The sequence below is a fragment of the Dermacentor andersoni genome, chromosome 2 (genome assembly GCF_023375885.2).
Source record: "Dermacentor andersoni chromosome 2, qqDerAnde1_hic_scaffold, whole genome shotgun sequence".
Taxonomy (NCBI): Eukaryota; Metazoa; Arthropoda; class Arachnida; order Ixodida; family Ixodidae; genus Dermacentor; species Dermacentor andersoni.
In genome coordinates this window covers 52,895,630-53,039,808 of record NC_092815.1, presented here as the reverse complement: position 1 = coordinate 53,039,808, position 144,179 = coordinate 52,895,630, and positions in this window count along the sequence as shown.

The window sequence follows — 144,179 nt, the reverse complement described above, 5'->3', positions numbered from 1 at the left end:
CAGACGTACGCTCAACTTGACAAAAGGTTATCTGAATCTTCTCCGACGGAAGGGGATCAGGTTCAAACTTCTCTCTAGTCTATAGAAAATGTTATTGGCTTCCAGTCGAAGAAACTAACTGATCTCGAAGACAGAAATAGGCGGTCAAACGTAATTATTCATGGCGTTTCTGATTGTGACGACGAAACGGAAGCAACCCTCAAAGAAAAAGTTCTCACCGAGGTAATGAGGGATAAGCTGCAAGTACAGTGCAAATCAATCGGCCGCATTCACAGGCTAGGCCGACAAGGCAGCAAACGACCGGTCATCATCTATCTGCAGGATTTTAACGAAAAGAAACTTATATTTGAAAACTGCAGCAAGCTCAAGAATTCAGGCATGTCTGTACAAAATGATTACTCACAAGCAACGCTAAAAAAGCGGAAGCTTCTGTGGGAAAGCGCGAAAGATGAAAAACTGCAGGGTAAAAAAGTACGCCTACTTCATGATAAACTTAGGGTCAATAAAGATTTGTTCTTTTGGGATGAGGCAAAAAACATGCGCGTCAAGATAAACAATCAACGCTCTCAGCAGCCCGAGCATTGACGCCTTTCCAAAGAATGTGACAAGCACTTGCGCATAATCACCCTAAATGCTCGTAGTGTAGTAAACAAAACAGAACCCCTTGAGGTTTCTTTACTAGAACATGACCCACATATTGCCGTCATAACCGAGACGTGGCTGCGGACTGAAATAGCCGACGAGGATGTCTTCCCTAATTGTTACCAAGTTTTTCGTAGGGATCGGCCTTTCAGGGGAGGTGGCGTTGCAGTTCTAATTAAAGACCACATACAGTCTATTCTCTTGGAGGAAATTCCCGACCTTGAATGTTTGTGCATAAAGATCTCATGCTGGGGCCATACCTTGATTCTGTTTGCCATTTACAGACCTCCTGATGCATCAGCTGATTATCTGTTAAAACTTGAAGAGCACATGTCTCGGTTCCAGAGAAACAAATTGGTACTTATTGGTGACCTAAACCTGGCAGGCGTTAATTGGGATCGTTTTGAATCCCTTCCTCAAAACAGCAAAAATTTAAACAGTGTGCTTAACATAATGTTAACACATGACCTCATTCAAATAGTTCAAGAACCGACACGTGTACAAGGAACTAGCAAATCTGTACTGGATTTGGTATTTTTGCCAAGAGGATTACCTGATTACACTGTTGAAATTGTGGAAGGCATCTCTGACCACCTGCTTGTCAGTGTTCACTTACTCATTGTCGCTTGTACTCTACCTAATAACACTGTGAAACGTTGTTCCTTCAAAGATTACTCACGTGCAGATGATGCATCCACTATAGAACATTTGGAAACATGCCTTATCGATTTTAATGATACTGATTTGAACACACTTTGGCGCCGTTTTAAAGATATGTGCCACTTCTGTATCGATAAATTTGTGCCGAGCAAACGTAAATTTGTTCGTAGACAAACGCCGTGGATGACGCGTGAAATAATCCACTTAAAGCGAAAAATAAAAAGGTTAAAGAAACAGCGCTCGCATTTAGGTCATTTAAAGGATTTAAAAGAAGGTCTTGCACGTGCAGTACACTCTTCGAAGGAACATTATTTTAATACAGTGCTGCCAACTTTCATTGTAGAGGAACCAAAAAAGTTTTGGAATTATATAAGTGAAAAAAAGAAACCAGTGTCGCAAATTTTGGTTGATGGTTCTGTGGTTACCGATCACGGGGATATTGCTCACCAATTCAATGATTACTTTCACAGTGTGTTTTCTAAATCCGGTGCTTGTCCATCCAATGACGCAGTGTTTCACCCCTGTGATGTAAATTTTATTTCATACCCTGGCGTAGTTTCTATGTTACTAAATTTAAAAACTAAATCATCATGTGGTCCCGACAACCTTCCTAACGTGTTTCTGAAGAGATATGCATCTGTCTCGCGTGTGTTTCTAGTTATTTTATTTCGTATTTCATTACTTCATGGGAAATTACCGAGCGACTGGAAGATAGCCAGGGTTGTGCCAATACACAAGAAAGGTGACCGCACATTATTACAAAATTATCGTCTAATGTCACTTACATCATCATGTTGTAAACTAATCGAACATATTATTGCCAACCAGATTAATGAATTTTTAGATGCACACGCAGTCCTCTCTAATTTCCAGCACGGGTTTAGAAAAGGATACTCAACAATTACACAATTAGTTACAGTAATACATTCACTCGCTTCATGTCTCGATAGGAACGGGCAGATTGATGCAATATTTCTTGACTTCAGTAAAGCTTTCGATAGAGTTCCCCATGACAAACTAATTTTAAAACTCAGACGCATTGGACTCCCAGAAATTTTAATCATATGGATATCAAACTATTTAACCAATCGCTACCAATTTGTAACAGTTAATGAGCAGCAATCAGGTTGCCTTCCGGTCGGCTCTGGCGTACCCCAAGGAAGTGTGCTGGGGCCATTATTGTTCTTATTATATATTAATGACATTGCTGCTGAACTTGATCCGAATGTCCAAATCAGGTTGTTTGCGGATGATTGTGTGCTTTTTCAAGAAATAACTTCAATTAACGACCAAATCCATCTTAACTCCTCTCTTGCTAAGATTTTTGAATGGTGTGAAACGTGGGACAGGAAACTTAACACAGATAAGACCGTCTTTCTTCGCTTCTCTCGCAAAAAAGCTCCGCTTTCTTTTAACTACAGGCTTGGTTCGTCACCTTTGCTAGAAGAGACTAAATATAAGTATTTGGGTGTCACACTAACTAATACTTTATCATGGAATTTACATATAGATAACATCTGTTCTTCCGCATTCCGTAAACTGTACTTTTTAAGACATAAGCTAAGAAGTTCTCCCCCTAGCGTAAAATTACTTGCTTACAATTCACTAATTAGACCTAAACTTGAATATGCATGCGTTGTCTGGGACCCATTTAATAAACACAATATCACCCGCCTAGAAAAGGTACAGAGAAAAGCTGTAAGGTTTATTTACTCTAAATTTTCCCCGTATGACTCACCCTCTGAATTAATGCACATTAACGGTATACAATGTCTTGAACAACGAAGAAAAAATTTACGTTTGCAATTTCTTTTCTTGCTTTGGAATCAAGATCTAGCTATTAACCCTTCTCCATACCTGTCGCTTTCAACGTCAAGGCATACACGCCACCATCATCCTAATTCCCTGACACCATATTTTGCGCGAACAGATTTATTCAAGTTTTCATTTTTCCGTCGCACGATAACCGACTGGAATGATTCCTTATTGCCTTTCGCCACACTTTGATGTTTTTTTTTTAGCTTTGTTATTATTGTTTATTGTTTTGTTGTCATTTGACCCACCCTGCTTGGATCTGTACAAGGTTTGCAGTATTGAATAAAGAAAGAAAAGAAGAAGAGTCCTTTCACGCCAAATATCACCCGGTATACGCACGAGGAGAAATAATGTCACCACATCTCCCTCGGAGTGCTGTTCAATAAAAGAATGAAATTAAGTGCCTCGCAGCAAAGGCACCATAACCAGAACGTAATCATTCATTTATTACATTATGCTTTTTTTTCCTTTGAGCGTTTCACACTGATGTCTCCTTCCATAGCCGCTCATTCAAGAGAATAAGAAATAAAGGAGCTCCCAGCAGCATACAAAGCACGCGGAATAAAGCATTAGAAAAAGTAGAAAGACGCTGGAAGGGGGAGTCCGACTGCTGCAGGTGGGCGCTGAAACCAAAAGGTGTTCGGCGCCAAGCTTTTAGCGGAGACAGAGAACGCCCGAAGAAAACCGAGCTGAGAGTACTGCCGGCGTAGCAGGACACTTAGCATGGCTTCTTGGACTGCCGCATCCTGTCGCTGCGAATCTAAGAGGACATCATTCCACTATCATCTTCCCTTCAGCGTTTCTCGCCCACCACTTACATCTAGCCTGAAGCGCGCTCTGCGCCCAGTTTCCTTCGCGCGCATCTGGCGCGTATACCCGGGTGCTGAACTATGCCTCGGGTGTAAGTTTCAAGCAGTATAACCCCCTTCCTTGCCTTTCTAAAGTCAAGGGTGCAGTTGAGATGCCTGCACGCTTCTTGGCAGGTATTGGGCGGTTGCAAATGTATGTAATGATGCGCTCGGCAAGTGCTAGGCATACGAAAACGTACGAGGAAAGTAATATTGCTAACTTCCAGGAGAGTGCGCTGTTAAAATAAAGCGGTCACTTGCACATGAAATCTGTTCACGAACCAGTTGAACCACTACACCTAGTTAATTTACCCATTTGTGTTTGACTGCTGGATGAAATCGATTACAGAAATCAGTTACCTTACCTCTTTCTTGCCACATATTTCTGTAGGTTAGAATGTGTGCAAGTATTAATTTCCACCTCGTATTTTAACACTTCAGCTTTTCTTCTGTCTGCCAGCTGGCGTGGTAGTAGTCATCACAGGCTAAGTTATTCGGTACGCAAGAACTAACGATGTAAACCGTGAGGATGTTCAAAGCCCTTGCTTCCTCTTACTCTATTTCACTTGTGTGTGTTCAAAAGTGAAACAAGGTACGATAATTAATAAAAAAGATATATATCTAGTGAAAGATAAGAACGTATCTTGAAAAAGAAAAAGAAAAGACAAATAGTGGAGCAGGGAACGTCAAACCAAGGCGCAGAGTCAGAACAAAAAATAAATCAAAGAAAGAGAAAAGCTAAGGTCACATGCATGCATTCTGTAAGTACTTAGAAGCAAGTTGTACGTGACAAAAAGGGAAAAAATCCGGGAACATGCTTTTCCCGATGTCTGAAATCAAGAAAGGGGCTGACAGATGGTATAGCACACTGTGGTATAAAGCTTATAAACAGGGATAAGGTACCAGCCTTTCTGAGGCACCTTATCCCTTTTATAAACTTTATTTCGCAATTTCTTGGAAGTATGAAATAGTCGTTCTATCAGAGTTTCCCTTTATGGTTGGTTTCTTCTCTTTTGGAATCAGGCTGAAGAATTATGTTGCAAGTGAGTGCCTTAACCGACACATTTGCAGTCTTCACCAGGAAAAAAACCCCATAGACATCTAAAACTTAAGACTTAGACTTGAATCTGACGATATGTTCCCTGACCGCATGCAGAAAACACCGCTCACACTACGTCCTTTTTTACGGTGTATATGGCTTAAGTTACGTTTATAAGATATTGGATAGGACATAAGCCCAGCGACTATTACTTTTCAAAATTAGGAGTAATGCCACGCTGCTAAGGAACACTAAGCAGAGTAATCGGCGTGGCTGCGTGACAACGCGTAACCCAAACCACCACAGACGATGGTCATCTACGCTTCTTATGCTTCTGCGCCGTTGAGGTAGACTGAAAAATGCGAGCGCTGACGCATATGATTTTATTATATATCTTATTGCGGGTGTTTTTTGACAAATCACTCATTTATTCGTAGGAATCTTCCCCAAAATAGACACGCATTACTCTGGTCTTTCAGTCATCGTCATAGCCTTAGAAAGGACACCTACATATAACAGGAAACGCATCGCTTTTACTGACAGTAAGCGAGAGTGCAGAAACCTCCAGGGAGGAAAGATACCAACGGAACTCTGCATCTTCATGGACGAGCACATGAAAACTTGCGCGGAAGTGGCCCAGATTCTAGGGCACGTAGAACCGGTGATGAACCAGTTAACGAGCTCGTCCGAAAGACATTATGCTCGGCCCCGTTCTTCGGAGACTCTGACGTGCCACTACTGAATACAGAATCAGTTTCCTCAAATAATATCAAGATAACAGAAGACTATTCCCATTTATCATCACATATCTATGCAGTCGGCAAGGCACACGTGTCAGGCACCTGCAAACGCATGCTCTCTTAATGGCACTCACAAACCGCTTCAAATGGGAACAGCTAACGAATGCTCGATCAAAGTGCGAGCACTGCAATGGGCACGTTAAGATAGCACATATTTCATGGTAATGCAGTAGCCAGCCGCCGTCACTCCACTCCAGCACCAAGTTCACCTTACTCCCATCTAACAATGAGACTGCTTCGGGCGAAACCCACTCAGAATCCCCTGTGCCTAGCCGCTTACATCACTTACTAACTTATATTCCGTAAACTATTCTATCTGCACTATATTGCCCTGCTTGTTTGTTTATTGCACTGTGAAGTGGTTCAGACATCAAAGTGTAAGCAGATGACCCACTTTTTTTTATCTGTAAAGGCGTCATGTTCTATTTGGAAGTCTCGGGGGCGTGAAAGACACCGTGCAACTGGCAGCGTACACGGTAAACAAATATGCAAAGGAGAGAAGATTGGCGACGTCACGTCATGATCGATCTCTTACCGAAAAATATGCACCCTGCCGAACAGCAAGGGCGGCGCGAAGCAAGAGCCAAGGTGCTGGGCAAAGCTGTCCCTCCAGGAGGTGGTCTACACAGATGCAGCCGCATACCGTGGCAGAAGAACCAACGCCGTAGTGGTGACGACAAAGACGGATCTCCTCTTCAGCGTTACCATACCAGTTGCAACAACATAGGAAGCAGAAGAACTAGCCGTGGCATTAACCCTCACACAGACTATACGGCGAAAGTTATTACAACTGATTCCCAAGAAGCGTGCCGGAGCTTTACGTCGGGCTTGGTGGCACCAACGACTCAATGCATAATAACAGCCAAGCTGCCAGAAAGAAATGTTAAAATGATGTGGACACCCGCTCACGCCTCCCCGGAGGGCAACGAATTCGCCCACTCCAAGGCCTGAGAACTTATCGGCCAGGCCCCGGAGGACACAAAAGAGCTCACTAGATTGACAACGTACCCAGAAATCACTCAACACTACCGAGTCAACCGCAGAACATTCGCACCCCCGCATCCACAGCTCACGAAGACTCAATAGACAACTCTCAGATTGTTAGAAAACAACACGTTCCCGCCCACAAGGACACCCCATCTCATGTACCCTACTCAATATGATGAACAATATAAATACTGCGAACTGGTAGGACCCGTCCGGCACATTGTCACAGATTGCAAACAAAATCCAGAGTTGCCTCCTCTATCCCCCCCCCCCCCCCCACGCCCCCGAAGAGCAGCGGGAAACGCTGCTGTCCAGCTCCGGCCTCTCGGACCAGATCACGTTAGTTGAGAGGGTGGCTGCAGCCAAGACGGCGCATGGATTTCCATGAATAGGGAACCACTCCTGCAAATCAAGCCATCCTTACGCTCATTAAACACGTTTTCTCTCTCTCTCATTGAAGGTGCACCCTTAGCAAGTCACCGTAAACTGAAACTAGCCGGACGTGCCGATAGATTGAGTTCACCAGTCATGACCTGTAGGCCAGTCATAACCGCTCATTGAGCAACCATGAAGCGAGTTTTCTTCGCGTCCGGTAGCAAATTTCACTATTATAGAAGAAGAGCTGACTACGGCAGCGGGTTACATCGAGTGCCTGGTATTTGTTTCCAATTGAAAGAAACTTCGCCTTATATTAAATTTATGTAGCAATGACACTGTCTCCAGTCGATTATCGCACGATTTTATACAGAATGAGATCACGACTAATTTAAACACATTCGTTAGTTACACCACACCGGAGATGATAGTCAATGCCTTTGTCAATGTTCCACCCAGTGCATATGCCTGACAGCGGCTAGCAACTACGTTTATGTGAAGGAATGCTTGTGAATTAAGTTGTAATATTTTGCGCACCACAATATGGTTAAGCACGTAGACGTGCGGTGAGAATAAAATGTATTGTCGGCACATTTATGCTTTGGAGATTATTGGCAATGTTGATGCGATTAGCAATTGATCTTTCCTCTGATGAGTAATGTAATTGGTAATGATATATTTTGCATGCTGTCATGATTAGTATGGTGATCAGAGTGATTATTGCGATGATAGAAGAAGTAACGAGAAAGAGACAGTACTGCGATATGTACAAGCGCTGAGTGTTTATTAAAGGGCTCGACTTGCTATCTTTATGGCTCTATGTACGTACGCTCTTGCTCTGCTTCAACCTTGTCGTGTTTCTTGCATTTTCTAATGTACTGTATTTTGTTAATTTTGACACGCCTAATTTCAAGCCTGATTGATTTTGCCCCTTGAGTGAAAGAACTACGCCCCTGTGTACCTTGGACCATTTCGGCTGCCTGCTGGCCGTTACTATTCATGCCCTATAAGGCTTTACAGGCTTTAACTATGTGCATGTACAAAAGGTGCTTAATAAAACTACTTTCTGATGTCACGATCATACAAGCTGTAAAAGCATAGGATCCTTAGCAGACTAACTACATACAGTGAAAAAATCCCGTATTGCATGAATTCCACCCACACTTATCGACTCAAGACATCTTGCTAAACGCGAAGGAGTACGTCATCAATCGTCTGCCAAACACAGCAAAAGCGATATCCTCGCCATGGACGTTGAAGGAGCCTTTGACAAGGTCTCCTACGAGGCAGTGTTGAAGAACCTCCAGGACACGCAACTGTGGCGAACGAACACACTGCTACATACAAAGCTTCCTGACCAGCAGAACAGCCACAGTGGGACTGGGCAGCCTGAAGTCGGACAAGATTGAGATGGCGAACAAAGGAACTCCACAGGGCTCTGTCATCTCGCCTCTCCTTTTTATTATAGCCACTCTGGAACTACCAAATATATTGCAAGGAATAAGGAGGATAAGCCACGCGCTCTATGCAGATGACATCACGATCTTGACAACAGCAGGATCCACAGCAACTCAACATAATTCATTGCAAGAAGCGGTGGACGTTACAGTGAACTACCTCAAAGTTTCTGAGTTCGTGCGCGTGCAAGAAGCGTTGAAGCTTCTTATATTAAAAGTGAGAACCAGGGTAAGACTGCCAAAAGCTGAAATCCCAGAGCAAGAACTCTGCATGAATGGGATGCGAATCTCTAAAGAAAAGTGGCTCAGAATGCTCGGCCTAAGTGTGCACAAGGACGGATCCGGCGCCGCAGCTTACTCAAACTGCAAGAAATCGTCACGCAAGTTGTACATATTGTACGAAGGGTAGCAAACAGAACACGTAGCTTGAACGAACAAGATGCAGCCAGAATCATCCAAACCCACATCATCAGCAGAAACGCCTACGACACCCCTTACCTAGACTTCAAGAATGGAGAAATATAAAAACAATGTCCGACGATTACGATACTCCCTAATGCGAAATTTGAGCGCAGCTGTAGACGTGTTTTTCTTTCGCGATATATTGGGGCAGAGAATTAGTGAACGAAATCACCGCACCGACTACCGGCTGGCAGCGGGCCAGTTCCGCCAGCGCATTCACAGAGCGAGGCACAGTATGGGAACTCTGGTGTGATTAGCGGTATCGGAGCCAGCTGAGGAAGACGACGAAGGCGCGAGCGATGTATTGATACAAAACATTTGAGGCCGAAATCACCTCACCGACTGGTAGTGGTGCAGTGCCGTCAGCGCCTTCGCAGACGGAGGGTAAGTATGGGAACGCTGGCGTGATGAGTGGCATCGGAGCCCGTTGTGGAAAAAGACGACGACGAAGGCACGAGCAGTGGCACGAACGCAAGGGCAGTAGGGGAATGCTGGCACGATGAGCGGCATAGGAGCAAGCTGTGGAAGAAGACGACGACGAATGCACAAATAGTGGCACGAGCGCGTTCGCGTGGTTATGCCGAGGGACGGCGACGCTCACCCCAGGAACGGGCGCCTAAGAGCTGCGCTCTAGAACTGGACAACTACTTCCAGAAGGACATCAAGATTGCCACAGGGATCTTCGAACTGACCTCCACACAGCGACTACTTAGTTCTCCACAACACCTGGGAAGAGTTGGTACACGCAAACCAAGTTAGTGAACTCGAACGTCTCAAGCTTAGTGAAACATCAAGATAAACACTAAGATTAGGATATACTGAAGCTATGCAACTGCGCGATGAGAAAAGGATAATCCCAGAGACAATTCGAGAGTACATTTCTGCAGCCCCCATTCAAATAAATATGCATCCAACCCATCATGAAAGAAGAACAAAGCCAGGCTAGAGACTCTCTGAAACACCTACGACTGAAATCCAGACACACAATACACAGATGCAGCGAAATATTTGGGAATTCCAGTCCATGTGATTAGCGTTGTCCACGGCAAGGGCAAAGAGTGAACGGCAGCTAGCACCTTAACAAGAGAGATAGGTACGACAGAAGAAAGAGCAATAGCGTTGGCCATCTCAACCTGTGAGGAGGCAGCAATAATACTAACTGATTGACAAAGAGGTTGCCGGAATTTTCAGAAAGCGAGAATCTGCAGGCAAGCCCTACAGATCCTCACAGAAACGGCAAAGAAGCATGTACTAGATATATGCATCGTTTGGACTCCGGGGCACGAGTCCCTACTGGGGAATGAGGCAGCCGACACTTCCGCCCTAGCTCACGTTCGCCGGGCTTTCTCACAGAACACGCCAATGAGGGCGGATGAAGTCCCCAAAAAGTACATGGATATTCTACAGCACTACATGTTAGGCAAAATAACAACTACGTCCACGGTATATTATTGCACCGAATCCAACACACTCAGCATTCATACTTCTGCACCCGCTGTGATGTCCCAGACGCCCTATGGCATATGGTATGGGGATGTGGAGGAAAACATGGCAGCGCAGACACCAAAACATTAGCCGAACTAACCGAGGCCGAGCTATCAGACTCAGACCCGAAGAGAATGCGCAACCTCATCGAACGGGCAGGGGAGATTGCCATGGCCCGCGGCTACCTGGAATAAGAAGGCCGCCCACCAAGGGCGCAGACTACGGTTGCTTAGAGTAAATGTTTATTCTCTGACTTCTTCTTCTTATTATTATTAATATTATTATTATTTATCCAGTGGTCCAAGCTATTAACTTCGGTCACTAGTTATGTGCGAGACAGAGAAACGTTTATTAAATCAAAATTAAATAAACAAATAGAAATCGACAAACAAACAAACATATAGAAAACTAAGTGATGTTTTCAAAGAATGCTAATTGCGTAAACAAAACCGGTGCACTCGTTTTACTACGATAATATGCGCTACGAATGTGGTTATCTTTGTGACATCACGCTTGAAGCCCTCGGCAACGTAAATAAATGAGGAAAAACAAATTTTTCCTAATTAATGGTGTCCGAACCAAGAGAAGGGAAAGAGAAGGGAAGGGAACTCCAAAAGAAGGGAAACGGCAACCGAGGACCACAGAAGACTAGGTGGAGCGATGATATCAGGAAATTCGCGGGCGCTATAGTTGGAATCGGTTGGAGCAGGACAGAGGTAATTGGAGATCGCAGGGAGAGGCCTGCGTCCTGCAGCGGGCATAAAACAGGCTACCGCTGGTCCTGCTGCTGCTGCTGCTGCTGCTGCTGCTGCTGCTGCTGATGATGATGATGATGATGATGAACCAAGAACCAAACGGCAGTAATACGGACACTACCATGTGCTCATAACCGGAAGGCGTTTCCCTAAAGAAAAATCTTGCTACAACTTTAATTTTCTAGTTCACAAATTTTCTGGACTTCATTGCTTGTTTGATGTGACTAACAAAAAATAGAGCAGTTCGGTTACCCTTCTTCTGCTTGACGATATGGTTTTAAAGCGAAAGCTTTACTAACCGCGTCGAGCCGAGTTTCGCCGTCGCCAGCAATCTGGCCTTCATTTGACAGCAGCTGCGCAGTACCCTTGGTAATGCATCACGTGACTCGCCGCGCCGAGCTCCGGCGCCGCCGCGTGCGCTAGCCGCCGCCGGCTTAGCGCATGCGCTCTCCGCAGCTGGGTCGTCGCCTGACCCCGTGACTCACCGCGCGCCTGGCTAAGAGGAGAAGGAGGAGGAGGAGGAGGAACTTTATTATTGCAGGAACCGTTGCGCGGTTTATTCCTGGGTGGTTCCCTCTGACAGGGCTCCACTGGCGATCGCGGCTCGCCGGGCCTGGTCGAGGGTCGCCAGTTGGCTTCCCAGGTCCAGTTTGGAAAGTCTCGCGTCCCAAGACCACGTAGTGAGTGTGTGTGTTGTGACTCGTGGCGAAATTGCATCGCCCGGACGGTCGGTGCATTCGTGTGTTATGTGCGCGAGTGTCGCTGTGTGGTTACTACACCAGGGGCATGTCCGCGACATATATCTGTCTGGGTTCGGGGTATCGTGGCTAAGAGGAGCGCCGCGCTCGCCTACTCAGTGCGATCTTGGCCATGGATGAGAGCGAGGCCGCGACAAGGTGTATGTAAACTGGTAGCGAAGCTTCGATAGAAAGCCCACATGTAAGGAAAAGGGAACTCGTTGTAACCGTCGCCACCTACATATCGTGGGGGCAGCTAACTGCAAGCAAAAAAAAAGAAAGTGACGTCACCACCGGAAATGACTGTGACGTCAAGATATTACGCTGCTCGGTGCGAATGTTTGAATTTCTTCAGGATCCAGCATTACGGCCGCTATTACAGCAGTTATGTTTTTTTTTTTAGGTTGAGGAAAGCTTGTCACTCGCCTCAGCTGAAACGCCAGCGTGTCCTTTAACTATTAGGAGTGGCGTATGTCTTAATGTGAACGTAATTAGGCTGTTATTGACGTCAATAGCTCCAGTAGTTTCCTTAGGAAGGCGAGCGAATAGGATGGAAATAAATGACACTGCCAAAAAGCTTTCGAAATCAGCTTCACTTTTATTCGTCTTGAATAATGCGACCAATATAACTGACTAAATAAAACATGTTTTAATGATGAAAAGTACTATGACCAGCAAACAGTCGTAATGCATAGCAACCTATGCGAATCCTTTTCGATGAATCATTCGTAATTCCTTGCGACACCATGTATTCATATCCAACAATTATCAGGAAACATTGCCCCACATCATCATTTACAAAACATTCCACTTACTAATTTTGCTGCCAGCAGGACACTGAGTTCCGTGTTACGGAAAGTAAACGAACGTAGCGCGACGTTTCTTCACGGGGCGTTCCACGCAAGGTCGATTCAAATAGGTCGCGAAGCTTCGGGCGAAAAGCGGTTCAGTACAGATTGTCACCGACATCAGCATGGGGGGTTATGGGAGCCGCGATTGAAGCGCGACTATGTTTGGAGGGAAGAAACATTGAATAAGAAAAACGCGTTTTTTAATTCGAACGAGACACAGTTAGATTCATTCAACGAAAATAAATTTTCTAGTCAATTTTATATATTCGTGACGAGTTAAGAAAGTACAAGTTTAATTTTATTATTATTAATAAATGCATTTCTTTTCAGCGCCCATTGCTACAGGGGCCGTTGACGCCACTATCACTCGCAATGCAATGCACGGCTTAAAATGGGCAGAAAGGCGCACTCGTAAAGTTCACCTGTTAAAATGCGCCCCCCTCACACGTTGTGCTTTCTTGCGTGTCGAAGTTTGTCTGAATTTGGTGACGCGGGTAGCTTCATAGCTTCTTAATCTGTTCAGTCAAAAGTAGTGAGTTACGACCGCCAGATAATTGTGTAGTTGTTTTCGTGCGACTGCGCTGGCCGACGGGATTGGCATCCAACAATAGGATCAGCCCTCTACACCTAAAGCTTTCGTCGGCCTCCAAAGAAAGTATGTTCTGTGCAGAGATACGATTTCGACAACCGTATGGCTGGCTTTTCCTGCATCGTATCCGCGCTGAAAGCTCGAAACGACCATCAAGTCGAATGGCCGGGCATTTGAATATATAGCTCCAAAAGCAGGCCAACAAAACAAATTTCGCGCCTTCGAAAACAAAATGACGTCACTTCTGCTTTTAACGGACATGGCGTCACATTGTTTTTTCTTCCGCCGGAACTGTTCCCACCACATACAGATGGCGCTAAGCCCCATGGACCGCCGATGGACCGCCATGTTTTGAACGCACGGGCTCCTATGGAAGCGTCGATACCAGGTATATTTACCTTGTTCCACGTTTGTCGGCACGACGAGACAAGCGCGTTGGATGCCGCAGCGTGAACTTTGCACGATAACAAAAATCCTGCACTCACACTTTTCGCCAACGAATGCAGTGCACTAGGTCACGCAGAATTTGAAGTGAAGCGCACACCATACTTTGAACAAACACGCAATGAAATAATAAGAATAACAATAATGAAACCCTCGCACGAAACCGCCGCGTTCATGTAAGCAACGCCATCCCTCACGACATAATAGGTGGCTTGCACAGCCTTGCAAAATCTTGCGCCAGAATCACTGGTTGATAGGGGTCGCCAAGAAAGAACCAATAAATTGTGAAATAGAAAGAAGAATTGACATTTGTTCTTTTATTGCAAGAAAGATATCTGAAACAGAAAAATTACTCGTATGCCAGTATACTGATTAAAAATTTTTGACCATTTCTTTTACACATAGGTTTTATGGTTATGGGATGCGTTCAGAGGATATGGGATGTGTTCACGGTGACCTGCTTCACTGGAGAGGGTCCGGAATGCAACAGGCATCGCACCGTCGAGATAAAAGCAGTGACCGCGTTTGTGCTTCCACGCTGTGCATGTTCGCGGCGTCTCTTTGCATGTCTAGCACTTGCCCTTTCCCTGTGGCGCAACAGGCGCCACAATATCGAACGATGCGATCTGCCCAAGTGTAATCCCAGTCATGCCTAGTCACCGGCCGCCGTCACAACTGGCTTAACGATGATTGTATACCTAAGTATAATAATTACAGCTAAATCAAATGTTAACGAAGTGAAACCCAAGACTTAACCAGGCTAAACCAAGCTTTCGCTTTGCACATCCAGGGTTAGGTGCAGCCAACTTTTTACAGATCACATTGAACGTAGCTTCAGAAAATATTCAGTTACTTCTTCCGTTTTCAAGTTCAGAGCTTAAAAAGTTGTCTCCTAAATACTGGGCAAGAAGCACAATGTCTCGTTGACTTCTTGCTTTTTTTTTTCAGTCCAATTACGGCTCGTCCGAGATGGTGAGGAAGCCAACGGGGCAGACGAAGAAATGAGCCAAACGCATGCAAATAAATATGGCAATAGCTAGACAAGAATGATGTTTACTCAATCCCAGCATTGATAGCAACTATAGCAATCATAGCAGTTCAGCGGGCGTGAAAGCAGTACAACGGTGGAAATGGCTCCCGAGCATCGATTCCATCTTATTCAGGTTTTCTTGGTCTGGCTGCTTTTCGTGGTCTGTCCCTGCCAGCCGGTGGACCCCATCGCCACGCAGCTTCAGCCCTCACAAGACGGCGGCTTTTCTGAGGACCCGAGTGTCTTCTTCGACACATCGGTACCCTTCAGGCCATTCGCAACATCGCCATCGTGTGGGGCATCAATCTTATCAAGCTATTTAAGCGGCGACAGCAAACACCACTGATTTCATTGGGCGTGGAAGCAGTACAACGGTGGCAATTGCTTACGAGCATCGATTTCATGTTATTCAGGTTGGTCAAACAATCTCCTTATATGCTAAGAAGACAAGTAACCGCTTTTTACTACTGCTTCCATACCCACAAGTATTGCATGTTTTGTCTCGTGAGTGCGCTGACGCCCTTTTTCCATTACCTTTATGTTGCTGTGATATTGAAGCGAATACGGAGCCTCCTAAGAAAGTTGTTCCTAGGCCAGCAGATGAAGCTGAGAACATTACTGTTTCAGGTTACTTGTGCCATAAAAGAATTGTGCCAATGTTTCCTAAAGTTAGTGCACGCTGCGATTCGTCTGCCGCAGTGCAGTCCAACTTAGTAAAGGCGATTGATGAGGTCAAAGCGAACAAAAAACTTGTGACCAACGAACTATCCGGAATTGAAAAGCGACTTGCCTCGGTTGAAATTATGACTGAGGCGGTTGAGCACATAGAAAGGGAATTGCACATTACGAATGAGATAATCGGCAGTATCACCCAAACAAACAACGCGTTGGTGTCACGCTCGAATGAACTTGAGGACAGAGCACGAGGAAATAAGTTGCTGATTTTTGGTATGCCAGAGAAAAATGAGACCTGCCAAGCGACCCAAGAGGCAGTCATTAATTTACTCTCGAGTAGTACTGACCCAGAGTTTGACACAAACGCGATAGAAAGAGCCCCTCGATTAGGTGGTCCATATGTAAGTCAAAGATGTCGTCTTGTCATAGTAAAATTCTCAAAGTTAAAATAAAAGAACTTGTACTCGAGCAGCGATCGAGGTTGAGAAGCCATAAGACTTCGGTATCGGAGGACAACTGTTCGGCGGCAAGAACCGGATGCAAGATGCTGCACAATTATGCCAAATCGTTGCCCGCTAGATATTCTATTCAGCTTCGTTACGACAAAGTTATTGTTAACCAAAAAAAAATATGCATATGACGCTAGCATGGGTGAAGTTCGTGAAACTGCTGCTCATATTCGCACCGATGGCAGCAGAGCCCCCAACGAAGATAAGACGCACTCTTTTCCCGGCCACAGCCGTGACCCTCATGCTTGTGCATTTTTTAATGCTGCACCCGTGCCAGGTGCACTGACATCTAATGCTACTTCTTAACAATCAGCGAAGGGAAGTGGCCGCGGAAAAGCATTGCATACTATCTCTGTGCTGTATCCTAACATCCGTAGTATCATGAAGAAACGTGACGCTCTCGAGGATCTTATAGATTCAAGTGAACCCGAAGTGATCGCTATATAAACGAGACATGGTTGAATTCTAATATTCACCACAGTCAAATCTTGACTATTTCCAAGTCATTGCAAATTTATCGTCGTGATCGAGGGGGAAGACAGGGCGGTGGCACTTGGCTTGCTATTTCAAAAGGTTTCAAGTTTTTCCTCATTAGCCAACGTCTACGTTGGAAGTGATATGGTGTGGGCTGATCGCTAACAATAAGACGCCTGTCTTTGGTGCCTGCTATCGGCCCCCAGATACCAACACTAGGTTTTTTCACGAGTTTCACAGTAACATTACAGCACTTATAATGCGGCACCCATCGGCGTCAATTACAATTGTAGGCGACTTTAATTACCCTTCCATACCGTGGCCTTCATCCTTAACACAAGTCGTGCCATTTTCTTCTAACAGCCAATGCTTCCTTGATACCTGCAACCTTTTCAATTTAACGCAGCTCGTGACTATTCCGACTCGTGCTACCAGTACTTTATCACACATTCTCGACTTGATCCTCTCAGCAATGCCCGAAACTATTCATTAACTATCCTCCTTTCCTAGTCTTAGCGATCACTGCCTGTTACACTTCTACATAACCATCAGCACGCCTGCTTCTACTAATGAACGCAAGGTAATCTACAACTACAATGCCGCAAACTTCGAAGCAATTGACCGCGAACTGTCTGTATTTTTTAACACTCACTTACATGATTTTCACGATAAAACCACACAGGAAAACTGGGATCTCTGTGTTAACAAAGCTTATGAACTTACTAGAATGTTTATTCCTCAAAAGAACACATACTTACACCATACTACACATATTATACACATACACATACTATAACACATACTTGAAGCGACTTGCCCCCCCTCCCCCCCCCCCCCCCCCAAACAAAAGGAGGAAAAAAAACACGGTTGTTTCGCGGTACGAAATTCCAGGGTACTGATGAACGCTGGCATGCTTACGAATCCGCTACACAAGCTTATTCATTAGCAGTTTCAGACGCTAAGTCTAACCCGAGAAAGTTTTGGAAAACTGTAATAAATACTAACGAAAGTAAAAGTGTGCTTGTTGACACTGATAGCCTTCGCGTACCTGCCGGGATGTGTACAACACTTCTGAATGGAAACTTTGTGCGCAGTTGTTTACTTTTGTCGACTAGCATGTCTGTTTTTCTGCCTGTGCGAAATTATTTGCCCATGTCTCCAATAAAGATCGGAACGGCTGCCATTGTAAAACGGATTGAATCACTCAATGCCCTTTGCTTGTAACGTTGACAATGTCAAGATTTCTCAACGTAACAAAACTATGCTCTTTTCTTATGCAAAATATTTCAACAGTCTTTGGATCAAGGTGAGGTGCCTCGTGCTTGGAAAGAAGCGAAGGTGGTTCAGCTTAAATAAATCAAGACGCGAACACACCGTCATTATTTTCCGACCTATTTCCTGACTTGTCTACCACGTAAGATTCTGGAGCACACAATCTTCTCTATTTTGGTCACCTTCCTAGAATCTAACTCGTTCTTTAACAAGTCACAGCATAGAATTACGACATCGTTCTCATGCGAAACACAGTTGCTGTGCTTTACCCATTCCTTACACACCATTCTAAATGGTGGTTCCTGGGTAGATTGTATATTTTTGGACTTTTCCAAGGCTTTTGACAAGATTCACCACCTCCTATTACTCTGCAAGCTTAGGAGCCTAAACATCGCTAGCATAATTTCAACTTGGATTGAGTTCTTTTTAATTAATTCCTCACGGTATGTTGCTGATAATAATTCTACCACGCTGTCGTCACCTGTTACCTCCGGCGTGCCCCAAGGCTCTTTGTTGGGCCCATTACTTTTGTCATCTATATTAATGATTTCCCCAACTGTGTAAGCTCTTCAATTCACCTCTTCGCAGATGGCTGTGTCGTTTGCCGTGAAATTTCAAGTGATCTAGGCGTTAGTACTCTGCAAAACGATATCTGTAATGTTGCTCACTGGTGCAGAACTTGGTACATGTAACTAAACACTAACAAATGCAAAGTTTTACGCGTTTCACGCACTAGCAGACCTTCTGTTATCTATACCCTAAATAGAGCTACTCTGGAATCTGTTCCTTTTTATAAATTCTTGGGGATTCATATGACATCTGATCTAAGCTGGAACTATTACATGAACTACGTTATTAACAACGGTAACCGCATGCTAGGATACCTAAGACGTAACTTTAGTCGTGTTCCTGTAAGTGTATACTAACAATGTATAAAATTACGTTTTATACTAACAATGTATGAAACACTGATAGACCCAAAACTTGAATATACATGCTCCATTTGGTACCCCTTTCAATCGCGCTTAATATATTCTTTTGAGCTGACCCGCCGTGGTTGCTCAGTGGCTATGGTGTTAGGCTGCTGAGCACAAGGTTGCGGGATCGAATCCCGGCCACGGCGGCCGCATTTCGATGGGTGCAAAATGCGAAACTCCAGTGTACTTAGATTTAGGTGCACATTAAAGAACTCCTGGTGGTCGAAATTTCCGGAGTCCTCCACTACGGCGTGCCTCATAATCAGAAAGTGGTTTTGGCACGTAAAACCCCACAATTTAATTTTAAATTTTTTTCTTTTGAGATGATACAGAATAACGCAGCCCGTTTTATATTATCTAACTATTACCGCACTAGTATCCCGTCGATAAAAGGCACCCTTTCCTTGTAGTCACTTGTTTCACGTCGCAAAGCATGTCGTGTTACGCTTTCCCATAAGATATACCATCAACCAATTTGTTACGACACCATCTGATCGTTCAGTCCGCTTAGATAATCACCACAAGGTACACGTAACTATTTGCCACTATTATTGTCCAATTTCTGGAACCACACTCTCTCCGATATCGTTTCCATTTCGGACCATGACTTATTTTGTGCAACCATACACAATTACTTATTTGGTGACGCGTGGTGACGTGTCTCTGTGTGTGTGTGTGTGTGTGTGTGTGTGTTTGTGTTTGTGTGTGTGTGTGTTTGTGTGTGTGTGTGCGTGTGCGTGTGTGTGCGTGTGCGTGTGTGTGCGTGTGTGTGTGCGCGCGCGTGCGTGCGTGCGCGCGCGCGTGTGTGTGTTGCATAAAATTCGCAGGCTTTTCGAATATTAACTCAGCGCCGAAACGGATGACACCGCCAGAAAAATAAGTGTTTTTCTTTGAATCTATGAATTCACTATTACTCTATTCGTCGTTGGAAATGGTTTGAGGTTCGTGATCTCTGTCTGATGGTCAGTGGTAGGACTTGCGATGCAAAAGTGCCCATGAAAACGGCCCGTGCCCCCACGCAACCTTTTTGCGGAAAGAGGCGGAGGAGTGAAGGAGGACTGTCGCGCGTTAGCTCTCCCGAACCGAGTTGCGGGGAAAGACGGGAGGGAAGAAGGGGGAGCAGATCCGCACGTTAGCTATATGTATCCGAATTGCAGGGCTAAGGACACCCTTGGTCCTGAATTATCAATGTGCTCCAGGACTTCAGGGCAAAGGGCATAATTGGTTAGGAATTACCAACATGTCTTCGAACTGCAGGGTGAAGGAAATTGGTTGCGAATTACCAATATTATTACGTGAAGAAGAAGCGTGCATCTATTCATAGATGGCTTTTAATGGCGCAGCCAACCTGCGAAGAGCAGCGAAACCTTCGTCGTCTTCAAGGCCACCATTGATGTCCTCTTCTTCCCACATTACAGATTTTGGCATCACCCCCGGCAGAAAAAGTACCTTTTTGGTGCGGCTCATTCGTCGAAGTAAGATACGGTATGAGGTGGCTCACGGGGATGATGTGAGAGAGAGGTTAAGGCACGGTGGCATCCAGTGGAGACACTTCATATGTGACAGGGGTCACATGACGGAGGATGCGGTAAGGGCCGTAGTATCGCGAGAGGAGGTTCTCTGAAAGACCAACACGCCGAGTTGGAGAATGAACTAGCACAAGAGCACCTGGTTCGTATTTCATGTCGTGATTGCGCTGGTCGTAACGGCACTTTTGGCGTGCCTGTGAATCAGAAAGACAAATGCGGGCAATCCGCGAGCTTGGGTCACTGTCGCTATGACATCACGAGTGTACTCTGTCGGCGAGTCAAGTGTGGTCGAAAAGAGAATCTCGAAAGACAAAATCGGCTCACGGCCGGATAGGAGGTAGAAGGATGAGTAGCCGGCTGTGTCGTCGCGCGAGGAATTATAAGCGAACGTGACAAATGGTAGAGCAGTGTCCCCAGTTCGCGATGATCGGAGGAAACATACATTGCTAGCATGTCAGTTAATAAGCGATTCACGCTTTCGATAAGACCGTTAGCTTGAGAATGGTTAGCTGTAGTAAGCTTGTGTTTAGTAGTACCAGCCGTGGTTGCTCAGTGACTATGGCGTTAGGCTGCTGAGCACAAGGTCGCGGGATCGAATCCTGGCCACGGCGGCCGCATTTCGATGGGAGCGAAATGCGAAAACACCCGTGTACTTAGATTTAGGTTAACGTTAAGGAACCCCAGGTGGTCGAAATTTCCGGAGTCCTCCACTACTGCATGCCTCACAATCAGAAAGTGGTTTTGGCACGTAAAACCCCATAATTTAATTTTAATTTTGTGTTTAGTAGCACATCGTCGAAGTAAGTAGTCGATGACTTTGGCAAAAAAGTACCTTCCACAGTCGATGAGAAGTTGAGGAGGTGCACCGTGGTGTAAGATAACGTCGTGAAGCAAGAAGTCAGCGACGACGTCTGTAGCGCCACTGGTCGGTGGGGTTCTAGCAATGACATAGCGGGTTATATAGTCCGTAGCGACGGTAATGCACCTATTTCCGTCATTTGATATAGGGAATGGTCAGAGAAGATCAATGCCAACGTGAAAAAAGAGTCGGTCGGCATATCCAAAGGCTGCAGCAGACCTGCAGGATGCACAGCTGAGGGCACTGTTCGAAATTTAGAATGGGAAGACATGTCTGATTGTCCGCTGCAGAAACGATGGTGTGTGGCAAGGAGACATTGTGGGAAAGCAGGACTGAAGTCGCAGGAGTGAGGACATAGTCTCCGTCAGGTACAGGTGGGCAGGCTAAAACAGCGACGTAGGTTGCTGCTAGAGATAGGAGGCGAACAAAATCCTCAGAACAAAGCTGAGTTGGAGCTTGAGCAGGAAGGTCAACATGAAGGGGCAGGTCAAGTTGCGCAACACCGGCTGAACAATCAATCAGAGCAGAATGGGCGGCCAAAAAGTCGAGTCCGACAATCACATCATGACGGCAACGTTCGCGCACACTAAACAAAATGGACGTCTGGCGACTGGTGACATCGACACGTGTAGTACACATTTCAAACACCGCCGGAGTTCCACTGTCGCTGACCTGGAGCAGTCGAGTTAGAGCAGGAGTAAGTACTTTCTTGAAGCGCGTTCGAAGCTCCGCATTCATGATGGAAATTTGCGCTCCACTGTCGATAAGTGCTGTAATAGGCAAACCATCCGCGTCCACTTCCAGAAGGTTCCGATCGGTAGGCAGGGTCAGCAGAGGAATTTCAGGCCAGGGTGCTAGGGCAGCGTCACCTCCGAGAGCTGCCCCAGTTAGTTTCCCGTCGGAGAGCGGCGACGGTAAGCTGGGGACGGGGAGCGACGCAGCTAAGGAGGACGGATGCGGCGATTGTGTGGTGATGGCGAGCGGCTAGTCACAGTGGCTCAAGCGTTGCAGGTGCGTCTTCAACCTCGGTGGAGAGTGCAGGCAAGTGAGAATTCAGTGTGGAGTGGCGGTAGGCGGGAGAGCTTGGTCGAGAATGAGCTGGCCAGGAATTGCGGCAGTGGCGAGAGATGTGGCCACACGTCCCCTATAAAAGCTGATAGGTCTATCATCCCGTGTGCGCCATTCGGCCGGGTTGCAATAGTTCGGATAGGGACCGCATTGGCTCCGGTGTACAGGGGCAAAGGCAGCAGACGAAGGAAAGTCGGGATGGTTGGCGGAGCAGGTAGACGGAAGAGCCACATTGGCAGGTTCTTGGCGAATGGGCGACTGAATGAAAGACACGAGCGGCCGGAGATCGTCAAAGCACTGCGTCACTGGCGTGAGGGGAGACGCTGCTTCAATTTCTCGCCAGACGATACGTACGACGTTCCCGGAGAAGGTGGACTGACGCGGTAGACAAGTGTCTTCGCACGTCGATGAAGCTGCGGTATTGGGTAGACGCGTAAACTCTTTAACTAAAACTTGACTTAGCTCTTCGCGTCTTCAACGCGGCGACATTCGTTAATGATCTCATTGACCATTGTTACATTCTTGTAAACAAGAAGGTTAAACGCGTAGTCCATGATGCCTTTTATAACGTGGTTGACTTTGCCTGCCTCTGCCATATTGCTATCCACCTTGCGGCAAAAAGAGAGGATGTCCTGGATGTACGTGCCGTAAAGTTCCGTGGACGTCTGCGCACGGGTCCCAAGGTCCTTCTTAGCAGCACATTGGCGGCCGACGGGCTTGGCGAACAAATCTCTAAGCTTCTGTTTGCACTGTTCCCAACCTGTTATCGCTTCTTCGTGTGTTTCGAACCAGACCCGGGCTGTTTTCTTTAGGTAGAATATTATATTAGCCAGCATAAGAGTGTCATCCCACCTGCTATGTGCGCTGGCCCGTTCGTAATTCTGCAACCAATCATCGACGTCAGCGTTATCAATTCCAGAAAACATGCCAGGGTCGCGAGGCTGGGCCAGGATGAGCATCGGCGGGGACAATGGGGCCATGGTTGAAGACTCTCCTTCGGATGACATGATGGTTAGGTTACGTCCGCTGCGGAGCTCCGTCTTGCACAAGTGATTACGCCTCACCACGACCAATGATGTTACGGGATGGAAGAAGCGTACGTCTATTCACTGATAGCTTTTAATGGCCGAACTAACATGCGTAGAGCAGCGATAAACCCAAAATCTACTCCGTCGTCTCGAAGGACACCATCAATGTCGTTTTCTTCCCATATTAGAAACTTTGACAATATATTCGCACACTGCAGGGCCAAGGGCATCAGTGTGTGCGAATTACCCATATGTTTCCGAATTGCAGGACGAAGGACATGGCTGGTTGCGAATTACTATTATGTTCTCGAACTGCATGGTGAAGGACATCTTGGTTGCGAATTGCCAATATGTTCCCGAACTGCAGGGCCATGGGCATCATTGCTTGCGAATTACCAATAACTGCAGGGCGAAGGACATCATTGGTTGCGATGAACCAAAATATTCCAGAACTGCAGGGCCAAGGCCATCGCTGGTTGCGAATGACCAATATAGTCCCGAACCGCAGGGCGAAGGATATCATTGGTTGCGAATTACCATTATGTTCCAGAACAAGAGTGACAAGGGCTTCTTTAGTTACAAATTAGCATTGTGGTCCCGAACTGTAGGGCCAAGAATAACAATGGTTTAAAATTACCAACATATTCCCGAACAGTCATGGAATAGAATTTTATGGCGCGGCTGTGCATTATATTTGGGATCGGCCCACGCAAGAAGCAGCGTATCTACCAGAAACCTTGCCTTGGCGCATAGCGTTCGCCACCAGCGTCTCCCGGTAAGCATAACGGTCATGTAAGCTGCAGTTGCCGGGAAGCGTAAAAAGCAGTCAGGGATCATTGAATGCTATCACGTTCGGCTCTTAAAGGCGAAGCTTGAGCATTCCCCAAATTTCCTACGACACGGGGCCCTTAAAGCTATCGTGTTAAATATGTAGCAGGCCCAGCATGCTCTGTTGGAATCTATATGCAGGGAATTTTACGAGGCAGTGTTCACGTAGACCTTGTCGTCTTGCTCAAGGGTGCCCCGAACGAACAGCGCTGCACTACAATGCACTTTTGAACGCAATCAGCGTCATAGTGGTTGAAAGAGGCAAGCTGGCTTTCTGCGCCATTTGTTTGGTGTACCCGACCTCCCCTTGGAGGCTCGCATGCGACCGTCCACGCGGTTGCCAGGCGGCGCTGCGCAAGCAGAACTTCAGGACATCTCTTTCGGTGCTCTCTGCCGTCTCATCGTTGCCCCCTAGCCCTCTTCAGCAGTGGCCAACCCGTATGCGCAGGCCGGCTTCCACCCTGTACCTTCCACTGTTGCATGAGAAGTAGTGTGAGCCATCGCTCCTAGACGGCGCCGTCGCCGTCCCGCAGCCGAGTGTGACCTTTCAAAAATTCGACGAAAACGCACGAGCAGCAGCAAGCTTCAGCCACGGTTAGCAAGAAAGGCGCAAAGGGGTTCGTAATGAAAACTTCGTTTTAAAAGAAAGAAAACGATTCCGGTCCTACTAAATGGGTTTCCAGTTTGCTATACCACGATGAAAGGAGGCGTATAAAGCTACAAGAATGTCTCATAATTACAATACTTTCTAATGTGAAATTGTTAGCGCAGCTCTATACATGTTTTCGTTTCGCGTTGAGGCACAGAATTCGAGACCCAAATGGCTCCACCCACTGGCAGTGGGCCAGTGCCGTCAGCGCCTTCGTAGAAGGAGGGGCAGTATGGGAACACTAGCATGATGAGCTCGCGGCATCGGAGCCAGCTGTGGAAGATGACGACGACAATCATGCGGAACTCGCCCTGGTTGCTTAGTGGCTATAGTGTTGGGCAGATGAGCACTAGGTCGAGGGAACAAATCCCGGCCACGGCGACTGCATTTGGATTGGGGCGAAATGCGAAAACACCCGTGTATCTAAATTTAGGTGCATGTCAAAGAATCCCAGGTGGTCCAGATTTCCGGAGTCCCCCACTACGGCGTGCCTCATAATGAGATCGTGGTGCTGGAACGTAAAACCCCGTAATCTTATTTAAATTTAACGATCGTGTCCGCGTGGTTACGCCGAAGGACGGCGACGCTCAATCCAGAAACGCGCGCCTAAGAGCTGCGCTCTAAAAGAAAGGATTCGGAGAGGGATGTACTAGCAAGGTGGCGCACAAGGGGGCTGCCCACCAGGCTTAGAATTGGTATCTGAGGCCAGTTGCTTTCAGAAATTATAGCAATTGTCTACGATGCTGGACCAGCGCAGCATGAGGCTTAGTCCCTAGGTTTTCTCCGCTCAAAGTGATGAAGAATCCTATCATTTTAACACAGTCCGAAGAAGGTCTTATTCGAATGTTAAGAAAGACAAGAACAAGAGTCTAAGGGTGCGAAAACCCGTACAGCTTCCATATCCTCGTCGAGAAACAACGTTGCGAGGCCTTCGTTTTCCAGCCACAAGTGTTATACCCTCTTTGAAAGAGTGACGCAAGCTCATACTAAAGGCTAAGAAGCAGATCTTGGCGTAGTTGGAATTTTCTTCAGAGAGATCGTGCCACTAGGCCACGAACTTCGAGTAATGGAGCAAGGAAATCTAAACTACAGGGTAGACGACACACTCACTACACCGTCGGCGCATTGCTCAAGCAGAAGTATCTGTAGCGAGAAATTGTGCTCGAAGCAGCTGCTCCACTTAGGAGAATTGTTGTAGCCGTATCAGTCGAATAAGGTCATGAAAATAGTGACGAAGCAGAATAGGAGCGCTTTAATTCAGATTATCTTTCGCTGCGAAAATTATGATGAACCTCCTTTTCAATTTTTTCAAGGCAGATCTTTCCCCCGTCTTCACTTGAGTACCAGGATTCATGTCTTCATGTTTTCTAGCTAGAGACGAAAACGGGCTTAAAGAAAAACTCTTTGACACATTTACGTAGAAAACAAGGGGTATACTTCTCTAGTGTGGTCGACATGCAAGCAACTCTCGTAGGAGACGCTAAAGATCGCCAGGACTCCGGGGCGCGTTGTCGGCTTTAACAAAATAGGTACGCTGCTGCACCGCAGCACCGTCACTCGTCAGAATGTCGCCGTTTCAAAAATTTTATGTCCTGGAGGGCGAATTCGGACACTGTGCAATTCCAGTTTACTGTCATAATTTGGCAATGGCGGCATTTTAAGCTAGTCAGAAAGGCCTTAGCTGCCCCGTGGCCCAATGACAACTGACAAGATGTCGGATTCGACAATATGGCGGAATTCGTCAACGCTCAGAATATAAGTACGAAGCAGAAACCGGCACCATTGGTAGCGAAGCGTTAGTGTCAAGCGGAGTGAGCAAGAAAGAGACAAGTACTTGAAGCAGCAGTAAAAAAAAAAAAAAAAAACTCGGTGCCCTTTCATTCTGTGAAGAAGGATGACCAGCGAAGTAGTGTAAGTGGGTCCATTCTAATGGTGAACTGCACCTCCACCGCGGGTCGGCCCGCCATTGCACAATCTTCGGGATCGGCGCACGTATGGGGAGTGCTCAACGCCTGCTTCGCCTCCGCCGCGGGTCGGCCCGGGATTGCACTATCTACGGAATCGGCCCACGTGTGGGGAGTTCTTAACGCCTGCTTCACCTTCGACGCGGGTGTGCCCGGCATTGCAATATTTTCGGGGTCGGCCCACGTATGGGAAGTTTTGTGTCTACACACGGATGCGATGCTGGGGTAACTAGCCCTTAACAGCTTCGCTTAATTCGCTGTAAAATTGGTTACGTCGTTGTGTTCATTATTAATTATTTCATTACGACTGCGAACGCAGAAGCAGTGGCACGAGTACGTTCGCGCGGTAGCGCCGAGGGGCACCAACGAGCCAGCTTTGGAAGACAACGCCACTGGAGGCAATTCTGATGATAGTTTTGTTTCTACACATGGACACGATCCCGGGGTCACTAGCCTTTAACAGCTTCGCTGTAAAAGAATCAAGAGTAGGACAGCACCAGCACCGCGCTTACAGAGAGAGACAGAAGATTAGAATCGAACTAAAGTGGTATTTAGCCGCGTGTTCTGCCCGTTAAGGTTAAAAAAGAGAAGGCAGAAGAGGCGAAATAAACAAAAAGGGAAGTGGATGGAACAAAAAATTGATAGGAGTAGAGATCACCCGTCAGAAAGTACACAAGACCAGAAAGTCAGAAGTAGTACACGCTGGTCGTGGACAGTGGAGATTTGTACGGACGTCGGGGGATAATCGATAGAGATTGTTATCGTAATACACTCGCTCAAGTACATATGGAATATGGAACTGTGAGTCTATCTTTTTTTTATGTACGTTTCTTCATTTAGAAACGCTACAGTGTATTGTGCCGAAGTTAGAGTCGAGGCACTGAGGCTTGAAAGCTACCCAGCATATGATGGCATCAGCTTCGAAAATGCTGAAATAACGCCTACGATATATCGCAGGAAGTAATGCAATAAGCAAATAGTAATATGTGTCGCTCACCTTATTGTTATGCCAGCGCCTCATCTAAATAGAGGAGACGATGGTTGTGCGCATTAAAATATCTATAAGTCTTGAACACGTGTCCCGATGGTGACGCGTGAACACAAACACTACACAGCGCTGCTGCTTCAGTACGATAAAAGAAGTTCTAAGCTAGGAAATTGCGTATATGGAAATCTTCCGAAGAGCTAAATGTCATGACCAAGAGAGCCAGTCACAGCACTTACCTTAGCTCAGAACCACGGGGTCAAACTATTCCTTTGCCTAATAAGCCATGCAGTCAAAATAATTCGCTATATTACATATTTCCTTCAGCTGAACACATTAGCTTTCCTAATCATTCAGACTGACAATAATAACACCTGCCACTCTTCGCTAGAAATATAGACAAACAAAGAAGAGAACATGGACAACCTGCTACATTTTGTTTGGGGTGTGCCTCCGCTTGACCCTTAACAAAAATGTAGGTAGCTCATTTGGTGATTGGCTTTCCCTCCACATGCAGGCTCGGGAAGCTATTTTCGAGAAACGCCAATTGCCAAGTTAACCCAAGCATGAGGGTGCTCGGGCCTGCAGAATAATTACAAAGAAGGACCGACAAATATCAAAGCGCAGCTTCGACGTTGAAGACGCGGTAAACACTGGCAGTCTTCATTTGGACAAAAGAAATAAGTGCTACTTTGAAGTAAATAGGAGAAGCAGGCTCTCAATCTGCGTATGGGGATATTATTGGGGAGCGATGCCGGCAAAAGGAGGATAGAAATATCTCTTAAGTGCTTGGTTTCTTTCAATAGAATTCATGCAACTTGTATGAAGCGGAACTTTGTGCCTCCTCTTAAGAAATAAAAGGCGGGATGGAAGTAGGGAGACGACAATGTACCATATAATTTTACTGTGCCACTTCCTTTTCCGCCATAGGAAACCGGAAGAGAGTAGGCACATTGTGCCGACGTTAATGTTGCTCTCCTCGTTGAGGCGTTTTTCGGCACAGCTGGCCTCTACTGCCGTGAATATTTGAAGGGCCTTGAGCTGGTAGGTGGCCATCCGCTAAACGGGACCTGCTTCCAAATGTTAATGACACAACTATCGAGGAAGCACGCTCGGTGTCTGCAAAAACCAAGTGAATTAAAGCTCTTTTCATGCGTAAAACTAGGAAGCATGACTGCCGTGCCTTCATAGCGTTTGAAAACGGCAATGCGTCTGAAGCAAGATTACCAGTCCGACCACTGGTTGTAATTGACGAGCAAACACGGAAGAGCATATAATTTTTGTGTATATTTGCGTGTTTGTGCGGTGCTTACGTGAAAGTGTGATTGTGTGCGTGCATACAGCTTCTCGACATGCATGCACATACATACGTCGAAACACTTAAACCCTCGTTTTTAGAACGACGAACTTCCAAAAGTTGTCAATGTGTCTTGCTGAGCAAGTTCCATCAATTCTCGTCAACTACAGTACTCGACTCTTCTCTGTGTATTGTAATCAAATTTTTTTCTCTGGAGTAAGCCATTCGCGTGTGCCTTCCTCTCTCTTTCCTTTTTTCTTTTCCTTGTTTTTCTCCCCTTTTCAAGCTGATGGGCGTGATTTTTTTTGGAAGACAAATGCTAATCTGTTTCTATTCTCTCTCTCTCAGGGTGTGCGTGTGCGTGTCTAATGCAGGCGCAGATAAAATGGCGAGTTGGTCTCCCTGCATCAACTAGAACAATACAGTTAGCATGACGTCATTTATCGTACAGCCGTGCACAGGGACTATTGCCTACCGCACAAACAGGAACTGCAGGATACACGACACACAAAAGGGATTGCGTTCGGATTTCGGGCGACAGAACCTGAGAGGAAGCTAATGATAGCTGCAAAACCCGTGACCAGATATGTAACGTATCCATCTCTTCGGTTATACAAATTGGGGAAAAGGGCAAATATATTTAACTGCCCCCCCCCCCCAAAAAAAAAGAAAGAAAGGTATTGAGATGTGACAACAGCTGGCAGTTGCATTAGAGGTAGGCGTCTTTGGCAAGTTCGCGCTGTTGCAAAACAGGGGCCATAGTGCTGCTGTTCCTACACACCATGGTGTTTTCTAGGCAAACAAACAAAAAAGTGCACGGTTCGAAACGTTGGCCTCAGTAAAGGCGTGTATACAAGAGAGAGGAAGTATAACGCCTGCTTTGTCAGCGTTCGTTCTGAATAAAGTAAACCACATGTTTTATTCATCCCTAGGAATAAAGCTCTCGTATGGTAGAATGGTCGCAAAAGGAAAGTGAACTTTTTATATTCGTGGGTTTCGTCATCGAGCATAGCAACGAAATTTTGTTGTTTCGTCAGCGAATTTTCTTCTTCTATGTGTGAAAATAAACTTAAAAAATGCAAGAATAACGTATCGTCTAAATAAAACGTATCGTCGGCTGAACGCCATAAAAACATATACATCCATAGGGTCCTTTCAAGTTTTGTGTCGCAAAGTACAAAGCAAGTCGTTTTGATAACCTCTGTTAGCTGAAAAAAAAGACAATAAACACTTCCACTCTTCGGCGCGATTGCGAAACAAAAGTTTTCGGCGATAAGCTCCTGTCATCAAAAGAACAAAAAGAAAAGAGCTCCCTCACGCCGCATGCACAACGTGGAAACACAAGATTCCCGCATACTAAAATGCACTTTCGGTTTCCTGACTTTCAGTCAGTACGACAGACTACGCGTTCGTACATAAATCTCGAGGACACTGTGGAAAATCGGAGCACGTCAGCATTCAAGTAAGGAAATGTGTAAAGGCATGTTTACTGCATATGTAGTGCGAGTAACTTTCAGTGCAGTATTACACAAGACAGGTAAACTAAAAACGAAAGAAACGTAGAAAGAGTGCTATAGCGTCTACGTTATTTGCAACACCAACAAGAGCAGCATAGTTTCGAAATTCCAACTTGCCTAGGTCAGCATCCAATTATGTAGCTATAGTGTAAAAGACCGTTGACACAAAGAAAACAATATTCGAGAGCGCTGGTTGAATATAATTACAAGAAAAAAAGAGCATGCGAGAAAAGAAAGAAGAACCAAACTCTTCATACGTAAAAAACAGTTCGGCAACATGTTGCACTCCTGTAACACGTCTGCCTGCAGCACACTTGGTAACGCATTAACATTTACAATCTGAGAAGTGAGACTGTTTGCAAACATGTAAAGTTCACGTATGGCCCGTTAGGTCTACCTCCTCGGCGACACTTGCGAGCACTCAATGCACTACGTATAGGTGCAGCTTGCTTGTCGCACGCAAGTGCTACGAATTTGTAACCAACCCGAACTCAATTTAAGGCACATTTGATTGCTGCACCTCATGGCTCCTTATTTGTCAAAGTCCATTTCGGCGCCGTCCGCTAGCGGTAGTAAAAGACCTTCTAATCACACACCGTCACTGGTGGTCCGCGGTGGCTTCTCGACGTTCAGAGCCATAATCATGGCCTTATGGTCTGTAAATTTTTTTTGCTGCAACTCTTAACGACATCGTGGTTGTAGAACACAAAGTCTATGCACGTTCCCCTGTTTCCAGTGACATTCCTTGGGAGTGACCAAGTCCCGTCCTGGCTCTCGCTCCATTTCGGTTAGAAACGCCGCGTTACTGTGAGCGTGCGTCGCTGTCTGTATGCTTCACTTTGCTGAGGGCTTGTAGCCTCTGCATTACGAGAGGGATAAGTCTAGGAATTTTCGCTTGCTTATGAGGATATGAACAATTGCCGATGATGATAGTTTTTTGTACCATTGGAGGGGACGACGCATTTTTTTTTTTGGGTATAAGTCATAATTTTTGTACCACTAGACCGGACAACGCGTTTCTTGGGTGGGAGCCCAAGAAACGAGCACCTTAAGGCTTTCGCCTTAATAATTTAGCAGCGCCTCGTTCGTGCGAGAAGCAAGCAAATTTGAATGGTGCTCCAAACTATGAGGGCCATTTTCGCGTTGGTCAAAGACAAAGAGACAGCCTACCTCCACCGCTTTAGCCAACCGAACAAAGTTATCATGTTTTCAACAGTAAATTGTGTCACTTCTGGACGGGAAAATATCTTGGAGGGATTTGCCTTTGTAATTATCTATCCTTCATTTTTGTATGCTACCTACGACCCTTCTGCTTGGGCCCTTACTGGGGACTGCAGTGTGTTATAAATATAAAGAAAGAAAAATAAATAAAGATAAAATAAGTAAATTAATGTAATTATTAAAATAAACATTCAAGAGGCTCCATAACGTAAAGCTATTCGAAACTTTTCTATTCCAATTCTGCAATCAGTCCTTCACGATTGGTAAAAAAAATTTTGTGGCCACCCCCATTTCGCCTGTCTGTCAGGTGGCGTCACGAAAACTGCGATAGCTCCCCATTTGGTATGACGTGTACACACTGATTATGCATGATTTGACCGAACAAAAGAAAAGTAATTGTTTCTGGTTTGACGCTATTTTGCCATTAGCCCTCTCCTATTGGTCAAAAGGTCAAACGACGTCACAAAACCGCGAAAACTCACTGCGTCAAAGAGTTACGTGGATGCGTTAAAGTTATTAAATGTGCCAAACATAACTAAATTTTTTTCTCAATAGCCTAAGACTGCCCCGTTCCGAAAAAAAAATAGAAGATGACTGCCCGTCGAGTGCTCAGGCACTGGCTATTCGCACCTGCAGGAGAGCATGAACTTATTTGCGTATAATAAAACTTTTTACGGGGCAGTATAACGTTATCGAGCCCTGTCGGCACGTATACGACGTCGCTTTGCCAACTCTTCTTTGCTGAGGATCTGTTTTAGGGGTATTCTTAGTGTGCCCTTGCACGCCGCCGCGATTTTCGACCAGCTACCAGAAGTTAAGTGAGGGGAAGCGGACCAATCGCAGACGCCGCTATCACCCTCCTCGCCCGGTTATCTATTTTGGCTGCGCTGTCTCGGCCCCATTGACACCCTTTCCACTTAAGCGTGCCCCTCGCTTTTTGCCAGCCAATTAGATAAAGCCAGGAGCTCAATGTAGGCAATGTTATTAGTTTTTAAAGCACACAAAAGTGATCTCAAATAAACGAGGACAGCGTTTTATTGGTCTGTTCACACAACCCTGCGGGTCAGCGCCCGATGCTTGCGTCGGGGGTTACGTAGTTTTGACGTCAGGAGATTGGAATAAAAACAGATTGGTATAGTGTTACGTTACAGAGCCCAAGGCCTGCACCAGATGCACTATTGACGTCTTATCATTGCTTTTATTGGCAGCTGTATACAAGTGCTGTTTAACTCCGCTGTTTTTCTAACTTTAACATCCCAAGTTTTGTTGCAGCCCGGAGAAGTATCTCGACAAAAATGCAGAAAATGTTTAATTTGTGTTTCTACGCGTAGGACATACAAGAAAGTTGTATCCATCCATCCATCCATCCATCTACGCGTATCACCTGCTCATTCACCTGTCTTTTCGATCGCTTTGTAAACTATACAGAACAGAAAGTTCCGAGCGAGTGGATGCGAAAGACGTATGCAGCTATGCAGCTTTTGTTCTTAATGTCCATGGCCCGGCATGACAGACTTTGAGAATGCTATGACCTGTAGTCGGATTTGGAAAACCCTTCGCCCAATCCAGCTTAGCCAGTCGGAACTACCTGTGTCTACTTCTCATCCTCTTTATTCATCTTCTATGCGTATTCTATAAAACCGTGGTAATTTAACCGTAGGTCCTTTTTAGATTTCCTTTCATTTATTCGTTCCTTAAGGACGCGGATGCATTACTTTGATTTTAATGAAAGTGCTAATCTCGGCAACTATGGTGTAGCAGGCTTCATCGCAAGCAATAAATTCTCAGTGATCAAAGGATGATAGCATGCGGTGATAGGAAAAAACATTTCGGCAAGAATGGCACTCTTCGTAAACCTGCTTAAACAGTCAATACAGAAAACGGAAACATACACGTTCAGCAGTTTCCATAAGTAACAGTCAATCAAGTCAATTAGATAATGCACAATAAAAAAATAAGCTACTCAGAATAGCGTACTGTTTTTACATGCAGATACGATAACACTTTACGTAGAGAAGGTTACATTTAGATCAGATTGTTGTTATGATGCGTTACATTATAGCACGAGCAACTTTTCTACAATAAATGTACGATCATCCACTGCCGACCTCCAAGCCATATTTGCTGCTAAATTTTAGGACTGCTTTTGAGAACGTGCTCTGTGTTTTCCCAGGAATGGCCACATTTGCAACAATGCATAACTGAACGATTTGAATGATGCTAAAACTACCTGCATACACCACCTTCAACCTCAGACGATGAATCAGATGGTCTGTCACCGCCAGCACCGGCAGAGATTGGAAAGAGTAGAAGGGGTCAGTGTTGTAACCAAAGACTGTTCCTAAAATCGGCATCAAATTGATAAACGTGGCTTATAGACTTGCAAAATTATTTTGTTCTGAAGTATGGATCAGCCTTCGTGAACTGAGTTACTGTAATAGGAGCAGAACTATCTGCATCTCGGGCCAATTGGTGGGCTTCAGCGTTTCCTGCTTTACCGAGATGTCTGTTTCGAATATCAAAATGTTATATTCATCCAACTAGCTGTGCTTTTGTTGTTCTAACCAGGCGAGCCTTCGCCTATTAAATGTATGATCTCACGCTGTGTAACTGCGGTGCTTTATAATTTTATTTGAGTTAGGTTTGACTGGAGGTTCCCTGTTCAGTCATCAACTAGAAGACCTCGTTCTGTACATTCTTGTTAGTGATTTATACTTCAAGAGAAAATGAAACTTCTTCTTCCAGGACTCTAGTGCAGCTTCGTTCGATGTCCTGACAATGCAGCTGTAGTTTTTTTTTTTTTAAATCTGATAAATCATCATTTAGTTTAGATCACGTGGGCAAAAGCGTCTGTAGCATTGAAGAACCGACTTTGAGTCTGTTACAATAGATAACAAAGTAGCTCTCTCTTTGACAGAACTCAGCGGCCAATAGTATTGATTGACGCGCTGCTGCCATTTATGATGGCCTAGGTGAAAGGCGGCAGCTTTGAGGTATTCCGAGTGATGTAATTACAAATGCGGATATTGATCCTGGCGAACTTGTTCAGCCATCAATATACAAATGTATATGCTTCTATTGTGATAACCATGTAGGTGACACCGAGTTAACACTTTAGCAAGAAGAGTAGAACTCACACTCTGTTGTCCGGTCCGACAATGTCGACATTTCTCTACAGTGGAGAAAAAGCTAGCGTAGACGACTTGATTCGTATCTCCACTGAACATCGCCTTGAATTGAGAATGAAATACCACCAAGTAATATGCCGTAGAAGTTGTCGCAAATTGTAGATATGTCAAGCAGTGCATCTGCAGAAAACTTTCGAAGGCTAACTCAAGAAATATGACTGCATGCTTCCCTTTCTAGAACTGCACTATATGCTACTACTGCCTGTTTAACTGCCTTTTCAACAGTTTGCATACTGCTGAGTCATCATGTACATGAGGTAACCAAGAACGTTGAGTCGACATCAACCACTTTTGGTATGATCATCATTGGTTTGGTTTAGCGATACTTCATGGCCGCTCGCGGCGCATTTGGATTCAATTTAACGATTTTCTTTTAAACAGCCAGTGGCGTATTTCACTAGTTCCTCGTCACTAGTTACATCATAATGTGGCGAAAATCAAACGTAATCTTCCAAAGCGGAGAGCAACATACATATGATTGCGAGAGACGAGCGACTCGGATAGTCTAAACACATCCGCCAAATTTCCGACGTGCACATATTGGCTTGTTCTCGGTCGCGAAGGAAACGAGACACTAACAGGACAGCAGATACTCTGGTTCTGGGCACACGTCCTTGATTACACCTTCTCGGAAAAGGGAATATGCTCTCAAATGACAGGCCAAACTGGTACAAAGTAGGTCACTTCTATTACGAAGACCAATGCGAGACGACAGCCGGAAGACGCACAGTGTGTAGCGACGCACCCCGGACCGTTGCTGTGACAACCTCCGCTGAACGTGTTCTGGCAAGTTTGGGCGCCAGATCCTGAGAAAAAGAGAAAGAAACCTTATTTGGGAAATGGCACAGCGGACAACCAGAGATTAACCACCCTATAGCCTGCTGCTCCTCTCTGGAATAAAGTAAAGGGGAGAGAAAGATGGTTCTGAGTAGTGACGACACGGACAGAGACGAACGTCCCGCATATTGCCAGATCAATGCGGGCTGGTTAGCTTGCTGGCCTTACCATATTGCTTGAAGCCGGCGGAAAGAATGGGACAAATGTGTTCGCTCCTGGGTTGAGCCCTCTCTGAATATATTCAGATGCATCTGGTTCGCAGAGTGTTCAAGGAAAGCGAGCTTTAGGCGCCATTTACCAATGTTTTTACGCCAGTAGCCAGTGATCGAAGAACATATGTAGCGAGTTAAAGGTCAATGAACCTTAACACAGGCAAATATGAGATGATAAGCCCAAGCAAAAAGAGATGTCTTACGTAGTAGAGCTTTTCTATGCTGAATATTCTGACAGCCCAAAGAACAGGAAGAATCTCGTCCACCCACTTTTCTCATTTCCCCCTTCCCTTTTGCCCCTCCCCAAGTGTAGAGCAGCCGAATGGGCACGTCCTTGGTTAACTTCCCTGTCTTCCCACTTAGTTTCTGTTCATGTTTCGTTAACCCACATCTCGTTTTCGTAAAAAAGCTGGTTAATAAAATAACTACAGACTAACGACATACAAATAATACAGGAGGTAATGCCTGCTGAACTGACCGTACATTTCCGTTTGCATCTCCCCCGTCCTTCTGGCCATAAATCTTATTAGGTTATGGCTCGTTCCATTGAGCGCACAGAAAAGTAAATGTCGCGCCTCTGGGAATAAGACAGCGCAAGCACAGCAAGAGCATCACAATTTGTTATGCAAATGAAAACGTTTGGTGGGCAACGCACCCTGTGGCTAAATCATCTCAGCATTTCTCGCACGAGAGCATAGAGAACACACGTTTCACCATCCGCTGTTGTCACTGAATTCAGATTCGTTCTTCACGCCATGCTGAAGAGTTTCGCGTTGTTCTCGACCATGATAATTCTCTGTCATAGAATTTGTACCCACACTGCGGAAATATTCACTACAGGAAAGCGTCAACTGGAACAGCATTGTAGTTCACGACTCATTTTGAACCCACATTTCTTCAAACTGAGGGATAAACACAAAATTTTTAGCAAGAGGTTAAGCTTTCAGTGACGGCTGACTTCAATTGTGAAATTACAACTTATCTCCTGACGACATTAATTACCAGTTCAGGAAAGCTTTTAAATAATAACTGAATTTGCGGTAACCGCCCGCAATCTGACGCCCACCACAGCTATGTATCTTTTTCAGCAACCATTATCATGTCGTCTGGAATCCCTTATTTTATATTACTTCGGACAGTCGCCACAGAAGCTCGCGACATAATCATATACGCAGCAGATAAGCACAAACCTGCTTCTCACTAAAGCTCATCAGTTACAAAGAGGGAAAACGTCGAGAACGTCACTTGCGGCTAACGCGTGATCACTCACCAGGCTGATTCGTCTCACGTGATTTGGCAGAGATAAAACACTAAAGGTGGGCGTACGCCCTTTTGTAGTTTCTGCATTCTTCGCGGTTTTATTTAACAATCATCTTACAGGACGAAGTGGGAAGAAGAAGCTGCTTTTATAGCGCTTTCTTGTCGTTAGAGAGCAACGGGGTGATGGGGGGGGGGGGGGGGGGGTCACCAACTCTCCGGCTTCAATGTAACCAATCCTTCTTTTCAATCCTCCTTTTTCCTATTTTTATACTCACACCTAGGCAAAATGTTTACTACTTTGGTTTCCTTTTTACTTGCGGCGGTAAACACCACGCCTTAAGTCGTCACACGTTCTTCCCAAGAAGAAAGATTTCCAGCTTTGCTAACATCTTTTGTGTTATTGAAACTGAAGGCACATGAAAGTAAACAAAGGGGGAACATTATTTTTTTCATAGGTTTACGAGTATTTGTTACATACAAATAATTATTTGCATTTCTTTAAACAGAAGGAAGTTCAAGTTTCCTTGTATTCTCTCAAACCAAAGAACAGTGAGCGAGTGGATCGAGCGAGTGAGTTTGTATAAATAGGTTTATGTGTTTATATAGATAGGTTTACTTATTCTTGCGGAAGGCGGTCATTCATCTGCCGCTGTGCTTCGTTCGGAGTATACGTGCAACTGAAACATGTAGATAACTTCCCGACGGCATCAATTTTATCGGTATCCGGTCTAACACCGTCAGCACTGACCATATGACCCAAGAATTGAAGTTATTGAAAGCCAGAGTGGCATTTCTCTGCTTTCAAAGCGAGTCTAGCGGACCGTGTGACTTGAATAGCGGAGAGGAGCCGTTTTAAGATGCTCAACGAATGTGCCCGAAAAAAAAAACAGTTACATCCTCCAAGTATCCATTAGTCGCCGAAACGTAGCCGCGGCTGAGCACAAACCGAAGGGGAGAACCTTAAATTCGTACAGCCCATCTGGTGTCACGAAATCAGCGTTTTCTAGAGCAGGCTCATCGACTTCGATTTTCCGGTACCCACTTTTTAGATCCATCGATGAGAAGAAACGCGCATGCCGTAGTCTGTCGAGAGAATCATCCATGCGTGGTAGTGGATATACGTTTTTCTTTGTATCATGGTTTAGCTTGCGGTCATCAATGTAAAGTCGCAAGCTACCATCCTTCTTTTTTACGAGCACCACTGGCGCTGCCCAAAAGCTTTTTGACGGCTGGATGACATCATCCTCTAGCATTTTCTGGACATTTTCTGGAAGCAGTTCGAGAAGCTTTTGTTTATCTTTCGGCGTTGAACTTGAACCAACGTCTGCGACGGTTACATGTCGTGCCATATCGGCCGTTGCTTGCCCTAGAGCAGCAAAACTCTGTTGAGCATTGTCGATTTTGTCAAGGTATGTAACTGCGGTGCTTTTACTGATGGGCCGGCGTTCATCGGTAAAATTTGTCAGTAGCACGTCAGCACATCCGTCTGTTAAGCTGCCAATGCCACGAGCGATGACAATACCTTGCCGAAGCATAAGGGCCGTTATTTGTTCGGCTACTCTGTCTTCGTGGTATTGTGCGTCCCAAATAACCGGAACAAGACTGCATGATAGGGGCGTTATAAAGACATCGTCGTCGGCGACACGTAAAGATATGCGTTCAGGTTATGTATCATGGGTCGTCGTGTCTTTACTAGTGGAGAAAGTGACCACGTGGCCACGTATGTTGACCACAGCGCCATATTCCCGCAAGAAGTCCACGCCTAATATGAGCTGTTTGCAGCACTGTGGTAAAATGACGAAGGTAGCGACAAAAGTTACGCTCCCGATCACGAGTCTTGCCGTAACTTTGCTTGTAGGCCTCCTCAGCTGACCTCCGGCATTTCGAATTGAAGGGCCCTTCCATTGCGCTTGAACCTTTTTGAATTTGTCTGGCAAGGGCTCGCTCAATATAGAAAAGTCGGCACCACTGTCAACTAAGGTCATTACTTCGTGCCCATCAACGATGTCAGGGAGGTCGGCACTCGCAATTTTGTCGGCGTTTTGCTGTGATAGGTCGTCGACGTGCTACGTTCTTGGCAATACTGGGGGCTTTTCGGCAATTGGATTGCGTGCAATCATCCGCCCCCTCCCCTCCCGCCCCCCGAGGTCGCCGCTTTCAGTTTCCCCGCCGTCGGCTGGGAGACCTTCTCACCACGTCAGCAAAACTGCCGTGGTTCGGAGACGGCGACTGTGACCGGGTATCAGTGGACCTCACTTGCCGTCCTTTAAAGATGTCTTCAAAGAGGCCATGGCTTTCATCAAGCTGGCAGCACGTAGCGGTAGGTGAATTTCCCTGGTAGCCAGTCTGACGATGACGGTAGAAGCGAAAAACGCGCCCTGGCTTTCCACAAGTTAGCACAATGGTCGGCGATCGGCGGTGCGCCATATATCGGTCCTGATGGGGTCACCGAAAAGGCTCTCGTGGAGCCCATGCTGTGACAATTGGGCGCTGGCGGTACTGTTGCATCGGTATTGCATACAGTGGACGACGGGCAGCGTCCGCATATGTGTAGGCGCTTGGTTCGAAGCATGGTTGGGAGCCTGGTTCAGGAGGTGCAAAGGCTTGTCGCAATTCTTGGCGCACAACTTCATCAACGGAGGCGACTGTTAACTCCTTCGACGGTGCTGTTTGCTTTGCATTTGTAATCTCCTAGCGTACAATTTCCCTTATCAATTGGCGCAGAGAATTTTCGTCGATGGCCACAAGTACTGTGGCTCCTGCAGACGATCCGACAGAGTGCTAGTCACATTGATGGTGACGTTGCAGCAGCGCCCGTTCAATTGCTGTGGCCTCCCTTATAAATTCGTCGGCTGTTATCTCTTGGTTGCGCTCAAGGCCAGCAAACAGCTGTTAGTTGACGCCACGCATGAGATGACTTTTCGTCTTTGGCTCCGTCATGCTGGGATCTGCGCGGCGAAACAAACTTGACATGTCTTCGCCGACCATCACGACACCCTCATTTGGCATTTCGATACGCAACTCAAGAAGGTGTTGAGCGTTATCCTACCGATTCGTATTTACGAAGGTCTCAAGTAACCGACGGCAAACTCGTTCCAGTTCAGCAAGCTTCCCCCGCAGTTCACGAACCATGTCCTTGCTCTATTTTGGAGGGCGAAGTGCACGTTCGAGAGTTTCTGGTCGGGACGCCCGTGATTGGAGTTGGCCAAGCGTTCATACTCCGTGGTCCAGTCTGTCTTCAGCATTTCCATGCAGGCCGCCGCGAAAAATCACGGGAAGTCGAAGGTTTTGAACCCTCACTTGTGTCAGGCTTGCCAACGCCATTTCTTGAGCAGACGTGGTCGTTGAAAGGGCTGGTTGTTGCAGGATACGGAATTTTGGGCTCAGACCTTGCAGGCGGCGGCTTGATCGGTGTACAGGCGTCTAGATGCGGGGATGTGTCACTGGGCTGGACGTAGGGCGGCTCAAAGGAGTCCTGATCATCAGGCGATGAGTGCAGTACCCAGCACCTCCACCTGTGTCGTGTTTCCCTTGAGAATGGGAAATTTATTTGCGGGAGGACGTTTAGTCGCACTCTGTCGGCACACCCAAGAATAGGGAAAGCAGTCTTCTCCTACTGCCACATCGCGCACTCTCGTGCAGATCGTCTTTGTCGTCACTATCGTGGCTCGATGCAGACAGGGTAGCGGCATTATTTTTTCAATGACATGATTCTAAAGAACAGTTCGAAGCCTTTAGGTGGCACCGGCTACTCTTCGAGGCATGGCAAACAAAACAAAATCGGGAAAAGTGTAAAAGAACAACGCCAAAAACAGTCAGGTAGCATGAACACAAAGTTCTGCATATGAGTCGAAAAAGTCACAAGAGATAATCCTATAGGAAGTCAGAGAAGATAAACGTGCATCATTTCACAGATAAGTATGCGTACTTGGAATTTTCCAGAACGTACACAGAAGTTCGCAGTTTTGCAGACGAGCGGATGATACGCACGTATAAGTACGCAACATATACTACGTAACTGGTTAACATAAAGCACGCTTAGGCATACATGGTGAACATTTTTAAGCTTTACGAATTTTTAAAAGTAGCCTGCTGCAGAAAACATAATTCTGGTCCTTGAGCTGGATTATTCAGAGAGGCGGACATTACTTGCATGTGAAATCAAAACACCTATATAACTAATTAACAAAAGCAATGTAATTATCATTTGACTTAATTAAGTTACGGCACATATTGCAATTTACGAATTGTAGCGGTCGAGTTTGCAAGGCACATCCATTTGGAATGAATTTCCAGAAAGACGCCACTTTGGATATATGCGCCATCAAACTTGCCCCAAAATGCACTGTTGTTCTACTTACTTTTTTTAACAGAACGCTATTTTATGCATAGAAGCACAACAGTAACTGGAACGCCTATGTATTTCGTTCCACAGTTGTGGAAATATTAGCTCGAAACTGGTGTCATCCTCGAAATTCATTTCAAGTGGATACGTCATGCAAGCTCACCGGCTAAATTCCTAGATTGCAATGCATGCCGTAAAGTAATTTATTATGAAGTTAAATACTGAATTTTTGTTAATTAATTCAATGCGTGTCGATTACTCGTGCTAGTCCGCCTCTTCGAATATTCTAGCTCAACGACAAGAATTAGGACAAGGAAAAGAACGATCGCCCCAGGCGATCTTTAAACATTACATAAAACTTAAAAATGATCACCCTGTATATTCTCTTCTATAACGTTGTGATTTTTCTATTAGAAGACACAAAGTTAATATTTTTTCTTCTTTTTCTAGAGAAAGCTTTTAATGTCACAAGCGCTTCCCTTTGCAAGCCAGCTGTTGGCCATAGGCCCGGTATGTTTTTCGGAGAGTTCACGCAGTTCACAGGTTTCGCAGCTCCAGTTAGTTCTTTTAAATCCATGCCTCGCAAAATATCCAAAAGGACAAATCATAAGGAAGGTGGGCGAAAATACTCTAACTTACCCATTAGGCTATAGAATGGTCAGTATAGCGACACTAATTATTTCATGCCAGCGCACTATCTTCCTTTATTAGTGCCACCTAGCATGAGCAAAAATCGAATGCCAACTTAACTATACGAACGCCCACGACCATTCATCGTGACGCCTGACTACACATCTAGCCGAGCAACGATCGCAGAATAGTTTTCAGAAACTATCAATAATTAGTTTCCACGATCTTTAATTATAAGAATCAGGCGTTCTCGAGGCAGCAATCGTTACTAATATCATTGCGAAAACACCACACTCTGGTGCAACAGCCGAGATATCGTTTTAGAATAGCGGTGCTTTCAGAGCTCCAGGGATTTCTCATTACGCACGGCTGAACACCTGTCAACCCTGTGCACCGCGGTCGATCCACTCTCGGAAATCTAGCCATCGAGGCTTAAATTATAAGCGCCACTTTTGCGGCGACAACAAAGGGCTAATTTATCTGCAGTACGGAAACAAAGCCGTTCACGCGCGCAGGGACGGAGTAGGCAGTGCTGTCATAGCAAGCGTAATATATTCTAGTGAAAACAATATTGCCTGAAGGGGTCCTTGAACGAATGATATCATCGCGAGCTCGGGGCATAATTGCATTTCTTAGGGACCGAAACCAATCTTCACCGAAGACAACCGCTTCGTTGGCGTGAACAGACGTAGCGGAGAAATAGATTGTTTTCTACTTTAGTGTATTTTCATTGCGTATACAGAGGAAGACAACGTAAAGTGTATATATATATATATATATATATATATGTATATGTATATATGCAGGGCGTTTCAGCTAACTTGGGTGGCCAAGTATTAAATAAAGGCATATATAGGTGCTGAGCATGTGGAGTGCCGCAGTATTGTTCTGAGCCATATGGAGCACGTCATGATTACATTTTTTTTCTAATCCGCCAAGCTGGGTAACTAACAAAGATTGCTTAAGTAACTTTTTAAATATTAACTCTAGCGAAAGATCTTCAATACGAAACTTTTGACGCTTGTTCATAACCATCAGATTATTTCATCTATGGTATGTTAACTGCCCTGTTAATTTTTTTCCTGCCTTTATTTAAAGTGCGCGAAATTTTAGAAAGAGGCCACGTGACTGCCGGCAAACGCGCTGCACTTTTAGTGCCCGCAAATGTAAGTTGAACGAATTAGCACAGGCTGCTACGCGCGCCGAGATTGGTTGAACACACCTTTTGTGACTGCGATGGACCGCAGGCAGGATGGTTTTTTAACACCGTCTCTCATCACAATATCAGCCTTTCATTGGCCTGAAAAGAAAAGAAAAGAAAATGTCTGCGTTGCGTCAAATGCTGCCCCCGGACCCATATCGCATTCGCACGTGGCGGCCGCTTTTTCGTTGAGGGAGTGAGTGAGTGAAAAGTTTATTGAGCTCTAGTAATTGTGTTCTGCGGCTGGGACGGATTCTGCAAGGGCAGCCTACCTCCTTGTGTCGTCCCCGGAGGTCTTCACCCACTGCTTCGTCCGTCCTCTATCGCACTGGTCGGCTGCCCACAATCCAGGACTCCGCTGGCCTCTGCAATCCGTCGTGCACACCGCACTAGACCTAGCTGGCCTTCGCAGCAGTCGCAGCACAGCAGTTCCTCCCATTGCTCCGCGCTTGGGTGTGATATGATTGGGACTTATATCAGCTTGTTGACATGGCGACGTTATGTGGTATAATGTGGGTTTCTCCTTGCACTATGGACATTTGTCCTTATACAGTGTGGGGTGCATTTTACTTACCACGTTAGGATTAGGGTACAACCCTGTTGGTAGTTGTCTCCATGTGACAGCTTCTTCCCTGCTAAGGAACTTGCGCGGTGAGGAATACCGCTTCCTGCTGCCTCTGTAACTGTCTAAAATGGCCGAGTACTCCCGTCTTTTTTGTCACTTAACGTGCATCGCAGTCACCGAGAGCCAGTTCAATCGATCTCAGTGTGCGGTGAAGCCTTTGCTACTTCATTCAGCTTACATTTAGCGCAGCCCGTTAAAGCGCAGCCCGTTAGCCGGCAGTCACGTGGTATTTTTTTTTTAAAACTTCGAGCACTTTAATGAAATGCTGGAAAAAAATTATTTTATCTTAGCATAGATGAAATAATCCGATGTCTCTGAACAAGCGCTACAACTTTTGTATTGAATATGTTTCACTTTAGTTAACATTTAAAATGTTAATGAAGCAATATTTATTAATTACCGAGCTTGGCGGAATGAAAAAAAAATATCATGACTTGCTCCATATGGCCTAATACAATACTGCCGTAATTCGACACGCGTAGCACCTATCTTTCTTTTTGTTTAAGACTTGTCCCAAGTTAGCTGAGACACCACATATATATATATATATATATACAGGGTGTCCCACCTAAGTTGGACCAAGATTTTGAAAAAACCTATGCGTTCTGCGGAATAGAAATCACGTGGATGTTAGCGTTTATCTAAACATACAGTACCATTTTATTGCTCGTCTTTCTTTGAGTAATTAGCCGAGATAAATTAATTAACTTTTTAAATATAGCTTGAAACGTTCAAGCGTCAATAGGAAAGTTGGCGAGCTTCACAAATATTGCCCAATGCAGGTACTTTCAACGAAATAGACTTAGCGTGGCCGTTTCTATTAGGGAAAAACGAAAATCCGCGGTGTTTAAAAAATACCACGTGACACCGTGCTCTGTCCCCCGAATGCGCCGCGATTACAGCGCTCATGAGTGATTTGTAAAAACACCGCCAGCGCCGCGCCTTCCCTTCACTACGAGAACGGGCTTCAACCTTTGCTCGACTATGACATTACTGGCAGCGGCTGGTGACGGCGATCCGAAAAAGCGCTTCGTCATCAGCCGCTCGCGCCTGTCGCCGAAGAACGAGCCGTCATCAGGCGTTTATTCCTATATGACGAGAAAGGCAACTATTTTCCAGCTTTCAAGTCGATAAGGAATAGAAAAAATAAACACAAAGTATGCATCATACATCTGGAACCTGTGCGAGAGAGAGCATCATTTGTTACAACGCCGCTTTTCTTCCAAGATGTGCCAGCGGCTAGATGCATGTGAGCTCGACTGTCTATTACTGTCGTGCCGCGCACCCGTTTCGAAGAATTTGTTTGCAGTGCCTAAAGCATGCCGTACTCAAGCGAGCAAAAGGCGAACATGGCCTTAGCCTTGGGAGCGGCACGGGGCGACAAGAGGAAAGCTGCCAAGGTATACCAAAATTGGCAATGTGGGGAAGGCCTAGCGCGAACACAATTATGAGGAGTTACTTGACGCTGAAAGAAACAGGTAGCTTCCAAACGACGCGGCAGAGAAAGGGGACCATCAGTGAAAAGGCTGAAGGAGACATTTTAGCTTTCATTACTGCAAACCCTCATTACAGCGTGCGAGATGCGAGTGGTGAGGTCGGCATTTCAAAGTCTTCAGTGTGAAGAGTTCTTAGGAAGGCTGAAATGCATCCGTATCACCTCCAACTGCATTAAAATCTGCAAGAAAGAGACTTTCAATGGCGGCTTGATTTCTCAAATTGGATTCTTGTGAACAGTGACGAAATACGGGATTTTGTTGACAAAGTGATCTGGACAGATAAGGCAACCTTCTCCAGAAATTCTCAAGTCAGCATCCATAATGCGCATTACTGGAGTGATACCAACCCACATTGGGTGGCGCAGACCAGACACCAGTACCAATGGTTATTCAATGTTTGGTGTGGTATCGTTGACGGAAGAATAATTGGCCCCATATGTTTTGACCACATGCTCACTGCTCAGCCGTATACGTGAACGACATCTCGGAAGGCCGAGTCGAAGATTTTCGCTGTGATCTTCCTCTTGCGTTTTTAAAGCGAATTTCATATCAGCCCGACGGTGCACCAGCTCACAGCAGCAGCCTTGCCTGAGCCTGGCTTGACGAAGCCTTCAAACGCCAGTGGGTCGGGCGGCATGGACAAATGGCATGGCCTGCGAGGTCACCGGACTTTACACCTTTTGACTTCTTGCAAGGACATGTGAAAGACCGAGTGTACCGCAAACCTACAACTGCACCAGAAGCGCAAAAGGCGGAGATAGCTGAGGCCTGCAGCGAGATACCGTCTTGCGTCCTCAAAAAAGATACATCAGACGTGCTGAAAAGGTGCCAATACTGCATTATGGGAGAGGGCAACTTTTTTGAACAAATTCTAGAGTCAGACATCACAGCGAATAAACCTCTACAACCTTTATCCATGAAAAGAGCCATCTGTTTGAAACTTTTGTGCGACGTGGAAAAGGCACGTAAGTAATATGAAATTACAAATTCTCTGCCGACAAGGAATGGTCAGGAAGCTAAAAAGCAACCTTCCGTGTCAGTCTACAATTCTTCCTTTAGTGACAACCAGCGTATTTCACACGACGCTATCAAGCTTGTTATAATGCGTGTTTGCTTGTTGGGGTCTTGCTCCCATATTCGAACTCATGAGCTTGTAATTTTCCTCGGCATGCATTCTGCTAGCGTCAGAGTGCAATTATCGCCGCAGAAACGGGAGCCGCGCTGTATATCAACTGCCGCCCTAACCCACTGACGTTTATCTTGGAACCAAGCATAACGTGAAGCTCTGTCGTGGGCAGCACGAAAGGCGCGACGCTAGCGGTTTCTTACAAAGCACGGTTGAGAGCGCTGTAATCGTGGCGCATTCGTGGGCACAGAGCGCGCTGTCACGTGGTATTTTTCTAAACTGCGCGGGCTTTCGTTTTTCCCGAATAAAAACGGCCACTCTGAGTCTATCTTGTTGGAAGTGCCTGGGTTGGGCAATATTTGTGGAACTCCACAACTTTCCCATTGACCCCTGAACGTTTCAAGCTATATTTAAAAAGTTAATTAATTTATCTCGGCCAATTACTCAAGAAAAGATGAGCAAGAAAATGGTACCGCAAGTTTAATTAAACGCCAACAAAATCCACGGGATTTCTGTTCTGAAGAACGCATACGTTTTTTCAAAATCTTGGTCCAAGTTAGCTGGGACACCCTGTATATATATTTCTTTAAGGCTAAATTAGCGCGACTTGGGAAAAAGCTTGTGGGCAGCAACTAGATGATGTTACATCAACTGACGCAGAATGAAGTCTGTTTTTGTCACTGTCTCGTTGCCAACCTTCTGCAATGCCGACGCAAGTGTAAGAGCTCGAAAAAAAAATACCGCAGCCTTGTGGTTAACTGTATCCCCCTATCTCTTATTCGCCGGGTTTATTCCGACAAAAAAATGTCTCGTTTCAAATACCTATCACTTTCGCGCTATTCTCTGCTCCTACAAGTAATCCGAAAGTAATTTTCATATGCGCTCGTTTTCGTCGGCACATGATTCATGTTGCAACCGCTCATTAGAGAAACCAGCCCCAACTGTTCTGTATATTGTCACGAAAAGACAATTGAAGATGTACCCGGAGTCGACGAGACAGACAGTTGTCCAAGATGGCGTACACAAAACTCAAGCTGGCGTCATCAGCCTCTGCTTCTTCTTCTTCAGCGCCCACCTCTTGCCGAGCGCGCGTTCAAGGCACTTCTTTTTCAGCGCTGGCGCGTGACACCTAGCGGCAATATGTATGTCCAGTCCAGTAATTAGCCAGTAATGCATGTCCAGTAATATATATATATATATACCGGATTGCATTGACATAAGCAAGTGGCACAATGCTCATGCATACTTAGACAACTCCAGTGGAGTCTCTGCACACACACACACACACACTCACACACACACTTCCTTGCGCGAGGTTCACGGTCTTCAACCGAGGTCAGACAGACTTTGTAGAACTCGGGGCTTGTGTCAGGAAAGGTGCCTTTTATTCCCCGAGCTGACCCCCGTAGCGCGGCCGGGTGCCCATTGTCTTGCGTCTTGGACGGCGCGTGGGAAGGGGTCTCGAACTACGTTCCCTCGGAGACTTCCTCGTTCACAGCCGACCAGGTTGGCGATGGCGGGTTCAAGCACAAAGCCTGCTTCGTCGCACTCATCTTGGCTCCAGCGACGGAGAGATGAGGACGCGCATATTGTTCTTCACACACAGTCGACTTAGTGACGCCGTGGCTAGAGGTTTGCGGTGGCGTTCCAGGAAAGTTGACGCCGCTGTCGCAACTGGCTGGCAAAACATGCACCTCAGCTGGGCCGTTCTTAACAGCGCCTCCACGCAGTGGCGTAGCAACCGGGGGGGCCGGGGGGCCGTGGGCCCCGGGAGCAAGGGGCCAGCGGGGGGAGGGGGGGTGTCATATACGTCATACGTCTGAAGACACCCCTCTTTCCGCCGGCTACACCCGGGGCGGGGGGGTGACAGAAGACCTATGGGCCCCGGGTGCCAGACGACCTATAGCTACGCCACTGCCTCCACGGCCCGGAAAATCTCGACTGTACAACGGTGACAACCGCTGTGCAGGAAGAGAACGGCTGGTGGCCAGGGGGTGATGCCTTCGCTCGCAGCAACCACTTGTGTAATGATGTCACCGCCCCAAAACATCCAACAAGGACAGGCAACTGCAAAACGAACCCCACAACACGGCTCTGCGCCGAGATGACGTACCTTGGCTCTCACTTTAGACCCGATAGGTTTCAAAGAAAACAATAGTGCAGAAACAAAAAATGCTCCATTTCGCTATGCCAATTTTTGAAGCAGTTTCGTGCTGACAATATCAGCAATCATGGAGAGAATCCTACTAAATGAGAGGGGATCTTCCTGGCCTAACAAAATTAATAATAATCACCCTAAAATTTAGGCGGGACCCTTAAACGCAGAATTCAAATTAGCCTGCTCAAACCATCCGCATTGCTATGCAACTTTCCCTTCTTATATCTAACGGAGAAGTTGTACTCTTGGAGAGTGAGACTCCGTCGGAGCAAGCGGCCATTCTTGTGTGACATTTGATTGAGCCATGTCAGAGGACAGTGGTCGGTCTCGAAGATGAACTTCGCTCCGTACAAGTAACACGACGACTTCTGGGCGGCCCAAACTAAACAAGCGCATTCCTTCTTTGAAGCGCTGTTAGCTTCCTCTCTTACATTTAGTTTACGGCTGGCATAGAGGATAGGATGCTCCTCGTTATCGTCGCCGACCTGACTAAGTACCACGCCCATACCTCTGTCGCTTGCGTCGCATTGAACTATGAATCCCTTTGTGTAGTCTGGCGCGCGAAGCACAGGACGAGAAACCAATAGAGTTTTCAAACTTTGGAAAGCGTTCTCTTTGTCCTTATCCCAGTGTACGCTACTCGGTGCTCCCTTTCGGAGGGCGTCCGTTAATGGACTTGCCATTTGCGAGTAATTCGGAATGTACCGTTGATAGTACCCTACAAGTCCCAAAAATGAACAAAGGTCTGTTTTCGTGCGCGGCTGAGAAAATTGTCCAATCGCAGCTATTTTCAGCTGGGCCGGCCGCCTCGTGCCCTGGCCGACAACATGGCCCAGATAAGTAACCTGTGAACAAGCAAATCTACACTTTTCCGCTTTCATCGTTAAGCCGGCTTCCCTCAAGCATGAGAACACCTGTTTGAGGTGCGATACGTGTTGTTCCCAGCTGTCCGAAAAAATTGCTACATCATCAAGATATGGCAAGGCGAACTCCTGCAAGTCTTTTACGACAATATCCATTAACTTAGAGAAGCTAAACGGCGCGTTTTTCAGCCCGAAGCTGAGTGCGAAAGGGCGAAAAGTGCCTACAGGTGAGATGAATGCGGCATAGTGGCTGGCACTTTCTGAAAGGGGAACTTGCCAGTACCCCCGCACCAGATCTATAGTTGAAATGTATTTAGCAGCGCTAACTCTTTCAATTCGTTCCTCAATGTTGGGTATTGGGTGCAGCTGATCCCTAGTGATGCCATTTAACTTCATGTAGTCAACACACGTGCGAGGGTCCTTGTTAGGGGTTTCTACCAGTATTAGCGGTGACGTGTAGTCACTCTCAGCGGGCTCAATAACTCCCAACTCTAGCATGCGCTGTATCTCTGCCTCCATAATCTCTCTCTGTCTTGGAGACATCCTGTAAGGCTTTGATCTTACTGTTTCGGTTGATGTCAGCTCAATTTCATGCGTTATTAGTTCGGTTCTACCCGGCCGATCGCTGAATCTGTCGAGATATTCCCCTAACACCTCTTTTAGCTCATCTAGCTGCTCGGGTCTTAGAGCGTGCGAACTTACCGAGTGTTCTACTACTTCTTCTAGGCCGATTTCAGAGTTGGAGGTCGCCCTATGCTCCTTAAACTTGGTACTGGTGCCGTCCTGCTCTTTGATGGTATAGTTAATGACTCCGCTCCTCTCTACATACGGCTTCATCAAATTTCAGTGATATATCGTCACCTCCTTCCTGTGACCGGGTATTTTCAGAGCATAGTTAGTATCTGAAAGGTTCTGCAACACTTTAACAGGCCCGTGCCAGTGAACTTCAAGCTTGTTCTTTCTTGAAGGTTTGAGGATCATTTCCTGCTCTCCTGCGTTAAACGTACGAAGCCTCGCATTCTTGTCGTAATAGAATTTGGCGTTTCTTTGCGCTACTCTTATGTTCTTTTCGACTAGTTCTTGGGTTGCGCTTAGCCATTCCAGCAAATTTAGCACGTATTCAACCACTCTTGGACTCTGTCCTCTTTCCTCCCACATCTCTCTTAACATTCTCAGTGGAGTGTCCTCCCATACACTTGTTCTGCTGGCGAGAACCCTATAGCCTCATGTGGAACCGTTCGCAAAGCAAACAAAGTTGCCGGCAGACAGTTCTACCAGTCCACCTTGTGCTCGTAACAGAGCGCACGCAAAACTCGCTTAAGCACTGAATGCCACCTCTCTACACTGTTTGACTGAGGGTTATAGACGGAACTGTGTATCAACTTTACCCCGCACTTTTGCAAGAATGTGTAAGTCAGTGCGCTGGTGAATACTGACCCTTGATCCGCCTGAATTTAGGCTGGAAACCCAACTCGTGCAAATGCTGTCAAAAGCGCGTCTACTACTTCGGTGGAGCTGAGCTCTTTCAGAGGGATTGCTTCTGGAAACTTTGTAGCCGAACACAGCATGGTAAACAAGTACCTGTAACCTGATTTTGTTTTTGGTAGAGGCCCTATCGTGTCTATCAGAAGTCGTCTGAAAGGTTCTGTTATTAAGGGCACTACCTTTAGTGGAGCTTTCCATGTCTCTCCTGGTTTACCCGAGCGCTGGCACGCGTCGGATGATCTTACAAAGTTTTCTACGTGTTTGAAACAGCCAGGCCAGTAGTATTCCATAAGCAATCTTTCCTTTGATTTGTTTATGCCTAGGTGGCCGGACCACCCATTTCCATAACAGAGACTCAAAAGGTCCTCCCTATACTTAGTAGGTACGACTAACTGATTTAAAATCCTACCCTTTCGATCTCTGTACTGCGTATACAACAATCCTCCTCTCTCATGTATCGTCACGTTGCGCCTAGCAATGCCTTCTTTAGCTGTGTGATGTAATTTAGCTAAGCTGTCATCATTCTTTTGCTCGGCTGCCAGTGACTCTCTGTCCACACGTAAGAGCTGATCAAAGTTCTTTGAGGCCGGTGATAGTAATGACCCCGTCTCGCTTGTGAGTGCATCAGCGGGCTCTTCCTGCAGGGGTGAACTTTGACACCCTGGCGATACGCTCTGATTGAGCTGCTCAGCTGGCAGGCTTTCCTCAACTGTTTTTTCTTCCTTCGAGCCTAGCTCGGATTCGGTTATTGAAGTTGTCTCTTTTTCTGCTTCCGCTGGAGCAGCTTGTGCATTTTCAGCCGAAAGCGACGCGATTTTACGAGCTTGGCCTCGCGTCAATGCCTGTACTACGCCCTCTCCCAGTTTAAAGGGAAGCTGAAGAGTCTGTCGAATTCAATAAGACGCTCATATACGGATGCGCGAACCTTATAAACCATGTAGGTAAAATTTGGGTTTTTTTTTTCAATTAGGAGCGACGTAATCGTCGGTTGAAATTGCGCTGTAGCTCCGCCCCCCGTCGAATGCCGCGCGCTGCTGCTGACGCTGACGATGCGAGCGGAGACCGGAAACCGCGGTGTTGTGAAGTCAACTCTAGTGTTTCGTTCCTTCGCAGCGTCCGCGACCGTGCCTGACCGCGCTTGTTTCTGCGTGCGTGCCATCGTAATCTGCTTCGATCGACCCTGCATTCCTTTGTTGGTGCGTCTGCGTGTATGTAGAGTGGTAGTCAACGTGCGTGGTAGTCAACGTGAGTGGTAATCAACGTGAGTGGTAGTCAACGTGGTAGTCAACAGATGAAGGTCGCTACACGTACTGCATGAACCGGGAAGCTTTTCACGCGTTTAAACCGTCTTTGTAGATTGCCGACAGCTTTGGACAGCGCACAAATGCCGACGATCGCATCCCCGCTTACGTTCCACGAGGAGGCATGCAGGAACACAACACTACAGTTGTTTCACCGGAAACGAGCTCACTAGATCGGCGAAAGATCGGCGAGATCACTAGATCGCTTTGCAAAAAACATACTCACCAAAGAGCATTTCCAACATGAGGAGATCCCAAGACTTTGCTCTCGTTCGCGTCGAAAGCACTGCTCGCACCAGCATTGTTTGCTTCTTCGAGAGGCCGGCTCTTCGCAATCGGCTCGTACATGTAGGGAGTAACGCCGAACTCCTCAGAAAAACGCAGTCTCTCTAAATTTTCCATTACCGTCTCAGAAAAACAGCACCAAACTACCTGGCACCGCGCTTCATGTGTAGCGGCAGCGGTCGGTTACTAGTGTTGACGTCACGAGGCGCCCGACCAATCACAGGCGGAAACGAGACGCGCGAGCTGGGCGTGTCCGCTGCTGCACTTTTCGTCAAAATAAAATATATTTGCGCTTTCTTTCGCTCAATTTCGATACGATATTCGAATTCGGAGGGTTGAAAACCAATATGTACAGATGTTCACTGATTTTTTCTGGAAAACCTTTCAGCTTCCCTTTAAGCTCTTTTTCACGCAGTAACCGATTCGAATGATTCGAAAAAATGTAAGGGCACTGCAGTGACAAAAATTTGGAAACTGCAGCCTCGGTCACTAGCTCCCCGAATGGTACACTGATTTTGACTTTGACCATGGGCAGACACACGCTGTGTTCTTCTACAAACTGTTTGATCCATGCTACTTCTTCGGTGAAGTCATCTACCGTCACGTAAGATGGATGGACAATGTCTATCGTGGCGGCACTGTCTCTTAGCGCTCGGCATGGTTTGCAATTAACTTGCAGGTCGTGAAGATATGGGCTTAAAAGTTCCATATTCTCGTCTTTTTCATCCACGTAGGAGAAAACTACGCTAGGCTTTCCGCAGTTCACAGCGATATGTCCCAGTTTGTGGCACTTAGAGCAGCAGATCGGTCTTAAAGATTCGAAATTTTCTTTTCTGCTCTTTTTGTACAGTTTCGCCGTTAGGTTTCTCCTCGCTCTTTTCTGCGGGCTTTTCCTCCACGTCTACAGGCTCCGATCGTCTAGTCTGCGAACCCTTTTTGAACAGAAATGGTTTCCGTAGTCCATTTCGACCGTCCCAATTTCCGTCCTCGGTGTTCAACTTTCTGCGCGTTGCGTACTCTTCGGCTAATTCAGCCGCCCTTTCCACAGCCGCCCTTTCCACAGCTTGGGGGATGCTTTTGTAAAACTGCTCTAGACACATGCATTCAATGATCATGTCTCTGCTGTCGTACGCTCCCACGCTTTTCAGCAACTCGACTAGGTTGGCCTTTAAGCCGTATGCAAACTCCGGATACCCCTCGCTATCTTTCTTGCCTGTGCTCCTAAACCTTTGCCGAAAAGCTTCGGCTGAAAGGCGGTATTTCTTGAGGAGATTAGCCTTGACTTTTGCATAATCATATGCATCCTGTGCACTCAGTCTGGCGATTACTTCCGCCACCTCACACGGCAACATAGACAGCAACCACTGTGGCCATGTACTTCTCGCAAGCCCTTTCAAAATTGCTTAGGAATAAGCCTATGTCGGTCCCGACCTCAAACGGCTTTAATAGCCTATCCATGCGGCATGATTCTGCCTCACTTGATCGTCCCAGAGCCCCTTCACTTCCTTGAGACAACTCCAAACGTTTGCTTTCAAGTTCAAGTTGCATTTTTTTAAAAATCGCGATCTTTATCGCGTTCCTCTCTGTCCCGTTCTTCTCTCTCTCTGTCCCGTTTCTCTCTCTTTTTTAGAAGTTACAACCCCATTTCAATTTCTTCCTCACTGGCCTGTTCGGAAATTAGCTCCAATAATTCCGATTTTAGCATTCCCTTGCGTACATCTAGACCCAGTTCCTCACCAACGATAAACAATTCGTCTGTCAGCAGTTTCTTTAACTCCATGAATGCTGCTTTACTGCCTTGGTCCTGCTCGTTAAATCTGCCTAGGAAAACACAACATAGCTAACAATCAACAATCTAGCTTCCCTACTGTTCTAAACAGAACAACCACAAAATGAAGGCTAGAGAGTCAAATCAAGAACCAAGCACTCACTGCAGACACAGCACCACGTCGCAAAGTCCATCTCACCGCTGTCAGCCAGTTGCAAGGATTGGGAGGTCAATCCCACCGTTCGTAACCAGTTGTCAAGATTGGAATCGGGCATGAATTAGCTGGTAGCTGGCCCATGCCGTCGTCCAACTTATCCGCGCTGAGGACGTTGTTGAAGGGAAGCACTGCTTCTCATCGAGAACGAGGAATATGGGTTTATTTACAGTATCTACATAAGGACGTTGCAGTTCATCAGTCTAGTATGACTGCGAGAGAAAGTACACTGAGCAGCCGCACAAAAGCGGTTTATAAACACTCGGTCCTCCCTCGATCCTAAGGTGAGGGAAACGTTCGACCGGGCACCGTAGACGAGTCACCTTTCTGCGGGAGGGCTTAGACACACACACTTCCGCACAGGTTCACGGTCCCCAACCGACGTCAGACGGCCCTCGCAGAACTCGGAGCTGACGTCAGGAAGGGCACGTCAGATTCCCTGAGCTGACCCCCGCAGCGCGGCCGCCGGTTGTCCATTGTCTTGCGTCTTGAACGGCGCGTGGGAAGGGGCCTCCGGAGACGTTCCCTCGGTAACTCCCCCGCTCATAGCAGGTCAGGTCGGCGGTGGCGGGTTATGTAACAATAGTTGGTCCGCCGATCGCGTTTAGTTACAACGGCGGCGAGGCAAGAGCGTAACAGTAGCTTTCCAAGAAAAGTTGACGCCGCTGTCGCATCTGGCTGGCAAAACTTGCACTTATATATATACATATATATATATATATATATATATATATATATATATATATATATATATATATATATATATATATATATATATATATATATATGATTCCGCCCACACCTCTCCACTCGGGATACAATGATACAACTGAAACACCAAGTCCTCGGTGGCAAGATGAGAGGTACCAGAGCCATTCTCGGCCTCAACCTCGACAGCGTGTCCGATAGAATCGCGCACTCGGCGATCTTGCACCAGATATCACGGCAAAACCTCGGTTTACGCACGGAGAACTACGTAAAAGATTTCTTGACGGACAGAAGAGCTGTTCTAGTGGCAGGGTACCTCCACCTGAAGAGCAAACACTGGGAAGCACCGGCACCCCGCAGGGCTTGGTCATCTCGCCCACGCTCTTCAAGCTGGTCATGATCGGGCTAGTGGAAAAACCGCAAGAACTCGATGACGTGCGGCACACCATATACGCCGACGACATTACCATCTGGGTACACGAAAGCAGCGATGGTCACATCGAAACGGCACTGCAACTAGCAATCGACGCAATAGAACACCTCGTGGGTACGGGATTAGGATGTTCGCCGAAAAAGTTGGAACTCCTTCTTTACTACCCCACGTTAAGGGGCAGACGACCCGGGGGTGGTGGGAATGCGGCGACGACCAGGCAAGAATACGAAGAGGTCAGACTATGCACGAGCAACCTAGCAACCATGCCGATAGAGCAGAGAATAAGGGTTCTCGGCATGATAATCGAGGCCGACGGTGTCAACGGCGAAACGATTACTGATCTAAAGCACAAGACAGCTAACGCCACGAGAATTCTCAAAAGCGTTATTAGCAGAAGAAACGGAATGAGGGAGGCGAGTCTCACACGACTCATACATGGTTTCGTCATGTGCCACATTGCGTACGTAGCGGCATTCCACAACTGGTACAAGGGAAAATATCCTAAGATCAACGTCCTCATCCGCAGGGTGTACAAGATAGCACTGGGTCTACTCGAGTTCACCAGTACGCACCGCTTGCTCCAGCTCTGGCTTCTCAACAGGCTGAGCGAAATCGCCCAGGAGCAGCGCCCTTCACAACAAGAAATATTATCGGGCACGAGAGCGTGACGCCTGATCATGGACAGTCTTGGCATCCGTTACCACACACAACAAGGCCAGAAAGTCGCCGTTACGGACACGATCAGACAAACGCTAACAGTCGGCCCGATTCCAATGGAGTCAGAGGAGTGGAACACAACGGAGTCAGAGGAGTGGCCAGGGCCAGAGCTCTCCTTCACACCCACGGAGATGAAAATGGGCACGGTTCATTGAGGCCGCGGAATAAGCTGCACGCCCGGAATTAGCGACTGCGGTCGTCGATTGTAAAGGCAAAACGCGCGTATCGGCAAGTGTAGCGCGTGCGCGCGCCGAAGTGGAGGAAGCGGCGGTGGCACTCGCCCTCACGGATCCGACGTGCACGATGGTTTTCTGCGACTAGAAACAAGCGGTCGGAAACTTGCCAAAGGATGGATCTCACGGAGAGCGGCCCGAGTAGTGAGCAATTACCAAGTCCAGCGGGACGCAGAATTTCAAGCCAGAATCAAGTGGTTCACGGCGCACATGGGAGAAGTATCGGAAACACATCGCTACCGAAACGAGACGCCACACGTAAAGGCACGCGAGCTCGCGAACCGCGCCGGCTACCGTCGTCCATGGGACAGCACCAAAGACTGTTTGGCGAGCTACAACAAAATTATCAAAGCCCTCTGCCTGGCCCACAAGATCTTCCGTCCGCCCAGCGACAAGCTGGACAGGGCGCAGGCGGCGGCTCTCAGACAACTACATACGCTCACCTACCCTAACCCGATGCAATACCACAGACTCTACCTCGGTACACTCCCGAGAAATATATGCAAATTCTGCCAGATTGACATCGCCACTTTAACTCACATGTTCTCGGAGTGTAACAATAACCCGCACGGTGCTAACTCCGGAACCCTTCCGCCGCGGTGAGCCACTGCCTTGCGCAGCCCCTGCCTCGGCGAACAACTCTGGGCCGTCCAGCAGGCCTGCGAGGCGGCGGCGAGGCAAAATACATCTCCACTCGGGTGACCTAAGACCCCGTCGGCGAAAGCCCTGCAGGACTATAAATAAAGTTGTTACCAACCAACCAAATCCGATATATAAGGTCGCTAGTCATTTTCCACTGCAGTCATGCTATCGTTTCGTTGCACCCGCAGAAGTCTCAAAGTGGGCTGTTGGCCATTGCGCTAAGAAATGAGTACCCTTGTTTCAACCAGCAAAGAGCAGCCCGCTCAGGTACCCTAGGCCAACTGGACAAGCGCCCAATAATGGAAAACAAGATCCTTATAATCTGGCCTATGCGAACATCAGTGCGAGCCCCTATGAAGGCATCACTGCATTATCTAAAGACACCGGGCTTGGTGACAAATTGTGACTGTACACTCTGACATATGATGGGACGGGGACACTGTGTAACATTAGGAACGCCTCACATACTGCGTGACAGTGCCCACAGAAACAGTTCTTTATTGTGTGCATGTGTTTGTGTGCGTTTTTTTAAATTCTTTTTCTCGCTCTCACGCATCGCATCCCGTTGCTCCTCCCCAGTACCGAGTAGTCAACCGGAGATAATCTCTGATTAACCTCCCTGTCTTTTCTTTGCCTTTCTCTCTCTCTCTCTCTCTCTACCTCAGCCACGCAATTGGCCTTTGTGTCGTGTCACCTTTCTTTACCGGAACTATGCATAAATTTCTCGCTTAAGTTGGGGAAGTTCTCGACACCTTGTTTGCCACACTCTCACGCATTCGTTGAACACCCTTGATCGTGTGAAAAATTGACTAAGGAAGTTTCATGCTTATCACTATGCTTCCTGCTCCGCATGTCGCAAACTTGAGAGTGCAATAGCCACCGCGGTGATTTCATTTGCTCACTTCACTGTTACGGGAGCCCTCAATAAACTATAGAAAGGGTGCACAAGCGAAGTGCATTAACGATGTTCTATGCATTGGATAGTCTATTGGAACAGGCAGTTAGAGCGACTACCCCTCTTTTAACAGAGTGGGTCTGAAGCCCACTAGGTAAGGCGGTGAAATATCGACAACTGTAACATTTCCTGTCGCATTTTTCCAGGTAACATAACGTCCACAATTCGTTAGGACCTGGATCCATTGTCTCAGAAAACTTCATGCGCTAAAATTTTTTGCGAGCTAAATTTATAGTCAATCTTGATGCTCGACATAAGATTACAGCAAAGGTGGACGACAAAAGGCAAATAGAAATTACGTACGAAAAGCTTTGTGACTATGGGCCTCATTTGTCTAGCACAACTTGACACTTGAGAAAAATTTATAGGGTAAGACATGGCTATCTCCATCCCCACCAGTCGGCAAGGTGTACTATGTGAAACTCTTCGTCAGTATGTTTAATAGGAGTGAAGTAACATGTTCTATGACTGGTAGTAGTAGTAAAAAAAAAAAAACGTCTCTAAACAGAGATGACCTCAGGGCCTGTGATGGGATGGGGTAAAAATCGCCACTAAAAGGCGCCACTAGTGATGTCGTTAGTTTCCGTCACAGCCGAGCGCGCGGGCAGCAGTTTCTCTTCGGCTCCGAAGTGGGCAGACCACGCGTCATACGCACTTCTGAGGAGCAGGCAGTTTTCAATCAGCAACACCGCGAGCAGCACCGGGAACATGCTCGTCTACGCCGTGCCGATGCTGCAGCCCGGTCACGAGTACGAACTCGTGCAGTCGAGCGCAAGCAGCAACTGCGTACCGAGAATCCGGCAGCCTGCCAAGCCGTCGTTTAACGAACGATCGGGATTAACCGGGTGATAAACACCGAGACCGCATGTTTCAGCTTCGCTGGTTAACCATCTGTACGAAGGGCTTGGGCGGCCTTTTTTTTGTAATTTCGATACAGCAACACTTATTTATAGTAGTATTTATCGTATACCCTCTGCTTTATTCCTTTCAGTAGTGTTCATTCCAAATCGCTGTGATAAGCGTACAGATTTTGCCTCTGCTAAGCATTGCTAAACCACGAATGTGCATTGCTAAGCGTGACGTCGCGGGATCAAGCCTCGGCCGTGGCGGCCGCATTTTGATGAGGGCAAAATAAAAAAAAAATAAAAAAAATAAAAAACGCTCGTTTACCGTGTATTGGGAACACGTTAAAGAATCCCAATTGGTCAAAATTAATTCATGCACCCTCACTACGGCTTGCCTCATGATCATATCATAATTTTGACTCTTAAAACCCAAGAATTTAAATTTTTAACCACAAATGTCGGAACATCGCGACAGAAGATCATAACTTGTTCCTGCCTATCAAGCGGTGCGAACTGTTTACACCGGTATACGCACGGAGTTTCATAAGCTAGATCGCACACGATCGAGAGGCAATCGAGAGGCAATCGAGAGGCGATCGAGAGGCAAACGGTAAAGACAATGATTTCGGTTTTTGTGTGTTTTTTCGTATTCGTTACCGTCTCTTCGTTCTTCACCAGCTCAGTGACAGACCTTCAGAGCCCAAGGGTGGTATTGTCGGGCGATTACCTTCAAGGACACTTATGAGCTGCCTACTATACATTACAGCCCCTCAACAACAGGGGCCCAACTGTAACGTAACAATAGCAATGTTCCTAGATAGGAAGGTAGAGAGAGAGAGAGAGAGAGAGATGAAATGATAAATGAAAGGCAGAGAGGTTAACCAGAACTGAACCCGGTTGGCTCGCCTACACTGGGGGAAGGGGGAAAGGGGAGGGAAAGAGCAAAAGAAGAAGAAAAAGTCCACTGTAGATTTCGCCGACGGGGTAACAGTTTTCTGTTCTACATCACTGACGGTCACTCAGTCCGGATCCCAGACGCTTACTCAATTCGGTAGCTTTTAAAATCGCAGCACAGCTTTTGTGACCTGTTGTAGCTGCAATATGCGAGGCCATGGTCCCAAGATCTTTTTCAATGTTAACGGTTTTGTACCTTACTGATTTATAGCTGCGCAGAGGTCATGTCTTTCAATTTCGAAAGAGGGGCAGTAGCACAGTATACGTGTTCTATAGCTTCCTCGACACCGTAGGTATTGCACTCGGCGCTATCACCCATTCCAATCAAACACGTATCTGCGCTGGGGAATACAACATCCAAGCGTAAGTGGCACAGAATTGTTTCCTCATTTGGTGGAAGCCCAGGTAATAGCCGCAGTGGCATAGACGGGTCGAGAGAATGTAATCGATGCTGGGTGAATTCCGGTGTGTGCCACTTATCCAATGTCATACAGTGCACTAGCTTACTTAATTGTTCGGTTGCGTCAGTCCCCGATAAAGGTACAGAAACGAGGTTTGCTTTTTCGTGTGCTTTCCTAGCAGCTTCGTCGGCGAGCCCGTTGCCCGGCTGCCCTTAACGGGGCAGTCACTTAAACACGACGTCGTGTCCTTTCGCGATCATATGATGGTGCGATTCTCGTATCTTCGACTCGAGTTGTTCACAGCACCCACGACGAAGGAGTGACAAAAGACATTGTAGGGCTGCCTTTGAGTAACAGAATATTGTCCATCTATTAGCCGGTCGGTTGTTAATATAATCAAAGGCATCTCAGAAGGCAACAAGCGCCAACCGGTCGATGTTGCGACACGAGAGATCTTGTATCTGATGCTTATGAATTGTGATGTGCCGGTGGAGCTCGTCTGAGTGGAACAGCCATCCGTATATATGTGCACTCGGTCAAAAGAAAGTGTGCAAACAATCCAGAGCTGCTTGTTTCGAAGCCAAAGTAGGCAGGTTAGTTTTCTTTATTATTCCTGGAACGAAAAGGCGCACTTCAGGTTTTAAACACCACAAAGCTGAGAGAGAACGGGCCCAGGGTGTGAAGCCCGATGGTAGGGAGGCACGATGAATGCTGACCACGTTGGAGAAGGATGCCAGTGGTCGTCGTTCTGGCAGGCAGACAAGATAGCTTGATTGCATCCGTTAAACGTGGCAAATATGGGCCCTAGGCCCATATTCTCTACGTTTCACTCTGTCACTTTTATATGCTATACATGGTATGGTTTCTGTTGTTATCTTCGACAGGGTGCTCAGATAGTGTTTTTTTTTACGAGCATCGTATTTCTCTTGCACCTGTGGATGCTAATAGCTCTTGTCATTTGATATCTAATTAGGTTCAGGATTATGGCTCCAGTCTGACCATGCGATGGTGCCATGTCGTATCTGCTGTCAAAACTTGGCCAGCCAAACCACCCCAAAAGAACTGCTGTAATTCGTGAAGGCAACCGAAATTAGCGACAGTCGACACAGCGCTGATAATTTTCATTACGTCGGTGAGTCCTCTTTTGAATCTTTTCCTCTATTTTATCTTTCTCCCAGTACGGGATAAACAATCGGGCCGATTCCATTGTTAACGAACCTCCCTTTTCTTTATCATCTCTCTCTCTTTTATCAGCCATTACTCATTGTAGTATATGCGTATGGTGTTAGCACATGGCTTTTCGAATTGAATTCGACTATTATGCGGTGGCAGTTGCTGTGATTTTGTGGTGTTATTACTTGCTGCAGAGCGCTATGGCCATTGGTTGAATTTGCAGCTGCGGTCGCGAACTTCTGGTGATGGTGGAACGGAGAATCTCATGTTTCTGCGCACGTTTCATTCAGGCACAAATCCAATTTGGTCAAAAGGCGTCAGGAGCCCTCAGCTACTGCGTCCTTCGTAGCACCTGTGTTGCTCAGGGGCGTCAAACTCCATAAGTCGAACACTTTTCTCCTGGATATCGTGTAGATCTGCCGTCTGCACTGTGAGTAGGCTCGAAGGCCCACCCAGTATCAACTTCAGCTGGGAGCACTATGTCGTGTGCCATTTTCAAACGGTGTGGAATGCTTATCCATGTCCTTACCATATCATCCTTTATTACCGTATCTTTGCCAGCTTCCAGTTAAATTACTGTCAAGCAGCAGACTACACAATACGCTGGCAGATACCTACCTTCCTGACACTCCTGGTCACAATCAAATTACCTTTTAGAGCCATTCGTTTTTCTTTTAGACAGCTTCAATCAAAACCGAGCGCTCAACACAGTCAACAGAAAATTTTAAAAAACGCCTTGATTTCACATTTTGATGCGAGCTACATGCAGCTTCCCTCGGAAACAGCGTTACGTGCAATATCCGGGTGGGAAAATTTCTTGTAGCGCGCTGCAACGTCAGAAAGAGGAATGCCTTTTGAAAAGTAAAAAAGAAAAAAAATCTTCCTTGGTGCTTCTGTCCATGCCGTTGCACGAAATGAGATTTCCTAGGATATCTCTTGCCTGTCCGGAACTCTGGGCTTCACTTTGACACACGTTGCGCTTATCGGTTGTATTCGTTGCAAAGTTCCAAAAGAAAAAAGCTACACGAAGGGAGATCGTTCTATCCGCCTCCTAAATAATATCGCGTGCTGGATAGAATGCCTACCGAAGGAAACTACGTCGACTTGCTGCTCCGATTCATATCGCAGTTTAGGCGCAAGTTACTAACAATATTTTGCTGAGCATTAGACTACAGGGTAAAACAACAAAAAAGAAAAAACAATAGCAGATCACGAAAGGTTGTGCGTAGCGTAAGTAAACGACACAAATCGGCGGTAGACCACAGACGATCGGCCTTTCTTAAAGCAAATAACTTTTTTTGGCGCTTTCACCCGTTTTCGTGGTCGGTGGTTGGTAGTCAGTGGTCACATTTTCATTGTCGATATACAAAGGCTCCGGTTCAATGATCGCGGCTCTCGCAAAATGGAGCTGCGGGGCGCGTTCGTGGACGAACGGCCGCTATTATAGCTCTTTCAGAGTGTCGCACAGTGTTGCACACCTATGCTACCGCTACAAATGTGCTGGTCAACGGCTCTGTTCGCTACGGAATTACACAATGAAACAGCCAGCGCTGCCTAAATGTCCTTGCTGTAAGGACTATAGGTTTTCAAGCGCATCATTCCTTTAATAAACGAATAGATTTTTAAGAAGAGTTCAGCTATTCGCTTATTCGACAGCTATTCAACACACATGAATATCATGGCCCACGATGTCGAGATGCACCGCGGCAAACCGGTCACTTGGTTGCAGGAAATGTTGTACATGGAGAATCGCTGTACTTTGGTGGCGCTGACACGTTGTGTAGGCGTAAATCCCAGTCGCGAGTATCGGCGTTTATGCGCGGCCGAGCGATTCTTCAGGAAATCAGGCGCAGTGTGGCGCGAACACTAGGGTGGGCCAGCTCATAGACCGCGTGGAAAACGTCTTGCCGGAGCAGAGCAACAGGAACAAATAGCCGTAAAAAAATAGTTGAAGTGGCGCAGACTACAGCGTTCCCGTTAAGCTCAATACCTTCGAGCTTCAAAGACGTCGCAGAAAAACACATTCGATGCACATAGGGATTGTTAGCTTGATATCTGGCGGGGGTCGGTAAGTTGATTGAGGAATGTAGTTGTGACTGTGTAAAGACAGTTTTCACATGGCTGAGGGCATCGGTTGGATCATTGTTGATGTCGCTGTTGCACCGGACATCGGTGAGGAACATTAAATCGTAGATGTAGAAGTTCAAGTGGTGTATTCGTCGATTGCAATAATGCGAGGGTGTACATTAGATGTTTGTGGTTAGTGAATATCGTCAAGGCACAACCTTCTGCAATGCGGCGAAAATGTCGGACGGCAAGAGAAATGGTGACCAGCTCCCTTTTAAATTTGTTGTGGCGAGTTTCGGTTGTTGCACCTTGTTTAGGGAAGAAAGCGAGGAGCTGCAATCACTTCAGTTTGCGTTTAATTAGTGTAAGACAAAACCTACGGCCGTGTTTGAAGCACGCATCATCCCTGCTTGGGCTAGAATAGCAGAAAGAAAGAAGGGCTGGAAGTGTAGCGCTTGCCAAAGCACGCTGGAGCGTCTGGAAAAGGCTCCGACGGTGGGGTCCCAAGGCAGAGCGGACGCTTGGCGCTTCACGCTGAGCAAGCAATCCAGGGGAGTGACGATCGAGCGGGGTACAACCGCTGGTAAAGTGTCGATTGAAATGCGTCATTCCAAGAAACTGGCGTATTTTCATCATGGCGGTCGGCGCGAGAAATTCAGCGATGACCTGCAGAATGGATGGAAGAGACCGGATGCCACTGGAGTACGGGCGGTGACACAGGAATAAAAGGGCGAAGACACCGAACTCGCTCTTTGCGGCATTGATGACGATGCCGTGTGGCGACAGCCGTTCGAGCAGGAAATGAAACTGCTGTAGATATTCGTCGAGCAAGGAAATAGCGACCAAAATGCAATCGACGTACGCCAATAGAAATGTTAAATTGCGTTTCACTGAGTGGACGGAACGCTGAAACGACTGTGCAGCGGTGCGCAGGCCAAACAGCAAGAGTAGGAACTCGTCGAGGCTGAAAGGGGTAGTGTTGGTCGTCTTCTGGAACTCTCCAGCCACCTGAACTTGGTGGTAGGCCCGGGCGACATGGATTTAAGAGAAGGGGGCGGCGCCATGCAGAGCAAGCTTTCTACTTTGGGCGAGGCACATCGGTCACTATCAGTGCTGGTGTTCAAAGCATGGTAGTCGTCGCATAATATTCCAGTCGCTCCAGTCACCTGTTTTCTAGGACATGAGAAGCAGCAAACACTAATTGGAAGAAAGCCTATTAATCCTGAACCTAAATGCAAGGCGAGTCCGCCTGAAATCATGCTGCAATCAGCTCCGGTGATTATAACGTTACCCAACGGGAAGTGAGGTAGAACGAAAACTTCAAACAAGAGCTATAAGACGGACAGGGAAGATGAAACAGCTAAGCCGGCGCTGGCTTACTGAAGGTCAAGCTTTATTGGACAAAAAACCGCAGCCATAGTTATTTCAATTCCTATGTCCCTTTATACTACATTTCCTTTCAAAGGCACCGGCCATGGTTGCTCAGTGGCTTTAATGGTGTTGGGCTGCTGAGCACGAGGTCGCGGGATCGAATACCAGCCACGGCGGCCGCATTTCGATGGGGGCGAAATGCAAAAACACCCGTAGATTTATGTGCCCGTTAACCAACCCCCGGTGGTCGAAATTTCCGAAGTCCTCCACTACCTCGTGCCTCATAATCAGAAAGTGGTTTTGGCACGTAAAACCCCATAATTTTAAATTTCGAAGGCAGAACAGTGTCAATCAAATAGCCACTCTTCCAGAGTGTCATAAGCACTATCTAATCAACCTACCATGGTATCTTAGTAGCTGCCAAGTTCTAGGTCACGGTGTCGATCCCGGCCGCGGCGGTCGCCTTCCTATGGGAGAGGAATGCAAAAACGCTCGTCTACCATACTATCGTGAGCAATATCAGCGGGAACACGCGAACGCGTGGCAAATAGCCTCAAACCCGACGTGGGGCGATTAGCGGCGGTCGCTGTCGGAAACAAAGTGGAAAGATCGCCGTGGTTCCCATAGCTGTTTGCACTCCCTTCTCGCTAGCGTTGCTACGAAACGGCAGCTGGTTGTGTTTACCGGCCGCTAGCGATGATATAAGTTCATATCAGCGCGCGCAGCCAGATCCAGTGACCCATCAGGCTACATAACTACTGACAGATCGGCCGTGACGTAGCCTGCCGTGATACAAAGATTTGCTTATATCTACGTGGTGTTGGCTGAGCATTAATACACCTGTCTTTTTTTTTTCGTGGAATATGCTTGACCACGCCTTAGGTGCCTAGCATGCATCTGTGTTTTAGCGCCTGACGATGTTGCGAGTGCCTTTGCATAGGCGGGAAGAAGCTGTCGAATTGTCAACGAAAGATTACACGCTGCGCAATATTGCTGCCTTGACAGGCTGCCAGTTGAAGACCATCAGCAGGACAGTCCAAGCATACCGAGATGAATGACGCATTAAGGATTCGCCGCACAAGAGGCGACCCCGCACCACGTCGATAGACCAACGCATCTGATCACGTCGATAGACCAACGCTTACAAATTGTTGCTGCAGTTTATGAGAAGCCATTTCAAAGTGCGAAGGACGTGAGCAGTACTCTCGACCTGTCAAATGTAAGTGACAGCACGGTACGGTGAACGTTAAGGGAAGTCGCACTTCGAAGTCGCATCGCCGCTCAGGAGCCGCTTTTCACAACTGCCAACCAAACTTCTCGCTTGAAGTTCGCTGTCGATCAGCGCAGCTGGAGGGTGGCAGGATTGGAAATATGTCGTGTTCTCCGACGAGACTACTTTCTCGGGCCACTGGAACCAGCAGAAAAGAGTGTGGCCCATTGAGAACACACGCTTCTGTCCGCAGAACATCATGGAGGTGGCCACAAGCAGACGCACGTCAGTAAACGTGTGGGTGGCTATTTCGCGTGACAGCTAAGCCCCCTTGTAAGAATCTCTGGTAGATTTACGAGTCCTGCGTATTGCACATTGCTGGAGCACGAGATGATATCATATGCCATATGCATTGAACGATTCACACCCGAATGGGTACTATCTATTCCAACAGTACTCGTCTCCTGTGCATCTCCTGTGCGTCTCCGTGACGCGTCTTTTATATGAACGAGGGGTAATGCGACTTGACTGGTGCGCGAAGGGTGCGGACATGAACATAATAGAGCATGTTTCGGCACGTATGAAGGCTAAGCTTTCCATTCTTTCCTTGGACTCGGCGACCGCTGATGAACTGTGGGAAGCTATACAATAAGAGTAGAAACGTCTTCCAGGTGACAGAGCCTTCGTTGAGGCTTTCTACGGGTCTCTGACACAATGAATGTAGGCCATCATACAAGCCCGTGGGGCCATGAAACTTTATTAGGCCACCATACGCGCAAGAAAAGGGCTGATATAATGGGGTACTTTTTTTATGTGATTTCAAAGTTTATAACCATGTCGCAAGCGCCCAATAAAAACATTTCAACTAACTGCTGCGTGCAATTTTTCTCTGTTCACGAGAACCAGAATATAGCAAAATAGGTATAAAAAACAATACTGTTTCTTCCTGCGCATGAACGCTATTACAGGCGCTATAGTAACAAGCTGGTATCACTGCCAGACATTCCGCGCATGTCATATGCGAAAGAGAAGAGAGAGAGGTATTTTGCGCAGAACTATGAGCACCAAAATGGCACGCTTTGCGTGCTATAACTGCCTAATCATCGCCAGTGACCGGTGAAACGCAGTCAGCTGCTGTATCGTAGCAACGCTAACGAGTCGGGAGCGCAAATAGTTAGCGGCAGCGGAAGAGCGCCCCTCTTTCAGCTCTGTTTTCGACACCATCATCCACGTATTGCGCTAACTCAGTTTCTAGGCTATTTGCGAGTCATTCGCGTGTTCCCGCTCATATTGTTCATGATAGTACATTCCGTGCACGTTAAGAACCCCAGCTGATCAAAATTAACCCGGCATCCCTACTAACGCGTGCCTCATATAAGTGGCGTCTATGCTTGCGCCTCACCATCTAGCGACCGAGATTGCGGCTTGATAAGGACGCTTCATTGACGCTCGCCCATCTGTGAGAGGTAAGCGACACGTCATTGATAGGCGTCTACTATGGGCGTCACAGTTGGGCGTCACAGAAGGCCTCCAACCTCCCAAGCGCGTGCCGCACATGCACGTCGATACCATGACAGCACGACGGCGGCGACGATGGCGCGAACGCACCGCGAGTGTACGTATAATTAATATCGCAGTAAAAGTCCCAGTGCCCCAGTAACATTCAAAATCAAGACCCACATATTGCGAGTTGAAGATTCTACCTCTTAGGGGGCCATTTTGCGGATGCATGGCAGCAAAGAATACATAAACAATACTGCACCTGGCTCTTTGAGCGCTTGTTGACACCACTTGACGCCATGCTTTACTGATAATCCATAAACCAGTGCCAGTGTGAAAGAATATAAACCATGCATATATATAAATTATGGGGTTTTACGTGCCAAAACCATTTTCTGATTATGAGGCACGCCGTAGTGGAGGACTCCGGAAATTTCGACCACCTGGGGTTCTTTAATGTGCACTTAAATCTAAGTACACGGGTGTTTTCGCATTTCGCCCCCATCGAAATGCGGCCGCGGTGGCCGGGATTCGATCCCGCGACCTCGTGCTCAGCTCTATAAACCATGTCACTGACAAGGAGGGAAAGGCTGGATAAGAAGCCGCCGTGTCTCTCTATTTCTTCACCAGTGTGAAGCGACACATGCACAAAGGAAGATGACTTAGACTAAAAGCATTACTGACTAAAGCCTTCTGTTTCCGCTCGAAAGGAGGTTGCTCATGCGCACCTACGAATATTTACTCCACCGACACAACCCGAAACAGTGCAAGATTTACTTCGTTCAGGGCTTCGCATTATCAACCAATCTGCAACTTTTTCTTCGACCGTGACAATTTCTTTCCGAGGAACCCGCATGTGCTTCCATTGTAGGGATTCGTGCCGCTCTGAAGTTTTTGCACGACAATTTTTTCTTCATGATGATCATAATGATAATAATAATGTTTTCTAATGACATTTACTTCAATTGGGTTGGTGAGAAATAGTGCCATAGAGAGAGAGAGAAACGAGCAAGGCAAGGTAGGGAAGTTAACGAAGGTCGTGCCCAATTGGTAACTCTACATTTGGGGAGGAGGAAAGGAGAAGCATAGATAAGAAAGAAAGAGAAGAAAATAATAACGATTCAGTCATTCATAACGAATTAGTCTTTGTAAGCTGCTTAGTTCCTTCCATATTGTAATCTAATATTGCCTCTGCCCTAGCTTCAGGAAAAGTGTCATGAAGCAGGCATTACCAAATTTTCACGAGGCTAGCCATAGCCGTATTTTCGTGAGATAAAAAGCTATCCTATACCCCAGCTACACACGCACCTTCAATGTCCATTGAATGTTAGTGTCATTCAACTCCTCGAGGTCCGTTCCTGCTGATTAATAGGTGGCGTCGAATTTACATCTGGAACCTATACCTCTTCAATAACTGAATCGATGTCATGGAAAGTATCCCACTTCACCCAGCAGTTGCGGCATTTTCCCGTTTGATGGAGAGCTCACCAGTTTCGACGACGGTAGCGTTCAGTGACAATTGAGAGTGAACGTACATGCTGACACGGTTAATAGTGCGAAACGTTCAGCCAGCCCCTGTCGACAGCCTGAAATTAATATCCATGAATCAACTCAGTAGACCGTATAGCGTCACTCCGCGTGGCGTCCAAATGCTGAAAGGACGACGATAAATCCCAATGCAACGAGTTTTGTACAGACGCGTAGTCAAGGACATGGATTGAATCAATTTATGCAATTTATGCCGCCGTGATTACTAAGACTGAAAGCGCAACATACGCGGTTACATATATATCTTATTGACAAAATCTACACTATTTCAGGTCATATTTTCGCCTCGAGAGTATCTTTGCCACTACAAAACCTCAGTCGCTAGACTTGCGACCGCCCATGCTATTGGTATTAAAATTAGCGCAAGTATCCGCTAACTTTTGCGCCTGTCTTCTCTGTGCTATAGTTACGTTTTTTTTTTTATTTCTCTCTTTAAACGCTAGGCCGCATCCTTCTTTCAGAGTCAGATTTTACGCATACAAGCTAAAGGACTATTGCGTGCAGCAAGGAGAAACCTTCGAACGCTGTCTAGCGGCTTGCCAGAGAAAGTTCAATGCTAAACTTAGTGTATGGTTAATAAGCGTAATACCAACCACCAGAAGCATGACCTACACTTCAAGAAAAAGATCATACTACACCCGGCGACTTCTTCATGTGGCCGCGCAACGAAAGCTATGGAGCCGACGAACTTGCTTAGGAAAAGGATTTACGTTTCTTGTTGTTTCTAGTTCCCTGGCTTTTTGGTATCCAGGTGTGGTTTTCCTGGTCCTGTCAATCGCCAGCGAAACGTCGGCACTGCTTGCGTAGAAAAAACAAGAGCAGAAGCCCCGCACGTGCGAGCGCGTGTGCGTAGGTTTGGCTGTGTTGCCACAGAAAGTTGTCGCCGGGTCTAGTGGGCTATAATGTTCCGTTCATCGAAATTTGTTCTGGTTAACTTCCTCGCCTTTCGCTTTTCTTTCTCTCTGTCCCCCCCCCCCCCCCGCCTTCTCTCTCTCTCTCTCACTCTCTCGCTCTCCCTCTCTCTCTCCAACGCTACGGTGCCGCAATGATCCGCTGCCCTGTGAACGTATACGTAACGCACGTTCCTAGCGCAACGTATTTACATAAGGTATCTGCACGCGTTTATTGAAGGGCAAATTTTTGCACTAGCACAGCTATGGGAAACAAGCTTTTGGAGTAAATATATCGCAATAAGTCCTAATAAAGGTAAGCGCACTCTTGTCTGCTGCGCGTGCCTTCTTTGCTCTTGTTACTCTGTAAGTTCCCATAGCGCGGTTTTAACTACTCGTTGGCAACTAACCCTTAAGAACCCACAACCGCCCGCCACGATGGCTTAGCGGCTGTGACATTGCGCTGCCAAGCACGACGTCGTGGGACCAAATCGTGGCCGCGGCGGCCACGTTTCGATAGGGGCGCAATGCAAAAAACGCCCGTGTCCCTGCATTGGAGACATGTTAAAGATCACCTGGTGGTGAAAATTAATCCGGAGTCTCCGCACCTGCCTACGGCGTGCCTCATAATCAGATCGCGGTTTCGGTACGTAAAACCACAGAATTCATTCATTCATTCCCTTAAGAACCCAGCGTTCGCGAACGCCAAAACTGGCTACAGCCCCATCAACTCGTTCCCTTATTGATCCCAATGTCGCTACATAGGTGGGTAAATCCTTCATGGCCATGAACTGAATGAGCGTGCATAATGGGAGGAGAAAAGAGATGACGTACGTGCAACAAAAGCGAGCAATTTGTTCATGTCAGAGTTCTAGGTGCTCCTTCGGAGCACGCGCTTACGATGCATTCTTCCGGTCGCACGTACCCTTTCATGGCGCTAGGCTGCTGTTGGCGCAATGTGGCGCTTGCACTAGTCTCACGCTTTAAGTTACTTCAATACTTTGTTCAAATGGCACCGTGTTTTTTTTATGTTGTTTCTTAGTCAATTTCTTCCTCGGCGAATTACCCTCCCCCCCTTTTTATGCCGTATCGGGCAAATCTGTTTCCAGCTTCATTCCTAGGCCGATCACTGAGATGTGTAGTCTAAAAATGTGGTCGATCCAAAGATACTGTAGTTGAAACATTTAAGCAGTCCGAGGCTCCTCCCACTCCCCGTCATAGGAGTCGTGACGTCATAGGATGCGGTGCACAGCAGCTTCACCCCATTCTTACGCCCAACTAGCTCAGAAATACATTGTCTTTCATGGATTTCAATTAGAAGTTGAATCGCCTTCAAACTTTTTTTTTCTTAAAATGTATACATGTAGGTATTCCGTAGGTTTAAGATATTTAGGAGGGGCTGAAATGAGCGCCTTTACTGGTTCCGTCAGGTTCTATCAGGTTCCATTACCAGCAAGACGGCTTTAAGGGCTCGACCAGCTGACATTTAAATAGCCTGGCTGGATCAAGTTTTCTGCTCAATGAACGTAAACGAGAACGCTGAACGAGGGCTGACCCAGATTCTGCTTTATAAGGCCACATAGCATACTGTACAACATGTATTGTACAACATAGCATACTGTACAACATGTACAACAGCATACTGTACAACACCATGTATTTGCTCCACTGCAGTCGTGGTGCTTTGCGCATCAGCTGTCATTTCTTTCTTGCCAATAAACAAGGCTTTTTCTTATGTAATAAAATCTGGCCAGCCGCAATCATTTTTTGCGAGCTCATTTTGCATCGTCCTTTCAATTACAACTGACCTAAAGACGTGGGTGTAGTGGTAGTCATCCCCGTGCTCAGACCATTTGCCGTCCGTTCCTGCCTCTTTTCTTCGAGCTTCAAAGAAAGCTTAACGATTGAATTTACTATAAAAATTTATAGCATACATTCGAGAGGGAGCAAGAGAGAGGGAGAGAGTCGATCATTTTTCGGAGACGGTCTGGTGGGGGAATGAGGGTACAAGACTCAGTCCAAGAAAATGTATTCGGCTGTATAGTGCTTGATGCACTCAAACTGCATAGTGGCCGATTTTGAGTAAGCGTCTGAGGTTTCCAGTAGGAGCTGTTTAATTAGCAGTCGAATGCCAAGTTTGGGCAAAAATAGAGCCAACGTGCGTACCATTCATGTGCACACAGAAATAGTGCGACGCGTCCCTAATCACAAAGGACGCGGTGAACTATTTCCGATATGTCCCAGCTACAGCATGTGGAAGAGTGGGCAGGGCGGAAATTGATGAGGTATACCTACAAGTTGCGTATCCTTGTATGCACTCTTGGTTAGGAAAGCGCGAAGAAATAAAAGCAAGTGAAGAACAACGGACGAGCGCCACGAGTCCAGACTTATGTATTCCGCCAGTTCAAAATTTTGTCGAAACTTGTATGCGACACGGTACGCTGCTTCTCGACCTGCGCCCATCATTATAATCTGACACCTTTCAGAAAAAATACGAGGTGGGCGTATTGCTTCTCCCTAAGCAAACCAACGCACGACTCCCCATGCCAAATACTCGGTCCACAGGACGCTAAATGCTTTCTGCTGTAGTAAAATGCGATACATTCAACGCAAACAAAAAATACCTGACTCGAAAGCCCATAGAAACTTCACTTACCAGAAAAAAAAAATAAGAAGTGGCCTTCCGATCATGATAATCGCCGACGTGGTATTTTAAACATTTTTTCTGGTAGCTTGAAGGTGGGCTTATTTCTCTCTCTCTTTTTCTTTCTCGCGTCATTATGTATACATTCTAGAATTTTAGTTTTTGAGAACGAAATACATGTAATGAAAAAGAAAACCGAAGTAGAACGTCACAATTAAGAGCGCCACACTCTAAAGTTAATAAAGGACTTTCTTGTGAAAAGAGTTCGCTTGGTCGACCTCATCATCAGCCTAGTTACGCCCACTGCAGGGCAAAGGCCTCTCCCATACCTCTCCAGCTACCGCGGTCATGTACTAATTGTGGCCATGTTGTCCCTGCAAACGTCTTAATGTCATCCGCCCACCTAACTTTCTGCCGCCCCCTACTACGCTTCCCTTCCCTTGAAATCCAGTCCGTAACCCTTAATGACCATCGGTTATCTTCCCTCCTCATTACATGTCCGGCCCATGCCGATTTCTTTTTCTTGATTTCTACTAAGATGTCATTTACCCGCGTTTGTTCCCTCACCCAATCTGCTCTTTTCTTATCCCTTAACGTTACACTTATCATTCTTCTTTCCATAGCTCGTTGCGTCGTCTTCAATTTCAGCAGAACCCTTTTCGTAAGCCTCCAGGTTTCTGCCCCGTACGTGAGTACTGGTAAGACACAGCTGTTATACACTTTCCTCTTGAGGGATAGCGGCAACCTGCTGTTCATGATTTGAGAATGCCTGCCAAACGCACCCCAGCCCATTCTTATTCTTCTGGTTATTTCAGTCTCATGATCCGGGTCCGTGGTCACTACCTGCCCTAAGTAGATGTATTCCCTTACCACTTCCAGTGCCTCGCTACCTATCGTAAACTGCTGTTCTCTTCCGAGACTGTTAAACATTACTTTAGTTTTCTGTAGATTAATTTTCAGACCCACCCTTCTGCTTTGCCTCTCCAGGTCAGTGAGCATGCATTGCACTTGGTCTCCTGAGTTACTAAGCAAGGCAACAAGGCAATATCATCAGCGAAACGCAAGTTGCTAAGGTATTCTCCATCAACTTTTATCCCCAATTCTTCCCACTCCAGGTCTCTGAATACCTCCTGTAAACATGCTGTGAATAGCATTGGAGATATCGTATCTCCCTGTCTAACACCTTTCTTTAATGGGATTTTGTTGCTTTCTTTGTGGAGGATTACGGTGGCTGTGGAACCGCTATAGATATCTTCCAGTATCTTTACATATGGCTCATCTACACCCTGATTCCGTAGTGCCTTCATGACTGCTGAGGTTTCGACTGAATCAAATGCGTTTTCGTAATCAATGAAGGCTATATATAAGGGTTGGTTATATTCCGCACATTTCTCTATCACCTGATTGATAGTGTGAATATGGTCTATTGTTGAGTAGCCTTTACGGAATCCTGCCTGGTCCTTTGGTTGAAAGAATTCTAAGGTATTCCTGATTCTATTTGCGATTACCTTAGTAAATACTTTGTAGGCAACGGACAGTAAGCTGATCGGTCTATAATTTTTCAAGTCTTTGGCGTCCCCTTTCTTATGGATTAGGATTATGTTAGCGTTCTTCCAAGATTCCGGTACGTTTGAGGTCATGAGGCATTGTGTATATAGGGCGGCCAACCTTTCTAGGACAGCGTTCCCACCATCCTTCAACAAATCTGCTGTTACCTGATCCTCCCCAGCTGCCTTCCCCCTTTGCATAGCTCCCAAGGCGTTCTTTACGTCTTCCGGTGTTACTTGTGGGATTTCAAGTTCCTCTAGCCTATTCTCTCTCACCTTATCGTCATGGGTGTTACTGGTACTGTATAAATCTCTATAAAACTCTTCAGCCACTTGAACTATCTCATCCATATTAGTAACGATATTGCCGGCTTTGTCTCTTAACGCACACATCTGATTCTTGCCTATTCCTAGTTTCTTCTTCACTGCTTTTAGGTTTCCTCCGTTCCTGAGAGCCTGTTCAATTCCATCCATATTATAGGTCCTTATGTCCGCTGTCTTACGCTTGTTGATTAACTTAGAAAGTTCTGCCAGCTCTATTCTAGCTGTAGGGTTAGCGGCTTTCATACTTTGGCGTTTTTTGATCAGATCTTTCGTCTCCTGCGATAGCTTACTGGTTTCCTGTTTAACGGCGTTACCACCGACTTCTATTGCGCACTCCTTAATGATGCCCATAAGATTGTCGTTCATTGCTTCAACACTATGGTCCTCTTCCTGGGTTAAAGCCGAATACCTATTCTCTATCTTGATCCGGAATTCCTCTAGTTTCCCTCTTACCGCTAACTCATTGATTGGCTTCTTATGTACCAGTTTCTTCCGTTCCCTCCTCAAGTCAAGGCGAATTCGAGTTCTTACCATCCTATGGTCACTGCAGCGCACCTTGCCGAGCACGTCTACATCTTGTATGATGCCAGGGTTCGCGCAGAGTATGAAGTCGATTTCATTTCTAGTCTCACCATTCGGGCTCCTCCACGTCCACTTTCGGCTAACCCGCTTGCGGAAAAAGGTATTCATTATCCGCATATTATTCTGTTCTGCAAACTCTATTAATAACTCTCCTCTGCTATTCCTAGAGCCTATGCCATATTCCCCCACTGACTTGTCTCCGGCATGCTTCTTGCCTACCCTGGCATTGAAATCGCCCATAAGTATACTGTATTTTGGTTTGACTTTACCCATCGCCGATTCCACGTCTTCATAGAAGCTTTCGACTTCCTGGTCATCATGACTAGATGTAGGAGCGTAGACCTGTACAACCTTCATTTTGTACCTCTTATTAAGTTTCACAACAAGACATGCCACCCTCTCGTTAATGCTATAGAATTCCTGTATGTTACCAGCTATGTTCTTATTAATCAGGAATCCGACTCCTAGTTCTCGTCTCTCTGCTAAGCCCCGGTAGCACAGGCGAGGCTAAATACAAACCGATGAAACACAGAGCTCGAGCCAAAAATCAACACTGTAGCGGGACACAGGCTGCAAAGATCATTGCAATGGAGCATGCTTGCTCTATGCCGCGGGACGCAATATAGGTCCCGCAATATAGGAGACTTCCACTTCCGCAGAAAACTGCCATAGCAGCGACGCAAGCTGAAGAGAAACCACAAGTAAGCGACTACGTATACGCGTATAGATTTCGCGAGCGCCCCGCGCGGTGCCCCAGGAACATTCATTATCCCCAGTCTCCCTCGGAGGATAATGTGCTGCGTGTGTATTAAGCTGTCGTGGGCCTTGCTGCCCTTTTCTTTTTTAGCACAATGCGGTATACCGAAGATGTGTCGCTATCACAGGGTCCCAAGGGATGAGTCCAGACGACAGAAAACAGGTGCTTCCTCGGCATTCTCTCCAACACCGCAGGGCTTGTATGCTTTAAGTAACTACGCGCGAACAAACCGCATCTAGCATGTCAGACTTGTCTTGATTTGTGCATTTGTGGCATCCAACGTAATTTTATTACTTGCTGCTCAAAGAGCATACATAGGAGGTGCAGAGCCGCACCTTCCTGCTTCTGTGACAATACTTTCACACGCACTACCGATTACTTTCGTATATGTCTTTTCGTGTGGCCATTCTATACATGTATTAGAAAGTAATTACAGTTCAAGTAGCGCGTGTAAGCTGACGCAAAAGTCTCCTAAGGTGGATACATTCTACGTCCAGTTATGCGCCCAAGAGTCTGTGTGAAAAATATGAAGCGCAAGTAACGTTACCAAGGGTTTGGCTCACTGGCGTGAAACAAACAGAGAAGCACTGTGAAAATTTATATTGGACACACTGATCACTGTGCCACCAGTGTAAGGATATGTGCTTCCCACTCACTATACAGATGTTTCACTTAGAATAATACAGCGAAAAGAACTCAATAAACGACGACACTAGATTTAATAGAAATTTAGTCCAGAATAGGGAGATGGCAAATAACATAAGAAAAAGATCTTAAAAACAGAAAACTCAAAGAACGGCCAAATAAGCGAAGTATAGGATCAGAAGTAAGTAAATAATGAAAAGAGCAGCGCCAAAGTTTAAAGCTAGTAAAGATTATAGGAGACAAACCGCCAATGCTATATATAGAGCGATTATTCTATAGAGCGACTATTCGAAATGCCTGCCTTTGCTACCAAGCCTGCCTTTGCACCAAGCAAGCGCACGAAAACATGTCGCAATTCTATGCTCCAGCACCAATATATTTTCACATTGTTGTGACGATCAACAAACTAAGCACTGTCAAACGGCGAATCGAAAATCTAACTCTGCATTGGGCGAACTGTTTTTTTCACAAGATCAACCCATACTCTCCGCGCAGCAATTGCGGCGAGCGCAGCCGGGGGCCGTCGAGTCGTCGTTGTTCCACGGACCGAATGCGCTCGCTGCTTCCACACGAATCACAGTAGATTCCAGAATAATCACTCACACATAAGCTACGGTGGTATTCGTAACGCGTGCGCCATCTGATCAGACAATACTCTGCCGCTGCAGGATACGCGAGAACATTAAATAATTTTAAGGGTGCAGTAAACTGGTCTTGCGCCGAGCAGCTAATCGATATCAGCGTTTGTCCGGCGAAGAACGGTTGCCGTCAAAGAGTAAAACAATGCACACGCGTGATAATATAATTAGCATATTACAGTGAGAGCGCTTCTTTACACTGAATGTCTTTCCCAGTGTCCGTGCCTTTTCTCACACCGTGTGTGTGTTCACAACCTCCTATATGAACACACCGCTTCGATCAATTACAAAAGAAGTTCTGCCGGCCGCTTCCGCGTTGTCTCACCCTCCGCTTCGGCGGTCGATCACTGAGGTTCGCTCAAGTGTGTGTACCGTTTGCAACTGCATAGCACAGCAAATTTTAATTGAAGCACGATGCGCCGGGCGTGCCTCACTTCGGGGAAAGAACTTTACAGAAAGAACACGATGGAAAACGCTGCAGCGAGATGGGCTTTGCGCCTGTACGTATCTGGTACAGTGCGGACAGCCCGCGTCCACAAATGAGAAAGCCTCGGGCTAAGCGCTCTGGATAGGCGTGGAGCAGACGGCACGGCGACGCTGTCTCGGCTACTGTTTGATGCAATACAACGTAAGGGAAAAGCAAAGGCAAGGAAGCTAATCAGGTCTGTGCCTGGCTTGCTAGCCCGCAGTGGGGGTGACAAAACAGAAGAACAATAAAACAAGAGAAATGATAAAATGTGGATGCATGTGCAGATACGCACGCAAGTACGCACGCGCACACGCACGCACAAACACGCACGTACGCTCTCCCGCGCGTGCACAAACACACGGACACGCGCGCAGACGTGAGCGTTCATCATGAATAAGAAACGGCTGAACAGTCAAGCTGTGCTTGAGAACCGCAGCATATAGTTAGTTTTGTTGTAACCGCTGGTGTTGCTCGCGGCCCTGTTAGCTGTAACTTAGCGGAATTAACAAAAGGCCAAGGTGGCAGACAAGACGCTCTAAGACATGAGAACGCTTTGGCGTTAAATGACGGTTCACGATGGTCATTCGCTTTAAAAAGCAAAAAAAAAAAAAGTCCGGCAGATCATACGCTCTGTGGGAATGGATGTTATGCGAAGTAGTGTGTAAGGAGCCTACCAAGTTAACGAAACGACCATGAGAGCACCAAGACGTAGGTGGCTGTTTCATGACCTACATGATACACATGTCTTGATATTCATGTCATGACCTATCACTTATGTTTGTCATACACTCTTGTCATATATACCCATTTTGGTATATGCAAAGCTAGCTAAACGACCATGATAGCACCAAGACTAGGCGGCTCGATAGATATTGTCAAACTGGCAAATATCAGCCAAAATATGCATCGCATTTAAAAACAGCTGCACATCCACATCCCTATGTAGGCAAGTGCGAAATCTGAACGGCACTTCAGGCTAGATGTAGGGATAATGAATCTTCTGTGATGCGTTTTAGTACCATTATTTGGGTGCGTGCACTTGTACCGTGAGCTGTCTACTTTCTCGCCAGCTCTTCTGATCTCGGTTGTATGGAGACGAAGTGCGTGACCGCGGCCCATTTAGTGTTGTTAAACGACTGGGACGCACCGTTTCTTGCTCTTATAATGATCTGCAAGGAAACCATTTTCGTGAACCTTCGAAGCATAGTGGACAAATGCAGAATGCTCTTGTAGGAGGTCCCTACCCAGCATGCTTCACCCGAAACTGTCACATCAAGGTCACCGATTACATTTTCAGAGCACTAGCCACTAAGAGCCATGTGTCGATTCACCGTAGCATTAGGCGCACAGATAACAAAAATATAGGGCTCGATACGAGAAGCTATCTTTTTGCATCAGAAAATGTGACCTACAAAGTGCAAACATTTTTTTTCACCTTATGAAAAATCTGAAGTAGTTGCATAATAGTTGACCAGGGCGCATGGCATAGCGCGGGTAGTTTTGACATCGCGTGGTTGGCAGTAACGGCGGCCATATTAGTATCGATGAAGCTCATACTTCATGGTTGCAGGGTCAACTAATTAAAGGCAGTTTGCCCAGGCTGACAAGTCTTAAAGGGCCATAGGGTCGTCCGCTTCTGTCACATCGTCTTCCCCTCGCCACGCCTTCGAGCCTCACTAATGGTGGCGGCTGCGCCGACTGACAGGCTATAGGCGGGAGGGTGTGCATTTCGCCGGCGTCAGCTGTTCCGTTGCGCTGTTCTCTCAAGATTATTGCCTTATCACGATCACTAGAGACTTTCACGTCACTGGCTTATGTCAAGGCCGAAACGCGCGCCTCGTCACAGACGCTCTTCGGCAAAGGGAGCTCGAACGCGATTACTGCAACAGGCCTTGCTATAAAGCGAGGAGATAGAGATGCCAATAACGACGAAGGACAGTAGATGGCAGGTTCGCCACTAGCTAGGGTATCACAGAATCGTATTACAGACAGCTTTAAGAATTGGCCCAGCTGTCGTGCAACCTAAGCTCGAATTCCTTCGAGGAAGTCGGCTTCAAAACATTACTTTGTCCTGGCCTCAAACGACTCGGCTAATTTCAATATGCCAAAGTTAAAGCGGTTTACCTTTCCTTGAGTGAAACTGAGCCCGGTGACGTAGTGATGCGATACCAAGTGCTTCAGTGATACCTTTGAGTTTTTGTTGAAGACTTTGGCTCATATTCACAAAACATTTGATCATGTGTGCGATTGTTCAATACCACGTTGTCCATCTTGTCACGCCGATCACTGTCGTGGGCAGCGCACTCTCGAACGCCGGCCAACTAGGAAACGCGCTTTCGTAAAAGAAATATTGTGAGTCCACCGCCACTGTACTTGAGATGAAAACACTGTATTTTTGTTGACACATTATGCACACTGGCACACATGGAAAATCATGATCGATGAGTAACCATTAGATTAACTAAGGCCCAGTATATACATATATACAGTTTCTTTTATTTGATATTCGTAAATATATTTCATGTGTGGAACTAAATCCACTCAGAAATCAATGTACGTCCATTTACTGGCGACGAACAAGAAAGCGATAGGTTCAAACTTGACACAAAACAATATGGTAGAATGAAGTGCACATCAAACGCTAGTCGATGACATTATAATGTATATTAAGAAGGAAAGGTTCAGCTCGGCAGATAGCGTGGTACGTAGAACGTATAAGCGGTCTTCAAGGTGCGTTGCGTAGGCACTAAACTTCTGTCATTTTCACCCTTCACGCTTAATCTGGGAGATGGTTTAACTATTCGCAATTATTTTCCGCAATTTTCTCATTCTGAAACCTCTGTGGCCATGTGCACATATACTAAACACAGATGCATGTCACGCTCATAAGCCTACTATAATTTTTATGACGTTAGATTACGCTTTAATGCGTGTACTCAAGAGGTAAACTATACCACAGAATATGCCACATGTCTCCGAGCTGTTGTAATCGCACCGCTGGCACGAGTTGTTGGGGTCTCGGTGCTGACGCCCGTTATTGCCAATGGGTCGCAAGCCCCAAGGGTAGCGTTGGCCTGGCGGCCTGGGGCACTGGAAGCATCCGAAGGTCCCGGCAAAGCATGAGAAGACTGGTAACAGAACAACTTGTTTATTCTAACATAGCAAAAGAGCGGCCGGTCAGGTCGACCGAAGTGGAGAGACGTAACTCAACAGTACAAATCGGAGCCTCTCTCCTGGCGTCCGGGGGCAGCTGCTCTTATACTCTCGGCGTCGCGGTCCAAAAGGGAAGGTCACGGGAAGAGCCCACGCGACGGCGGAGCATGAGCCCACGACGGCGCGCACGGTCGAGCCGAGAGACATGGCGAACCGAGTGCAGTGACGCATCGCCAACCCGCCCACACGACGGCGCGCACGGTTGAGCCGAGAGACCTCCTGGCTCCTCATTTGGGGAACTCCGCTCCCCGGCTGCCGCGCTTTGACAAGCGAGGGCACACACACACACACGCACACACGAAGACACGTGGCACTGAAACACGCCTGGACACGCTTGGCGGGGAAGCGTTGCGGCGGCGTCGCACGGGCCAAAATGTCCGCCGCTTTGAACGAAGCCCCGGCGTCCGTTGCATCCGCGCCGGCATTACCGCGCGTTGTAGGCGAAACGTAACAGAGCAAAAGCATATTTATTTTTGTTCTGTAACTCTTCATACTTGCCCTTTTCTGTCGTCCTTGCTAACACTTTGAAGGTATCGATCTTGAACAAGTGATCTAAAAAGATTGAAAATGTTGTTGTATCACACATGTTTTAAACCTTATACGTTGCGTAGGTATGCATACCTTCATTGGCTGCTCGTGTGTGAAAAAGCAGTAAGATTCTTCAATCCATTCCTGTGTCGTGCATAAATTGCCCCTTTGTCCGCACTGTTAGTGCAGCACTTCTCGCGTGATGCGAATATTTATGGTGCATCTGCGGAATTTAAACTCAGACTGAAATGATTGATGTGTCACCACTATTATCTTTTAGTTCCCGAAGAAATCTGCAGAATAATTAATCAAGGCCTCGCAAGGAGACCAGATGCAGCGAAAAACATTACAAAGGCGATCGTACAAAGCAGTATTAAAAGAGTACTGATATGAATTCGTAGAAATTCTACTACATGCATCTGGCACGTAAAAAGGTTGACACCCAGCAGGTTTGTTTGGAAACACTTATATGATATATTAGTCTCGCACGTCATGACATGCAGATAAAATAACTAAATAAGAAGCACGCGATGCGCGTTCTTTTTTCCCCCTTTTATATTTTTTGGTCGCGCTTCTCTGTGTCAGCGCAGCAATTACAGGAAGGAAATGAAGTAAGCCAGCGTACCACGCCGTCATGACGCATTCAGCTCCTAGGTGCCAAAAACAAATATGATCCACAGAAACAAGTATTATACAGAAATATCAAGGTCATCGGGACGCTTCCCAGTACTTTATTTTCACAGTGTTTAGACGGTTTCAAACTTTATGTAACACAAGAAAAATTGCTAGTCAGAAATGTCGTGTCTATTTAGATATACTTTCACCTTGATCTATGATACGCTAGTACACCTGCTAATAGCGACTGCTGCATTCCCGCCGGTCGAGACGAAGGGTTTGTGTTGCGGTGGTTATTAGCGTTGATTAAGTAAAACCTTCTAATTCTCTAGTCGGCAAAGAAACTGTGGGGAACCGAAGGGTCGCAGCGGAGCGTCAGAACAAGAGGACCCCCCAGCGCAGCCAGGCCTCTAGAACAGAACTTCGCGCAACGTACTAGCGCATCGAGCACAGGCTGTATCCTCATCGTCTTTCGCAGCAGGGGCCAAGGCGCCGGCTTAGAGCGCCGACCTAGAGTCCCCGCTTTGCGGCGTCAGTGGGCGCTACAAGATAAAGAAATGAAAATAACAACTGCATAACCGGGAGCTCCCGTACCACCAGTTTACCACTCAGGACCTTCAATAGAAAGAGCAGTAAGTGCAAGTTGACTATATGAAGAGACGCTTTAATAATTTCGCCAAAGCACAATCGTTCCCGCAATGGGAGTTGTTTGTTCGCAGTAGTGAATAGAAGGTTCCTAGTTACTGGCAAAGACCGTGAACTGGCGACAGGGGCAGTCACTGTGCCTTCGTGGCTCGGATTAAGGTTCCCAGTGAAAAAGAGCAGTAAAACGAAGAATCCTTAATGGGGGAAGAGGCTTGCCTTGCATAATGAATAACCCTAAAGGAGTGCCAACCATGGTAAGATAAACAAGGAACGCCTTGTGACTGTTAGGTTCCAGCTGCAAAGTTTGTCAAGCAGTTCCGCCGTTGCTCTTTTTGTTCGCGGCTAAAGTTCTTAACGCCCGCGTGGCGTGCGCGACGTCACGACGCATTTCTTTAGTTTACAGCTTGCTCCAACGTGACAAGCGGCAGGTTTAATTAAGCAGATCTCCTTTTGTAAGCAAGCTCCCAATTGTTTTTCCTGTCACGACCACTTGCGTTTACGACGTACCCTAGTATGTTGCTTAATATTCAGTCGAAGGTGTGCCTTATAGTTTGGTTATTAAATTAAACAGCCTTCTCGGAACTAAGTTGGAAACGAAACGCTCCAAAATATGTTTCATATTTCCATATATACCTTACGAAACCTTAGAAGGGTTCACCCTGCTTAAAAGTACTGACTGCAGGTACGAGTCACAAGTCATTCCGTGTATTATTATCGCAATAAGAAATGAGATCTGGCAAAATAACAACAATCCGGCGCTTTATTGAGATATCAACTATAAGGAGACTGCAGGTGCATTTCTTGCCGTCACCGTCGCTGTCGACATTATGTTCCGTGTAAAATCTAAGGGCGATAACACCGTCGCCGCGCCCCGTATGTTGCATGCGCGAGTGAAAGCAAGCGAGGAGAGTGGATGATCGAGGCTGAATCAGGCGCGCGCGACGGAGGAAGGCGGAGAGCTAACGTGCCGTGTTCCGTCGCGGGAAAGGTTTGGAAGGATGGGAGAGAAAGATGGAGGAAGGGGGGACGGGGATGGCGTTGGGCTCCGGCAGCAAATGCGCATTGCGCGACCCCGGGCGAAAGGGAAACTCACGAGGGGAGACAGCTTGGGAGGGCTGGGGGGGGGGGGGGGGGGGCGCCTTTTACTCCGCCAGCGACTGTGTACTTTTGGCAGCGGCGCGTGCTCGCGCCGTATTTTGAAAGCGATCTGCCGACCGCTGATACCTTTGTGCATGCTGTTTTCTCGCCTCTGCTTTCGTCGAAGCGATAGGCAGCATGAAGGTCACTTCGCCCGCTCCTGCTGCCGCACTTGCTCAAGCCAGCGTTCTGACGGCGAGTATCTCCGGTTATCAAGTGCCATGTGTTAATATTTGCCTGTGCGCGCTGACACCATGTCTGCTAATTCCATTAAAAAGCGAATGTCTTCTAGTTTATACAGCCGATAAAACTACTATCGTTACTTTGTATAACTGTCTACAAATTTGCTATTGCAATCGATGCTTCGCCTTTCGTGAGAAACTGCGACATTTATATATTTTTTTTCATTAAGGCGGCCGTACTAGGACGCGGTGGCCACAACAGGAAGTTTCCAGAGTAACGTCACACTCTGTGACAGAACGCCGAAGGCATAGAGCTACGGGGGTAGATTTAGTGAGAAAACATGGAATGTCGTGCACAACGTCTTGGCGGCTGCACGGCCACAGTTTCAACTCGCGTGCTAGACTTAGCAGCAATCAAATATTTAGGAGGCTCTAGTTAATATTTGACAGCCAATGCTACGAGTAAAGTGTTGCCGAAACAAGAAATCTCGGTATGTCGACTGCACTACTCATAATAAATGCTTAGAAATGTGTATAGCAGATATGTTTAGTATAATGGGCTATGCTATACGTTAAGAGTCCTTGTGTGGAGTAGTCAGCTTACATAGCGTTGCTTTGCCAGTCGCTAGCCAATAAATTCAAGGTATTCATGCTTGCGCTTAACTACTAACAGTACCGCGGCAATCGTAAACGACGTTATAACTAAATATGAAAAGTTAGACGAGCTGGGATTGAACAAAGTCTTATATAACCTAACATTGCCAATCGATTCGTGAGGCCCTCAGGAAGGAATGTACTTGTACTCGTGAAAGGGACTGCATTCCATGAAACCCCGTGATTTGACAAACATCAATTACACAGAAGGTCGAACTAACGAGCGCCTGTAAGTAAAGTTGTGCGGAGGTTAGCTTTAAGCACAAACATGGACTTTAGACATATAGAAAGCAATCAGATTCTCGTCTGACTCCAACTGATGGTACCTCCGACGAGATTATAGATCAACACTGCTATACAGTAGAGAGTGAGAAAGAGAGAGAAGCAACGAAAGAGCAGGGGGTGAACAAAAAAAAAGCCACATTTGCTCGTTATCTGATTTCCTGCAGGTTTGTGTAAAGTTACAGCATACGTTTATGTACTTTATGCTTCACTTTGTTTAGTTTTTATGCCGTAACTGCAAACATAAAGACTATTTTGGTAAGGCATGCGGTGACATGACGTTCATCGTTCATATGTCGCTGATACAGCTCTCTCTCTCTCTGTCATATATATATATATATATACATATACGACTCAGTTACGTGATGCATATATACCCGCGCTATTTTTCACACTGTACCTTTTTTTTTCCTTTGTGTAATTCTATCCTCTATTCCTTAATTGTTGGAGTATATATTTGATGGTAGTAATGGCCAGCACTTCGGTGGCCTATTTTCTCACAGTAACGTCATTTAATGAGCAACAACAACAGGGGAAACAGAAAACGGTATTTCAAGAGAGGGAAATTTTGGAACACTGTTGGCTTCATTTGTATGCAAGGTGGTTCCCAGCCGCGTTTCTCGTTTCTTTTTTCATTTTTTTGTGATCAGGTACTAATTCGTTGCAAAATGAACTCTGTGCTTTCTTTGCCAAATGATGCGGTTTCCTCAGGACGCGATGAAACATCGATAAAAAGATGACAGCATTTTAAGCAGATAAATGTCGACGTTCTGGAAACGCTCTGTAGCGCCGTTAACTGTCGTAACGCAATTAAAAACAAAAGTATAAATAAAGATAGGCATGGCGTTGCATCTGATTCAGAGGTCTGCGGATATCTTTTCCTCTGTGTCACAGTGTTCCGAAATCAGGAGCCAAAATCATGAGATTTTGCCGACACTTGAGCGATTCGTAGAAACAGACAGTTAGCTGGGAATATTAGTTGAGACGTTCCTATCACTTTCAGGTGGCCGCGATGTGTCATCCACGCTCATCCACCAAAGAACTACCCTTAAAAAGTCCTCCTTCCCTCAGCGATCAGCTCAGTTCCCTTCTCACGGCCCCTTGCAACTAAAACGCAAGCCGCCAAAACCTTGCGCGAGTTTATTATCTCGGAGATCTATCGCGATATAAACTTCTCTTGCGCTGCTCAATTTTCACCTGTTATTTCCGTAGGCTCAAAATCAAACTCTAATGAATCGGACCTCCAGATTACTTTCCACACAGCAAGGAAATAAGATAGGCGGCGCCGAGCAAGCATCTGACAAATATTGCAATTTTAATTATACACGTTATTCTGCAAGAAAATTCATTAATGTTTCAGACGACAGGGGTTTTCTTTGTGTCTATTTTGGTGGTTCCGTATATAGACGCACGCACATATAAAAGAAAAGCGGATTCACAAAGCTCTTTAAGAAAGCTTCTTTGTCGCTAATGGCGCTTTCTCGCAAACTTGCGATGCACCAGCTTCCAGCCCTCTCGAAATGTCCTTGCATAAGCATTGTTAGCGTCGAGTGTGCGGGTACGTGGGTGAAATCCTCACCTGCTGCAGGTTATCTTTTCGTCCACTTTCATTTCCCTGCAGCTGATCATTTGTACGTTTCAAGTAAACATAAGAATTACTTCCCCTATGTGGTCTGGCACGTTATATTCTGTCACTTACTATGGCTGTGACTAAAAGCAAAATATCGAGCGTCTAGGCTTCCCTCAATCTTCTCGCTTACATGTGTATACATGTATATACATGACACATGCACAAACAGGCTGTAGAATGCAACCTGACGGTGCAAATGAACGGGCTCCTGTTGTCGGTAAAGAAAACGTTCAAAAGAATACAGCTAAACAAAACAGAAAAAAAAATTAGAGTGACGCCTTATTGAGTTCCACATAAATATATGTTTCAGCACCACAATGACAACAAGTAGACAGCAACTGACTAAAAACCCGTACTAAGGTAAAGAAAAAAAATAAAAGAAGAAAAATAACCCATACACCACTAGGGTGAAATGTAAGGGCCACGACATTAATTAACGTTTCGCAAATTTACCCACAAGAATAGCGGTTGTCTTGTGAGCCGATACTCCACAGCGAAGACATTCGAAAGATCTGCGCGGTTCGACTGTGGAATGTTGTCTCCGATCAAACGACGTTCGCTAAAACGCCACACGCCGCATATAAAAGCAAGATACGCATTACTAAGGAAAAATAAAGTGAAAGGGAATAAGCGAAAGACAAAAACCAATAAACAATGCGTGCCTCATCTAGAACGGGGGTAGACGCATCGCATTGCTTTGTAGGGTGCCGGATACATCAGCAAGGTTGTGTGCTCCAGCGAGGCAAAGCTACGCATTTTCAGGGGGAAGATTTACATTGCGATACATACAAGATTCGAACATGAACAACACATCCTGTATTGATATTATCAAGCCAGTGTATGTAAATGATTATAGGCCAGTTGCGTGTTGACACCAGGCCAGCTTGTAACACAAGCCTACATGTGCGCGTGCTGCGCCCATGTATTCCATGTTTATTTCCTTGGTTCTTTTTATTTCACATTATCTTCTAGTTCCACATTTCTCATTTCCATCCAAAGAAAATGTGAAATTTACGCCTATCGTTGTTCCACTTTGCAGTAAGCCGGCATCTTGATAATTCGGACAAAAGCATATTTGTCCCTTATTTTCTTTTTCTTGTGTGTGTTTGTGTTCGTGTGCGTGCGTGCGTGCGTGCCTACGTGCGTGCGTGCGCCTCACGCGCGGTCATGACAAATAAAGAAAAATGACATACGATAATATGAACGGGTACATCCGAACAAAAGTTGTATATGAAGACACCGAAACATCCTCACTGTCAGTCTCAACTTTGCTGTCACAAGGGATGTATGTCGCAACTGTAAGAACTGCTGCACTCAAAAGCCGTACGCAGGCCTGCAAAGACAAGATGCGCCTAACTCGGCATTTTGCCCAACTTACTTCAAAAAATTTCGAGATGCTCCAGGCATGCCTTGGACCTCCGGGGTTTATCTGATCCGAAAGACAGGAGAAAGAGGAATAGAGGTTGAGGTTAAGAGGTTGAGAGAAACGGAAGGCCTAAGTGCCTCAATGCTTCCAAGGAAAACACGTCGACGGTGTGGCGCAGGTGGACAGTGGGCGAATCAATGGCTTCCATACGAGAGAAACTCACTACCAGTCTTTAGGGCATTTAGACCTTCCGAGAAGGTGCAGCACATTTTTTCGCAACTTCAAGTACGGGCAGAAAAGAAACGAATTGACCAGAAGACCAGTGTATTTTCAATGGTATATATAGCATCTCATTTTTGTGCTTCCAGCGCGTCCGACCTGCTATTGAGCCTATAATGTCCGACTTTTCTCCTTGCGTTTATCCACTGTTCTTGCGCTGTCACAAACACATCAGAAGAATTGACTCAGGCGATGCCGATTGGCGACGCGCGTAACCGCGTCGTTGCGCGCAATGGATACTCTTCCACGAAACGACGGTGCATCGTGCCACAAACAGCAGTAACACTAAGTACGGCTGTCTGTTTGTGCGCAAAAGCCCACCCACGCAGACACGGGGAGGTGATATAAGGGGATAGCCACTACAATAAACGAAGCGCTGTAAATGTAAGCTCCGCGCGCATTACGCGCCGTTTCTCGTCCCTCGCCCTTCACTGAAGCAACCAACGAGAACTGCTTCGAGGCAGTTCATTGTTTAACATTGACTTTCGTTGTGCGTAATCGGGGAAACAGTGCACGCATTCTTCCTGTGTGCGGAAGACTCGGATTAATGAAACATTGACTTAATGAAACATTGATTGAAAACCTTTCCTATAAATGAAGCAATTAAGAGGACGAGCAAGCGGGTCTCGTCAAGTTACTCGGCTTTCCACCTCGGTTTCATGAAGCCGCGGTTGTGCAATTTGTTTTCTTCTGCTGTGCATGACTAAATTTCGCCAGCGTCAGAGCTTTCTCAGCGCAACGAGTGTTCCGTATCCCTCATTGCCTAACAGTTGCACAGTCATGAGATACACGAGAATAAAAAAAAACGGATTGGTTAATTTGCACGTGCAAATCTAGCGCTTATGTACTACTATATATGAAAGGCAGGTCATTAGAGTATGCTTCTAAGCATTTATTCACGGGAAAACACAATAAAATGGGTGGTTTGCTTCCTTGACTGAAGCCATGAGGTGTCAGTTGCCGGCCCCCTTTTGCAAAGTTTTCTTCGTAAGAAAAAAACAAACAAACGCTGTTTGAGTATGTTGTCTTCAAAAAATAAAAACTTTTTCATTCTCTGTGAAAATTAAATGAGTCCAATTTTTTGTGTCATCATTCATTATAAAAAAGCATGAAACGGCTCACACTATGCTTTCAACACCGCCATCTCCGCTTTAGACGCTTTCCTTCTATTCCTTCCTTTTGTTTCTTTTTGATCATGGCCTTCTGGGTAAAATGGTCATTTAATGATGTTACATGCTTAATTTAGACCTTCATAAATATAATTCCCCGTACAATTATCAATACTGATGTATGTACGCGTTCGCAATGCTCTTCCTGACCATTGCGATATCATTCCGTCTCCTTTCTGACGGCTGTTTCTTTAAAGCTTTTTCAGAAACCGATACTCTTCCTTTGGGAAGTTCTTTTTAGAACGATAACTCTGCTACTCCAGGCACAAACGGAGAAAACGCCTGGTTCCGTAAGTCTGACCTTCAAGCTCCGCCAAGGTCAAGCTGGAACGGGCACAGTGCCGACGGCAACGAGGAGCGCCCGTGTGCTTTCCGTTAATCCCATCTCGTGCTCCATCGAGGGGTGACACCTGCAACGCTACTTGCACGCTCATCACGCCAGCCTCCTGAGACGCCTTGAGTGCAACGCTAAAGCGTGCTATCGCTTTCGATGAATCGATTTCGGGTAAAATTGACCATATGTTTCTTGCATTATTTCGCTGTCTACAATTCCTGTCACTGTAATGCATTGTGCTCGTTTAGACCATCAGCTTTCATTTAATAATATAGTGGTTGTCGCCTATTGCATCTGATGCATTCGATCACCTGTGCTGCCTTAACACACTGGTCACTATCACCATCATCATCAGCAGCAGCGCTCTGGAAATTTTCTAATTCCATCCCTCCACCCAGTTTCTTGCCATCCTCGACTGCGCTTCTCTTCCTTCGGCGCCCATTCTGTAACTCTAATGGTCCACCGGTTATCTGCCGTACGCTTACATGGCCTACCTAAACTACGAGTTTTTCACGCTGAATAGAACCGTTCAGTGACATATTCTGTGTGTGCCTTCATGGAAGTCAGAGCCAGGCAGAGATCATCACGTTAACCTCTCATGCCAAGATAGCCGGATGAATTTCAGCAAGCGGTGCGTGAGACAAAGGGTGATCAAAGAGTAGTTTCTGATAAAGTAGGGTTGGCTAAGTTCTGCTGTTCACAATCTGAAAATCAGGCTGCTACAAATTCTTAGTTGCTCCCTCCTCCAAGACACAGTCTTCTTGTCCCACAAGTTTGTTTCACTACTAAACATAAAACTCAGGTTAGCTTGGCGATCTTTTAATAAGAGAGCGAGGCAGAAAGCAATAATATTTGTTGCATCGGATGCCTGACATGGGTTATTGCGATAGCAATTATATGGACGCTCCAGGCGCAATACTGCCGCCGTCGTTTCCGTCGCACTGATGTTTCGTATAAAGTCCAAGGGTGACAACATCGTGCATGCGTGCCGTATGCGGTGTGTGCGAGTGAAAGCGTGCGAGGGTGAACCGACGACGGTGACTCATCTCGCGCGCGCAAGGGGGGAAAGTGGGGAAGAAGCGCGCCGTATTCCGTCACGCGCAAGATAGCGGGGCCAGTGGAGGAAGAGGGGCATTCTACTACGACGGCTGCTGCGTATTTTATCTCATTTTATCGCAGATGATGGACATTTTTACGGTGCTGAAACGATACTTCGCCTAAATGACTAATGTTGGGGAAAAAATCTGTATTGCATTGTCGTGAAGCTACTCATTTGCGGGAACATTGATAGTACAAACTTGCACTGTAGCTTTAAACCATATACAAGAACTTCGTCTACAAGAATATCAGCCATACCCATCACGGCAGCTTAGTGGAGCCGTACCAAGTGGCGGCCCCTAAATTGAGATCAGGTAGAAATGTAGAAGTCCCTGTTACAGTGCTTTAGGAGCTCAGTAAAATACCCCAGGGGGTCAAAATTAATCCCGAGCTTTTTCTTACAGTGTCGCCCATAGGCCGCTGTGCAGCTTAGGGATGCTAAACACCATAATTTTATTTTAAGTGTTAGTCATGGTCTTGAGAATTTACAAAGCAAAAGCGTACATAAGTGCCTATTACGTTACGCGGTAACTTCGCTATGTCTGCGGCCTCCCTTTGCTGCTCTCAACTTTAAAAGACCCAACTTTTGCATGCTTATGTGCATCATCACAGCATGAAGTCTCTGCCGTAAAGGGTAGTACAACAATAAGGAAAAAAAGAAAGTTCAGTTTTACCTAACACCTGTGGTGAAATGTATCCATGCATCTTTGGCAGTGCCAAAACATCCTAGGAGCTCATTTATAGGCATGCCTTTCAATCTTTAGATTATACTGAAACGAAGGTTTTTCTCGTTTTCTTTCTTTTTCTGCACACAGCGCAGATGGCACCGAGATACATGCGCTCACTAATCATTGCTTCTTATTCACTCTCACGTGTTTAAGGATTACGGGTCCTGAAGTTCTATCGGCGCCTCATTACTACGGCTGGCCTTTTTGCGCAACATGCGGTTCATGTTCGCAAGCAAAAAAGGCCAGCGTCGCCAGATTTTCATCACGCAGTTTACCACACGCCGATGTTCTCCGAAACACAATACTGCTAATCTGGCTGGCAAGGGAATTGTGGAGGTTCACGTAAAAAAGAAAAACACCCGTCCACGTGGCGCCCACCTACACCAAGCACTGCGCGACAGCACCACGCAGAAAGCAGGCGGCGGCTGCGTTTTGCTAACCAAGGTCACTGCGCGTGTGCCGGTGACGTCAAGCTGTGACATCGCCGGCGCGGTGTGACGTACACCAGGAGAGGTGTATTCATTTTGCGTACTAGAAACGAGATGTCCCTTCAACGTTTACCATATTCCGGGTAGTAAGAGACGTGCGACCATTTCAGGCAGGATATCCCGAAGGGGGCAATGGTGCACTTGTGAGACGCTGCCTAATAAGGACAGCCAGTTATTATTTATTAGAAGAAAGAAAAACAAGGACGGAAGAGGGCGGCAACGTGGAGAAGAGGAAAAACTGTTGCAAGGACATGCATTGTGGAACCGTGCACATTCATTTCATCTAACATGATGACCGTCCTCCTTCTTTCCCAAAGACTTGCTTTATATGCTAAAGACGTATCTTGATTGGTTCACTGACTGACTAGACTTAAAGTTTCAGAGCAACACACAGACTATTAGATACGTCGCAATAGAGGGCTTCGGATTGAATTGGACTCGAAAATCTCTATACGAGGGTTTTGGCATTCCGAAATGTGACCGTAAAGGCCAGGAATCGATCTTGCGACCTCGCGGTCAGCAGGTCAGCGCCATAACTGAATCACGGCAGCAAGATAAACGGATAAGAACATGTCCATGTCGCGTAAGCAACAGTCTGCCACAAATTCCTATACTTCCGAGTATAGGAATATGGTATAGGTATAGCTAGCGCATACTTTTCCAGCATCTATCTGTAAAGTCCTTTTTAATCTATCAGATAAATTCGATTTTTTTTTTGCTTGTATATAGCCATGCAGTTGATTTCATTCAGTACTCTTGACTTATGTTTTCAGTTCCCTAATAAAGTGCAGAGGGCTATTTTGGGGAAGTAACGGCAGTTTCCGGCGCAGTAGCAAGCCCTGCAATACACGGAAATCAGCGCTCTGTTGGTGCCAACTCGTTAATGTAAGTGATTGCGACCCGATAACAGCCTTCAAATTCTGCTAAATTACTTCTTAATGACGACGATGTAAATACCTTGTGAACTGCTAAAATGAATTATTCATGGTTGGGTCCTGTTAGAGAAATCGACGCGCTCGAGGAAGCAGGTAGCCTGTGGCACGTCCCAGATTAATGCTCCAGAAAAAATTTCAACGCTTTTCCCACATTTTTACTCCAATTTAGGTGTTTGTTCGAAACAACTCTATGCTTTAAAAGCACGAAGAAGCAAAACAGAATAATAAAGTAGGTCTTGGGAGCATTCCAAAATTACAAATGTTGGATTTGATGAGCCTGCTTTCACGTAAAGTGCGTGATAGGTCCTACAACGTCCCCATGTGTAGGGCAACGCCTCACTTTACGATACAACGTTACTGTACCGTTGTACTTGAAGAAAGCCCCAAATGTGCTCTCGGTTCCTCCACATAACTTTCGCGTGACGAATGACCGGTGGAAGCACCGCGCCCCTAATTTCTGGGTGCCTTTCCCGTGATGCAGCAGACGCCTAACACATCCTATATGTGCCCAGCGCATGAAACTCTGCTTCGACTCTGCGCTTCTTGCCTACATGTTTTGGCCGATATAGAGTTCTTCTTTGATTGATAGTTTTCTTGCCCATTTATTATGACATTGGCGTTGCTGCAACCTAAACTGGCCTTAGCCAAAATACATTTTAAAGTTGTATGTTCAAACTGCATGTCATATGAAATGACGCTGCTCTATTCTCCTGAACGAATTTTGCGCGTGCTCATCTCTCCGAGAACCCACTGTTTACCTTCATTACCCCTGAATTTCAAGGACAGCAAAGAAATCAATCAATCATTAAAGAATGGTCATTACCTTTGAAACAGGTGCGACATTCATGACGAGTAGCCTATGCACTGAAAGACTTATTTTATCAGCAGGTAACCCAGTACTCATTGTTTATCTGACGAGAAAGACGAAGGGAGAACGGTCCTTACCTCTGATACAAGTCCAACGCCATGATGACTACCCTAAACCCTGAAGGATGTATGTGCTCAGCACAGAACGAAGTGCTTAGCATTGTTTATCTGACCAGTAAAAAAAAGAACGAAGGACTGTCAAACAAAACAGTTGATAAGGGAAGCTGTATAAACGTTGATGATAATGTATTAGTTTATTTTTTACTGAGACACGCTTGGTGTTTCTGCTGCGAGACTTACGATATAAAACCTGATGCCCAAGTTATCGCCAGATTTCATGCCAATTTTCAACTCACAAACGGGCAGTTAATATTTATTTCCATACTTTTGTGCTTGAGCATTACTAATGACTTTCAGTGATCTCAAAAAGAAATAACTATATGGCACGAGTCGGCAGCCGCCCAAATGGATCATTTGAGCGTTATAGAGGCAAGTGGCACTAATTGAATACATGTGCCCTTTGGCACACCTCGCGCGTTATCGCAGCCTACAGCATACATTTTTTTATAAATATTTCTTTAGAGGGGAGGGAGTAAGCAGTGGGGATGGGGTAAGCAACGTAGTTTGCGTGCATTAATACTTTGCGAAGCCCTGCGTTGCATTATGTTAAACTAAAGGAACGGCAAAGTGCAGGTACGGCTGTGGAAAAGGCCTGCGCTCGGGATAAGCGCGGGCACATATTGCGGTAGGGAAAGTAGGGCGAAGAAAAACTTAAGCACAAGGGTAACAGACAGAATTACTGTGGGTCTGCACACGCATATTTCCTTTTGATTTGTTCAATACTTTAATTTTTTGCACCCGTGTTGGTGAGCGTATTATGTAATTGATGAAAACATAAAAATCTTACTAGGACAAAACCGAATTTGAGTCCTACACCCACAGGGCATTAACTTGCCTCCTTACGGGGAAGTGAGAATCAGTTCAAAAGGCCTTGTGAAAGACGACCGGCCACCTTCACAGTGCTTTTTTTTTCTCATTCCAGGACTGGTGCTCTTAATTTTCACTGCGCTACGAATTGAGGCAGGAGCGACGGGAGCTGTCGTTCTACCACGTTTCTCCTTTGTCAGCATGCTGGAATATCGTGTTTAAATTGCAGATGGTGTTGCCACAGGGAAAAATATTTTTATGCATAAGCGCGTTATCACTTCAGGGAACAGTTTGGTGATCTTTACTCACGTGAGTTTTTATGTCGCGTCGAGTAGTGTTTGCAAAACCAAGGCGTTACTGTGTACTATCGTGTTGTTTCCGTTACACGAACTTCTGGTACTTACGTGGCACAAACAAGTAAAAAACCACCAACAACAAAAAAATAGAAGCAAAGGATGTTTGGTCTCGAGACAGAAGTACGGAACCTCTCAGTTGGTTTATCATAATGGGATTGCGAATCACTCCAAGACTGCAGAAGGACATGACATGCTTGGTGTTGTTGCGCTTCGATGATGTCTCTATTGAGCTTTTAGATCGAGGGGTACTTAGTCTTTCTCAAGGCGTTCGTCGATAGTGCTGCTGGTGTTTAAAAATTTGTAACGCTTTCAGTTTCGTATCCAACAGGGAGAGAAATCGTTGCGGAACTATGTAAATACAGCGTTTTCCTGGAAAAACAATTTAAAAATCCGACAGGAGCCATCTCACCATGACTGCCCACGTTAATGAGATTAACATTCGAGCCCTGTAGTGACAAACCGTATTGCTGAATGCACCTTTTTTAAAATTTGCAGTGTTCGCCCTGACATTTCTATCGATTCAGCTATATGCGACACATAGTGTATCCAGTATCGGCCCAGTTTGCTATGACACTCGCTTGCCAGGATGGGTCTAACCGTGACATCATGGCGAAGACTGTGTGGCGACGACGCAGGGGGGACAATGTAATGACAAAGCTCGTATGCCTGTGACGGAATGACGGCCATGACGGATTACGGCCATGACGGATTAGTATGCCTGTGACGGACTGTCTGCACTACGACAACTCTATCACGACGATGCCCTCACGATGACGGTATGACGACAATTGGATGACGAAGATCGAATGAAGACGACACAAGCGACAACGATGGCATGATGACGACGGTATTACAAAGAATGCGTGGTGAAGAGTGTAGGATAACGACGCAATGAGGACGATGTCATGATAACGGAAGCCTAATACAATTGAATGATGACCGCACGATTACGACAGAATGACGAAGACGTAATTACGTCGACGGTATGACGCCACTGGGATAACGTTTTTTGGTGATGATAATGGTAAGAGGACAGCGCGACGACAATGGCGCGACGACGAGAGAATGACGCGAATCGTGTGAAAATTTTGTAATTATGACAATGGAACGACGATGCCGGAATCGTGAGGATGATATGACAACGAATGCATGAAGACTGTATTCCAATGACGCAATCGCGACGATGGTGTGACAATGGCATGACGACTATCAGATGACAAAGCTGGAGTGACGACGTTAGGGCGACCAGGACGGCATAACGACCGCGTGCACATACCTAGTGGCACTTGAGACACTGGATTGGCATAAGAAGTGTGACGACGACGTCATGACGAGAGTCGGATGACAAAGCTGGATTGATGGTGGTGCGACGACCACGACGGCATCATGACTACGAGCACACACCTAGTGACCCAAGCTAGTGGACAACTTGGGTCACGAGGTCGACGGAAAAGGCGTGACGACGACTGCATGACGAGATTCGTATGACAAAGACAGGCTGACTACGATGAAATCACCACGACGGTATCACGACCTCGAGCACGTATCTAGCGGCCCGAGCTATTAGACAAGATGGGGCCACCGGGTGGGCTTGAGAGGAGCAAAGATGACGTCATGACGGCAGTAAGGTGAGTAACCTGGAATGACGGCAATGCAAACCATGACGGCATGACGACCACGAGCATATACTTTGTGGCCCAAACTGTAGCAGGGAGCTTGGGCCACTGGGTTGATGTAAGAAGTAAACAGACAGACACACCCAAAGAGCCTGAAATATAGAACGAATGCAATCGCAGTAAGAGCCCTCATATTAACACTTACGTGATCCCAACGAGTCGGGCTCAATGACTCACATATATTGCTTACGTATTACGTACTCCAATGCGTCTCTGCTTGCGTTCAAAAGCGTGCTAATAAGCAATGCTCTGTAAAATGCTGTAAAATGAAACTGTACGTTAGTAGAAGTAAAGTAAACTATGTGAACATCCTACTGATTGCCATCTCGAGTGAACCGGATGAAATTCTCAAGACAGCTGCATGCGATGGCAGCACTGTCATTGTACTCAAATTAAAGCATCAGGATTTGTAGTAGAACGACGAGAGGGCATTGCAACCAGGGGAGCTTACGCAAAGGCTGGAACACACTGTCTGGAGTGCCTTCTTTGTGTCCCAACCTTAAGTTTCTATAAGCACAGATGCCAACCAGGACAACTACTGAAAGAAACATACAAGCTGGTAACTGCATGGACATTACGCACTGCATTATATATGCTAAGTTTATGAGCTAAATTCGTAGTAACTTGTTAAGCGCGTATAGCTGAAATCGTGAAGTTTCATTGGGCAAGAAACGGGTCACGACGAGCACGCACAATAGCCCCACAAGTCTCGCCTCTCTGCGTGGGTGATACCGACATGCTGCAGTTTCGAAACCACGCACTTGAGACTTGCTGCACACAAAGTTGCTATTTTTTTCGCTGTAGGCAGTGGCCGTAGTTTTACTATAGATACAAGGTTATAAACTGGAAGAAGGTGAGAGCTTCTCAGTATACTGCGAATAAGCAAGGCCAAGGCCTCATCACTCTATCGTGATTTTGACAAATGCACAAGTGCCCGTGGCGAAGGCGAATTCACTTGTCAGGATGTTCATATTTCTCCAATGTTCCCTCCTAGTTCTTCCCGATTAATAGTTAGCTATGAGGGGTGTGCAAAGCATGTTGCACATCTTCCCATCTGGAAAACTTTGAAGAGCATAGATATATTAAATAAATAGACACGTTGAGTCATACTATGTATTCACAACCGTTCGTATGTGGATTCAGGCAACCTTGGAGGATTGTAGCAAAGCGCGATGAAAAAGATACCTTTTCACTTTCAGAATCACGGGCAATCGTTTATTGTCCCGGCTTTGTTAAAATACAATAAGCATATTGCACGGTCTCGATATGCGTTTCTTACAGTTTTAAAGAACGAATATACAAATAGGTTATTTGCGTTATTTCATTCTTAAGTGAGAAAAAATTCCGAACAACATGAAACGCAATAACAACTAAATGAACAAAAGTGAACCTTATAACTCCTCAGTACATTGTTGCAAACGTAGATTCAAAATACAGTTCGGTGGGCCGGAAGGAAGGATCTAAGCCAGCAAGTTTCTACCAGAAATTATATGTTGCACATTCACACACATTATATCACACACACATGTTGCACATTATATGTAACATTCTGCATTTTCTTGTAGTCAGCCATTTAATGCTTGCTCTCCGTTTTGTTTTCATCTTTATTTATTCATTCTTGTGGCAAGAGCTGCGTCCACACTCTTTAGAGGAGCTTCCGCACTGTATATCAGCCCTAAAGGCTGCTTGGGGCTCAACCGAGACCAGCTGTCCTATCGACCTGGTACTTCCCTGTATGGCTGAGCGCAGGAACTGCTTACGTTATCTGCAGCATCTGTTGGGAACGTTCGCATAATTCACTGGGACGCCCCATTTCCTGAAGAATGGCACCATGATCGTTCGCGTGGACAAAGTCGTTGAGGCGTCAAAAAGCATTGCTCGCGGCTCGCAGGCGCGATGCTCCAATCGCACTGCAGCTCGCAGAAGCATTATACGCCGTAGATCTGCAGCGGAAACTCCGCTCTGCTCACCGGACCGGTAAACAGAGAGTCGCTGATAACATTGTGTCAAGAGATGATTGCCTCCTTTGACATCCCTCCGATTGGGGCGTCTTGGTGAAAAGGCCCACGAAGAACAGCCTCTTCCAATAGGTTGACAATGACGCGCTCCACAAACGCTCTAGAACATCAGCCGCTTTTGTGCAACATCGTCTTACACGTCCAACAATGGAATGACATTCTTCACTGAAGGACAATGCGTCTAGATGCGTTTCAGCAGTATTGAAAGTGGACCTCCGACGTGCAGGTTTAACACTTTGCTAGATTCAATGCGTCACTACATTTGACAAGACGAGCCAGTATTTGATACATAAAGGCGTCACGTTACTGGTCAGAGCATCTAAGGACTAGGATGTTCAGAATATCGTATTGGTCTTCCATGCGGAATACTTATAGCCTGTTTCTGAAAGTACGCTGCTGCAGAGGTGCATGGTGCATAAAAGGAAATGGAAGAACCATTTCTTTCCAAACAGAGTTATGACAGTTGAGGGTTGTTGGGAGCTTTATTATTGTTTCACCTGATAGAAAACCGGCACTTGCCTTTATCCCGAAGAAATTCTTGTCGCCGATGACACTAAAAACTAAACAATGCCATCAGGTTCAGGGATTTACCACATTAGCATTGCACGAAAATTTATAGAACTAACATCTGCGCATATATGGAATATTTCTTCTGAGACCTTGCATAACACAAGTATTCCACGTTACTATGAGCTTGTCGTATACACCTACCACTCCAGCTTTCTCTGACTTTTCACGTTCAAATTGGGTTAGGTCATGTACTGTTACCAATCCGGAGCATAGCACTGGATGGGAAAGCATTATACTCGCTTTGGTGAAATGTTTTCTGCGCGTTCCTTGTCCGCGCAACATTGCGCCTGTGTTTTAACTGCGCCTCGGTAATGCCGAATCAAAACGCGCCAAGCGTCTCAACGCTCGCGCTTGGCCACGAGGAGTTCATAACCGCTCGCCGGCTTTCAAGTGGACATTAATGCCTTTTTTTTATACACTCAGGACGTGGCGCCACCTCCGACCTATTGGTCGTGCCGTCACGTGCCCATCAAGGCACGCACTGGGACACGTGACGCGAGTCACGTCACGTCACGTCACGTCACGTCACGTCACGTCACGTCAGCCAGATGGCTGCGACGTGACGTGCGCAATGTCGCACGCACTAGGCACACATTTAGTCAACCATAACCGTGGAGCCACCGTGGCGTCGGAGAAGCTTGTTTGTCTCGCACCCAGACCGAAATTTGCCTTGTTTGTTCACTTTGTTTACAGTAACCTCCCTGAGAAATTTGACGTTAATTTGAGTATTTCTTTACGCGGTTTTACTCTTTGCCGTCGACCATTTTTGGTACCATAATTCGGTCACGTCGCCGACTGCGACGCTAGATTTTCGCGTAATGGGGCATGTACCGTATTTTCACGATTCTGCCGCGCCATCGATTGTAACGCACAGTTATATTATCGCCCAAATACGAAAAAGAAGTATCTTGGTGCCGTTTCTACCACGCACATCAAGTAACGAAACCTGATATTATGTAACATACGAATACACATACGAATACACATACGATATTATGTAACATACGAATACACACAAACAGACACGCACACAGCTGAATCTTAACGGCTAATGGTTGTCGGAGTCCGACGACACCTCCTTTCCGCTGTCTACCGACCGCAGAAGTGATCTTCAGCTCCATTTATTGCATTAGGAATGCCACACTTATGGAGGCTCGCGCAAACATCATCTGCGGAAGCAAATTCCACCCACCTTGGAGCCACCTTTCAATGTCTCGAAGCGTCGCTTTCTTCAGACGACCCGTTCGATGGCCGTGTGGCTAGCTACATTGCATTGAGCTTACTTTTTTACCTTTTTTATTTTTAATCTTGAGTAGAGTCACCTACGATTGCAGCGCACATGCAAGTTTGAACGCACCTTTTATTTTAAAGAAAGTGCTACTTACAAGCGTGCAAATACGATCAGGCTTTTGCATTAAAAAGGTTGCTTTGACCGGTACTCTAGCCTCACTGGCTTTTTTACGGGCCCACTCCGCCACAATCATCAGCGTGAAGCCTGACTGCAGGAGTTCTTATACCATGAAGAACGTCCCAGACCTCAAACGCCTCTGTCCACGGCAGCACGTAAAGTCACAGTCATTTAGACCTGATAACATATAGCTGCCGAGGCCATCTCTTTGTGATTGAAGTCGGGACGGCTACGACCCTATCACAGGCAGCGACGGAACCTCAAGCGAAATCTCGTCATTCATGACCAGTGGCATAGCCAAGGGGTGGCACATCGGGCACGTGAACCCCTCCCCCTTTGAAATCTTTGTGTTAGCGTGTAGACTGCTCAACCCCCTTCCCTCCCCTTAGCTTTCCATGTTAGGCCAAGTGCGTGCGCCTCACCCCCCGAAAAAGATTTCTTGCTACGCCACACTTGACGATCTCCTTTTGGCAACATGGGAAAGTCACCTCGAAGAATTGTCAGATCGACTTATAACAGGGTTTTCAAATGCGTATAGAATTTCGCGAATGCCTCAAAGACGTGTACGGGCTGCAGCCGACACTAGATTTACCTGTACATGCCATCAGGCTTTCAAAAGCAAGAGGCTTTTCAAATGCTCAACGCGGTGTTTTCGCCGTAAGACGTGTCATTCCGCGTTGCACTCTGACACATTGCGCAATGAACGAGCGGATGAGGCAAGCGACTGCACAACTCGCGTGGTGATGACTGACATGAGCCTTACGCTTTCAGCAGCTGGAAGAAATCTCGCGTGCCTGAGTAGCGACGAGACATGGGCGTTGCTTGAGCGTCAACGTGATGCTTACAAAAAAGGCAAGCCTCACTGAAAACCTGCATTTATCCTTTGCCGTTCCTGACTGACGTTCAGGCCACCCTGCTGGAAATGCAAACGCACATTTTAATTTAATACACACAAATGGAGATTTAGGAGGTAAAAAAATTGGAAAACACTCAGAGGTAAGCATGCGAGAAGACAATACACTGAGGCTCCTACAAGCCTTAGTAATTAGTCGAATCACGTATGGCTTACGCCGCTAAATACTGGAAAGGGAAAGGCAGGCCAACAGGACAATTCGAACCGCTTTCAATGCGGCTCTGGGCCTGCCTAAATATACCTCTATGGAGCGCATGCTTGCTTTTGGAGAACATAATACTTTTGCTGAAATCAGGCAGGCTACTCTGATGCGACAGAGCGAACGCCTCAGCTTCACAAAATCAGGTAAGGCAATATTGGCTTGACTCAATATCCCAGCATACCCCATTTATCTTCACAGAAAGTAAAGCGAAGCTTTACGTTCTGTCAAGGTGAAATCTTATTCCATAGATTTGTTTCCCAGTCTTACCTCTTCCGCTATTTGTTTGTTTGCCCTTTCACACTTCTTACAAGAGGAGCAGGTGGCCCATCTTCCAGGTACCAGCATCTTATCGCATACACCAAATAAAGAAACATCTCCCTCGTTTTACTGACTTCCACTAAAACGACGCAGTTCATTGCCGCACCCTGCACCCACTGTTGGCTTTAACGTTGGGCTGCTAAGCCCGAGGGCGCGGAACCAAGTCCCGGCCATGGCGGTCGTATTTCAATCGCGGCGAAATGCAAAAGCGCCCGTATAACGTGCATTTTGGGTGAGCCTTAAAGAATCTCAGGTGGTCAGAATTCACCAGGAATCGCCCGCTACGGCGTGCCTCATAATCATACCGTTTCTGGGCACGTAAAGCCCCAGAATCAAAATTATTTCCGCACACTACCAATGAAGCGTTATGCTTGTTGTCTATTTATGTTTTCGCACACTTTCCCCACGCTGCTGTTTCGTCACTGCCGCGTTTGCCCCATTTCTAATGTGACTACAGAAATCGGCGTCTGGTGGCGCGCGCGCCTCGGATGCTCTTCTATGGGGCATTAGGTACACGCCGCTCATGGGGGTTCATGATGGCGTGATAATGCACTAGCTATTAATCGACAGAATCCAAGTTTCACCTGAACCTATACGCCTGTTTGCTTACCCTGTATTTCCCTGGAACTACCCACGCGTGCCGATGCCAAGGGAATGCCCTCGTTAAATGCAGAGGCAAATAATCTAAATACATAGCTAGTCCTAGCCCAATCTCTTCTATATAGCTTACAGATGACTAGGCAGAAATTAGGAGGGGTGCTATTATTATCCGTTACGACTTGTTACCACTGTTAGGAGAACAATTTAGCGACGTTTACATTATTACAATCCAGTGTGTATAGCCAGGGCACTTAAGCCATAATATAGCACGAAGTTCACGTGCTAATGGCTATGGCATAAAGCTGCTGAACACGATGAGAAGACTTCAAATTACAGTCCTGGTATTCATTATCCAATCGGACCATTGCTCCAAACACGCTTATATAGGTTATCAAAATTATCCCAGAGTCCTCCGTTACGGAGCCCTCATAGCTCGGGTGTAGTTGACAACGTAAAACAACGTTGGCTACTAGTGTCTTTTTGTTGAACTTGGTATCTTCTACGCAATATCCGGGGCAATCGGTAGCAAGATGTGGCAATATAATGGAAAGGTGCGGTACTATATTGATGCGCAAGCTATTTTTTTTCCGGCAAGCTGAGGAACAATTTCTACAACTAGTATGTATATTTATTCACTTAGTTTTCTCCTTTCTCAGATTTTTATTTTTACTGGTTGGGCGGGTGAGGGCGGGAAGGGGGTGGTATAATAATATTAGTATGAGATCACTGGGTTCACCTGATTTAAAAATTAATGCAAACTAATTATTTCATTCAGGTTGACACGCATACGCGACGTCACTTCTGTTATCGTTTTTTTTTACATTGAATAAAAGTGCACAGCTTGCAGGGGAATTACAAATTCAAATACTGTAACTCGATATTTTCAATTAATTACTTGAAACAGGCGGCATCGTCAAACCAGTGGTTGGCGTCGGGGCAAACTAAAACTGTTGGAGCAAACTAGGACGCCATGTCATGGTGTCGCACTGATTGGCTGTCTTTCTGAGTACGGGACCTACCATTTGGTGCTGAGTCACCATTATCTATAATATGTCCACCAATATGTCGTTTGATGTATGGGCAGACATTTGCGACGGATTAGATTGAGCTGAGACAAACTGTAATGACATTCCTGTGATATTGTCATCACCCGTCTGCCTTTGTTTCACACAACGAATTACGAACCGTGGTCAGCAATGTTGTCTATAAATTAGTTCGACTTCGCACCAGTTTTGCTGCACCCCAACCCTTCTGTCATATCCCCGAAAATGCGTTCTTAAGGATAATACAACGAGCTGAAATTTCCTCCACGACATGGCATCCCAAACGCGGTGCTTTATTTGTATAAATATTTTGCACAATGCCGACAACCTTGTGCGCAATTTGTGTTCCCACCACTACTGTGAAGGTAGACATGCGGGCGACTGCACAATGCGCGCAGAAACCTGGGCGGCACGTGCTCTGCGACAGGTCTCACTGAGTTTTCTGTGGCGTTCAGGCTGTTAAGAACGGCCAGCTGCAGTGCAAGTTTGCCACCCAGTTACGACTATGGCGGCAACATTCCGGGGGCGTCACCGCCAACCTCTAGCCACAGCGTGACTAAATCGACTTTGTGTCGGGGAAGAATACGCGCATCCTCCACTCTCCGTCGCTTCAGCTAGGATGCGTTCGATGAAGCAGGCTTTTGTGCTGAAACCGCCGCCAACCTCTAGCCTCATCGCCGTTGTGACGGAATGAGTTCGGCGGGCCAATTATTGTTACCAAACTCCCCAACGCGGACCTGATCTGCTACTGGTGCGCGAGTTGCCTCGGGAACGCGGTTTTGCGCTCCTTCCCACGCACCGACCAAGGCGCAAGACAACGCGCTACCCGGAACGGTTCCCGAGTTCTACGAAGCCCCTCTGACGTCGGCTCCGGACCATCGCCCCTGTGTGTATGCGTGTGTGCATGTGTGTGTGTAAACCGTGCCGCGGAGAGGCAGCTAGTTTGCGATGGCTAAACGAACGTTCGCATCACCTTGTATCGGGAGAGGACCGAGTGTTTAAAAACCGCTGTTGTTCGGCTGCTCAGGACACTCTCTCTAAAGCAGTCATGTTAGACTGATGTACTTTCTCAAACAGTCATGTTAGACTGATATAAATACTGTATATAAACCCATATTCCTCGTTCTCGATGAGAAGCAGTCCTTCCCTTCATCAGCGTCCTCAGCGTGGATAAGTTGGACGACGGCATGGGCCAGCTACCTTCTAATTCATGCCCGACTCCAATCTTGACAACGGATCACGAGCGATGGGATTGAGCCCCCAGTCCTGACAAGGCACGTGCACATAGCGTGTTCGCCGCATATCATGGCCCTGCAAAACTAATCTTGGTTCCCCTGCAACAGGATAGCAGGAATATCTTGACGATTTGCCATATCGTGACTTACCACAAACGCCGTCGTTGGCTACTGCAAAGCAAAAGCAGTGACGGTGTGAGGCCTTGACTGTATAGGATCTATAACTTTTATCGAGTCACTGATTCCATCAGAGTAAAGTACACGAAGAAGAGGGAAGAAAAATAAGGAAACAGGGCATGCTGCAATGTCTTGCACACTGATGCAGCGCAGTCATCTAGCAATAGTCCAAGCATGGCCCAATTCTGGCTGAAATTGGCACCAATCTTCAACCAATGCTGGCATATTAGCAAAGTGCAACCCAATCCAATGCTGGCCCTGAGTTAAAGCCAACATTGGACTAATATTATGCAAATGCAGCAGCCGTTGTGCCGCCAGCGTAGCACCAGTGTTGAACCATATCATCGCCATTATTAATGCCAGCTTTGAGCCAAGGCCCTTTGCATGACGAATATTGTAGATACGCTGGCTCTAGAGTACGCAACCATTCATACCGCGAACATTTTGCTAGCGGCAACTTTGATAGCAATTGTCCCCATACCGTCTCCCTCAATAGTAGCTAGGAAAGCTCAACAGAAAGATACGTCAAGAAGCAGAAGTCCTCTATATTTGCAAATAACAATAAAAGAATATTGAAATTCACTTTTATGACAGTTCATTTGCGAATAAATTTGCACAAACAGGCATTTTCCGTGGACCTAAATGGGTGACGCTCGGTCATGTTCAAACAGTTTATTTATGGGCAAGCGCCAAAGAGCCAGTTCTCGTGAAGCTAGGTGGACGGCGGTGGATGAGGCAGGGCCCTTAGGATAGGAATTAGGTAAGGTGCCGAGGACGGTGGGCTGATCAGGGCCTTCAGGGCAGGGAGCTGACGTCGGTAGGCAGGTTGGTCAGTACTTGGATGACGGCGGGCTAGTCAGGCCTCCGGGGACCGCGATAACGCGGTGGGTTCGTTGAATTTGCTACCACTTCCCATAGCGACTTCACCCTCACTTGGAGGAGATGCTTGCATTGTAAAATAAAAAGAAATATTGTTAGAAATGTTGGTATGACAAATGTATGTGGCAATGTCTTCATGTTGAAAAATCGCCATACTGCAAGAATACAAGTTTGAACGGAGAATTCGAAGGAGTGAATCAAGAAATTTTCTTGCAAGAGACTTGTCAGGTAACACTCTTTATTTCAACATATATGGCATATTTTGTAGAAGGTGTAACAGAGAATATTTAGAACACAAACATAAAATGCGCAGGATCTCTCCGCTTTGTTTATACCCCACACCTAGTGTGGGGTATAAACCTAGTGTGGGCCCTTTCTAATTTAAAAAGGTGCAGCAAAACGTGCTACAGCCCAAAAAGCTTAGCTTCAGATAGTGTAGACGCAATGCGGCCTTCTTGCAAAATTTTTCATGTGAAATCCGAGAAGTTGCGTCAGAAAGCACTAGCAAAATATGCATTTATTATACGAAAAGAAAGAAATACTGCCGGCTGGAAATAATGCTTGACCTAGAACAGTCAGAAGAAGCGCAGTTCCTCGGTATGACTAGCAAGATCAGGCAGCGCGCATGACTTGATAAAATCAAAGTCCTGGAATTTGGGTGAAATTCACAGAGTTTTACGTGTTCGACTCCGGGCACTATTCGAAGGCTGCGAATAAAAGGAGCTAGGTAATTACAGGCACTCTACATTAGCCAGGTCTGTTCCAGTAATAGATATATCGCGTGATATTGCTTGGGTTCATCCTAAAACATCAAAAAAGAATTGTCAATTCAGGTCACAGCTTTTCTACTCAGTTAAAGTTGATGGGTCTACAGGAGCAATTTACCAGCCCCTTAATTTCCGCGGGCAAGAAATAAATAAAGTAAGACAGCCTATTTCAGTGATTCTTTCGGCTGTGCGCTCACTTTCTTCGATAGCAGCATTTTCCAGCTGTGAAGACCACCACTTCATTTTAGATTGCCTGCTCATTCCTGAAATAATTGCATTCCGCCACTACAGGGAACTTGACAACGATCTAGTGGTTATAAGAATATGTATTCACTTAAATAAAGGGTAAATGTGATAAAATATGTTTTATCACATTTGAAATGTAACCGCTACAAATAATAAACTGTCTTAAATTTCTAGTCAACCTAAATTTATAATCTGCACATCAATGCCCGAAGATTATAGCAGGCAAACGCAATATAACGTTGCAATCGCCACCACACATTGTTCTTTAGGCCGTCCCAAATCGTTGAAGTGCTGAGCATGAATTGAGAAAAATCAACGTTAAGGACGCAGCGAAACCATGAGAAATGTTTGAACTTCAACAGTAATATGTATACACACAAATGGTGGAATTAGAAAGCGAAAAGAAAAAGCGCTTGGGTAGCTTGACAATCTTTAAGGCAAGAGTATCCTGAAATTCAGGCCATTGAAACAACCTTGCTTGGAAAACGCACAAATTATTGCGTCGTTTCCTAATTCACTCCGTCTGGCTCCTTATAAAACTTATAACATGCGCAACACAAATGCATTCACCCTTGTAAGATTCATGGTTCTGTTTACCCGAGTTCATTCCACATCGAAGACGGTGGCCACCAGCGCCGAATTTTTTCTACTTGTTGTTTCGCCTATAATTAATTCTAACACTCACAAAAAGGCAGGGGGGGGGGGGGGGTGCTGAAGGACGGAAAGCTAGCCCGAAAAAAAAATCGGGAATGCGCCGTGCCAAAGACAGGCAAAGACGAGAGGGTGTTTACACGGTCAAGAACCAACTTTCAACTTATTTTTCTTTCTGTCAGGGACACGAACACATGCACGAACAAAGAAATCTGTTGGAATAGGAGCATGATGATTATGTCACCGCAACATGCCATGCATGCTAAACATACAAAAATTTGACTAATACATATGCGCTCCATGTCGATGCAATATAAAATGGTTCCATCAGCTCTGTGGCGCTGTAATTCTCGATTCTCCTCGGAATACTGAATACTGAATGTGTCTTATCCTAGGAGATCGCGTATTGATGTGTGTGCACGTGCGTCAATTTCACGAATTGGCACTGTGTTGCACGTGCGTGTGTGCGTAGCGTGGTGCAGATTACTGATGTGTGAATAGTCCTTTGCTATCACCTTGAGCAGCTATATCCGCTTGGCATGATCACGCTTGATGAGAGTTCGTGACAAAGGTGACGTCCATCTTTGTACATTTGCGAGAAAATGCATCGTAAATGTAGTAGCCCAAGAAATGTTATTCACGACCTTTTGTGTTTAGGAGCACTTTCACTGTCAACACTATTTCATTTCGCACTGCAGTTTAATGGAAAGACTAATATCTAACATCAAGGACGTCTCTCCCCTTTCCCTCCATTTCGTCTGTGCATGACTCTGTGCACGCAAGCTTTTTAGATTGTTCAGTATAGGAGAATTGAAATTTAATCTGTCTGAAAGGTTGTTCTGTGGTCTTGGTGCGTTTCCTGCCGGGTCAATTTCGACGTATTGAAATTTTGTCCCTCTTAGACGCATTCAAAATTTCTAGCTTTCACCATAACTTTCTTTCTTTCTTTCTACATTTTTTCTTCCTTTTTTGCTTCTGCCCTCCAGAGAGGTACTCTGCTGGTTCTCAGGCTAGCGTGTTTTCTGCACAGTATAAAAATCACGGCTGATTTTATGAGGAATTGGCGTGTGAACTCGAAGCACGAAATGCTTATCGCGTGCTCGAACCGTGGACGCAGCGAGTCGCCCACGACCACAGGAAGAGACACCTTAAGCAAATAAACAGAGAAATGTAGTTCATGGTCACCGGCAGCTCTCTCTGGCACGCAAACGTTCATGCGTATGCAAGAAGCGCTTGTTGGCTTCTGCTGTCTCAGTGTGCGATTGCGTTCAAAACAAAGGGGTATTTCTAGCTACACTGCACTCAGCATAATTTCGCCATGCGCGGCCTACCAGTGGTGTTTAGTATGAATACTCGCTTGATAAGTGTGGGTGTGTTTGTGTGTTCGTCTATGTTTTTGCGTGCGTGTGTTTGTGTGTGTGTCTCTGCTACTCCAGCGTAACATAGGGGATGCAAGAAACCGCCCCTCACGTATATAACGTGCACAAGTAACAAGCACGATCCTACATGGTGACAAGTATCTAGAGGATCTGGTTCAGGAGAGCGTTTTGACCTTTAAGTGCTAATGCTCAAACGTAGTGTTTCTGTTTGAGGTCTATCCATCTCATACTTTTGTTAGGTTACAAATTGTTTTTACAGCGAAGATGTATATGGCAAGCTGATTCATCCGTTCGTCCGTCCGTCCCTCTGTCGGTCGCCTGTACGCCGAGAACTCCGGCGCAACCCCATGCGCATGCGCGAAAAAAAAAAAGGGAAGAGAGAAAGAGAGGCGCGCGAATGCCTGCGCCAGTAGTAACGTCGTTGCTCTCCGTCGCAGCCGAGCGAGTGCAGCAGTTTCTGGCCGGCTCTGAAATGGTTAGGCCACGCGTCACACGTACTCCTTACAAGCAGGCAGTTTTCGATCAGCACCGTCACGAGCAGAAGCGGGAGCGAGCTCGTCTACGCCGTGCCGATGCTGCAGCCCGGGCGCAAGAAGAGGCTCGTGCAGCCGAGCGCAAGCAGTAACTGCGCACCGAGGACCTGGAAGCCTACCAAGCCGTTGTTTAATGAACCGTTGGGATTAACCCAGTGATGAACACCGGAGCTGCATGTTTCAGCTTCGCTGGTTAGCCATCTGTACGGAGTGCTTGGGCGGTGATTTTTCTAAAATGTATGGGGAAAATATATGAATAGACGATGAAGATGACGCGTGATCTTATGTTCAATGACTTAGAAATGTCCTCGTCAATATCATTGTGTTATGAGTGTTGCCTGATTTTTTTTTGTTAATTATTTCCTTACAGCCGTTCGATCTGATTTTTTTCCCTATTCTTCTAGTAGAAAATGGGGGTGTAGTGGAGGGGTATGGTGCACAGCTGCATTCAAGCTACGCCTATGAGCGCAGTCTGCAGTAGCAGTCAGCCGCTTAGGGCTGCGAGCGCCAAGCTGGACTGTCATTGAGTGGGAAAGCCTAGTCAGGAACGCTAGGATAAGCAGGAAAGAAGGAAAGGAAGGAAGGTGTAGATAATCGTGTCTCTTTATTTTGTACCGCAGCGTCTATGGATGGTGCAGCACATTCATATTAATTAAGAATAACAACAGCCCCTCTCGAAAGTATGGCTGCCGCAGGCCTTCAGTTTCCTGAATCGCTGCAACAGCTTGACTTGCCCGATAATTCTCGAAGCACCTATTTTAAGCGACAGGCCGTTAAACAAGAGTGTCTAGTAATTGCCAAGGGTTTACGCACGACTGCAAGTGTAATGTGTGCCGTAACATAAGTCAAATCTCGCAAAGGGCGTACGTGCTGAATCGTGAGCACAGAGTCAAACGGCCATGTAAAGGAACACAATACTAATAATTTAACTGAGAAGGTCCGCCCGTCCCTCCGTCTTTTGTTTTTCTTTATTTCTTTATTATCTGTAGAAGTTGAGAAGTCTTGTCACTAAAGAGTAGAGTGATTTGAAATTTTGCACCAAAATATAGACAAGGAGAAAAAGCGAGAAAATGAAACACTATTAAATTAAGTCCATCGAATGCAAAATAAAAGGAGAAACAAAAGAATATTGTCGGCATATATACATACAAAACTCGGCCATGTATATCCGAGCTCATTATGCAAACCAGTATTCGGCGATTGTGTTCAAATAATAAAAGTGTATATAAAAACAACACAAGCATGAAGAAGCTATCAAAAGAGTGAAAGCAAAACGCACATGTGCTAGTGTTAACAAATAATTATTCGAGTGACTATCCAAGAGAACACCCGTTAGAACTTCGAGAGCTAATCTCTGTTTGCTAGGACACGGCGAGGCTCTAAATACTCATTGCACAGACAAATCAAATCTGCATAAAGCGTTGTGACAACCGAGCACGTTCTCCCTCTTGCAGCTGGTCATATTACGACTACTAAATAATAGTGCTCCAGAGGAACTCCCGAAGTGCCAAAGAGCGTGCACTTTCGGGATGCCATTTTCTACATGAGACTTAAGAATTAGGAGGTGTAGGCTACTTACATGCAATAGCGGGGCAGGAACGTGTCTTGTGCACGGTTCATTTTGATGTTTACAGAGAAGTGAAGCAGTGTCAATGACGCACGATACAGATGACTGTGCACTCGTCATACCACGCCAGCCGCATAGCTGGTGTCGTCTCCCACGAAGGGAACATTTCTAGTTGAATGGCAAGAAGGCAACACTGTCACTGTCTAAAGTATATCCTGTAGCAGCCAACTTATACTCTACTTCCGTTCTTACTATAACAACATTTGTTGGAATGAACTGAAAGTGAATCTAACTGCCACGAAATATCTGTAGTGTCAAATTCTTACAATGTCACAAGGGGATGAAAAATTATTGCGATGGATATAATAGCCTATTAGTGCATCGGCGGATATTTTAGCGGCAAAGAAGATCATGCGTTTTCTGGTTTCTGCGCTTTGCGCAACATGTCTTACAGCTTCGAAGATGTCTAGTAGTCTTGTCCCACGCATATTTTCGCGTTTCATACGCCCCATCGTGAAAGTTCACCGTCGAACTAGCATGTGCAGTGCAACAACTCGAAAATACGAAATTGGAGCACTCTTGCAACTCGTCCATCTACAACATAGTAAGAATTTTAGTGGATGCACTGAAGATTTTTCGCGGTACCTTGCACTTGGCCATTACACTGAAGGTGGGATCAGGTGCAACGCTGGCTGGTTCGTATTAAGGCGTGGAGAGTAGCTTATTGAGGAAATTAAATTCTCAAGCGCTCTCACTACATCGCACTCTTCCTTAGTCATGAAGAAGGTTGTTCGATAGTGGTTGATTGCCTTGTTGTTACTCTAGCAGAAGAAAATGACATGTTTCTTACTTGCGAAGATCATGAATGCATGTTTTCTGTAAAGTGGTATAATGCTGAGGCCCATGCAAGACGTCGTACCAGGAAGAAAGGCACAAAAAGCGTGCAATACGGCCTCGCTTCCGCAAGAGTCGAAAATGGGTGTGTCACCTACGCCCATGAGTGACGAGTCAGCCTTTGCAAATAACACCCAAGACAGAGGCTACACGACTATCTCGAAAGCTTATAACGGTGTCGATGCTCTCTCACTGTACGATCTGCATTTCCGAACATTGTGAGCCCGACCCTCACGAACCGACGCCGTCCGCGTTAGCTGAAATAAGAATTGATGTCTGCAGGTTAGAATATGTGCATACTACAACAGAAAAGTCGCCCGAGACATTTAAGACGGCTTACGTGTGCGAACGCGAAAGCATAATGGTCCCTTTAGCGAAATGCCTTTCTTTTGTAGACTCTTTTTATATATACTCATGACGTGGCGGCACCTTCTCCCTACTTGCTGCGCCGTCATGTGCCCAATGACGCGCGCACTAGGCCTAACCTTTCGTCAGCTAGATGGCTGCGACGTGACGTGCGCAATGACGCATGCACTAGGCACACGTTTAGTTAGCGAGAAACGTGAATCCGGCCCTCAAAGTGCGCAAACCCTCAAAATAGCAACTGCATTACTTTTTTTCTTTTTCAGGTGTAATGTTTTGTTTTACGAAGCCAGAGCACTGTAGGTTCGAGGACGAATGAGCCAGACGTAATACTTTCTCAGGGCTTTGCGTACTGATATGAATTTGACTTGATTAATTGTTCGTATACGAGGAAATCTTCAAATTATATGCAGTAAAGTATAATTCTGAGACTTCAAAACAAAACAAAACAATAAACGAAACCCCCGTGACGTAGGGGAAGCTTACTCGTCTACCCCAGCGGAGACCCGGGTTCGATTCCTTCCCAGACCGAAATGTACAAATCTTTTTTTTTTTTTTGAAAGGTAATAATTTACTTCGTTTACAGGAACCTCCCTGAGAGGTTTGACGTCAATCTGAGCATTTCTGACGTATTTTTTACTCTTTGTGCAGTCGGCAATTTTTGGTACCATGCATCGCTCGGTCACGCCGCGGCTGACGACGCCACATTTTCGCGTAATGGGGCATATAATGCTTTCGCATCAATAAAGTACCATAGTGAACACGTTCCTGTGCAGCTAACTCTGTTTTCGCTGGCAAGGTGCACTTGGCTTGCTATCCGTCATCATAAATATACAGCGATGTGGCAGAATATGTGCGTTTCAGCGCAAGGTTCTTCCATCGGCAATGCACGTCAGTTGGGTAGGCGACAACGCACGCTGGCCGACTGTATCAACAACCGGTGGGTGTCTAAGAAGCCAACGGTTGTTACTTTTCCTTGTCCTTTTTTTGTATCCTACATCGTCTACTAGCTCTAGAATCGAGGCAACAGCGCTTCGCCGAGCGCAGGCCTCGATTCTCTCTGGGGGCCCCCTTCGCTGGTTTCTGGTCAAGACTGCTGGCATCTCGAGCATAAATTTTCTTTATTACTTTGCTTATGCAATTCGTCAGGCTGATTGATCATAATGAGGCTGACAAATTGAAGGAGTTACACTCGGCTTTTGCAATTTTGAGCTTTCATAATGTGGCAGTCTTACAAGCCATAAGTGCTGATTCACATTGTCAACTTTGCAGATGCCAAGGGGACCTGCACACACCAACTGTGGTTCCTAGGCTGTGTATAATGTCGTGTACGTGACTCCAAGTGGACTGGGTTATCTTGTTTTTGTTACATTTCGTAGTGAAGTCTGTAGCCCCGCCAAGCTTACGTCTGTGTACAAAGCGGCTTGGCTAGGTCGGAGGCTGCCTTCAAGACTCTTCTGTGAAGCCTCTATACGTGAAATAAACATCTTCAAAGGCAATATTTGTTGTTCACGTAATGACGATGTAGATTTCTTGTGCTACGGCCTCTTCATTTGGGTTTATTGCTAGGACTGTGGCGCAAAGAGCATGATTATGAGTATGTGGCGATTTAAATGTGTGAATCAGGAGCCGCAGATTTGATATTGAAGAGTACACGCTCACTGATTGAGAGAAATGTTTCTACTTTCAGTGTGGCAGCTTTTCAAGTTCTATGAAACATTTACGAAAATTAGTCATCTTTTAATGATCATGTTATTGAGTTGAATCGAATAACAATATCTTAGGAAGACTATACAATCGAATATCGAATCGAATGTTGAATATTTTCTAATATCTAATGAAAGGGAAATATAAAGGTTGTGTGGAGTCTGTCTGGTAAGAAAAATGATAGACACACATATATTATTTCATACTCACATGTAATGCCGCTTGCAACTCAAGGGGCTTGTAATGAGAAACAACTGTTGACATTTATTTTTATTCCAGGGGGGTGGGGGAGGGGGGTATTCGGTAGTTGACGGGTGCAACATAATAATGACAACAATGAAACAAGGGATCTGCGAATCACCAGTTGCACGTACAGTCTTGATTCTGTTGAATGAGAGAAGCGTGATTATACAACCCCGCTAAATGGGTTGAAGGTATGCAAACATACTGAGACTTGCTAAATAATAAACTGTTTTGCTTTAGTCGAAACAACAACTTCCTATATAGTGCGCCTAGAAGCCAGATATGTTTATGGAATGACTCGAAATTATTTAGCAGCAGTTGTTCGCCCCGCATGTTCGCTCGGGAACTGGTGCGTCTGGCAACAACCGAGACTATCCTGCCGCTTACTCATTCACAACATTCCTCACTTGCATCGATTTCTCTCCCTCGTGGTTCTGATAAGTATTGTTAACCCTTACGTTCGAACAGAAGCGAAAATTCGACAATTTGGAATCGAATATGAATCGGATAGCGAAGACAATCTGATGCATGCTCAAAATTTTGAATATTTCCACCCCTCTAACGAAAATATCCTCTTTTTTTTTTCTCTTTACAGAGCAAGATTGTCAATCTACTATCACCTCTTCATCGAATTGCTCCATCCTTCCAACATTCGCATTCGATATCGAGGCACTCTTCTGATAAGGGAATCTTGTTACTATTCCTGGCAGTGTTGGACTTGATGGTGTGTATAAAGCTACCTGCGAGTCATGCTACCGAAGTTCATCTGTGAGCAGATGTTGAAATGCATCGTGCCTCACATTTAACGAGAAATGTGTAACGAGTGGCAAGAGAACAAGAATTCCTCGTCGGCAGACAGCCCTTAAAAGTTATGCCGGATAAGGATATCTAGGTCAATTACTCACAAAGGGCCCCGATCATGAGGAGGAAATTTGCAAAAGAACAAAATGGGCTGAAGCGCGTAGGGCAGGCATTAGCAAATCATGAGCGGAAGCTAACCGCTATTCTTGAAGAAAGAGATCTACAACGCTGCTGCCTTCTACCGGTAGTAACATTTAGGGCAGAAACTTGGAGGTTAACAAAGAAGTTCGAGAATAAGAACCGCGGAAAGAGCGACAGAAAGAAAAATGTTAGGCGTAACGTTTAGTCACAGGAGGTGAGCGCTGTGTATCAAAGAGCAAACTGCATTAGTCGATCTTCTAGTTGAAATTAAGTGAAAAAAATGGAGATGGGCAGGTCATGTAATGCGTAGAACAGATCATCAGCGGAACTTTAGAGTGACAGAACAGGTGCCAAAGGAAGGCAAGCGCAGCTGAGGACGGAAGAAAATTAGGTGGGTTGATGAAAGTAGGAAATTTGCACGCGCAAGCTTAAATCAGATAGCGCAAGACAGGGGTAATTGTAAATAACTGGGAGACGCCTTCGTCCTTCAGTGGATATAAAAATAGCCTAACGATGATGATGTAACGAGTTTAACATCTCCCCTAACAACAGAAGGCAACCTATCTGCACTATTCAATTATTTTGCTTTTACTGCATTCGCTTTCTTGTTAATGGCAACTAAAGGAGAGCCCTTGATGATGGCTGTGGCTGTGCTCTCTGAACACCTCAGTTTCACGGCGGTAGAGAGAGAAAAGCGCTTGACCACTCTATGTCATTACTTCTTTGCATCAGCCATCCAGCGTGTGAAGAAAGCGATGCCTGGATAGAGTTGACAGGAAAGCGCTAAACACTCATTAGTTTAGTTACCCTTTGACGCCAGGAGGACTCCATGGTCCTGAGTTCGCGTGAGGCAGGTGGCTGTTCTCGTCTCCGCGGTGGCTTGCAGGCGTACAAAGCCCACATAAAAACTGTTGTTGCGTCTTTTACGGACGCGTAAAGGTGAAGTAAACCAAACACAGGAGAGGTGCCCTCACAAATTGTGCAATTGACATCTGCTTGAGACTTTGCGGAGTGCTCGCCAACCAGCTTAATGCTTGACTTAATGACGCCGTACTTATGTGAACAAGATGTAGATCCTGCGCAGATTTGAGAGCACTAGCTTCTCGTTTTCAGCTATCCCAACACGTCATTTCATTTTGTTTTGAGTTCTTGACATTATTCGTATATTCACTGGCAAATACAGGCAATCGCGGTAGGTAATCTTTCGGGCGTAAATGCCTGCACGGATTCTGCAGTGAGCGCGAGGTAATATAGATGGCTGGCATGTGCAAAGTGCTTGCTGCTACTTCGATACACAAGAAAGTATAAATGTACGTGGGAACAAGCGTAAGTTAGGCTACTGACGAGTTCCTGAACCCCTTTCTGGTCTCCTTTGGACTGGGGGAAAGGTTTGGGAGAACCGAGGACAATAGTGACGCGTTCCCTTCGGGCCGACGGCGTCGGTCAATATCGACCGCAAAGTTCTCAATGTTAGGTTGCTGCAAACAATTGAGCTCTTCCGCAGGCCTTCTCAGCCAATAACAGCCAACTTCGGTTGCCGTGGCGTCGTCCACGTCGCCGGGCAAGAGCACGTGAAAGTAACGATCGAATCAACCCACGCCGCATTTCCCGCACGTGAAGGACTCGTTTCACTTCCTCGTAGCTCCATCATCATTTCCGAAAATTCTACTCCTCGATTTCGGATCCAACCCAGCTTGTCCATGCATGGAAGTGCAGACTCATATTTTCATTCACTTCAAATTTCAAGTATGAAGGATTAACTGTTAGGCTAGTTGGCTTTGCATAGCTGATGAGGGGAATTATCTGAATTTATAAGGACCAAAAAAGCTTCCGAGTATATGAAATCCCGTAGTTAGAGACGTTTGAAGAACCCGAAAGCCACGAAGCAAAGGAATAAGAAGAGCTTTGAGAATGAAAGCTGCAACTTCAGGCAATACATGTGATAGGCAACACATGTGATAGGCAACACACGTGATAGGCAACAACAGCAACAACTTCAGCGTCTTATAGGACCGCGTTGGGGTAGACGGAGCACGTTTATTTAAACATAAAGGAAGGAGCAGAAATCTTGATGTACGTTGCCACGCTCATGTGCAACCTTTCTCTACTGCCACCCGCATAATTAATCACACGTGTGTCCCGTGTGTCCCGGTAAGGGACGCTGCACTCATGATAGAAATTGATAGGCGTGACGTCTCGAATACGCACTTGGACCACGACCAATGTCACAATGGGTGCCTCTGGATGGATGTATGTCATCAGCGATTATTTAATGTGATGGGAAATCTCGGTACACAGGCCGTCGAGAGCGGCACATTCATAGTTTCTTCTGGTTTCTTTACGCATTCGTTAATGAACTGCTAAAATCTGATATACTACTTTTTTAGCATATGGGAAGGCCGCCAGGAAAGAAAACTGGATCCATACCTACTCAGGACTCGATTCAGGGTCATCTAGGTTTGCGCCGCTACGTGGTCATCGCTCCGCGTCATCGTCATCGTCCCCTGCCGTTGTCGTTTTTCAGCACTCGTCTTCTTTATCGCCGTCATCGTTCACGTTGATGCTGATGTCGTGCGCTATCATCGGGCCAGTAACCGCAATTTTTCGTGCCACATAAATTTTTTGTTGAGTTGCCCCGCTGCGTTTTGATTTCCATAATGCTGATCGCCGAATTATGCGCTCTGCCGTCAGTAAATAAACCAGCGACTTTGTGCGCAAAAGCAGAACTCAATATACACTGACCCACAGTCAAGTATGACAGTTCGATCATCATGAGGGTTCAGCTAGCGGTAAGCGATCTGCATATCACGTATCACTTCGCGCTTAGCTTCTCTCTTCAAAATTGTGGTGTGTGTCTGCGCGTGTGTGGGAATATACAGACAGTGTGCGTGCGTGTGTGTGAACATACACACAGTATGTGCGTGTGTGTGTGAATATACAGTACGCCTCCCAAGAGCTCGCGCGCGGGAGGCGTACTATGTATATTCGTAAGTGAACAACGTATAATATGCGTAACGTAAACTACTGATACTTTTGGTGCACATTTGTATAACAGCATAAAATATAAACTACAAAGCAACCACTTCTACAACGCTTCTAGAAGGAAAATTGGCCGTGCAGTGCTAGCACAACATTTACGGGCGCAATTAATTCGCCTCCTTGTAAAGTCAACCTCTCCATTTTTTGCCGTGCAATTTTGCTATACAGGTTTCGGCTAGGCGTTGCTTTGACTTGTCGCTACGCCCATCTCATCGGCCAGTAGAATAGGCCTGACTGTGAGCAATGACGGATGTCTGAAACGCTGAAACACCTGTTATGTGACCGCCCGGCATATGTGCCAAAGTAACGTGCGCTAGAGGGTTTCTGAGCCACCGTCGGGTAGTGGGCAACCTCTGTCGGAGGGCGCTGTTCTCGTACCATGGCTAGTGTTCCTGTATATGCTCCCACAGGGAGCAGAGTTCCGCATACCTTTTCCGGCTGCGCTCGCACCGCTATTCGCCGAGCGCAATCACGTGGCGCAAAATGACGTCAAATGATCAACTGCGCGCTCCGAAGCCAACTTTACGGAAATGGCGCCGACTCGTTTCTGTCAGTGCCACCAAAATTGCAATCAGCGGACCGTCGAGCGAGCGTGCGTAGCTACGATCGGCTCCGCGTTGCAGGTACGGTACTCGAGGATATTAAGTTAATGACTTTGGTGAAGTGCTACGAAGCAGATCATTTTGACACTTGTATTCAAGTATGACGGGTTGCAGCGCACCAAACTGCGCAAATCGCAAAGCTATTTACGCGGTGCGGCGCGGACGGACGAGACCAGCCGGCTCCGAAAGGGACCGGGATATGCGAGGTCCTTTCAGCTTGCTTACAGAGGTGAGTTCGGCTTGTTCACACTAAAGCGGCATTTATCTCGAGTAACACTCGTGTACACGCTGAAATGCGACGCCTGGCATGAGAAATTGTTCAGTTGTGCAATTTTTGGTGTATATGTGCAGCGCGACACAGATGCGGTACAAAGAAAGGACGACATGTCTGTGTCGCGCTGCACATATACGCCAAGAATGTTAACTTACCAACTCTCTCACTTACAACTGTTAACTTACCAACCCTGGCTTTTCACTGCACCATTTTTTTTTTAATTTTTATGTCGGTGTTCTGATTTTTCATGTAAAGTCGATTGATGTACTGGTGTTCATTGTTTTGTAGTAAGCGAAGACACCGTGCGCTCCTGCGTATGAGACAGCTACGATAGCTTCAGCATTTACCGCCCGCAATATGTCGCTTGTTCGATCAGCCTTATTCGACGTGAGGAATACGAAATTATTTTTGTACCTTTAATAAGCGCTGTGTTATAGTAAATTAACCTGAGTAGTATGAAGAGATAAAGAACGATGTGCTGTCATATAACAGTCTGCAATGTGTGAATAATTACTTTGCCAGTTTGTCATCTTATGTGATTAGTCCAATAAAAATAACCTGTTGTTACTCTTAATAACTTGTTGCCTTTCCAGTGGCTTTGAATTCTTCCCCCCGAGGCTCCAAGAAGCAGCACTCATCCCCTGCTACCACCAGCCATTGCTCATCCATTCCCTTGTACGAAATAAATTCGATCTAGAAGCTCTTGCCTCTTCAATCTTTTTCCATTTGCAGATTTGCTGCTACGAAGCAGCTGTTAAGTTTGCGGTATGAATCGTAAAAATAATATTTGCATAAGATGTGCGCACGTGAACATTTGAAATTCGTTTAAATTTATGCGCCTGCACCGTATATGTAGAAAACGTGCAGTTGCTGTGAACGACGTTTAGTGATGAATGACGGTCAACGGTCACTCACATAATTGCAGGCACGATAGTTCTGTTGGCGATATTGATTATTCCTCTCGTTTCGGTAGCCAAAATGTGCTCACATAATTGTCTACCACACGTGTGTGAAGTTTTCTTTAAACACCCTCGAAAACATTTGTTGTCTTCCGCCTCCGCTAGAAAACTTCATATACGTGCTGAAAAACATTGCACCGCTTTTTGTTGCAAGGTAATGCGCGTTTGCACGCGAACTTTTGAGCTGTTCGAGCCACGGGCGTAGTCAGGATTTTATTTCGAGGGATCGAGGGGGGCCCTATTGTTTATATGTACGTTCGTGCGTGTGTTTGTATATGTGCGTGTATATATGTAAATACACACGAATTAAAAATTTTGGGGGTTGGCGCCTCTCCGTCTACGCCAATCGTTCGAGCTTTGCCTGCATTAAAAAGTGTCACCTTGCTCAGCGCTTGCGTACAGTTGCCGCATGTAGCTCGCGACCAGCAGACAAAAAAGCAAATGGAACACCGCGTGGCATTTGCCTCGTGCGCGCACGAGGAGTGGCTTCACTGCAGGGCTGGATCATAAACCGGACCTATGCGCAACCCTGCTCCCTGTGGGAGCATATACAGGAACTCTAACCATGGCCTGGCACTGAAACCGGAAGGCACACAGGCTAAGCCTTATTGAAGTTGTTGCTGCACGCCACTGGACTGCACGAGTGACTTTCGTAGGGCCACTGTGTAATGTACATTCATTCCTTCCCTTTCAATTCCAAATAGCAGGACCACAGTGGGCTGAAATGTCAGCCATAGTCAACGCCATGGACATGACACTTTCAAATGCACACAAAGGTACAATTTGTACAGATTCTGAGCAAGCGTACATAATGCTTTATAGAGAGGACAGGGCCCACGTTCACAAAACAGTTCTTACGATAAAATTCCTCGTAAGAAAAAGTTTAATCCAGTGCGAACGTTGGACACATTATTAGCGAAGGTGACGGACCAGTTACAAAGAGCAATTCAGAAAGAAAAGGTTCGTGAATTCGGCCCCTGATCCCCAAGGAGCTCTGCTATACCTTAACGAAACACCTGAAAAAGCCTACGGAAGTGGTAGGAATGCCAGAGCACGAGGTGCTGGAGGTTAATGAAGGAGACAACCTTCTTACCCGCGAAGCGTTACGCCGGGCTCCCTCCTACCCCGTCTCTGACCAGTCGCTGTTTCAGGCGGCGAGGACTTACGCAGTCGCCATCTGTCGGAAGCGCCTTGCTTGCGTAGTATGAGGGATAACGTGGCGCGCTCCTCGTAGGCTTGGCTGTAGGTGCTCAATACCTGCGATACACTAGAGGTGCAGGTCGAGGCATCTTTCCTTTATGTTCCTCTCACTTTCTGTAGGTGCTCCATAAGAACACCACGCGGGAGCCCTCATGGACATTTCTGTAGATACTCTTGAAACCATGGATTTTTTTACTGTCACAATAATAATCCTGGGCAAACAGAAAGCACAGCATGCTTTATAGACGCTAACTCTTTACTGAATACGTACAGTGAATGTCTACTGCGCGATGGAGTCCCCCGAACCGGTTCGTCGCGTGAAAGGTAGGCAATCACCGAGACCAAACTATGTGAAATATGTTCTTATAGTGGGCTGTCTGTATAACCAAATGAAGCATAAGAGAATGAAGACTCAATGCAGCGATCACATAGGTTTGCGGTGACCGACTGCGCGTCTACATGCCTATCCACGTGTTATGTTTCGCTTTCGCTCCGAGCGCGTTTTTCGCGGCGATTTAGGTCGCAGCCCATGAGCATTGGAAAGCACACAAGCAACTATTGTTGCGTGGGTGCTATCAGAACTGTTCCAAAATAATTTTGTTATAACTAGGGACTTCGGTGCCTACGGCAACTTGTGATGTGCCGTCGCGAGGATCCAATCTGTTTTTTTCTTCTAAACCCTTGGACGTTCCAATATCACTATGTGTCAAGTTGCATCGCATTGTATGTTTATCGGTCTTCTCAGCGAACAATTTCCCGCTGCTTCTCTTTTTTATTCCAGTACATTCATTATTTGGTGCTAACAGAAACGTGAGCATGAGCCATGCCTCTATTTAATGTGCTTCTCGCCATTCCCTTTCAATTGCAGCGAACTTGCTCGTATCTAGCATCAACAAGTTCACAGACCAAAGGTTCAAGACATTAGCCGGGCAGCACGCGCAGGCGAGCGTCTTGGTGCGCGCTTTCTGCTGCTCACCGAACATCGGAGCCCCAACGCCGTAGCAGAAATCTTCCTCGCGCAAGTGCTTGCTGCACACCGGAGTTGTAGCCGATGGCTGCTTGCCGCTTGCAAGTTTCGCTATCCGGGCTTCACGCAGCTTCTTGTCGTGCAGATACGCGTGAAGGCTGACACCGGGCTCCGTTGCATACGTCCGGCACTGCGGCACCGAGTAGTATCTTACCATGTTGGACGCCTTCAAAGCAGCCACTACCTATCATACGGCTGTCAAGTGTTGTCAAGCAGACGCCCGAGACGGGAAAACTCCCCACTTAATCAGAACCGCAGCGCGAGTGGGATTTAAAGTTTCATTTTCAGCTCGCTTTGGCGCTTCTGAAACAGTCGACGCGGCCGCTGTGTTTGCGTGATCCCTCGTACCATGTCACGACGATGGCGACACCAGCTTTTCTAGTGGTGGAGGTCGCCCCCAGTATACTCTGAACTATCTTTCCTCAAATTGTACAAGGAACATAGAAGGCTGCTCCCATCTGTCGACACGAAGGTAATCTGCCGGCGAGGAAGATTTATTAGGCAGGCCCAAACGAGTATACCTTATGAACACCACCCAGGAATCCTCTTATAATGGGACTCGTAACAGATCCCCTCAACGAGATGCATTTACTACAACGGGCACCCCACCGCAACACACATTGTGTGGGAATGTGGATCCTGCCTGCATCACTCTCCTCCCAAACCACGCTCAGCCTAAGCCTACCTTCGTCCGCCGAATGGCTGACTCCTGCAGGCCACATTCAGTGAGCCTCAACGGGAGCGGACGCTTACGTTAGGGCCGATTTACGCTCGAGCCGCCCATCGCCGCAAGCCGCACCGCACGCTTGCGGTCGCGCGAAAGATTGCACGTAATAAACACTTGTGCACAAATTACCATTTACACTGTGTGCACAGTGTATACCTTACACATTGTAAACCGAAATTTGTGCACAAGTGTTTGATACGCGCAACCTTTCGCGCGACCGCACGCGTGCGGTGCGGCTTGCGGCGATGGGCTGCTCGAGCTTAAGTCGGCTCTAAATCGGCAATGATGCGAGCGGTCAGCGAGCATCTGGTCCGGAGGGTTCGATCATTACTATAACCGTGATTATTCAATAAAGATTTGTCTAAACAAAACAAAAATAAATTAACAGAAGAATTTTGTATTACGCATAACAAATAAAGAAAAGTATGTGCTTGAACATGATTACGCAGTGAACTCAGCCATATTTGCTAGAGTTGACTCGTTCAAGTACCTTGGTCTAAAACTAACAATAAACTTAAGTTAGAAAGACCACTTCACGCACGTCTGCAAAAATGCGGGAAAGGAAAACTCTGGTTCCTTCGACGGAAACTGCAGTCAGCATCTCAGTCGACTAAGCTAACGGCACATTTAACATATGTGAGGCCAACGCTAGATTATGCCAGCATTATATGGGACCCTATTCAGACGATATTGATCGATAAATTAGAAAAGGTACAAAGTAGAGGAGCCAGGTTTATACTTTCCAGGTACGCTCGCACAGACTCGATGTCCGAAATGCTAAGTCAGCTAAACTTGCCTACGCAAGCCGAAAGACGGCACGCACCTTCGCAAAAATTTTTTTCTCCTTTCTAGAAACTATTTTAACATTGACAGTGCGCCACGTCTAACAGCGTAACAAGGTCGACAGTTAAGGAGCAACAAGGACGATTTTTCAACAACAGCAATCGCATCTAACAGTCTGTGTGTGCTCGTTGTGTAATATACACACACACACACACACACACACACACACACACACACGCACACACGCGCACACACACACACACACACACACACACACACACACACACACACACACACACACACACACACACACACACACACACACACACCCACACACACACACACACGCACGCACACACACACACACACACACACGCACACACACACGCACACGCACACGCACACACACACACACAAACACACACACACACACATGCACGCACGCGCACACGCATATATATATATATATATATATATATATATATATATATATATATATATATATATATATATATATATATATATATATATATATATATAGATATGCATTGCGTGATTGCTTAATGCATATGTTTTCCATGCATTTGTGTATGTTTTCTTATATGTTTGCCGAGGCCAGTGAGGCCCTGGATTAAAGGGGCTCAGGCCACTGCACGAAAATCCTTTTAAGCAATAAAGGTTTCTCTATCTCTCTCCCCTGCACTTCGGTGGCAATGCAATTCATTCAATTGCTTCAAAGCCGAATTGAAAAATGAAGAAATTTTCTTCATTCGGTAAATCTTACAGAGGTGTTACTTTCAGGATCCTCTTCTTTTGAACTTTTCTGTTTTTGTTTTTATTTTACACTGAAGCTGTTATTAGCGACTAGAACCACCATAGTTCAACCAGTACAGCAAAGAATTGTGCACGACGTTCACTAAGAAAAGAAGGAAACACACACACTGTGCACACGCGAGATTTTTGAGTTTTACGAGTTTCGTAGTCTACCTACGGGCCTGGAGACGCATACAAAGCCCCAGTGGAACAGCAGTCGTTGATGCACAGATTAAGCGGGAGAGCATATCGGGACAGCTATATGGTCAACTGCTTCTCATTATTGGCAGAAACTGCTTTTTCTCTTTCTTTTTTTTTTCTCTCTCTCTCTAGTGCGGTAGGAGACATTCTATGCAAGTAAAAAGAAAAGAAACGTACTTTCAGGAAAATACCTGTGTTAATTGGCGCGCGCACGCTGCGCGATCACAGTACGGGGTTTGTTTAATGGATTTAACGAAAGCACGAGTTTCCAGATCAAAATTCTAACACGAAATGCATTGCATTGTGTGGTTACTCGTGTAATACTTTACTACGTGCACTGCTCGCGCTAGGTAACTGGGAACTGGAGTTGCCCTTCATAACGTTTCGCCGAAGGTTAATCCCATGAATGCGTGCACTATGCAATAAACTAACTTAAGCGACGGCAACAGTCAAAACGAAGAAGAATACTCAATGACTGTTTTTATCGCCGGTCCCTAGAGGTTGCAAAATCTGTACTGCAGTCGTGGCGCACTACACGTTATCAGGCGTTAACCATAAGCGTACCTAGTGCAAGACTGACACCCTGTCAAAGCCTCCGGAAAAAAAAATAAAAAGAAGAGAAAAACGCTAGACCTCAGACAAGTAAACATACGAGTCCTTCCTAACCTTAATCTTTAGGTTTCTACGATTGTAAACGAACACGTTAATGGGAGAGAGGGACCTGAATTAAGCGCTTGTTCATGAGCTGGGCAGGACCGTACTTAAAATTAAAATTAAAATATGGGGTTTTACGTTCCAAAACCACTTTCTGATTATGAGGCACGCCGTATTGGAGGACTCCGGAAATTTCGACCGCCTGGGGTTCTTTAACGTACTTGTTGTTGTGCTAGTTGAGGCATCACATTCTGGAGGGAGGTAAAGTCAGAATAAAAGAAGAAAACACACACGCTGTTTGTGCGCACGCGAGAGTTTTGAATTTTACGGGTTTCCTAGTCTACCTACAGGCCTGGAGACACATACAAAGCCCCAGTGGAACAGCAGTCGTTAATGGACAGATGAAATGGGAGAGCAGAATGCAGAGCGTTCAATTAGCGAACAAAAATCATCCTGCGTGAAAATATACAATAACTGTAGAATATTTTTTTCCTACATCTAGTGGCAAAATAAAAGCAAACTGCAAGAACAGCTACGTTCATTAAGCACAAGATTACCGTACAGAGAAGTGATGATTTCCACGCTTACTTACTTATTTGTTACTGCTAGGAAGGCTCAGTGACGTTTAAGCAAACGTTAACATGGAGACAAATAAGCACATACTTTCGCATAGTCTTATCGCACTAAGTCATGACAGTTTGATTAAAAAGGAAATAAAATAAAAAAATTTGGAGGACGCTTAAGCTTCGCCTTTAAGAGCGAAACGCGATAGCATTCGAAGATCCCTGACTGCTTCTCACGCTTCCCGGCAACTACAGATTATGCAACCGTAATGTTCGCCGGGATACCCTGCCGGTGAACGCTATGCACGAAGGCGAGCTTTGTGGTAGAAACGCGGCCTCTTGTGTGGGCCGCAAAGCGATGAGACGAGCGCCATCTGGAGGTGTTACAAGGAACCGGGCGCGCCGCTGTATGATTGGTAGGAACGCTGGAAAAGGTTGTGCGTGTGCGTGCGTGCGTGCGTGTGTGCGTGTGTGTGTGTGTGCAGGCGTGTGTGTGCGTGCGTGCGTGCGTGTGTGTGTGTGTGTGTGTGCGTGTGCGTGCGTGCGTGCGTGCGTGTGCGTGCGTGTGTGTGTGTGTGTGTGTGTGGGTGTGTGTGTGTGTGTGTCTGTGTGTGTGTGTGTGTGTGTGTGTGTGTGCGTGTGTGTGTGTGTGTGTGTGTGTGTGTGTGTGTATGTGTGTGCCTAACAAAATTATGTTTTCTCGTATATCCATATTACAATCCGATGGTATCATGTCTGTAGTGTTACGTTTCGCCTACAACGCGCGGTATAGCCGGCGCGGATGCAACGGACGCCGGAGCTTCGTTCAAAGCGGCGGACATTTTGGCCCGTTCGGAGCTCCCGCAGTCTCCCCGCCAAGCGCGTCCAGGCGTGTTTCAGTGCCACGTGTCTTCGTGTGTGCGTGTGTGTGTGTGTGCCCACGCTTGTCAAAGCGCGGCAGCCGGGGAGAGGAGCTCCCCAAGTGTGAAGCGAGGAGGTCTGACAGGCGCCAGCTTGGCGATGCGTCACTACACTCGTCTCAACGTGTCTCTCAGTCTGTCCGTACCCGCCGTCACGTGGTCTCGTCACGAGGTCTTCCTTCTTGCCCTCAACTGCGAAAGTATAAGAGCAGCTGCCCCCGGACGCCAAGAGAGAGGCTCCGATTTCATCCGTTGAGTTACGTGCTCTCCCGTCTCGCCACTTCGGTCGACCTGACCGCGCGCTCTTTTGCGATGTTAGAATAAACCAGTTGTTCTGTTACCAGTCGACTCATGCTTTGCCGGGACCTTCGGATGCTTCCAGTGCCCCAGGCCGCCAGGCCAACGCTACCCTTGGGGCTTGCGGCCCATTTGCAACAACGGGTGTCAGCACTGAGGTTCCAACAACTCGTGCCAGCGGTGCGATTCCAACAGCTGGTGCCAGCGGTGAGATCGCGACAACGGAGGCCAGCAGCGAAGAGATGCGGTTGACTGTATGCTGAGCAGCACAACGACCATCCGGGAGCAGTGCAACGAGCCCTGTGTGATGACTGGTTGCCTGCAGCGGAACGACTGCGCTGAATTCTTGGCTGCGAGGTTTGGTGAGTGCGGGACTTTCTTCTTCTGAGTTTTGCCAGGCTTTTGTTAGTGTCAGAAACAGAGCTGGTAATTGTGGTTGTCGTTGCTGCCGGGTTAGTTTGCGGCAAGACAATAGTAGGCAGTAGAGAAAGCAGCATTCAGAGCAGCCATGGATTTGAAGTCGTTGCGCAAACCGAAATTGCTGGAGCTTGCAAGAGAGTTGGGTCTGGATGTCTCAGACAAACTCAGAAAACCAGAACTGCTAAGGGCTATTCTTGAGTTAGAAGCTGAGGATGACGAGCTGTCGGAATGCCTTGAGACCATTGAGGAGAGGGAGACGGCAAAAAGACAGGAGCGCGAACGAAAAGAACAAAAAGAGAAAGAAAAAGAAGAGCGCGACCACGCTTTGGAAATGAAGCGTCTCGAGGTGGAGATGGAACGCGCTCGTAATGGAAGTCAGGCACACGGTGCAGGTGAACGAGTATCGTTCAAAATGACTGACCTGATGCGGCCGTTTAAGCTTGGAGAGGACATTGGTTTGTTCCTGGTTAACTTTGAGCGAACGTGCGAGAAGCAGGGGTTCTCTCGGGAAACGTGGCCACAGCGCCGGCGAGGCGGCCGACGTAGTCGCTCGCTTGAAGAGAGAGGAGGCAGAGGATTTCGACCAAGTGAAATCGAGTCTGCTAAAAAAGTACAGGCTGTCAGCGGAGGCGTTCCGTCGGAAGTTTCGGGAAAATGAGAAAGGCAGAAGTGAGTCATATACAGAGTTTGCCTACAGGCTAATGTCAAACATGCAGGAGTGGCTCAAAGAAGAGAAAGCGTTTGGTGACCACGAGAAAGTTCTGCAGTGTTTCGGGCTAGAACAGTTTTATAGTCGGTTACCTGAGAACGTGCGGTACTGGGTCTTGGATAGGCCAGACGTTAGTACGGTGGCTCGAGCCGCTGAGCTAGCCGAGGAGTTTGTGACGCGTCGGGCTCGCGGAGCTAAGGACGGTCAAAAGGGTGAATTTGGCTCCAAGTTTGAGAGGCCAAAGTTCACACCCATGAGAGCAAAGGGGGACACACGTAGTGCGGATGCGAGTGAAAGCAGTCCGACCGAACGTAAGGAGACGGCGGCAGCCGAAGCCGAACGCAGAAAGCGGTTCGAAACGAGGCAAGCGCGCGTGTGTTATACGTGCCAGAAGCCGGGTCACTTTTCGGCGCAGTGTCCAGAAACAAAAACAAAAGTCGTGTTTTTGTCTTTATGCAGCACTGACGAGAACATGAAGCTTCTCGAGCCTTACATGCGAGACCTCCTCGTGAACGGGAAAGAGTGCCGAGTGCTTCGCGATTCCGCAGCTACAATGGATGTAGTTCACCCCTCTTACGTAGAACCCGATATGTTCACGGGCGAGTGCGCATGGATCAAGCAAGCCGTGGAAGCTCATAGCGTGTGTCTGCCCGTAGCAAAAGTGCTTATTGAAGGACCTTTCGGAGCGCTTGAGACGGAGGCCGCAGTGTCATCTATGCTGCCCCCCCAGTACCCGTACCTATTTTCGAACAGGTCCGATCACCTCCTGCGCGAGAAGGGGCTTTTGTTTGGTGAGGCTAGCGTTCAGGCCTTAACCAGATCGAAGGTTCGGGAGCTCGCTGCAAAGGCGGTAGTTGCGGGACCGACGTTGTCGAACAATGAGAAAGGGTCAGAGGTGCAGCAAGCTGATATTCAGAGCACGCCCGAACTGAATAAAATTGAGCCTGTAGCGTTAAAGGCACCAGATACTGGAGAGGAAATTCCCGACACGGGAAAGTTAGAAGAGCTATCTGCAGATTTGCTCATCGCGCCTACGTCAGACGTACTTAATAGGTTGCTAAAAGTCAGCCGGGCGGCTTTGATAGCCGAGCAAAAGAAGGATGGCAGCCTAGAAAACATACGCTGCATTGTCAAGGAAGGTATCGCCAAGAAAAATGCTCGCTTTGTGGAAAGAGGTGGGGTCCTGTACCGAAAGTATCTAGACCACAGAGGAGTGGAGTTCGATCAGCTGATCGTGCCTCAATGCTATCGTCAGGATCTGTTGCGCTTGTCGCATGGGTGTGTGGTCCGGACACCTAGGAGTTAAGAAAACTAAGGACCGTCTCTTGCAAGAGTACTATTGGCCAGGGTGTTTTCGGGACGCAGACCACTTTGTGAAGACATGTGACACCTGTCAGCGGGTGGGCAAACCAGGGGACAAATCGAGGGCGCCGTTGAAGTTGGTACCTATCATTACGGAGCCTTTTAGACGGCTCGTTATTGATACAGTGGGACCTCTGCTGGTAACAGCCACGGGGTACAGACACATTTTGACTGTGATCTGCCCAGCGACAAAGTTCCCTGAAGCAGTGCCGCTTAAAGAACTAAGCTCAGTTGAGATAGTCAATGCACTACTGTCCATATTTGCGCGAGTTGGTTTTCCTGCGGAAATCCAATCAGATCAGGGCACAGTATTTACTAGCGCTTTGACGACAGCCTTTCTCGAAAGGTGCGGGGTAAAGCTGTTACACAGCTCAGTGCACCACCCCCAGTCGAATTCCGTTGAGAAGCTCCACTCCGTCATGAAGCGCGTGTTGAGAGCATTGTGTTTTGAACATCAAACTGACTGGGAGCTGTGTCTGCCTGGGGTGATGTTTGCATTACGGACTGCGCCGCATGCGGCTACGGGGTTTTCGCCAGCTGAGCTGGTGTACGGTCGCTCGCTGCGATCTCCGCTTCGCATGCTTCGAGAATCGTGGGAAGGCAGGGGCGACGACCCAGTCGTGGTGGAGTACGTGCTTAAGCTCCTCGAACGCTTAAGAAGGGCACAGGAGTTGTCAGGTGAAGCAATGGCAAAGGCCCAGCAGAGGGCCAAGGTTTATTATGATCGGACAGCCAGGGCCCGTCGTTTTGAGGTGGGCGATGAGGTCATGATATTGCGCACATCGCTAAAGAACAAACTCGACGTGCAGTGGGAGGGCCCAGCACGGATTGTTCAAAAACTTTCGGACGTTAACTACGTGGTCAGTCTGCCAGGAAAACGGAAAGCACAGCAAGTTTACCACTGTAATCTGCTCAAACCCTATAACCAACGGGAAAAGGGAGAAGTAGAACACCCCGTCCTGTATGCTAGTCGTAAGCTGACCAGTCGTGAGCAGGCGTACAGCGCCACCGCGAAAGAGTGTGCGTGTATCGTGTGGGCCGTTCAGAAATTGTCATGCTACCTAGCTGGCTCGAGGTTTATCATTGAGACGGATCACTGCCCTCTCCAATGGCTGCAGACCATCTCTCCCAAAAATGGCCGCCTCCTGCGCTGGAGCCTCGCTTTGCAACAATATTCCTTTGAGGTGCGTTACAAAAAGGGGAGTCTCAACGGTAACGCCGATGGCTTAAGTCGACGCCCCTAACGTAAGAATCAGCCTCAAAGTTATTTGTTACTGATGTTTTTCTTCCTGAGGCAGGATTTTTAACATATTGCTTTTGTGTAGTGTTTTAAAGTGATGACGTGCTTTCTAGTGCAATTTTCCAATTTGTGGACGCGTTCTGAGTGCTGCTAGACTACTGTAAGGAACTAGGCAGTGGTATAAAAGGGGAAAGAGCCTGGCATGGCTTAGTGAGGGTTGTGTCGTGCTTGCTGACTGAGCGGTTGAGTTTCGGCGTAGTTCTAACGCTTGCTGGGAACGAGAGAAAAATGGCAACTCTCCCGAAGTCACTTTGCAGTGTCCTGTGTGAACCTGAACGAGAGAACGAGGCCTTCTCTGTGCGCTGCGCTCAAGAAACGCCGAAGGACGACCGACTTCGGTTATGAGCATCATCAAGCGACATCCCTCCGGACAGCGGATGCAGTCCCCTGACCATCGGGATCTCCTTCCCCCGGCGGGGCGGTCTGTTACGTTTCGCCTACAACGCGCGGTATAGCTGGCGCGGATGCAACGGACGCCGGAGCTTCGTTCAAAGCGGCGGACATTTTGGCCCGTTCGGAGCTCCCGCAGTCTCCCCGCCAAGCGCGTCCAGGCGTGTTTCAGTGCCACGTGTCTTCGTGTGTGCGTGTGTGTGTGTGTGCCCACGCTTGTCAAAGCGCGGCAGCCGGGGAGAGGAGCTCCCCAAGTGTGAAGCGAGGAGGTCTGACAGGCGCCAGCTTGGCGATGCGTCACTACACTCGTCTCAAAGTGTCTCTCAGTCTGTCCGTACCCGCCGTCACGTGGTCTCGTCACGAGGTCTTCCTTCTTGCCCTCAACTGCGAAAGTATAAGAGCAGCTGCCCCCGGACGCCAAGAGAGAGGCTCCGATTTCATCCGTTGAGTTACGTGCTCTCCCGTCTCTCACTTCGGTCGACCTGACCGCCCGCTCTTTTGCGATGTTAGAATAAACCAGTTGTTCTGTTACCAGTCGACTCATGCTTTGCCGGGACCTTCGGATGCTTCCAGTGCCCCAGGCCGCCAGGCCAACGCTACCCTTGGGGCTTGCGGCCCATTTGCAACAACGGGTGTCAGCACTGAGGTTCCAACAACTCGTGCCAGCGGTGCGATTCCAACAGTAGGTTGTGTGTAAGTCGTGCATTACAATTATTCTGGCGCATTTTACTTTACGAAATCCAGTTAGTTCAGTAACTTTTTGAAGCTGCACGGAGAGTCTGTGTGGTTGGGTATGCCTGGTTTGGAATGGCTGTTTTCCCGAAAGGACGGTCGACACCGGACCCGGACGCCGACTCCGAGCTTGCTGCGACACGGGGCACTTAACGCTGTCGCCTTATACGTGCTACATATTGCGTGTAGCCGATGAGTTGCTGCAAGTCTACTGGACGCCATACACCTGTTTATTAGCGCAAGCTCTTGGGCCAGTTGGTGCATGATGAAGTTGAAAAAAGGGGGTACCAGCGAAACACAAAGGATGCGCACACAAGGAAAAGGCGTTAGACAGGACGGACGCTGGGCTTTCAACTGCACTTTATTGAAATTTACATTGCCGCACATGATCTCCTACGCATGCGCATCTTCAAGTCCTCCGAAGACATATGCATAGATACATTATCGTGTGAAAACAGCCGACGCATGCGCGACTTCTACTCCTCCCAAGACCTGTGCATGAATGTGAATTTTTTATTAATCATATTTTACCTACTCGATAGGTAAGCACGTTCCTTGTTTGTTAAACTCATAGAGGTATCACTGATACAAATTTCCTTCTCATTTCCAATGTGAAAAGCTTCTAGGATTTTGTGTTCGTATCTGGTCTTGCCCTTCCCTAAAATGGTCACACAACCGAACAATGGCGCACTTTTTCTGCATTTATTGCAGTCGCGGTAATGAACCGCCAAATTGCTTCCCTGGTCCCCGCTGATACTCCTGCATGTGATGTTTGCGGATGTGAGGAGAATATTGACCACTTATTGTGCCATTGTCCTCAATTTCAAGCACAAAGACAATTTTTGTCCAAGACATTGAGGAAATTGAATGATCGTCCTCTGAGTGAACAGACAGTACTAGAGCACGTACCGTCCCCATCGATCATCGGCTCAGAAGGCAGTGAAGGCACTTTTGTGCTTTCTCAGAACGTCTGGTTTCTCGGAACGTCTGGTACTATCCGTACACGTCGCTACGCCTTCTCTCTCCCTTCTCTTCCCCTTATCCCTTCCCCCAGCGTTGGGTAGCCAAAAAGACCCTTGACTGGTTAACATGCCTGCCTTCCTATATTCCTCTCTTTCTCTCTCTCTCTCCCTTTTCCTTCAAGGAAAACGAAGAGAGCTTGTCTGATCCTCGAAGGCTGATGGAAGAGTCCACAGGTATGAAGAGGATTGTGTGCGGCCAGCGCTCATTCTTTGCCTGCAGGGTTGATGTACTCCTACGTTATGACGTCTTGATGAGCCTCCTTTTGGCCTTTCGCCTCATCACCGACACAAAGCTGTCATCCGACGAGCCATCGCCTGAGATTGAGTCAACCTAAGCGTGTTCGCTGGTGCTGGACCAAGTGCCTCGCTTCCTTGATGACCTTATCAAAGTAGACCTCTGGCTTGCCGGGCTGACGAGCTCCGCGTCCATGTTCACGAGAGCAGGAGCTTCAGTAGAGTCTTCCTACTGGTGGAGCAGGTGGCATGCGTCAATGAAGAGCTCGCTGTAGTAGTCCTCTGGACGTTCGGGCCTGTAGGAGGCAGACCATAGCCGCAAGGGAAGACGCGTAAAGCGCCCCGGAAATCGTGTAAAATTGGATGAAATGTAGTTAGCTGAGAGAGATGGGTTCCAGCAAAGAGCGACTTCGTCGTCTCCTCCGTATATACAAGTAGTAGCTTCATGTTGCGCGGCTGCATGAATTCGGGCATAGGTGTCTACCACTGAATGTGTCGCCAGACTCGTGTCGGAGAACTAGCCTGAACTAGCCAAACTCGTAACTAGCCTGATCTTGCCAGTAATCTTGTTTCCGGCCGTGTTGACAAATACAAAGTTCCGGTCGCTGTCTATCGAGGTGACGCGGCCTCGACTTCTAGAGGTCACAGTGAGAACACTGAGGTATGGCATATGCTAAGTGTAAGTTAGTAAGCTAAAGACCCGCTAAACAACTTTATAACGCTCAGTATACCTGTTAAAACTTGTCGGGTAAGAGGAAGATGTATAACGCAACGAATTTATTTCTACGTTTCGGCTGGGGACAGGCGTTTGTCAAGAATGGTTTTACAGACGCATGACAGCTCTTTTGTAGATTTCGGGTATAGCAATGCTGCAACATTGCGCAACTAGTTTGCAGCGAATAAGTTGTGAACAGAATCACAAAAGAAATTAACTGAGTAATTAAAAAAATAAAATGTGAGGGTACAGAGTACAGTACAACTTCTTCATGAAACACGCATCATCGTCAGGCCGACCCGTCATGGTTGCTTAGTGGCTATGGTGTTGGGCTGCTAAGCCTGAGGTCGCGGGATCGAATCCCGGCCATGGCGGCAGCATTTAGATGGGGGCGAAAACACCCGTGTACTTAGATTTATGTGCACGTTAAAGAACCCCGGGTGGTCCAAATTTCCGGAGTCCCCCACTACGGGGTGCCTCCTAATCAGAAAGTGGTTTTGGCACGTAAAACTCCATAATTTTTTCTCATCGTCTGAACTGTGCTAACACGCACAAAGATCGCATTGCTATATCCCACCAGGTGGCTGCACCGTGCAGGCCGTTCACGATTACGTCTCCACCCATCCGTTAAAGCGTCCACTCCGCTTACGTTTACCGTAATATCGAGCACGCTAGCCCTCTCTATCGTCAGAGGGATCTCATGCGACATGCCCAGTGGCGATGATAGCGCTTCGGATACCCGTGCGCCTCCCGAGTAAGTAAGGGTTCCCTCCTTTCCCCAAACCTGCTCGCGCCCGACGCGACGTTTGCTGTGTGTGCGACCCTCATTGGACACAAGGATTGCCACGCGTGGCTGTTTCATTCGGTGGTCGCGTACACAAATGTCTCCAGCTGTTCAACCAGTGCACTCAGCTCTTACTTTTCCATTGTACGCACTGTCACCTTTATCTAGGTCCCGTTGGGTTTTCTTTTTTTCAGATGTAAAGTATCGCCCTCTTATTTTAAAATCACACTGCAGTTGCACAAAGCTGCAGCAGTTAACAAGGGATTTTAGTTTTCTTTGATCGAAGAAGTAAACGCTGTTAGATGAATTACACTAATTTTGCCTACTGAAGACGTATTCTGCAGTAGGAAGTCGTAAGAACACACTGATTTTGATTTCTCGTGCAGAAACTAAACGGAGCAATTTCCATTTGTGTGTGTATGTGTGCGTGTGTGTTTGTGTTTCTGTGCGTGTGTATCCGAGGCCATAAGCGTACATTTGACCATCAATTACCGTTAGAGGAAGCAAACATATATTAATGCTGCATATATTACTGCTGAACTTAGGCTGGAGATTGTAAAACATAATATTAAATTGCTTCCAGAGTTAGAGCATTGTTTGCAACGGCACAGCAACAATACTTGCGTCTAAGTTCTGTATTTTGCTATCTGAGAATAGCTTTTGAGTCGGATACTTTGTCATTTGTAACAGCAGCTGCTGAGTCAAAATAAATTTTGATGAAGTCCATGTTCCCCATGTCTGCGAATGACTATACCGTTTTGTAGAAGCCTGGTATTTTAAATCACGCAGAGTGGAACAGGGGTCCCAAATACCTCGTCCTTTGTTCCATGGAACGTCGCTTTAGCGCCCTATACGTAAGTGCATGGTCATCTGCACATCAATGACGCTGACGCGGAGATGTGCTTCTATGCGGACCACAGAAAAAAAAGTGCGTAATTGCATCGCCAGAAATAGCCAAGATGAAGCCATGACAAGTGCGCTCTTGCGAACAGCTGTTTTCACTCTCAGCGCGAGATCAAGAAAGCACACAAATACACACAAAATAAATCGCATGACGTCTCTCGCTATCGTCCTCTATTACCGCGAATTCCACGAACACCTAAAGAATAATAAAAAGTGTTCGCAACACCAAGCTACAAATGTGCAAAATACAAGTGCGATCTTCGGATGCGCAAGCAAAAATGTACGACTGTAAAAACCACGAGGCGCGATAAGCGAAATCGAAATATACTCGAAGCAGCGACCTTAAATGTCATCGAACACATGCAACGCCCGAATATGGACGCGGAGACGAGGACATATAAAGAAGCAAACTTTATGGTACTCCTGCACTGGCCTGACAGTAAAGATCTATCGCGCACTGTTTAACCAACAAAAAACGACAAAAAAAGAACTGAGTGGGCAGAAAATAAGAGAACCGGCGCCCGCGGTCTGTGAAAGCACGAATGAAAGAAATTTAGGATCGCGCGTTAAGGAAATCGATGCCATTTGTCACGCGTCGTGAATGCATTCCGTCCAGTTGCCTTCTTTTTTTTCCGCCCTTTATAGCGCAGTTCGATGTAGAAATGCGGTCCTTTCGCGTTGTCCGGCGCCCAGATTTCACCGAATGAGGTGCATCGCCTCAGCGGGCTCCACTGCAAAACAGCTCGTCGTAGCTACTCCAGGTCCTCGTCAACCAGTGTCGTTAAATCTCCATCAGGCACTTCGTGAACGAAGTGCCTGATGGATGGAGTTCGTCAGGCACGTGTCATCAGTGCCGAAGTTCGCTCTCGGCGAGGGATTCGTGACAGAGGCCTCTCATATGCAGTGCATCGCACAACTAATCACGACGAGGAACGATAAGTTTCGTAGTTAGTTACAGACATGTACGGCCATCTTCCGTCACATAAGCTGGTGCATGTGCTCCCTGCTGTAAAAAAATCATATTGCTTTAATTTTTTGCTCGATGTTTTGTCACAGGGAAGCTCTCCGCACATCTTTTTTGCTCGGCTAGGTGCGTATTAAGTAATAGTCTTGCAGACTGAAGCGGCCTAAGGCTTATGTCATCTTGTTGTCTACATCATGACTTGGCAGCAAAAGAGGACTGACTGGTCGTTAGCCGCCGTGAAAACTTTGTACCTTCGTCCCCCGTAAGCTGACACCGACTTCACAAAGCTCATTACCGCTATTTGAAGTCGAAAACTTGTATAGACAACTCATTGAAATTTATCATCTCAGTGAAAGTGCATATTCAGCACATGGTTTTAAAGGGAATAGTTTACTTGCTTCTTCCAAGATATTGGGGCTGGAGGTCGGAGGCCGCAATTTCTCTACTGGGTAGTGAATACGGGGTAGTGCCGTAGTGATGATGAGAAAGCTGCCACGGAGGCGGAGCGAGAGCACAGAAATTAGACCACCAGGGGAGAGGCAGAACGCCAGTGTCACTGGAACTCGCTGGTTGGCCTGAGAGGCGCTGAGGTGACGTCAGATGTTCGGGGACCTTGTAGGCGGACAAAGGGCAGTTCAGCGCGCTGCTTCGACGACTGTAGCAAAAATGAAAAAAAATAAATAAAAGGAACGGCGTGAATGCGAGACCGTCATGATCAATGATGAACGTTGCGCCAGCGACGTGAAGTTCGGCAACGATGTGTCGACGCCGTGACCGCATAGGAACAGGAAGGAACACTGTACGTACGATTTTCAAAGATAATTAGCTACATTAGGAAATGTGACATAAATGATAAACGCATGCGCAACTTGCTTCCTTTGACAATCACCTTCGATAGATATATGTATATATGGATTTGCCATGACTCGTAGGCGAATGCTGCTGTGCGCACTCTACATTTACCACTTCAAAACTCAAGTCTTCCTACACAGGGGAAATGGGTCCGTGTAGCATCATCAGGCCATGTGATCACTTTATTATCCTTCACAAAGAAAAATACCATCCCCTGGATAGGCGCCGCAATGGTTATGAGTTTGAGTCACATATTTAACACAGCTATTTTGCTCATGGACGACGAAAAGCACCGTCATATATTTGCAGGATTTGCGAATTATCTACGTTGCCGATGAAAGTATATTGTTCTCTTTATTTTGGCATACAACGTGGCCCTGAGGTCGAGTGACTGGGCGTGTACTGCCAGCATAAAACCATCAAACCAACAAACACTGTAATCTCATGTCTCCTCGCATTTAACTCTCCACGATACCGAATTGATAAACATGTGGGAGCAAGTTTTAAATTCACAAAAAGAGGAGCTCAGACCAAACATTTGCCTCCCCACATTGTCAGTCTATCCACACGTGAAGCAAGCCACTCAATACATGAATTGACCATCCGACCAATCAGCCGATAGCGACACCGGCCAGGGCAGTGCTGGCACATAAGATATTAACTTGTTTAGACCGCATTTCCGTCGACGAAAATATTTAGGCACGCAGGAAATCACTGTTGCGCGCACTCGACGCACGCACCGAAAGGAAGTGCAACACAAGTATAACTCTTACTAAATACGGCAGACACACTTCCTCAGAAAAAGATTCGAGGACACCTAAGCAATGCTATTGAGTTGTGCATGCGAAAGCGTTGATGGCCAATTGAACGCCGCTGAACGGTCCTTCGAGTTTTACGCTGCGAGTAGTGTTCGCGTTAATGCTCCTTCCGCGCGCCGTGTATTGGGGGAGTTGACGACCATGGGTGGATTTCGCTGCCCTACTCTTCGCTCGTTTTGCTGCGTTCTTCCGCTCTCTTACCTCGTCTGTGGCGTACTGACGTGGACGGCCACGTTTCTCCTACTGCCGAGGTTGTGGCCGCCGACGATGGAGATGCTTCGGACTCCATAGCGGTACGTAGTACAGCCCGATCCCGCAAGTGCGAGCCAGCGTCGCAGCGAATTAGGGGACGGTTTTTCGCTGCCACAGACGCCGCCCGCTTTGTTGCTCAATTGGCCATTTCACGCTTTCCCATCAAAAAGGCGTGGTTGATTGCAGAAAATATGCGCACGCGGACATGGAATGACGGCCCACCAATGTAACGACAAGTCACGCCATCTTTATCTACACGTCTTGCATCCACGATCCTGCCTCGTAGCATTTCGATGCCCACATATATGTGTGTCATCGGCACACACTCTTCCTCATGCATCGAGCTCTTCTCTACATGCACTCAGTGCAAATCCTATAGACGGCTGAGATCACTAAAAGCATGAAGGTAAATGTCAGCCTTCTTTTATTCCTGCGGAGAAAATGCTTTGTTGGGTAAAGAACTCGTGCCTTATCAGCTTCTTTACTTTTGTGCGAACTGTAAATTCCACATCTTGATTAATCTCTACTCCGTGATTCTCCTCGGTTGTCAAGCTGTTTCATATGACAGAAGCTCCGCTGAAATATAAAATGAAGTGCGGGTCTGGGCACTCATGCGTGTTCGTTCAGCCTCGTTCCGAAATCCTTTGTGTACGCAGAAGTTGAACATTAAGCCACAGTTGAGTTGCACAACAGTTAAATTTATTGCTGCTTTAGCGACGGCCACTATTTTTGAAGCAACTTTGTGTACACAGCGGAAGTGAGCCATGGCAGTTTTCTTACGCCGCAATAAGCACGGACAGTGTTTAACAGAGTGGTGTTTTTAATGATCGCGAGAAACGTTTATGGTCTAGTTTTTTTTTGAAATTCTGTTCGAACACCCTTGGTCACGCTATAGGGAGGAAATGTGCTTCTGTCTACCCTACTACTATAAAGGTTTCAGCGGAAGGATTCACTGCTGAAGCCTTGTCTACTGAATTATCTTTTTTTCTCTTGATTACAACCTTTCTGTTTTACATCTATATTTAACTATTTCTTGAAAATTAAAATAAGCTCTTTGAGTTTAGACGCTTTTTCTTTCTTATGTCGGTTGGCTTTCGTACTCTGACTTTTTTGTTCTTTTGCCGAAGTCTTGGAAATGCACACTGCTTAAATAGGGGCGTGCCATTGAGCTGACAGGGACATGGCATCGCTGAAGATAACATCGATCAACACGATATGGGCTGAGAACTCCTTTCATTTTTTGGGGGTGAGAGGGGGGGGGGGAGCTGCTAGCAAGGTGCGTTCCGTCGAAAATGCGTAAACGATCGTCCAGAAGAACGTAGGATATTCTCTTTCATTGCTGCACTTTTCATGCATGTGAGTGAAGAAACTTTGTTATGAATGCCTGCAGAACGGTTAGCCTTCCCCTGTTAGGGAGGCGTTACCGTGACGCGGCCATGACGTCTTCGCGGCGTGTGGCGCCTCTGGTTCGGCCGCGGCCACACTACTCCCTTTGGTCGACCGCACCTGCCCCTCTTTTGGGGTGGCAGCCTCCCTCCGGTTTCGCTCTGTCGTAGCCTTTCGAGGGCCGCCGAGATCTGCTGGACGACCTGGGCTTGGACATCTTGGTCATAGCATCTCGCTGCGGCCTCGAGCCGCGGCGGGATCGTTGTTATTGTTGGAGCTTCGTGCGGATTCTTAGCACAGTCCCAAAGGATGTGAGCTGCGGTGGCTCTTTCCTTTCGGCACACACAACACAGATCACTTTCATAAACACTTGGACACACGTGCCTCATCAGCACCGGGGTGAATAACGACCCCGTTTGAAGTTGTCGATATAAAACCGCCTCCTTAAGGGTCAAGCCCGGATGAGGTGGCGGCATCGTCCTTCGCTCTAGCCTGTACGATTTCACAATTTCGTTGTAGGAAGTCATTTTGTCCTTGCTTTCCCTCCACTACGACGGGTCGACCGTAGTAGCTGCGGCACGGTTAGTTAGTCCTCGCGCCGCCGCGTTCGCCGTCTCGTTGTGGTTTGCGTTGCCGCAATCCGACACATCACTGCCCATGTGGGCCGGAAACCACTTTATCACCACACACCGACTTTCACTCGCGAGATCGACCACACGCAACACACGCGCGACTTCACCGCACACCCTTGCTCTGGCGTAATTTTTCACTGCCGTCCTAGAATCACAGAGTACACTAACTTTTTCACAATGAAGAGTGATTAAGCCGGCGGGGTAGCCGTTCCGCTGGTGTCAACGGATGCCCATGTAAGAGTTAAACGTTTTATTCTAACTGTGCCATTTAGGAAACGAGCAAGTGATAAATTATGCCGATTCCACGCACTGTAGGAATCGATGTAAGCAAAGCCTTCTGTGCTGGTTGCATTGATTCACGATAATTAGCGGTGGCGTTGACGGCGAAAGCTTAATTTCTTCAACGTCTAGTCTAACACAAGAGTGGTGAGCTGATGTTAAATGTTGCCTTGAGTGCACCACTGCTGTTTGTCTGCGTAGTACACTGAACACACAAGGAGAGGGACGTTGTTGTGGCTTGTGCCGTTTTTGTGCGCCATATTTCATAACCTCTGAGAGGGTTGAGCATTGTCATTGCCTCAAATGGCGCATCGCATCGTGGCAGAAGTACTAAACATGAATTTGATTATGGGGCTGTACGTGCCAAAACCGCAATCGGATTATGAGGGACGCTGTAGTGGCGGACTCCGGATTAATTTTGACCCGGTGATGTTCTTTAGCGTGTCCCAAAATCTAAATGCACGTGGGTTTTCAATTCCCCCCCCCCCCCCCCGTCGCAATATGGCGGCCGCGGTCGGGATCAAATCCGCGACCACTAGCAATGCGATAGCCGCAAAGCTACCGTGTCCAGCAGTTTCCCTGCAACCACTGTCGTGTAGTAGTATGGTTTCCTTGCCTTCTTATGTCACCCCCCCCCCCCCCCTTGTATGGTAACGGTCTCTTCTCCTCCCCTCCTCTCTGCAGTTCTATCTACTTATCTGCTGGACTCGCACGTTAGTAGAAAGGGAAGTGCTGCAGTTTCTGCAATGCTTTTGAGGGCGATCATTAATAATTACAGCTGTCAAGAGGCTAAAGTGGCGACACCCAGGGAGCTCCAGTGGGCATTGTGCACATTCGACACGGTAGGTCCAAAATAGTTTCTCGCGTCGCCTTTTATCTCTGACTCGCTCCTGCAATGTAAATACACGCTATAAACTATAACCACCACACCCCCCCCACCCCCGCAGTGTGCAACACCAGCACAGCAGCAGCGACAGCAACACAGCAGCAGCGGCGGCAGCAGCACGGCAGCAGCACAGCAGCAGCAGCAGCAGCAGCAGCGGCGGCAGCAGCACAGCAGCGGCGGCAGCAGTATAAGCAGCAGCGGCGGCAGCGGCGCGCTGGCGGGAAAGTCGAATGAAGAGGCAAAGAACGCTTCGCTTTAAACGACAACTTGAGGGGCGAAGAAAAGGCAAGGAGGCAATGGGCTTTGCAGAGTTTGCTGCCTACTTTTTGGAACGGGTAGGGGGAAGCGGAAGACAGAGAGAGAATGCAGGAGTTCAGGTTGGCAATCACTCGCCCTAGACAAGAAGCCGCGTGTCCACAGCAGGGCAATCAAATCTGTCGACTCCAGATACTGTAGAAGAGCACACGTGGCTTTGTGTCCTGCAGTGAGCTGAGAGGCCAAGCTCTCGGGATACCTTGCGTCGGTAAAAGGCCGATGATCTAGTCTGCCCGAGGCACACCGGAGAGTGTGACGTCGTTGAATTATTTAAATTCGGGGGTGTTTTACTTGTCAATCCCGCAATATAATTCTGAGACACGCCTCATAGTGGGGGGACTCCGGATAAACTTGGACCACCTGGGGTACTACTTTTTTAACAACATGCTTCTGAATCTAAGTACACGAGCGTTCCTGCACTTCGCCGCCATCGAAATGCGGCCGCCGTGACCTGAGCTCAGCAGCGCTGCGCCATATAGACACTATGCTACCGCCGCGGGCCTGCCGTTATTCCTCGAAGTAGGAACCGTGGCAGAGGAGGGGATCGATGGTCTTTTCACGTCTGCATTGAGTGCGCATGGGTGAGCCAGTGATTGCAATGTCATAGCTGTCTGAATTAGTGTACTCCAACTTACACACAACAGAGCGGGGTAGTGCCGTGTCGTGATGGGTGTTTTGTGTTGAACTCAGCTGTACTGATAGACTGAGGCTGTGTAAGCGGCAATCGGAGGTTTAGGGAGTGTTCCAATGAGCCAACATTACACCGTTATACCTTTATCGTGCCTCCGTCGTACCTCCTATATACACCATTATCAAGAGTGGGCGCTGCAAGAGAGCTACACAATCTTGAGCCTAATTATCACGTTAGAACGACCACGCAGTTTTTTTTACGTCTGCGGAAATGATTACAGCGGCGCCCTTTTTTTACGCACGCTCGCGCCCCTCACGTAGTGGCGGCCAAAAAAAAAAAAAAACTGATTGTACCTGCGAGATTTTTTCAGGCCTTTATAATAGTACATTCCTGTCGTTTAAACCCGTGATGGCGCTTGCAGCGCACCTCATGCGCCTGATTTCTCATGTTATAAACAACCTGGAAACTAGAGCATAAGCCTATTCAACTATAAAGCAGTGTAACTATGCAGGTGGAAATACTTAGTGGATTTCCATTAACTGAAGCTTTTACCTGCATCGAATCACATAGGTGTGTTCAAAGCGTGTATCAAATGCATTGCACGATACGAATTAAAAAAAAAAAGAAAAGAACACGTCATTGTGTGCGACAAAAGAAGGTCTACCCGTGTAAACACACACACAAAAAACTGTGGCCCATTCCTAGCTCATTATGGA